Here is a 143,176-nt window from a genome sequence, read left to right as displayed (position 1 = left end):
CACTTTGAGAAATAAAAATATTCATATTTTTTGCTTTTAGATTTCAGATTAAACATTTGCTTTTAAATCCTTCAAGAAAATAGAGGTTTGGATGAAAAATGAGCTTACTTCTATTGTTTTCCGATATGTATTTCTTTTATTTTTATTTTTTTATTTTAGAGAGAGGGAGAGAGAGCAGGAGGATGAGCAGAGGGAGAGGGACAAGCAGACTCTGCTGGTGTGTAGCCAGACGTGGGACTCGATCTCACAACCCTAAGATCATGACCTGAGCCGAAACCAAGAGTCGGAAGCTTAGCTGACTGAGCCACCTAGCCGTCCCCAGTTTCAGGCTTCTGATGCAGAATTGATTGATTTCTCAAGGAGAGAACTCTGTGATATTTTTTAGGAGAATATGATTGTATGCTTTATAATTTAGATTTTCTGAAGTTTTTTTTAAGGAATAGGAAATAGTTTTCTTTAGAAAAGTAGCAGCACACACCATGTACGTTCTATGTCATAGTTACATCTAAGTCAGTGTTGGTTTAAGGACATCAGAATTGGTTTGTTTTTAATGTTTTCATGTTTTGGCATATTCTATTTAAAAATGTGATCATAGTGACTGACATTTATTGAGCTAAGATTCACCAGTAGGTAACTTAAGTCTGGGGGAAACAATTGAATAGTTTACTCTTAATTACCCTTTGTTCAAGCCTGTAGGATTTTTTTGTTTGTTTTTTTGTTGTTGTTGTTGTTGTTTGGTTTTTTGCTATCTTTTTAAATTGAGATACAGTTCACATATAACATTGTATTAGTTTTAGGTGTACAGTGTAGAGATTTGATGCATGTACATACTGGGAAATAACTACTATAATAAATTTAGTTAAATCCATCATCACACATAGTTGGAAAATTTTTTTCTTGTGATGAGAACTTTTAAGCTCCACTCTTATAGTAATTTCCAAATATACAATCAGAGTCACCATGTAAATATACAATTATATCCCCATGACTTACTTAGTTTATAACTAGAAGTTTGTGCCTTTTGACCCTCTGTTCACCCATACTTGTCTGTTCTTTAAGCAGTGAGAGGTTTTATTCCCTTTATTTTCTGCCTCATCGGTAACCAAATTGAATGACGTTTCTCCACATAAACACAAAATGTGCCTTAGTATTTTCCCCCTTTGTTATCCAGAATGTAGCCCAATATATTCACAAACCTGCACTTTGTGTTTTCTCTTAACACTGTGTCCTAGAGATATTTCCATACCATTATGTGGTGGGTATCCACGGTGTTCTTAAAGGGTGCAGGCAGGCCCTTGAAACGGCTGAAAAAGGAGTCTGCATGGTGAGGAGAAAATACCCTCTATTTTCCTGCAGCTGTAAGGAAAGCAGATATAGTTGAGAATTCAGACTGCAGAAGCCAATGCTTGGAGAGGAGTTATGTAAACTATGAACCAGCAAAACAACCCCTAACCATTGGGAGGGCTGTTCTGATTGAGATTCCTACTTGCTATGCAGTGCTATGGTAATGATGTTTAATTAAGTGTTTTTCTTTTCTCAGAGGTATAAAGCCCTAATGAAATTTCTTTGTTAGCCAGAAGAGCAGCTTGTAGTTTTTCATACGAAGCGGTTCTGTGAACGAAGGCACAGTTGCATTGAAGACTGTCGGGTATATGTTTGGCCTCAAGTTGCATTGCAGTATGATACAATGCACTTTACCGAAGAATTTCCCTAAAGGGCTGGCTCTCAGAGTTGTCCTGTGAGCAGACTCACTGGTAACGTGTTACAAATGCAGATGCCCAGGTCCAACCCCGGACCTACTGAAAATCAGAAACGGCAGGTGGGCCCACCAACCTGTTTTTTTAACAAGACTTCCAGATGATACTGTGGCACACTAAAATTTGAGGTCCACTCTCTAGAGGTGAAGTCTAGTTCACATACCATAAAACTTACTCTTTTAAAGTCTACAATTCAGCCGTTCTTGTAACTATCATTTTTAAAAGGTACATAATCTTAATTTATCCTTAGGGCTCACATACTGTATTCTTTTACCTTGGAAAGCGAAAATCTTTCACCAAATTCTGGCAGCTCTTTGTTCTGAAAAGAATACGCCCCAAATCACATGCTTTCTTATCTAAAGGAATTCGTAATGTATACCAAATCACATATGATTTTTTTGGCAGATACGAAAAGAAGGGAGAGGTAAATACAGTCCAGATCAGCTGTGTGTTCTCGACAATGTGAAGATGAATTTGAGAAGGTTTGTCGCTTATCAAGAAACTGTTGAGAAAAGACTGACTACTTGAACCATTGAAAGAGAGACCAGTTCTTGCCCCAAGTGTTCAGTGCTAAAGAGTACTAAAGTATTTCCTTGGAGTGTATGTGTTTCTAAAAATCATTTTTCAATGCCCATATCCTGTCCATTAGTTTGAAGCTTATAAAAACTTCAAAACTGGTCAGAAGCTCTTTTAAGCCTTGGGATCTCTGTGGCATTTCTAGTGTTCTCTAAATTATGTTTCCAGCATGTTTTAATCACTGGAAACACAAGGAGTGGAAGAGTAGAGACAGGAATCTCAGGTGGTTCTTCATTAGCCGCAATGAACCTTCCAAACAATCATGTTTTCCTGGAATTTTGCAGGAAAGGAAAATCCAGAGCATTGCTTGGATGCAAGCATCATTTTATATGTGCTGCCAAAGTGAGCAAGCATCATTCTGTATTAGCTAAATCTCTATAAACTGAACTATGAAGACAAGTTTCATAAAAGTTTTTTGATTATGAAGTATACCAATTGTGTTTCCCTTTTGTGCAGAAGTGAATGAGCTGAATTTGTATTCCACTTTTCAGTAGAATATACTAAGGAATTAATGAGGTCATTGTCAGCCTCTATACAAACGGAGCTGATCACTTACTGCTTTGTAACATCACTCCGTGTTTAATTTGATACGGAACCGGAATTAGGAGGAAATATTTTTTAATAAATAACTTTTTAATTGAAAGCTTTGTGTCTTACACGGTCTTTTTAAAAATACCAGATAGCCCTGGTCCTGGGTTTTTTCGCTTGGTAATGGGTATTGCTTAGACTATATGTGAAATATTTAAAACAAGACTTACAGCAGGAATCTCCAGCATTACTCTCAATGTCCTTGTGTTAATAGGGTGACAGCTAGAGCGAGGGGTCGGGGAGTTTCAGCGGACCTCATCCTCTGAGAGGCAGGGGGAGTTGGGGGGCCCTGGACCAGCTCCATTGTCCGTGCATTTGCCTGATAAGAAGAGGTGTCGATGAAGGTTTGAAAATCCTCCCTCAGCTGATCTCAGTTGTCCTGTTAAAAGGCCTAGTACCCTGGGGACTTTCCTTTCTCATCTAGTTCAATCCATCACCTCACACAGTTCAGTGTTTTTTTTCTTGTGATGAGAACTTTCAAGATTCACTCTCTTAGTATCTTTCAGACTTACAATATGATATTACTGACATCACCATGTGTTTATTACATCCCTTACTTCTTGTAACTGAAAGTTTGTGTCTTTTGTCTCCCTTTCCCCATATTGTCATCTTCCTCCACCTGCCCCACACAAACCTCAGGCAACCACCAGTGTGTTCTTTGGATCTAGGAGCTTGGTTTCTTCTGTTGATTCCCCATATATGTGAGATCATACACAATTTGATTTTCTCTAATTTATTTCACTTAGCATAATGTCCTCAAGGTCCATACATAGTGTCGCAAATTATTTGCAGGATTTCCTTCTCTTTGTGGCTGAATAGTACTTCATTGTGTGTGTGCGCGCACGTGTGTGTGTGTGTGTGTGTATACAGACACTATGTATTCATCCACTGATGGGCACTTGGGTTGTTTCTGTGTCTTGGTTGTCATAAATGCTGTGACGAACGTGAGGGGTACAGATATATTTTTGAGGTAGAGTTTTAGTTTCCTTTGGATAGATAAGCAAAAATAGAATTGCTGGGTCATGTGGCAGTTCTATTTTTAATTTTCGAGGAATGTCTGTACTGTTTTCATCAGTGGCTGCACCAACTTACATTCCCACTAACAGTGCTCAAGAGTTTTCTTTTCTCCACATCCTTGCCAATGCATGTTATCTCTTGTCTTTTGGATAGTAGTGATTTTTACTAGGTATGAAGTGGTATCTCATTGTGGTTTTGAGAGAAGGAGTCTTCCAATGAAGAAAAGTTTCAGAGTTCTCCCTACTTCAGATTTTTAGAGAATATAATTGTTTTCAAGGAGAATAAAATTTCCAGTTTAGCACAGGGCTAGTAGGCTCTTTTTTTTTTTTTTTTTAAGATTTTATTTATTCATATGAGAGACAAAGCCAGAGAAGGAACACAAGCAGGAGGAGTGGGAGAGGGAGAAGCAGGCTTCCTGCTGAGCAGGGAGCCCAGTGCGGGGCTCGATCCCAGGACCCTGGAATCATGACCTGAGCCTAAGGCAGACACTTAACAACGGAGCCATCCAGGCGCCCGGGCTAGTAAGCTCTTGATAAATATTTGTTGAATGAATTAATGTTAGTGAGTTTCTGTTTTGTTAAGCAACCTCTAAAGCAGTTGTTGAATTCAGAATCATCCTATTGAATAGTGAAGATGAATTCTTACATTGAAAGTGTGCCATCTGGGGCACTGGGTGGCTCAGTGGGTTAAAACCTCTGCTTCCGGCTCAGGTCATGATCCCAGGGTCCTGGGATCCAGCCCCACATTGGGCTCTCTGCTCAGCAGGGAGCCTGCCTCCCTCTCTCTCTCTGCCTGCCTCTGCCTACTTGTGATCTCTGTCAAATAAATAAAATCTTAAAATTATTAAAAAAAAAAAAAGAAAAAAAAAAAAAGGAAAGAAAAAAGAGAGTGTGCCATCCAGGGGTGCCTGGATGGCTTATTTGGTTAAGTGTCCCGTTCTTGATTTCAGCTCAGTTTGTGATCTCAAGAGTTGTGAGGTCAGGCCTTGCGTCGGGATCTGTGCTGGGCGTGGAGCCTCCCACAGATTCTCTTTCTCCCTCTCCTTTTGCCCCTCCCCCTGCCTCCCTTAAAAAAAGAAGAAAATATGCCATCCAGAAATCCAGAAATTTTAGACTCTGAGCCATTGATAGTTTGGCTTATATTGCTACATTTAATTTTACTGTTCAAACAACAGGGAAAGATAGGAAAAGGTTAAATATACTTTATGGCTTTGTTTACATAATAGCTTAGTAGATCATGTGAATATTATTCATGGCATGGTAAAATAGAAACTTTTTTTCCTGTATGACTGTAGGAAAAAATGTACTTTATTTATTTATTTATTTTTAAGATTTTTATTTATTTATTTGACAGACAGAGATCACAAGTAGGCAGAGAGGCAGGCAGAGAGAGGAGGGGAAGCAGGCTTCCTGCTGAGCAGAGAGCCCGATGTGGGGCTCGATCCCAGGACCCTGGGATCATGACCCGAGCTGAAGGCAGAGGCTTTAACCCACTGGGCCACCCAGGCGCCCCGGAAAAAATGTACTTTAAAATGTATTTATTTATAAATCATCAGAATACTCCAGTAGGAATATGCACTATTTTAAGTGTTGAAGTATGAACTCATGTGAGATCCTTTGTTTTAGGAGGTATTTTTTTTTTTTTTTTTTTTTTTTTTTAAGATTGTATTTATTTATTTGACAGACAGAGATCAGAGGCAGGCAGAGAGAGAGAGAGAGAGAGAGAGGGAAGCAGGCTCCCTACTGAGCAGAGAGCCCGATGCGGGGCTCGATCCCAGGACCCTGGGATCATGACCTGAGCGGAAGGCAGAGGCTTTAACCCACTGAGCCACCCAGGCGCCCCTAGGAGGTATTTTTAAGTATTCAACCAACCATGGCATATTTGCCCAAAAAAGTAAAAATCACTGCTTTACTTCTCATTTTTTAAAGTTTTTTTTTTTTTTTCGGGGTGGGGGGGGCGCTCTTTAAGATGGAAACTCATTTTATTTTAAAATAGAGTTGATTTTGAAGTATCAGTCATTTGATTATATTTCTTTGTTTGCAATTTTATCTTTTGCTTTTATTTAGCCTTTCAAAGAAATACCTTTTGAGTTGTCAAGATAGGGAAGAGCCCTTATCTCTTCAGCAGTCCTGTTTACCTACTTCTGTTGTAGGCTGGCTTCCTGCCTTTTTGAAATTGCATGGACCAATCAATATCTGATTGTTTAAGAATATATAGGACATGAACCGTTTCAGAACTCATTTCACAATATCCAGAAATTCTTTCTTTTCAGCAACAATAGTAAAATTCCTCTATAGTATTTTAAACATCCACTTTGGGCAGAAGATTCCCTTTCTCTGCCATTTTATTTTTATAAATTATGGATTTCTTATACCCATCTAATCCATACATTCTGTCCCCTTCAGAAGAACGTCTGTCATTGTCTCTTATTTTTGCTCTGATTTAAGTTTTCTAAGTAGACCATGATACCAACAGATTGTCTGTTACCAAAGAAATTCTTGGTCTCTTGGATGCTTCTGCCAGAGGACTTAGAACATTGTGGAACCAACACATGTCAAGGGTTAGTTGACATATTCGTGGTGGCATTGAGAGGCCTGTGGCCAAAGGGTGTTTTCTTTTCTGGGCCAGCTTTGCAGAGCTTTCCTATGGCTGCCCTGGGTCCCTGGTGCCCTCTGTCTGCATTTCCTGTCCACTTGCAGAACCTGATTGTCCTCCCCTCACCATTTTGTGACCTTCTCTAGAATTTTATAATAAACGTCATTTTTTGGTAGCTATGATGAATTTTTGCTGTTTATCACTAAAAAAATCCCTGATTAATGCTATGTCTTTCTAGAAGTTTTTCTGGACATCTCCATCTATACATATATGAATACAGTTTCTATAATGAACATCATATTCTGTAACTTGGATTTTTTTCTTTAACAGTGATTTCCGGTTGTATTGTCATGTCAGAATTATAGTTAGGTCTAATGGTAGATATTTCTTCTCAGAAAATGAAAGCATGCTTAATTTGTTTTTATTTATTTTTATTTTTTTAGCATGCTTAATTTTTACTAGATACTCTATAAGATCTTAGTTTGATAGGTTGGGGTAAAGTTTGCTTTTCTCAACTGGTTCCTTTTTTTTTTTTTTGAGATTTATTATTTTAGGGCAAGAGAGCGTGCTCGAGTTGGGGGAGGGGCAAAGGGAAAGTCGGAAGGGGAGAATCTCCAGTAGACTTCCTGCTGAGTGTGGAGCCTGATGTGAGGCTCGATCTCACAACACTGAGTTGACCTGAGCCTGAAACCAAGAGTCGGACGCTTAACTGGCTAAGCCACCCAGGCGTCCCATGACAGCATTTTTATATATTGTTTTATTTTTTTAAAAGATTTTATTTATTTATTTGTCAGAGAGAGAGATCACAAGTAGGCAGAGAGGCAGACAGAGGTGCGGGGAAGCAGGCTCCCCGCTGAGCAGAGAGCCCGAAGCGGGGCTCTATACCAGGACCCTGAGATCATGACAGGAGCCAAAGGCAGAGGCTTAACCCACTGAGCCACCCAGGCACCCCAGGACAGCATTTTTAAACATTCTTTTGAGTCTTCCAATGGTTTGGAGAATAGAGTCTTCTCATTTGTTGAACCTAATCCCAAACTTGTATAAAAAATAGACCCATGGAAACTATAAGATGAAAACCAAAGATTTTTAAAAATCCAATACTGATTTTACAGTAGTAATTTTTACCCTTTTTCAGGTCATTAATTTTACTGAGAATCATAGACTCTTCCACTAAATGCACCGCGTTCGTTATCTTTTGTGTAACAAATTACCCTAAAATTGGTCGTTTAAAATAACAGAATTTATTTTCTCTCCGTTTCTTTGGGTGAGGAGTTGAAGAGCAGCCTAGCTGGGTGGTTCTTCCTTAGGATCTCACAAGGTCACAGTAAAGATACTGGTCACAGTTGCAGTCAACTGAAGTCTTGACCGGGGCTGGAAGGTTTCTTCCAAGGTGGCTCGCTCACATGGCTGTTGGCAGGAGGCCTCAGTTCCTCAGTGTGTGTGTCATCATGACATAGCACCTGGCTGCCCCCAGAGTCAGCATCCGAGAGAGAGGAGAAAGCTAGTTTCAGAGGTGACGCACCATCACTTCTGCTGACTTTTATTTGTTGTAAGTCACTGAGTCCAGTTCATACTCAGACAGGGAAATTAAGTTCCACTTCTTGAAGGGAGGAGTATCAAATAATTGGTACACATATACATAAATATGTATATAATTTTTTTAAAGATTTTCTTTTTTTTTTTTCCAAGATTTTATTTATTTGCGAGAGAGTAAGCATAGGGAGAGGCAAAGGGAGAAGCAGACGCCCCGCTGAGGAGGGAGCCCAATGCGGGGCTCGATCCCAGGACCCTGAGATCATGACCTGAGCCGAAGGCAGACACTTACTTAACTGACTGGGCCACCCAGGTGCCCCAAGATTTTATATTTAAGTAATCTCTACACCTGATGTGGGGCTCGAACTTAGAACTCCAAGATCACAAGTCGCATACTCAAGGCAGCTGGGTGGCTCAGTCGGTTAAGCGTCTGCCTTTAGCTTAGGTCATGATCCCGGGGTTCTGGGATTGAGCCCTGTGTTGGGCTCCCCGTGCAGTGGGGAGCCTGCTCCTCCCTCTGCCCCTCACCCTGCCAGTGCTCTCTCTCTCTCTCAAATAAATAAAATACTTAAAGAAAAAAGAGTTGCATGCTCTACGGGCCGAGCCAACCAGGCACCCTGGTAGATGTTTTGAAACCACTACATGTGTACCTGCATCGGAGTTCAGAATGTTTACGGATTTTTTTTGATTCATGCATGGACATCAGGTTGAGAATTGCAATTTTGTATTGTGCTGGTTACTCTTCAAGCTTTAAGTCAGAAAGTATTCTGAGGAACTCTAGATGCAGCTGTTCCTTAACAAATGTCTTTATGTACGCAACATTTATTTATTATACAAATATTGCCCACATGTTATTTTCTCTTCACAATAGAGTGAAAAGTAGCCTTTTTGAAACACGAACTTACTCAAGTTTCTTCCTTGCTTTTATGCTCAGTCACTTCAGTGGTTCCCATTACCCACAAGATAGAAAGTTTAAAATCCTCGCCATATCCTACAAGGAGCATGACCCCTGGGCCAGGTTTGCCTGATAGAGTCCTGATAGAGCATAATTATCGACAGTACTCTGACTGCCAAGACGAACCTGGATGAGTATCAAAATGAGTTGATGGGACAGTGTGAGATCCAGGACTGGATGTGGGACCAGGATAGAAACAGCTGTAATGGACAAAACAGACAACTGACCAAGTCGAATCTGCAAAGTGCACTAGATAACTGATTCATCAATTTTCCATCCCCAATTCGATCACTATTTATGGAAGAGGCTGTAGGGACAAGATGTCTCTGACTTTCTCTCCAATGATTCAGAAAAAAACAAAACAAAACCCATTTATGTATAAATGTAGAGAGAAAGAAGAATGAAGCAAATAGAGCAAAAGGTAAACAAATAGTAAATTGAGGAAGGACACATGGCACTTCTCTGAACTACTCTCGCAACACCTCATTGTTTGAAATGATATGAAAATGAAAACTGAGGAAACTAATGTGTAAAAGGCTGAAAAAGCCAGTGCTCCAGTTTCGAGATGGAATGATACAGTTATCCAACCCATGACTCCTTTGTGTCCTCTGGCTCTTCTTGGCCCTCTGGTCTCCCACTCTGCTGTCTGCCTCACTCAGTAAGCGTTGGCTGTTCTGCCCTTTATTCATGGTTTGAGCATGCCATGCTCTTTGCATCACATGCATGTGCATACCCATTGCTGGGCTTCTTTTCCCACTTCATCTAGTGAACTCCTATTCATCCTTCAAAACTCAGTTCAGGGGTACATGGCTGGCTCAGTAGAGCATGTGACTCTTGATCTTGGAGTTAAAAGTTCAAACCCCATCTAGGGTATAGAGATTACTTAAAAATAAAATCCCCCCCCAAAAATGCGGGGGGCGCCTGGATGGCTCAGTCGTTAAGCATCTGCCTTTGGCTCAGGTCATGATCCTGGGCTCCTGGTATCAGGTGCCACATGGGGCTCCCTCCTCAGTGGGAAGCCTGCTTCTCCCTCTCTCCCTCCCCCTGCTTGTGTTCCCTCTCTCACCGAGTCTGTCTCTGTCAAATAAAATCTTAACAACAACAACAACAACAAAAGCGAACCCCACAATTCAATCAGTAATTCCCATAGGGAAGCTTCCTGTAACCATTTAGACAAGATCAGGGGTCAGTGTTCTAGACACTCAAGCATCTTTACACTTTATATAGCACTGCATTCTTTTTTTTTTTTTTAAGATTTTATTTATTTATTTGACAGAGATCACAAGTAGGCAGAGAGACAGGCAGAGAGAGAGAGGAGGAAGCAGGCTCCCTGCTGAGCAGAGAGCCTGGTGCGGGGCTCGATCTCAGGACCTTGGGATCATGACCTGAGCGGAAGGCAGAGGCTTAACCCACTCAACCACCCAGGTGCCCCAGCACTTCATTATTGATCAGATTTATTGAAGCTCCTGTGTGCTGAGCATTCTGTTAGCTATTGAGGACACCAAGGTAAGCGAATATAGTCCTTGTCTTACAGAGCTTAGGAGCTAGTAGGAGACAGATAGAAGCTATGTAAAATTACAAGTGATAAATGCTACAAAGAGAGTAGCTGAAGCTATGAGGCCACACTGGAGACCAGGAAAGACTTCTTGGAGAAGTGATAGAAGCAGTTAACTAGGAGAAGAAGCAGGACAGATCATTTCCAGGGGGAAAGAACATCATATACAAAGATCCTGGGGCCAGAGAGAGTGAGACAAGGATGAAGGACCAGTAGAAGCTCCTGTGTGGTGGGTGTTCATTGCAAGGTGTGACCAGTGAGGCAGGTGGGGGCCAGACCACCAGGGTTTTTTAAGATGTTACGTCTTTATCCTGCAAGCAATGGGAAAATGAAGTCCCTTTAGTGTTTTTTAACAGGGAGGGATAGAGAGGAGGAATGATATGATCAGACGAAAATTTTGGAAACCTCTGCTATTGGAGGTGAGCCAGAGGAGAAGCAGGTGGACCAGCCAGGAGGTTACAGGGGTGGTTTGGGAGATAGATGGTGTTGGTTCTGATCAGTGTGGTGTTGATAAAGTAAAAAGATATAAAAGCCGGTGGTGATGGGTTTGACACAGGGGGAAAACAGCAAGATGGAGGGAAGCGTCAGGGTTGAGTCAGGTTTCTGGCTTACATAAGTTGTTGGATGGTGTTACCATTTACCAAAATAGGAAACACCAGAAGAGGAGCAGGCGTTGGGGGGGGGGGGGTAGGACTGATGAGTTTTTGATTTGTTAAGTATCAGATAAGTTGTTTTTGAGTGCAAACAACAGAAAATGTGGATCCACCGTCTTAAAATTGTAATGAACTTACTACCTCACATAAAATCTGGTGAGAGGGCTGGTTGATTCAGCAGCCCAGTGGTATCAAATATCCCATCTTGGGGCGCCTGGGTGGCTCAGTGGATTAAAGCCTCTTGCCTTCTGCTCAGGTAGTGATCTCAGGGTCCTGGGATCTAGCCCGGCATCGGCATCGGGCTCTCTGCTCAGCAGGGAGCCTGCTCCCCACCCCGCCCTGCCTGCCTCTCTGCCTACTTGTGATCTCTGTCTGTCAAATAAATAAATAAAATCTTTTAAAAAATCCCATCTCTACCCACATTTTTGCTCTGCCTTCTTCAGAACATGGGCTAGCTTCTTTTTCTGGTTGGAAGATGTCTAGAGACATTACGGTCCAGAACCAGAAAGAGGACTTTCTCCTCCTCCTCCTCTCTCTCTCTCTCTTTTTAAATATTTATTATTTCTTTGTGAGAGAGAGAGAGAGAGCATGAGTGGGGGCAGTGGGAGAAGGAGAAGCAGGCACCCTGCTGGGCAGGGAGCCCCACATGGGGCTCGATCCCAGGACCCTGGGGATCACAACCTGAGCCAAAGGCAGACACTTAACCGACTGAGCAACCCAGGCACTCTCCTCTTCTGTCTCTTTAGGAGCTGAATACCTGTCCCAGAAGCCCTCACAGCATATCTCTCTGTATCAGTCATAGTGTTTAATGTTATATGCTATAACAATCTCAATGACCAAGTGACTTAACACAATAAAAATTTATTTCCCACTCCCATCACAGTTCCATACAAGTTAGGTGGCTCTCTCAAGGATCTAGGATCCTTCTTTTACATGATTCCATGATATTGGAGTCCAGTCCTTTTAGCCTCGTGGGTGAGTAGAAGAGAGAGACCCAAGGATCTCACTTGAAATTTTAGGGCGAAGCTCCAAAGTGGCAACTCTTATTTCTGCCCACATTCCATTGGCCAAAACTGGTTCCCACACTACCCTCACAGCGTAAGAGGCTGGGGAATGTAATCTTAGTCTGTGCCCCAAAAGAGGAGCTGGGGTCGGTCGCCATGCAGCCAGTCTGCTGTATCCTCACGTTATCAGCAGCCAGAATTAGGTCAAATACCTTCCTTCTGCCACTGATAAGGGGAATGGAATTACCGGGATTGGCTTCTATTAGTCATATCTGTGTGAGTCTTGTGAGTCTAGATTTTCCTTCTCTACTTCAATCATAACAACATATTGCAACAGATTGAAGGCAAAAACAGCACTACTGGAGCCATCTTGCAGCCACAGAAGGGAGCTAACCACCCCCTTCATTGGATTTTTTTATGACATAAAGTCATTACGGTTTAAACCACTTGATTCACATTTTCTGTTATTTGTACAGAATGGACGTGGAAACTGTATGACCCTCTTAATAGATGCAGAAAAAGCATTTGACAAAAATCCAACATTCTTAGCAAACTAGGAATAGAAAGAGATTTTTTCAAACTTTTAAAGAACATCTACAAAAAAACCTATAGCTAACATTGTACTTAATGGTGAAAGACTGAATTGTTTTTGCTTAAGATCAGAAGCATAGCAAGGATTTCCAGTCTGACTACTTTTACCCAGTATCATATTGGAATTCCTAGCCAGTGTAATAAAGTAAAAAAAAAAAAAAAAAAAAAAAAGTCAAAGACATAACGTATGTACCGGAAAGGAAGAAGTGAGACTGCCTTTATTTGCAGCTGTTACGTATGTAGAAAGTCCTTAAAAGCATAGAAAAAGGCTACTAGAATTAGTAAATTTAGCGCGATCACAGGATTCCAGATTATTATACCAAAGTCAGTTATATTTCTATATATCAACCATGAGGAATCCAAAAAGAAATTCAGATAACCATCATATTTATGTTAGCATCCAAAAATGTACGTAGGAATAAATTTAGAGAAGATACACAGTATATGGGTGCCTGGGTGGCTTAGTTGGTTAAGTGGCTGGCTCTTGATTTCTTAATTTGGGCTCAGGTCGTGATCTCAGAGTCCTGGGATCAGCATCCCAACCACCCCCGACTCCCACACCACAGCCTAGTCTTGAGCTCCATGCTCAGTGGGGAGTCTGCTTTTCGATTCTCTCTCCCTCTGCTCCTCTCCCCCACTCTCTAAAATAAATAGGTCTTAAAAAAATAATACAGTACATTACATTGAAAACTACAAAACATTGTTGAGAGAAATTAAAACCTACATGAGTGGAGAAATACACCATGTGCATGGATTGGAAGATGACATTTCTCCCTAAATTGGTCTATAGATTCAAGGCAATCCCAATTAAAATCTCAGCAAGTGTTTCTGTAGAAATTGATAAGCTGAGTCTAAAATTTATATGGAGGGGCACCTGGGTGGCTCAGTGGGTTAAAGCCTCTGCCTTCAGCTCAGGTCATGATCCCAGGGTACTGGGATCGAGCCCCGAATCGGGTTCTCTGCTCAGTGGGGAGCCTGCTCTCCCCCCACCCCCACCTGCCTCTCTGCCTACTTGTGATCTCTGTCTGTCAATAAATAAATAAAATCTTTAAAAAAAATAAATAAAATTTATGTGGAAATGCAAAGGATTTAGAATATCCAAAACAGCCTTTTATTTTATTTTATTTTATTTTATTTTATTTTATTTTATTTTTAAGATTGTATTTATTTGTCAGAGAGAGGGGGAGAGATAGCACAAGCAGTGGGAGCAGCAGAGGGAGAGGGAGAATCAGGCTTGCTGCTTAGCAAGGAGCCCAGTGCAGGTCAGTCCTGGGACTGTGACCTGAACCGAAGGCAGATGCTTAACTGACTGAGCCACCCAGGCTTCCTCAAAACAGCATTCTGAAAGGTGAACCACAAATATGGAGAATTTATACAACCTGATTTTAAGACTTACTGTAAAACTATAGTTATTGAGGCGAGACATAGAGATCAGAAGAACAAAATTGAAAGTCCAGAAATAGACCCATAATTATATGGCCAATTGCTCTTCCACTGAGTTGCCAAATTAATTCAATAAAGAAATACAGTCTTCTTATTAAATGTACTAGTATAACAGATATCTATATAGAAAGAGATGTTCAAGAGTCAAGGTTTAATAAAACTTAATATTTTTACTAATTCATCAAGTGCATTTTTAAGAAATTTCAGTATACTTAACATACAACATCAAGCCCATTTTTGGGTTGTTGTTTTTTTTTTAGATTTATTTATTAGGGGCACTTGGGAGCTCAGTTGTTAAGCATCTGCCTTCAGCTCAGGTCACGATCCCGGGGTCCTGGGATGGAGCTCCACATCGGGCTCCCTGCTCAGTGGGGAGCCTGCTTCTCTCTCTCCCACTCCCCCTGCTTGTGTTCCCTCTCTCGCTGTATCTGTCTCTGCCAAATACATAAAATATTTTTTAAAAAGATGAATTTATTTTTTAAAATATTTATTCTCAATTTTATTTATTTATTTATTTTTAAAGACTTTATTTATCTGACAGAGAGACAGTGAGTGCATAATCAGGGAGAGGGACCGAGCGGGAGGGAGAAGCAGGCTCTCTGCTGAGCAGCGAGCCGGACATGGGGCTCCATCCTAGGACTCTGGAATCACTACCCAAGCTGAAGGCAGCTGCTTAACCAGCTGAGCCACCCAGGTATCCCAAGGTTTACTTATTTGAGAGAGAGAGAGAGAGAGAGAATGGGGTCAGGCAGACAGAGAAGCAGACCCTGCTGAGCAGATTCAGGGATCTGATGCGGGGCTCGATTCCAGGACCCTGGGATCATGACCTGAGCCAAAGGCAGATACTGAACCAACTGAGCCACCCAGGCGTCCCCATCAAGTACGTTCTTAAGTGCAGCTCTTTTTTTCTGTAAGTGGGTGATAGGGACGAATACGATAACTATTGGTACAGTTTGGTGTCAGTGCCTTAATTCATAGGAACCATTGGCAGTTTGATGAGCCGTTGCTTTTGTGCCCACAATGTGTCAACACAGCGAAAAAAGCAAGTCGCATTTTAGTATTATTACAAAAATAGTTTTGACCTTGTGGGACCCCTAAAAGGATGTGTGGAACACACTTTGGGAACTACTTGTCTAGAAAGAAGTAAAAAGAGAATGGAGGGAGGAGTGAGACCAAGCCTTGGAGAAATCTAGTATTTGGTGGCCTGGTTGGAGGATGAACCTGAAGGGAAACACAGAAGGAATGACCCTGGGAGGTCGGAGAAAATCCAGAAAAATGAAAGGTCAGGGAATGCTTTCAGAAGGTGGACGGGGCCAATCGTGTGGAATAATACGGGTTAAGATCCACTAAGAAGAGACATGAAGAAGGTCCACTGGTTTAGGGACATGGATAGGAGTGTGGGAGGTGGGGAAGGGAAGCTGCTAGGGAGAGAGACTTTGGGGGGATTTGTCAAGGGCAAAAAGAGACAAGAGCAGCTGAGGGATGGAGTTAGGGTTGGGGTTAGGGTTGCTCATTTACTCTCAGCGAACAGATGAGTGGTTGGGTGATGCCTCCAATGAGAAGAAAGCAAAAGAAAATCCCAGGAGCGCACCTGGTTTAGAGCTTCCAGAACTAATCAAATAATGGTCTGTTTCTTGAGATGGGAAAGTCAGGACCAAGGTAGGTGGAACATACCTGTAGTTTGAGTTGAGGAAGCATTTCCCTAAGAAATTCTAATTTCCTTTTTAAAGATATTGGTATTTTTTTTTCCTCCTATACCTTGAAGCCCATTTACTATTTCTGTTGGTAAGAAGCATTGAGAATTTCCAGGTCTTGGGTCTTGGGCTTTTTATCTTGTCCCCTTTTCCAGTTAAAAGTTCACCTTCGTTTAAAAAAAAAAAAAAATCACCTTACAGGGCACCTGGGTGGCTTGGTCAGTTAACCATCTGCCTTCAGCTCAGGTCATGATCCCAGGGTTCTCAGGAGCCTGCTTCTCTCTCTGCCCTTACCCCTGGTCATACTCTCTCCCACTCTGTCTCAAACAAATAAGTAAAATCTTTTTTTATTTTTTTAAGATTTTTCATTTTATTTATTTGAGAGAGAGAGAGAACACAAGTAGGGGGGAGCAGCTGGAGAGAGAGAAGCAGACTCCCCACTGAGCAGGGAGCCCGTTGTGGGCCTCAATCCCAGGACCCTGGGATCATGACCTGAGCCGAAGGCAGATGCTTAACTGACCGAGCCACCCAAGCATCCCGAAAGAGCCTGCTTCTCCCTCCGCCTCTGCCTGCCTCTCTGCCTGCTTGTGCACTCTGACAAATAAATAAAATCTTTTAAAAAAATAAAAAAAATTTAAAAATCTTCATTTCTTCCTGTTTTACTTGAATGACTTTGTCTTTTATGTTAAATAAACTCAAGAAATTGGTCCCTACAAATGAGAGTAGCAAAGTGTTTTTCCTGATTTCATACAAAATGGAAGTAATTAAAGAAGCTCCTTTATTCAAAAAGAATTTGTTCTTTTTATGGACAGGCATACATCACTGAAAATGTTAAAATTTTAGGGCAGCTGTGTTCTCAAAATTAGGATTTCTATATAAGATTAGGGAGGATAAAAATATACTTAAGCAAATACTGGAAACCACTTGCTTATAATTTCTCACTCTACATAGAAAAAGGATAACTCAAGTTAATTCTGTTCATTAAAGTATGAAAATGCTCAATTAAGTGGGCCAGAATAGTTTCAATTAAAGATATAAGTTTTTCCAATAGGGCAAAATTTGAGAATCTTCTACTACATAAAGACATTACATTTTTTTGGTTAGAGAGTAAAACTAAGGTGAACTTGTTTTTTTATTTATTTACTTTTTTAAAGATTTTATTTAGGGGCACCCAGGCTCAGTGAGTTAAAGCCTCTGCCTTCAGCTCAGGTCATGATCCTAGGGTCCTGGGATCGAGCCCCGCATTGGGCTCTCTGCTCCACGGGGAGCCTGCTTCCTTCTCTCTCTCTGCCTGCCTCTCTGCCTGCTTGTGATCTCTGCCTGTCAAATAAATAATGAAAAATAAAATCTTAAAAAAAAAAGTTCTCATTAAGAGAGAAAAAATTAAAAAAAAATAAATAAAATCTGATGGCCCTAAAAATGACCCACTGTTCCTATTAACAACATTTATTGTGAAAAAGCTTCATTTCGGGATGCTTGGGTGGCTCACTCAGTTAAGCATCTGCCTTCCGCTCAGGTCATGATCCCAGGGTCCTGGGATCGAGCCCCACATCAAGCTCTCTGCTCAGCAGGGAGCCTGCCCCCACCCCCCGCCATTACCTGCTGATCTGACTATTTGTGATCTCTCTCTCTATCAAATAAATAAATAAAATCTTTTAAAAAAAAGAAAAGAAAAGAAAAAAAATAGCCTGATAAGCTATCTCCTTCCCCCCAGTTTAAAGCCAGGTAAAGGATAAAGAACTTAATCACTTTTGGTCTTTCACCTTGAATTATAAGGTAAAGTAAGTTCTGCAAAATTCAAAACATGACATTTTCCATTGCTCTTTTTTTTTAACAAATTTTTAAGGCTTTTATTTATTTATTTGACACACAGAGAGAGATAGTGAGAGACAGAGCACAAGCAGGGGAAGTGGCAGGCAGGCAGAGGGGGAGGGAGAAGCAGGCTCCCTGCTGAGCAAGGAGCCCAGTGTGGGGCTGGATCCCAGGACCCCGGGACCATGACTGGAGCTGAAGGCAGGCACTTAACTGACTGAGGCACACAGGCACCCCTTCCATTGCTCTATTAAAAGAAGTTTTGGGGCACCTGGGTGGCTCAGTCAGTCAGGTCACGATCTCAGGGTCGGTCAGGTCGTCCCTGCTCAGCGGGGAGCCTGCTTCTCCCTCCCTCCTGCCCCTGCTCATGCACCCTCTCTCTCTTAAATAAATAAATAAAATCTTAAAAGAAGTTATAGTTCCTTCCAACTTTTTGAAGTTACATTTAACCTATATATTATGAAACAGGTATTACACATGTATGATAAATAGTTAAAACAATGCCAGAAAAAGTCCATGAAAAGTTTTTGTGTCTTCCCTTTCCTCCCCGAAAAGTACCCCTACTGGTTTTGCATGTGTCCTGGCAATGCTCTTTGCATAACAAAGCACATATATGTGTTCTTCTCCCATCTGGGATGCAAATGATCGTTTACTCTCTGTACTGTTTGATACCTCGATGTTGGTAGTTAATATCTTAGGAGTCTTTCCATACCCACATGCACAGAACTACCCCCATTCTCTTCACTAACTCCATAGAATTCCATTGAAGGGCTGGAACCATAATTCGATTAGTTTTCCCCTAGAGAGGGAGGCGATCTGTCCAGCTCTAGAGATTAGACGCTGGAGCCAGATAGTGCGGGTTCAAATCCTGAAGCTCCCCCTTCCTCACTGCGTGAACTTGGACAAAAGACTGAATTTCTATGCCTCGGTTTTCGTATCTGAAGAAGGGAATCATGAATAATGACCATGCCACCGGGCAGGTACGTTGTTGAGTCTTAACGTGAGTTAATGTTTATGAGACACATGGATGTTTCTTACGTAAACGGTTGTCTAGATTGTTGCTAGTCTTTTTCTGCTACTGGCAATGCTGAATATTTGAGGACTTGTGTGACTGTGCACAAGACCCTAGCTAGAGTCTGAATCACTAAAGGGTAAAAAGGAAGAAAAAAAATATATATATACATAAATGTGTGTGTGTATATATATATATATATATATATATATATATCCCCTTTCTCTGCTGTATTTTTCTTCTTTGGTACTTAACACCATTTGACATATACATTTAGAACATTGTATTTTTAATTCCATAAATTGGCCCAGATTTCTTCTCTTAACATTTGGAAAGAAAGATGACAACCAGAAACCTGAGAAACCTCCTGCATTCTAGATTTTTGAAGAGGGTTTTCGAAAGAACCGTGCATCTGTAGTGCTCACCATGCTTTTTCCTGCGGGAGATGACAGGTGAGGGACTCATTGTGGGAGGTGTGTATGTTTGTGGCGGGGAGAGTGGGGCTTGCAGAGTCCCTGCCGACAATGGAAGACCTGTGAGTGTCTGTGATATGTGTAGTGACATGCACAGCCGAATAAATTCTGGGGGGAAAAGAAGAGATGCCATTCATTTTATTGTAAGTTTCAGGACGAAAGATGTGGCGATCTACCCTCATTCTCACCACTTCGGTGCATGTGAGCCGGACTTCCAGCTGCCGATCCCCGAATTTCCTTGCCTGAGGACTCTCTTTGACCCCTAGGTCCCCATGGGCCCTAGCATGACAGCTCAGAAGTATAAGGAATGGATGAAATGACCCTCCAACCCCACCCCGCCAAAATCCCTCCCTCAACGACTGGCAGGAAGAAGAAATAGGAGGAAAGAAATACCCAGCTCTCTTTCCCCATCCATGGGGAGCCTCTGAGGTCCCAGAGTTCTCCAGCAGGATTAAGTCTTAGTTACTCACGCTGGGACCCTGCTTGAAAACAAACCTTTGTTGCTGCCCTCCCCTCTGTATCTGATTTCCCCTCCCCCCACTGGCCTCTCCTAGGATCACTGACATAAACTGCTTGCCCTTGACACCTTGGCTCAGTGTCTGCTTCCCGGAGAACCCAAAGCAACACAAGACGTATTAGAGTTGCGTTTTGGGAAGGAGGGGGGAATTGTGCATGTGCGTAAGATTTGTAAATTCATAAATTTATATTCTGGGTGTATAATAGCTTTGTGCATTAGCCATACTGGTGGAATACTGTTAGTTAATGGGCAAGGCGATTATCTTCTATTTCTCGCCTTAGGATAGAAGAGAATTCTCATTTCCATTTATCAAACCAATTTCCTTCTGCAGATATCAAAAATTGCTTAAGTCAGTTTACATGTCTATTTAGGAGAAATTAATTTGATGCTAGATTAAATGATATTTCGGTCTACTCAGGACCGGAACAATGTAGTTGTTTGAATTGGGAAAGCGATGTGTTAAAAAATTTCTAGTGGGAAAATACGAGGGCGCTCCCCCCTTTTGCCATGTCACTGCCGGTTACACGGGAAGTGAATTCAAGAGGAAGGTCTTTCGCCCTAAAACTCAAAACCAGCAGATGCCTGGGCATCTTCAAGGCTAAGTTTCAAGATCTAATCTGTGGGTGTGTGGATGGAAATTCTTGCTGAAGCACATGTGAAAGTGCAGCTGATAAGGGAATTGCTAAGTTCTTACTGAAGAGGAATGAGATGAAATGAGATACTGAAAAATCAGAGCAATACACCTTGCTTTGAAAAACAATGTATTCATTTAGGAGTGACAACAGGCATTTAAAAAAATATATATAAGAACTCTCTTATCCAAACTGTGCCCCCATTTCTATCTGCGGAATGTTTGGATAGGTCTCGGGGGTTAATTTAAAAAGTAGAAATAGAGTTGTTTTCAGAAGACCTGCTTTTTTTTTTAAATTTACTTCTCTTTATTAAATTTTTAAATTTATTTTAAATTTATTTATTTTTAAAAATTTTTTAAATTAACATATAATGTATTATTAGCCCCAGGGGTACAGTCTGTGAATCGCCAGGTTTACACACTCACAGCACTCACCATAGCACATACCCTCCCCAATGTCCATAACCCCACCACCCTCTGCCTACCCCCCTCCCCCCGGCCTCCCTCAGTTTGTTTTGTGACATTAAGAGTCTCTTACGGTTTGTCTCCCTCCCGATCCCATCTTGTTTCATTTATTCTTTTCCTACCCCCCAAACCCCCCATGTTGCCTCTCAACTTCCTCGTATCAGGGAGATCATATGATAATTAAGAAGACCTGCTTTTAAGAGGTAGAATGATGTGAGCTTTTCTGAAGATCTTGCTCAGAGCAGTGTTTATACCAGCAAAAGATTGCAAAGCACGTAAATGTCCCTCTCACCACGGTGTGGCTAATTCACTGCGGTGTGGTTCCGTGTGCAATTCTCTGCAGAGTTGAAATGGGAGGCAAGTAGTCTCATGGACTAACACTGAGAGATGTCTAAGATGGTGGAGTGAAAAGAAAGTTACAGAAAAAAATGCACATCTATATTTCAGAAAGAAACTGATTTTATAAAGATACATATGTATGTGAATCTAAGTGTGTGTGTGTGTACGTATTGATTTTTTAAAACAGATTTTATTTATTTGAGAGAGAGCACAAGCGGTGAGGAGGAGCAGAGGGAGAGGGAGAAGCAGACTCCATACTGAGCGCAGAGCCCCATGTGGGGCTCAATCTCACGACCTCGAGATCATGACCTGAGCTGAAATCAGGAGTCCATCGCTCAAGTGACTGAGTCACCTGGGAGCCGCCGTGTATTGAATTTTTATTTGTCATTGTCTCCCCTACTAGATAGTAAGCTCTATAAAGAGACTATGTTTTCTATGTTTCATTGCTATACAGCGGCTTAGTAGTTAATTTTTTTCAATAGTTATTTTTATTTACTTTTGTGTGTATGTTCCTTTCTCTATGGTGCAATATACATAACACAGATTTGCCATTTTAACCTTTTTAAAGTGTATGGTCCAATGGCATCAAGGAAATTCACGGTGTTGTGCGTCCCCATCATCCATCGAAACTCTGTCCCCATTAAACATTACCTGCCTCCTCCCCGCCCTGCCCTTGGCAACTACCATTCTACTCTCCATCTCTATGAATTTAACTACTCCACGTACCTCGTATAAGTGGAATCATATAGTTCTATAATATTGTTGTTTTTGTGACTGGCTTATTTCATTTAACATCATGTCTTCAACGTTCATTCATGTCTTAGCATGGATCAGAGTTTCCTTCCCCCCCCCTTTTTTTTAAGTTTTATTTATTTATTTTAGAGAGGGGGAAAAAGAGAGAGCACAGTGGGAGGGGCAGAGGGAATGGAAGAGAATCCAAAGCAGACTCCCCAGTGAGTGTGCAGCCGGTCACGGGCCTTGATCTCATGATCCTGAGATCATGATCTGAGCCAAAATCGAGTCAGATGCTTAACCAGCTGAGCCACCTAGGCGCCCCAGAGTTTCCTTCCTTTTTAAGGCAGAATATTATTCCACTGTGTGTGTGTGTGTGTGTGTGTGTGTGTGAATGTATATTTTCCCATATAACTAACTATCTCAATCTCTATCTATCTATAGAGAGATACATACCACATTTTGTTTATTGATTCACCTGTTGATGGACACTTGGGTTGCTTCTACCTCTTGGCTGTGAATTATGGTGCTATGAACACATATATGTATCATCAAATCTCTGATTGCAATTCTTTTGGGTAGATATCCAGAAATGGGATTGCAGGATCTATGGTAGTTCTATTTTTAATTTCTTGAGGAACTACCGTACTGTTTTCCACAGCAGCTCAGCATCCTGTTCCCACCAGCAGTGCATAAAAGTTGCAATTTCTTCACATCCTTGACATTTTGTTATCTTCGGTGTTCTTTATAATAGTGATCCTAATGGGTGAGAACTGGTCAACAGTCATTTTTTTAATAAACCAACAATATCGCTAAAATTAGAATAATTACTATTATTGCATTGTATTTTGTCTAAGGATACTAGTGTTATCAAAGAATGCTTATATGCTTTTGAGATACATTGTTTCCAATAGCAAGAACACTCGAGTGTCCATTTTCTACAAGACATCTAACAGCCCTAAAGCAAAATATATTGTTAAATCCAAGTTACTATTTTAATTTAGATAATATAATGTCCATTGTCAATGTCCATTAATTCTAGAGATGTACTAAAAGATCTTTCAAGATCCTTTCCCATACCATTTCATTTATGGCATGAAATTAAATATTTACACAGGAAAAACCAACACTCATCCTCAAAAAATTACACATAGAATTACCCAACAAGCCAGCAATTCCACTCCCAGGTATATACCCAGAAGAACCAAAACAGGTATTTGAAAACTTGTACATGAGAACGCCTGGGTGGCTCAGTTGGTTAGGTGTCTGCCTTTGGCTCAGGTCATGATCCCAGGGTCCTGGGATTGAGTCCCACATCAGGCTCCCTGTTTGACGGGGAGTCTGCTTCTCCCTCTCCCTCTGCCTGACACTCCCCTGGCTTGTGCTCTCTCTCTGTCTCTCTAACAAATAAATAAAACATTTAAAATTAAATAAATAAATAAATAAAAACTTGTACACAAATGTTCCAAGCAGCGTTATTCACAATAGCCCCAAGGAAACAACCCAAATGTTCATTAACGGATGAATGAAAAAACTAAATGTGATCTATTCATACAGCCATAAAAAGGGTTACATGCTACAACACAGATGAACGTCAAATCTGGCTGACTCAGTTCGTAGAGTGAGACTCTTGATCTCAGGGTCCTGTGTTTAATCCCCAAGTTGGGCATGGAGACTACTTTAAAAAAAAAAGAGGTTGGGGGGGCCTGGGTGGCTCAGTTGAGCATCTGACTCAGGTTTTGGCTCAGGTCGTGACCTCAGGGTCGTGATCTCAGGGTTGTGATCTTGGGGTCATGGGATCAGCCCCAGTTTCTGTGCTCAGCAGGGAGTCTGCTTGAGATTCTCACTCTCCCTCTCTCTCTGCCCCTCATTCACTCATGCGCTCTCTCTCAAATCTTTTTTTAAAAAGATATTTATTTATTTATTTATTTATTTGACAGAAAGAGAGAGCACAAGTTGGCAGAGAGTCAGGCAGAGAGAGAGGGGGAAGCAGGCTCCCTGGTGAGCAGAGAGCCCCATGTGGGGCTCAATCCCAGGACCCTGAGATCATGCCCTGAGCCAAAGGCAAAGGCTTAACCCACTGAGCCACCCAGGTGCCCCAAATAAATAAATCTTAAAAAAAAAAAAAAAAAAAAGGAAAAGAAAACATTACCCTAAGCAGAAGAAGCTAGAAACAAAGCCCACATATTATATGATTCTATTTCTATAAAACATCCCAATAGGTAAATCTGTAGAGACAGAAAACAGATTAGTGGTTGTCAAGGGCTGTGGGAGAGGAGAATGAGGACTGAGCTGCCCACCTGGGGTGATGAAAATGTTTGCAATTCTATAGAGATGATCGTTGGGTAACACTGTGAAAGTGCTAAGTACTGCTAATCATACACTTTCCAATGGTTACAATGGTGAAGTTTTTGCTCTGTGAAATTTACCTCAACTTTTAAACAAAAGTAACATATCTCCACACAGCAGGGAGGGCAGGCTAAGTACAGAAAGTGCGGAAGGCTGGAGGAAACAAATGCTTCCTCCGTTCTCCCAGTCCACTCCTCTGAGCTAATGATTGTCAATGTTTTCTTACAAACCGTTAGAGAAAATACTGGTACTTAAGCGTTTTTTTTTTTTTAATAGAAATTGGATCATATTCCACACACTGCTGTTCAACCTTGCTTTTCCACTTAATGATAACATTTTAGTGATTTCTCTATGTCAACACATTTAGTGCTGGTTCATTCATCTTACACTTGATCTTAGCCAAAAGGCCGAGAAGCGATGGTTCATTCATTTTAACAGGTGCATAGTAGTATTTTATTGACTGAATGTACCTTAATTTGTGTAACTGTCTCCTTCTGGGTGGGTGCTTATATTGGCTATCATAGACAAAGCAACTTTAAATACTTTTTTTAGAAAAGATGTTATTTATTTATTTGACAGAGAGAGACAGAGAGAAAGGGAACACAGGCAGAGGGAGTGGGAAGGGAAGCAGGCTCCCCGCTGTGCAGAGAGCCTGATATGGAGCTCAGTCCCAGGACTCTGAGATCATGACCTGAGCCGAAGGCAGAGGCTTAACAGTCTAAGCCACCCGGGTGCCCCTATGACTGCTGTTCTTATAAGAAGGGGAAGAGACACCTGATTTCTCTTTCTGCATGTGCACATGTAAGCACACAGGAAAAAGATGCCACCTTCAAGCCAGGAAGAGAGGTTTCACTGGAAACCAAACTTGATTGCACCTTGATCTTGGACTTCTAGCCTCCAGAACAACGAGACTACGTTTCTGTTGTGGAAGCCACGGAGTCTGTGGCTTTCTGTTAAGACAGCTGGAGGTGACTAATACACTGGGTCAAAGGATATACACATAAATTTGATAGATAGGACCAAAATAGTCCTCCAAAGCTTTTTCTCTGCTTTATCCTTCCATAAACCATGAACAAGACTAGTTTCTCCCATTCCCTCACCAGCACTGGGTATCATTATACTGTTTCACATTTATCAGTCTGAGAAACACAGATTTTAGTGTATTATAATTCAAATGGACGCTTGATGTTGAGATTTTTTTCCAAATGTGTGATGTGTGACTTTTAATGAGTGGATTTTTTATCTTCCTTCTCCATCCCTGAAAGCCCATTATTTAGTATTACATAAAAGCTGGTCCAAGGGGCACCAGGGTGGCTCAGTGGGTTAAAGCCTCTGCCTCAGGTCATGATCCCATGGTCCTGGGATTGAGTCCCGCGATGGGCTCTCTGCTCAGCAGGAGACTGCTTCCCCCCCTCTCTCTCTGCCTGCCCCTCTGCCCACTTGTGATCTCTGTCAAATAAATACATAAATAAATAAAATCTTAAAAAAAAAAAAAAGCTGGTCCAACTCCACGGGGACCTTTCAAGAAACTTTCTTTTTCTTTCCTTTTTCTTTTTAGGGGTGGGGGACAGAGGCAGAGGGAGAGAGAGAATCTTAAGCTGGTTCCACACCCAGCATGGAGCCCAATGTGGGACTCAGTCTCACAACCCTGAGCCAAAATCAAGAGTCAGCCGCTTAACTGACTGAGCCACCCAGGCGCCCCTCAAGAAATTTTCTTGTGCACTTTCCATATTTTGTGCTTCTTGCATATTTTATGAGTTGGAAGGGCTACAAAAGAAATGAAAATAAGAGAACATTACTTTGGGGTCTCTCATACTTGATAGTAAGGTATTTCATTCAAAGTGATTTGAGCCATGGGTGATACAGTATTCTAGATGAACACAGTCTTCAACTACAGTCAAATTTTCTCAACTGCTTGGTCACAATAAAATGGATTTGAACAATTTTAGTATAGGGGTGCTTAGCATGTGTGTCCACAGCACCATTATAAGTAAGGAAAGGAGGGGATTGCACACTTTGTTCCTTGTAATCTGTTGAGCTAGACTCCCAGATCATTCTTCTTTCCTCCCTCTTACCAGTTGGAAGTCCAAAGATGTGCCACCAGGACACTCTGCTCTAGGGGGTCCCAGGTGCCCCATTTGAGTTATATATACTTCAGCCTGTCCTCCAGGTGCTCACATTTCAGCCAGAGGGAAAAAGATTTGGCCACGATGACATATATTAACTAGAAGCACAAGCACACAGCCACGGACCACTGGATTGTGACCAGGTCCCCTTCTTAATCCCCTTTGTGCTCCAGTATTAAATGATGGCGGAATGAATGAACGAATGTATGAATGAATGGCAAAGACTCCAACTGGTTAAGTATCCAAATGTTTCCTGGGAAGGATGTTATTCTGGCCAAGAGGATGAGTTCCACTTTTGATCTTCATAGGAGTCAAAGTCATGACCTGGGAGCCATGGTGAATGTGTGGCTTGAACAGATTCATCAAGCTGATGCAACCTTAATGTCACCTGTGAGATTGTAACGTTTTACACACACACACACACACACCCCTAATTATGATTTAAAAAACTAAATAGAAATGCTGTCTTCTAAATCACTGTTTTTTGGCCATCCATTTACAGATGCTGATTAATCATTGAACATTCATTGTAGTTGTATGTTTTCAGGTCCAGTTTTAGAACTTTGAACAAGGTCAATAATCTTGTGTTGCTGTGGTCATAGTCCCCCGCGATTACTGACAGTGAATAACTGAGTCTCTATTCTCTCCAGCCCTAGGAGGAATGACTTTCGCTGTATCTGAAATTTGTTATACAGACTAGTTTCGAAGCAGTTCGGGGGCTACAAACTGGAAACTGTTCCACTAGCACGATGCCACAGTGTTTTTTCCCAAATGGTAACCTTGGCAACTTCTCTTTGTGGCACACGCTGTGTGGCCTCCCCGAGTCTGTACTCTCTGACTCGCCTTTCCTTGCTGTGTAATGGGTGCGGTCCATTTGTCCTCAGCCTGCAGAATTTTTGTCGGCTCTTTTGCACATCCGCCAAACGGATACAGAAATTGCCACTCGCCATTTTGGCTGCACTTAAATTATTCAAATTTTCCTTGAATGAAATGCCTTTTGGGCTCAGATACACAATAAGGGAAACACTTGGCACCTTTTGGTGTGCATTTTACCTTAGAAAAAGGGCCTGTGGATTGGCTTACAAATGTCCAGAAATAAAATTTGCCTTTCTACTTCCTTTTGAGGCGGTCCAAACATGATGTACCTGTTCCAAGCATATTTACTTCTGTTGGATAGCAATTCTCTCGTTGAAGAGGCTTGCCACAAAACATCCGGGAGGGGAGTGGGGTGGAAATGAATGACTTACCAAGTGTTGCCTGGCCATGTTGGGCAGAGTACCAACTAAGCACTTGAGCGTTGAAGGAACAATCTGACTTTGGAAATCATTAAAAACATGAAGTCACGGGGCGATTCGGTTCTGTTGTGTGTGGGTTGAATGGGTGGATGTGGATTTTAAGTATTTAAAACTTTGAAACCAAGGAGAAAGCCCTGATTGGCCTCCGAATTGCCTTTGGGATCATTCTTCCCTTGTTTTGAAGAATAATGTGTGAGCTCAGCTAAATGGTTCTATGGGCTGATCCTGTAAAACCCACGAGGTCGGACAGCCTTCCTTCTTTCGTTCCTTCCCATATCCTCCTCCTAGCAGTTATCCTTCTGGGGGTGGCTGATTAATCTGTGGCTCCCACCCACACTCATTACCTAATAACTCAAATGGTTGCATGGCCATATCCTTATTGTTCTCATTTTTTGCAATATGCATAGACCGAAAAATTTCCAAATCATTAAGTTCTACTTCCTTTTTGCTTAACAATTCTGTCTGTAACTCGTTTCTTTCTTCTTGAATTTTACTATAAGCAGCCAGGTAGAGCCAAGCTGCACCTTCAACCCTTTTTTCTTAGAAATCGCTTCAGTTAAATATACAATTTCAGGGGCGCCTGGGTGCCTCAGTGGGTTAAAGCCTCTGCCCTCGCCTCAGGTCATGATCCCAGGGTCCTGGGATCGAGCCCCACATCGGGCTCTCTGCTCAGCAGGGGGCCTGCTTCTCCCTCTCTCTCTGCCTGCCTCTCTGCCTACTTGTGATCTCTGTCTTTCAAATAAATAAATAAAATCTTTAAAAAATATATACAATTTCATTGTCTACAATTTCTACCTTCCACAAAACACTAGAACTCCAGGACTCCAGATTCACGGCCTGAGCCAAAGGCAGTCACTTAACCAACTGAGCCACCCAGATGCCCATACTTTTAAAGGTCTATTTATGGGGCACCTGGCTGGGTCAGTCGGGAGAACATGTAACTCTTGATCTTACAGTTGTGAGTTGGAGCCCGTGTTGGGAGTAGAGATTACGTAAAAATAAAATCTTGGGGCACCTGGGAGCCTCAGTCAGTTAAATGGCTGACTCTTGATTTTGGCTGAGGTCATGATCTCAGGGTCCTGGGATCGAGCCCCCACGTCTGGCTCTCTGCTCAGCAGGGAGCCTGCTTCCCTTCCTCTCTCTCTGCCTGCCTATCTGCCTACTTGTGGTATCTGTCTAATAAATAAATAAAATCTTTTAAAAATATATTTTAAAAAAGGTGAATTTTATAATATACAAATTATACTAAAAATTTCCTAAACTTAGACACGTGTGTCCACACACACACACACACACACACACACGCACATATTCACTCCAAGGATTCCAGAATGGCACAAAACTTAAGCAATTTTGTTTCTAAAACAGGAATGGAAGAAATTTTGACAGTCCAGAACAAGATACAGGCCTCCACATTGCCTATTATTTTGAAATGTCATTGAAAAAGATTCTCCTACTTGGAATCCTATTTGTATTTATGAGGAAGAAAAGAACCATGGTACAATGATGTATATTGTGTGCAAAAGGGGAAAGTTTGTAAAGGGGGCCCAAGTCCAAGATTATTAATACCAGGAGCAAAGGCTTCAGAACCCAAACACTGAGGATGTTAATCACTTTAACTATATGACTTATCGTTTGTGATTCTTGTTAACTCTGGAGTGAAATAATATGATCACATCCTGCCCAAGATTTAAATATAATGACAATTAGGGGCGCCTGGGTGGCTCAGTGGGTTAAAGCCTCTGCCTTCGGCTCAGGTCATGATCCCAGGGTCCTGGGATCGAGCCCCGCATCGGGCTCTCTGCTCAGCCGGGAGCCTGCTTCCTCCCCCCTCTATCTCTGCCTGCCTCTCTGCCTACTTGTGATCTATGTCTGTCAAATAAAGAAATAAAAAAAAAAAAATAAAAAAAAAAAAATAAATATAATGACAATTATTAATAATGCCATGTAGTACAATGTGTGTGCCATTTCCCTTCAGTTTTATTCACGTTAATAAATCAATGAAATCATATTTAAATTTGTTTGGTTCTCGGGTAATTTGCTTTCTTCTCATTTTTACACTTGATTTTTACTCTGCAGAATCTTGATGTTTCAGTAAATCTTCCAAGTTGAAACCATTGACTCAACATTTCCCCCCCTAAGAACAAGAATACTGAGAATGAATAGGACATTAGATTATGGAGCAAAGTGTCTGGGTTTGTGATAGCTGTGTTTTTTGGCTCATCAATTTAATGCAGATGGTTTTGAAGACTGTAATAAGTGTCTGTTCTTTTGTTCTAAATAGCAAAATGAAGAGGTTGAGTAATCAAAATTTATTATTGAAATTAGTGTAGTCTATCTCTCTGAATGCAGTAGTAGATTATTTTGAGACAAAACACTGCAGATTTGTTGGGGAAAATGAATACATTTTTATGTATATAGAATTCCCTGCTGTTTTACTTTAAACTGGATGATTTTTGAGGAAACTTCCACAAGAATTACTTTATAATTCTATGCCATGGTAGACATTCAACACTCATTACAATTTTGTACCATGGCATACATTTCAACACTCAATTACATTTCCTTGCCATTTTGCATGCAAAGTATATTCCTGCCTCAGGGCCTTTGCACTTGCTATTCTCTCTGCTTGATAGATCATTCCCTAGATGGTCATGGCCCACTGCTGCATTAATTTCCTGCTCAAATATCACTTCCTCAGAACAGCCTTCCCTGATTAGCCCATCTAAAAATAGCACACCGTCACTATTCCTTTAGCCTGCTTTTTCTTCGCAGCACTCGACACTGTCTGACCTTACATGCTTGCCTTATTCACTAGAATGTAAGGTCCATGAAGGCAGGGACCTCATCAGTATTGTTCATTGCTGTATTGCTGTAGCCCCAACAATGGTCCATATTTGCTCAAGACATACTTTTGAAATTAATTGAATAAATTATAATTTGACTTTAAATGTTTAACTCTTTTTCCTTCCCTAACCAGTCAGTAAATTCATGGATGGCAGCCAAAGACCCTGGCTGTTTATTTATCCTCTCTAAAGCAAATAGCTCGTTTTGCATGGGTGATAGACATTTAAGATTTACTGAAAGAATGTTATGAAACATGGATGTGTTATGGGGCTAAGTAGTCAGCATTCCCTGCAGGTGAACTAACAGTAATGTCTTGCCTCACAGCCTGCATCTCATAGAGTTCTTTTATTTATATTAACCCATTTGATAATTTTGCCAATACTTTAGTAGTTTTTAGGTTTGCTTAAATAAATGGGCTATCAAATATAACAAATGTTAATTTCTGGTTAGAACTATTACTAACTTTGACTACTTTATTTTTGGCTTAGATATCAGTGGCATTTAATATGTTCTTGGACATCTGAAAAAACACATTTTAAAGACTGGATAGCATTTAAAATAAGTAAGTAAAAATAAAAAAGCCTGTCTTGACACATAACATGCAGGGACAGGTTTTTGGAAATGTTTTAACAAAGTCTTCAAGGGGATTATTTCTAGATGGTGGGGCCTTGATAATGTCTACTTTTTTCAGCTTTCCAGTTTACTTTGGCTTTTCTTTTTTTCTTGACCAACTGAGCCACCAGGCGCCCCTCTTGTTTTTTTTTTTTTTTTTTAAGATGTATTTATTTATTTTACAGAGAGAGAATGAAAGAGAGAAAGCTCACACAAGCCGGGGGAGTGGGAGAGGGAAGAGCAGGATCCCTGCTGAGCAGGGAGCCCTAGCAAGGCTCCATCCCAGGACCCTGGGACCACGACCTGTGCCAAAGTCAGACGCTTAACTGAATGAACCACCCAGGCACCCCTGCTCTTGTTTGATTTTTGAAACAAATTTGAAGTCATCAAACAAACCTGTTTCTTTCTTTCTTTCTTTCTTTCTTTCTTTCTTTCTTTCTTTCTTTCTTTTATATATTTTTTTATTTTTAGGTAATCTCTACACTCAACCTGGAACTAGGAATCCAAACCCAGAGATCAAGAGCCGGGCACCCCAAAAGAAACCTGTTTCTATACAATACTTTATGTTTGTATAATTTGTCAGTGTGAATAGCCTTAAAAATACCACTCATTTTCCTGGCTTTCTAATTCTCAGTATAGAGCAAATTTCATTCTGAGGATACTTTTAATATTAATTCATAGTAAATCAGCAACAAATAGGATAAACGAAATTTCTATTTAGGGTTTTTGGGGTGTGCTTTCCTGTTTATGGCCATGTTATTCCTTCAGCAAGAAAAACGGTAGAGCAATGCTTCCGAATTTGACCAGTATTTTTTCATTTTCGCCCCAAATCCCAAACTTTCCAGGATATTGAGCTCCCAAAATAGAATGCCAAAATCGGGCATCAGAGACTCATTCTATACTTTGGACCAACCTCAGAGGGCACAGAGGAAACGTGCTCACTCATTTTTTTTTTTCTCTTTATGATTTAAAATACTTAAAATTCCCTTTTCCTTGTCGTTTATTGGGAATTGGGAAGACATGCAAATAACCACTTTGTGGTTAACTACTTATGCCAACGACATGGTCCTCATTTTAGGCTTAAAAGGTTTTGGGTTTTCTTAAACTTAATTCTGTACCGACGAGAGTTTTCCATGGCTGCTGATGCACCCCGGGGCAAGTGAGGATTCTTTCCACACCAAGCAGCATGTGTGCCTGCTTCCTTGTCTGTGCATCCATGCGCGTTCCTGTGTGCGTGTGTGTGTAAAGCGGGTTTTGGGTGTGTGCAGGTGGTTCTGAGCCCATGGCTTGCACGCTCAACGAAGCAGCACGTCCAGCCACGCGGGCGGGCGCAGGCTTCCCCAGTCTGGGCTGGGGTAGGAGAAGATCCGCCACCGCCTGCTGCTCCAAACCCCCACGAGGACGCAGCGTCGCGGGCCCGGGGGGCAGCGAGGGTGCCCGCGCAGCCCACGTCCATGCAGGGTCCAGGGCACATGCTCGAGGATGGGTTACGTTTTCTTCCCCCCACCGCTCCCCCGCCCGCCCCAGGCGGGCTTGGAGCGGAGATCTCGGGAGGGGTCGCGAGAGCGGAGGGTGTCACCGAGGCCGCTGGATGGGGGAGGGGACGATGTGGGGGCGGCACCTCCCACAATCCATTCGCTGCGGAGCGGGCCGGCGTCCGGCCGGCCTCCCCCGGTTTCAGAGACCGGGAACCCAGACCGGGGACGGCGCGCGCATCAGGGGAGCCTGGACGCTCAGGTACATGCGGCTCCTTCTTCAGATGGCGCGGGGACGGTTGGGCCAGGCGGTTGTGGCCCCCGCCGCGCCGCACCGCGGCCTCTGTGACGCACGGCGCGGCCGCCGGGGCTGACCGGGCAGCGCGGCGCGGCGGGGGCGGGGCGAGCGCGGGAGGGCGGGGGCGGGGCGGGGCGGAGCGGGCGGGGCGGGGCTGGCGGAGGCCCCGCCCCGGGGCCGGAGGAGCGAGGACGCTACCGAGCAGGCGCGTCCCGCCGCCGCCGCCGCCGCCGCCGCCGCCGCCGCCGCCGCCGCCGCCGCCGCCGCCGCCGCCGCCGCCGCCGCCGCCGCCGCGCCGCCGCCGCCGCCGCCGCCGCCGCCCCCGCCGCCGCCGCCGCCGCCGCCGCCGCCGCCCCCGCCCCCGCCCCCGCCGCTGCCGCCGCTGCCGCCGCTGCCGCTGCCGCTGCCGCTGCTCGCCCTATTCCGCAGCCGCCGCCGCCATTTGCACGGGGACCCCAGTGACAGGGGCTCGGCGGAGGGGCGGAGGGAGGGGGGGAGGGCCCGCGGAGCCCCCGAGGGCGGGAGCGACGCCGCCGGCGCCGGCCGGGTTCCCTGCGCGACCGCGCCGCCCGCGGCGGGCCCCGAGCAGCAGTAGCAGCAGCGGCAGCAGCGGCAGCAGCGGCAGCAGCAGCAGCAGCAGCAGCCGCCGAGGCCGGGCGTGCGCCTGAGGCGCGGCGGCGGCGGCGGCCCTGCGGGCGGCCGGGAGGGGCGGGGGCAGCGGCCGCCGCCGTTTGATGGATCCGAGGATCGCCTGGTTCCAGCCAGAGCAGCTCGGACCGTCCAACAGTCTGTGGATGCAGATCTGGGAGACGACCCAGGGGCTGAGGAACCTCTACTTCAACCACCACTGTCACAGCAGCGGCGGCGCGAGCGGCGGCGGCGGCGGCAGCAGCACGGCCACCGGCGGGAGCGGCAGCAGCACCGGCAGCCCCGGCGGTGCGACCCCGGCCCCGGCCCCGGCCGGCATGTACCGCTCCGGGGAGCGCCTGCTGGGCGGCCACGCGCAGTCCGCGGAGCAGCGGGACTTCCTGCCCCTGGAGACGACCAACAACAACAACAACCACCACCAGCCCGCGGCCTGGGCCCGCCGCGCTGCCGCGGGCCCCTCGGCGTCTCCGTCCCCCTCCGCGTCCTCGTCCCCACACTCCTCCGCCGCCGTCCCCACCGCGGATCCCGCGGACCCGGCCTCAGGCAGCAGCAACAAGAGGAAGCGCGATAATAAGGCCAGCACCTACGGACTCAACTACAGCCTGCTGCAGCCCAGCGGAGGGCAGGCCGCGGGGGGCGGCCGGGCCGACGGCAGCGGGGGCGTGTACAGCGGGACACCGTGGAAGCGGAGGAACTACAACCAGGGAGTCGTGGGGTGAGTGGTGGCCCTGCGGCCTGGTGGCCTGGCCCTTGCACACGCGCAGCCGGGCACACGCCCACAGAAGGTGGATTGGGGGGAGCCTGGGCGAGGCCACCCCCTTCGGCCTGCCTTCGTTGCCGCTTCCCTGGGGGATGATGGCCTTCCCTACATCCCTCCACCATCCACACCTTACCCCACTCCTTAGCGGTCCACACCTTTTCCTTCTTCCCCTCAGCCTTCCAGGCCTTTTCTGGACATCCCCTTAGCCATCCACATCCTCCCCTCACCTCCCTTAGTCATCCACACTCTCCCCACCTTTCCTGGCCCCCTTATCCATCTGTTCTTTCCTCCCATCCCCCCAATCAAACACGCCTTCCCCTCTCCCCCCTCCAGGCCTCCCCATCTTGCTCCCCATCAACACACCCCAAAATGAAGTCTATTAGCACAGGCAAATCATTGATTCCCTGAGAACATTCCTGTGTTAGTGCCTTTGGTGGTATAGGACCTGGAGGTGCTTTCCTTGCCAAGAATAGAAACATCCAGAAAGCTCCTCCCCCTCCCCCAATCCCAAACAGGAATCATGTCAGCCCTGTAAGGTTTTGCCTGCTGTTGACCCTTTTGCCCATCTTTTAATTTTTTATTTAAAATAAATTTCTGGTATTAGCAATGCCTTTTTCTGTGGGGATTGAGAAATAGGGTGACAGCTAAGTTTAGGCTGGAGGAGATAGTGAGCTCTTCTGAGGCCAGTGGAACTTTCTAGGAGTTCAGGAGCCTTGGCTCCAGCTTCTCACGGTTCGGTGTCATCCTGGCAGATACAGCCAATGCTTTTCATTCTGGGGGGGGGGGGGTAGGCTTATGCTAATGAGTGAATGTTGCACCATTAATGACTTTCTGTATAAAGTTCAGCTGTTACAAAATGGAATCTTACCTGGCCCCTGGTGAACTGTGGACATAAGCAGGGAATGTTTCTGGCTAAATAGCCCTTCTAGAAGAGCCCCTGTGACTGAATAGGTTACTGAGCCTTTTTTTATTTTGTAAAATAAAAATTTGGGCTGTGTGTGTGTGTTTAGCTTGATATGCAGAATGAGCTTTCAAATTATTTTTCATTTTTCAGATCCTGTTTTACACTGGGGGCCACAGTAGGCAAAGGCAATACCATAAGTAATCCTTTGTGAAACATTTTCGTATATTCACCCATTCAGATCTGCCCTGCTTTGGCAAGCACAGACAGTTCTGTGTACCTTTTTGGAGGTCTGGGTAAAATGAGTTGGTGGGTTCCATCTGCTTCTAGTGGGCTGGTGTCTGCTCTATGCTACTATTCCAACTCCCACCTTTTATGGAAAACGCAGTCAAGCGTTTTAGGACTGGCGCTGGGTTACATGTCAAACCCATCCTCACTTTCCAAGGGGAACCTTTTAGAGTTGAGTCCTCTGTTGCTAAGCTTCAAGGGCGCTCTCCATGGTCATCATGTTTTAATAAAAGGCTCATGGGTTCTATCCTGTTAGCGTTTCCAAGACCGAAGCATAGACCTGTGGTTTAGCAACAAGCCAGTTGATATCTAAAGGTTCTGGTAGTTTCATTTCACAGAAATAAGCTCCAGTTAAGTAATCACTGTCAACTAAAACCTTGAAGTTCCCTAGTTTCGTTTTACTGAAGCTTCTGCATATGTGTCTGGCAAAGATAGGTGATAAATCCAAAACAGGCTGCTTTTCTTCTTGACAGATTGGAAATGGTCTTCTCCTCTACTTGCTGTTTAATGTTAGGGATACTGTAAAAGGTTCCTATTTGAACTTATGTAGAGACAGGATGTTGTTATTCCTGATTCAAATATATTGCCCTCAAAGGGATTAAGGAATTTCCTTTTCCCAGAGGTATTACTGTTTAAAAACTGATTGTAAACCTGTTTTTAAAACTTTATCACTTCCTAAGACTTTCCATTCTTCTGCCTTTTCTTTTAGAGGATGTCAGTAGTAAAATTTTCTATGTTCTTAAGTAGTTTTTGGAAGAGTGTCTGAGTTTAAAAATTCTTGTTTTGATTTGTAGATCCTTGTCTTGACTTTTATAATAGTTTTGCTATTTTTAGTACAGGTATTTAAAAATCTGAATTCACAGTGCACCTCAATGTTACGCTGTTCTTAGATTAAATTTAGTAAAACTGTTACTAACATTCTGAGTTCTGGGGACTGACGTTTAGCTAATTGGTCAACAAATTGTAGTGGTTCCTGGCCTCTGCACTGACTCAAGTCCAGATAGGGAGAGGAGTAGAAGGCATATGAACCATGGACTGTAACTGTGGGACGGCTGTAAACATGCTCTCTCTCCCATATTCTTTGGTCTCTGTGTTCTCTGCCCCAGCCAAACTGGTTGACATACTACCTGAACACTCCAAGATACAGTTCAAAATCCTGACTTCTTTGTCATCCAAGTCCTTCATTTTTGTGGTTCCTCTTTTCAACTCTTGAATTACTTGCTTCCCGCTCTTGCTATAGCCTGCCTCTGTTTATTTTTCCTTTCATATATATGTTTTCTCTACATACTAGGTCACAAGTTAGGATGGAATTTCTTTTTTTTTCCTAAGATTTTATTCATTTAGGGAGAGTGCGCAGGAGTGGTAGGGAGGGGCAGAGGGGGAGACTGCATGCTGAGTGTGGAGCCCCACGCAAGGCTCAATCCCAGGACCCTGAGATCACGACCTGAGGAGAAATCCAGAGTTGGTTACCTAACCAGCTGAGCAACCCAGGGGCTGCCAAGATAGAAATTTCTTTTTTTCTTTCGTTTTTAAAGATTTTATTTGTATTTGAGACAGAGAGAGACCACAATCAGAGGGAGTGGTAGATGGAGAAGCAGGCTCCTTGCTGAGCAGGGAGCCCGATGTGGGGCTCGATCCCAGGACACTGGGATCATGACCTGAGCCAAAGGCTGACGCTTAACTCACTGAGCCACCCAGGTGTCCCATCCATCCATCTATCTGTAAATCTATCTATCTTTCTTTCTTTCTTTTTAAAGATTTACTTTATTTATTTACTTGAGAGAGAGTGTGTGCATGAGTAGTGGGGAGGGGCAGAGAGAGAGAGAGAGAGAAACTCAAGCAGACTCTGTGCTGAGCACAGAGCCCAATGCAAGCCTTTGTCTCTTGACCCTGAGATCATGACCTGAGCTGAAGTCAAGAGTTGGATGCTTAACTGACTGAGCTTACTTAAATGTAGAATAAGATATTTGGATTTCATCCTGTAGCCTTCATATTCTCTTTCAAAATTGAATCCAACTGGGGGTGCCTGGCTGGTTGAGTCCATGGAGCATGTGACGCTTGATCTTGGGGTTGTGTATTCGAGCCCCATTTTGGGCAGACAGATTACTTAAAAGTAAAATAAAAAAAAAAAATTAAAAATCCGCTCACCACCTCAGCCTTCTCCGTGTGTGCACAGACTCAGGGAGTTTGCTCATGTTCCTTTTTTTTTTTTTCTTTTTAAAGTTGCTTTCACCATCTATTTCTTGGAATTCTTTCCCCTCCAAGGCTGGCTGTGGTGTAGGAAGCAGTCCACCTGCTCCTTCTGGTTGTCCGTGAAAATGAGCCATAAGCCCTTTTCAAAGATTTAATTGTTGATTGCCATAGAAAAAGAAACGATGTCAAAAAAGTAGTGAACGCAGTTACCTTCTGGAGATTCAGAGTCCTTGGTCTTGAGCCCCCTTGTGTCTAGAAAGTTCTTGTGAAAGGTGCTGGGAGCTTGTCCAAGCTCATCAGGATGGGTTTGTGTTGGCTGCATTGCCAGATCTGTAGGTATTTTTTTTTTCAAGGCTTGGATGACTTGTTCAAAATAATGTTTTAGAGCATGAATTTGGCTGTGGAACTTCAAGAAGGCCTTGCTGGGAAACTTGGGTTTAAGGAATAATTTCTTGACGGGGGCTCATGGAGATGGGAACGGTAAAGAACGAGTGAGTGTGAGTGATGCTACAGGGGAGGGCGGAGAGGATCCTGACTGCCTTCCTGGTTTGAATGATCACTTTGTAGCTTTGAACCAGCATGAGGAAACACTGCAGTTATCATTGCAAGTCAGGGGTGGGATGGTGGATTTGGAGTAAAAATACAAGGTGACGTTTAGCTGACTGTCTAGCAGTGAGTTGAAATTTGGGGACCAAGGCATAGTCCTCTTTGCTGCAGCGGGACAATGTCCTTCCTGACGTCCACGTACTCTAGATCGCGGTAAGTCCAGGATGCTGACGCTGTTCTTCAGCAGTGGCATTACTGCCTCTTCCTGCTAATTTCTCCAGCTCTGATCAATAGGATCGCTGTTAATGCTGGGCTCCAAAGTAGGTGATCAGGCAGATTAACATGGTGTTGAGTATAAAAGAATTTAGAGACCTTATTCCAAGTGCTTGCCCTAAGTGTTAATTTCTGTGCATTTGCAAATGTAGCCCACAGTAATTCTTTGGGGGACTAGAACCCTCAGATCCTTGAACTTTACTGCATTTGATATCAAGAAGACATTAGGTTTCCTATGGATAGATTCTGCACAGTGTAATTCATGTTTGTGGATTTCCTCAAGTTTAGTAGTATAATGTGCTCAACTAAGATACTTCCATGTCACGACTCATCTTCACCTCAAAATCTGTGACCTGAACACTGTCGCTGTCAGAATCCTTGATGATGTGTCAGGGTGTGGAGTCTTTTTTTCAAACCCCATTAAGTTTCTGGCTCTTGAGGAACCAGTGAGTGAATAGAGCTTTTTGTAGTCTACCCTGGGTTCACACAGAAGATTTAAGATATTGCAGTAAAGGAAGGATGGGAAAAGGCTACTAGAAGGATCCAAGGTGGGGAAGGGGAGCATGTGTTATAACAGGGCGGGTCCTGGTGTGATAGATGGCCTCCTAGCACAGCTCCTTCCATGAAACGCCTGCCAGTACATCGTAGTGTTAGGAGTCCAGAAGAGTCCATGGGAAGAAAAGCCAGGGACTCCCCTGCTGATATGGCCACTGGTCAAATGGTTGTATTTAGATACTCTTATACCTGCTGAAGCTGAGAAACATTTCAGCCACTTTTTCTATGGAAGCTAGAGAAGCAAGCTGTTGTATAATTTCACTCAGCTTTCTATTCCCCCTTCTGTTGAATCCGTTGGAGTAATATTCGGCAGAGGAAGCTATTTCAGGATCACACCCACGGCACTGGAGACTGTCTGTATTAATCACGTACACACACACAGGTGTGGAGTAATGCCGAAGGGGGCGCTAGGCCAAAGAGGATGCTTATTTGAAGAAGCAGGGTCCAGTTCCCAGCAGCTGGTCTGAGACTCCTGTCTTTGCTCCTTCCTGCAGAGCTGACTGGACAGCTCAGAGCCTGCTTGAGGAATTCAGAAGACTGCCAGTAGAATGTTCTTTCTATCCTTCAGAATATTTGCTAGGGACTCAGCTGCTGCAGAATACCATAAAGGCTTTCAGTTCATTTTCCCATTTTTAACATGATGGGGAATTATTTTTTTTCCTAAGGGAATATTGGAAATAGAGGATGGCCTTGAGCTAGACTTTACATTAATTTGGATCCAGACAGCAGGCAGTACATTTATTTTCATCTTACAAGTTTTATTCGATGATACAAGAGACTTGTATACTAAGGGCTTTGGACCCTAAGGAGATTGAAGTTGAAGATTTTTATTTTATTTTATTTTATTTATTTATTTGACAGAGATCACAAGTAGGCAGAGAAGCAGGCAGAGAGAGGAGGAAGCAGGCTCCCTGCCAAGCAGAGAGCCTAATGCGGGGCTCCATCCCAGGACCCTGGAATCATGACCTGAGCCGAAGGCAGAGGCTTTAACCAACTGAGCCACCCAGGAGCCCCCTGAAGTCAAAGATTTTAGAAAGAAACATTTTGGAGACATTATGTTGTGCACTGGTTTCTTACTCACTTAAATAGTTTCAAGTCTGGAAAAAATCTTGCCGTGTCCATAGGAGATTTCATGTAGTATCTGGTAACTAAACTCAAGACTTCTACCTCCAGTCACGCTCTCGGCTGAAATAGTTTGAATAATCTGCAGAAACCTGTGTTTTCAAATTAGTTGATTGACTGTAAGGGCTCAGAAAAGTCAAAGTGCTCATGGTAACCTTTTTACCAAGTTCCAAATGCTATGTTAAATTTTTTCTATTTGGTATATTAGCCTTCTCACGCATAGCCTCATGTAATTTTTTTTCTTTTTCTTTTGAAATACAGATTCACAGAAAATTGCAAAAAAAACCCTAAAAAACAAAAAACAAAACAAAACAAAAAACCCAGTACAGAGGGATCCCATGTTCCCTTCACCTAGTTTCATGCAGTGGTAACATGTTATATAATTGTAGTTTAATATCAAACCCGGGAAACTGACATTGTTACAGTTCATAGCCTGATGTAGATTTCATGCGTTTTACATGTGTTCATTAGTGTGTGTGTGGTTCTGTGCAGTTTTGTCATGTGTAGATTTGTGTGACACCACCATAATCAAGATACAGGACAATACCAGCACCTCAAGGATCCCTTATGCTAACCCTTTATTTTCACGCTTGTCGCTAACCCTGAGCAACCACTAAGCTGTTCTCCATCTCTGTAATTTTGTTATTTTGAGAGTGTTAGATAAATGGAATCACACAGTATGTTACTTTGGCTTTTTTCCTGTTACCATAATTCCTTTGAGATCTATCCAAATTGTTTCATGTATTAATAGTTCATTCCTTTTTAATGTTGAGTAGTATTCCAAAGGGTGGATGTACCATAGTTTGTTTAATGATTCACCCATTGAAGGACATACCAGAAGAGTTTCCTGTTTCTGGCTACTACAAGTAAAGTGGCTAAAAACTTTTGCATACATATTTTTGAGTGAACATAAAGTTTCCTTTTTGGGGGGGGTAGATGCCTTAAAGTGCTTGATCGTATGGTAAGTACATATTTATTTTTATTTTATTTATTTATTTGAGAGAGAGAGTGTGTGTGCATGTCTGGGCGAGGGACAGGGGGAGGAGAGAGAGAGAGAATCCCAAGTGGACTTTGTGCCAAGTGTGGAGCCTGGTCCAGGGCTTGGTCCCACAACTCCGAGATCATGACCTGAGCTGAAACCAAAAGCCAGAAGGTCAACCTATTGAGCCACCCAGGCACCCCAGTTTCATATTTAGTTTTTGTTTCTGGTTTTTTTTTGTTTTTGTTTTTGTTTTTTTTTAACAGAGTGAGAGAGCACAAGCAGGCAGAGCATCAGGGGGAGAGGGAGAAGCAGGCTCCCCACTGAGCAGGGACCCTGGGATCATAACCTGAGCCGAAGGCAGTCGCTTAACCAACTGAGGCACCCAGGTGCCCCGTATTTAGTTTTAAAAGAAACTGCTAAACTCTGGTTTAGAGTGGTTGTCGTAGTACATTCCTATCAGTGATGTGTGAGATCCCATTTCTCTGCATGCTCATCAGCATTTAGTGTTACCACTGTTTTTTACTTTGGTTTTAATATAGGTAGTGATGGTTCATTGTGCTTTTGTCATATTAACCTCAAAAATAGCCTCACCTGATTTTAACTTTTGGTTTTAATATAGGTAGTGATGGTTCATTGTGCTTTTGTCATATTAACCTCATAAATAGCCTCACCTGATTTTAACTTCACTTTTTATTTTATTCTTTTTTAAGATTTTATTTATTTGTTTATTTGGAAAGAATGAGAGTGGGAGTGGAGAAAGGGCAGAGGAAGAGGGAGAAAGAATCTCAAGCAGATTCAGTGTTGAACTTGCAGAGCCTGAAGTGGGGTTTAATCTCACGACCCTGAGATCACAGTCTGAGCCGAAACCAGGAGTTGGAGGCTTAACCAACTGAGCCACCCAGGCACCCCAACTCTATTTTTATTTTACAAACTTCTTGGCAGTATTGAGAATGTCCTTAATTAAACATTTCTAAGTAAAACTCATTTTAACTCTTTTTCTTTTTCTCTGAAGTACTTTGCAGTGTTTCCTTTACGTGTTGCTTTTTCTTTGAAACTAGTCTGAAGTAGAGCTCTATTTTCACTTTTTTAAAAACATGTAAAAATACAACTGCAGAGTTGATTTCAAAATTTTCAGTTCTGTCCTTTTGTATGTGACGAGTAGCTTTATTTTCTGTCAGCTTGTCTGTCTTTTGGGGAGTAAACACTTGTTAGTGGTAGTTTTTGTTGTTGGTGAAGTTACAGTATTTTTTTTTAAAAGATTTTATTGATGTAAGAGACAGAGCAAGCACGTGAATGTGTGCATGGGGTGGGGGAGGGCAGAAGGAGAGAGAGAACCTCAAGCGGACTCCCCGTGAAGCATGGAGCCTGAGACAGGTCTCTATCTCACAACCCTGAGATTAACGACCTGAGCCAAAATGAGGAATCAGGGTGCCTAACCGACTATGTCACCCAGGTGCCCTCCATTTTTTTTTTTTTTTTTTACTGTATTTTTGTATCTGAACAATGCCTCCGCACTGTGCAGAGTAAATGCTTCATCTGCACACTCAGTCCTCCAGTATACCATGTTTCATCAGAACCAGTTCCTGGACTGAGAACGGGGATCTGGTCCTTCATGTTTCCCTTAGTGTTTTGATTTTTGTCAAAATAATGTAACTTTTAGTTACCATCAAGCGTTATAAATTTCTGCCACAGCAGAAGTAAGACTCCATTAGGAGCGTGGTTGTAGAGGTTTAAAAGTTAACTTCCAGTAATTTGGATTTAACGAAGTGTTAGGTGTCTGATGAGGTCTGGAATTTTGATGTCTTTATTCCTTGAAGTTAGTTATTCAGCCTTTCTTTCTTGGTATGAGGTGTTAATACCACTGTCCTCTAGAATACTTGTTTTTAAAATCAACAGATTGTTTAAACACTACTACTAATTAATACTAATTGTTAAGAAACTAGAAAATAAAGCCAAACCAAAGAAATAAAAAAATAGCCCCCATTATACTACTTCCAGGATATAAGGACTGTTAACATTTTGGTGTGAATATTTTTAAACTTCTACCATATGTATACATGTATTTCCTTTTTATCAATATGGATTCCTACTGTGAGTATACTTCAAAATTTTTTTCCCAGTTTTTTTTTTAAAGGAATAAGCTTTTCCTTTTTTCTTTTTCTTTCTTTTTCTTTTTAGGATTCCATTCATTCATTCGACAGAGAGAGAGAGAGAGGGTTCACAAGCAGGCAGAGAGGCAGGCAGAGAGAGAGGGGGAAGCAGGCTCCCCTCTGAGCAGAGAGCCCAATGCGGGGCCCAATCCCAGGACCCCGAGACCGTGACCTGAGCTGATGGCAGAGGCTTAACCCAGTGAGCCACCCAGGCGCCCCTTTTTTTCCAATGTTAAAGAATTTAAAAAAATTTTTTTAAACAACAAAAATTTATTCTCTCACAATCTGGAGGCCAGAAGTTAGAACTGATTTTATCCTGAAATTGTTTTCTTGTTTGGGGGAAGGGCATTAGAATATTGTAGGTATACTTTTTTTTTTTAAGATTTTATTTATGTATTCATTTGAGAGCATCTTGAGAGCATGCGAGCAGGGTGAGGGAGGGGCAGAGGAGAGAGAGACTCTCAGGTGAACTCTGCATTGAGCTGAGCTGAGCGTGGAGCTGGACACGGGGCTGGGTCCCACAGCCCAGAGATCATGACCTGGCTAGAAATCAAGAGTCTGCCGTTTAACTGACTGAGTTGCCCAGGCGCCCCATGGGCATTTTTTTTTTTTGACTGATGAAAAATTATTAATAGAATGAATATCTTTCATATAAAATTCATTTCTAAGGCATTATTTATATATTTTTGATAGAGAGTGCACAGGCAAGCATGTGAGCAAGGGGTAAGGTTAGAGGGAGGGGGAGAGAGGGAACCTTAAGCAGCTTCCATGCCCAGCGTGGTGCTAGATCTCACAACCCTGGGGCTGAAATCAAGATTTGGACGCTCAACTGACAACCTTGTTGCCCTTCTAAGGTAATTTTTATTTTTATTTTTAAAAGATTTTATTTATTTATTTGACAGAGAGAGATACAGTGAGAGAGGAGACAGAAGCAGGGGGAGGGGGAGGGGGAGAAGGTTTTCCGTGGAGCAGGGAGCCCAATGTGGGACTTGATCCCAAGACCCTGGGATCATGACCTGAGCAGAAGGCAGCCACTTAATCAACTGAACCACCTTGGGCCCTCTAATCCCAGAACTTTTTCATCATCCTAGAACTTTTTCATCATCCTAGAACAAAACCACCCATTATCACTCCCCTCTCTACCCTTCACCTCCAGCCCCTGGCAAACTCATCCAGACCTTCTGTCTCTATGGAGTTACTATTCTGAACATTTCGTAAGAATGGAGTCATACAATACATGGCTTTTTGCTTATCCATTTACCAGCTGATGGACAGTTGGGTTGTTTCCACTTTTGGGCCATTAGGAATAATACTGCTATGAACATTCACGTACAAGTTTGTATGTGGACATATGTTTCTATTTCTCGTGGATAAATATCTAGGAGTGAAATTGCTAGATCATAAAAAGCAGCTGTAACATTTTCCATTCCCACCAGCAATGTAGGAGGTTTCCAGTTTCTCCATGTTTTTGTCAACTTTTTTCATTATCTTTTTGAATATAGCCATCCTATTGGGTGTGTATCTATCTCCTTGTAGTTTTGATTTGCATTTCCCAAAAACTAGTGGTGAACATCTTTGCATGTGCTTATAGGCCATTTTTTAATGGGCTTGTGTTTTTGTTGAGTTGAAAATTTCTTTATTTTTTCTAGATACTAGACTCTTTTTAGATGATTTGCAGGTATGTTTTCTTTTCTGTGGATTGTCTTTTTATTTTCTGTATAGTGTTCTTTGGAGTACAAAGGGGTGTTTTTTTCCTATTTTATAAATTCCAGTATGCGCATTATTTTTTTTCTGTTGCTTGTGCTTTAGGTGTCATATCCAAGAAACCACTGCCTAATTCAAGGTCACAAAAATTAACCCATATTCCTTCTAAGAGTTACAGTTTTAGCTTTTACAGTTAGGTATTTTATTTTATTTTTATTTTTTATTTTTTTAAGTAATCTTTGTGCCTAACATGGGGCTCAAACTCATGACCCCGAGATGAAGAGTCACCTACTTACTGAGCCAGACAGGTTCTCCTATGTTTAGGTTTTAGCTTCTTCTTTTTTTTTTTTTTTAAATGCAGGACTTGAATCCATGTCTCTGAGATCAAGACCTGAGCCAAGATCAAGAATTGGACGCTTTTTTTTTTCCTAAGATTTTATTTATTTATCTGACAGAGAGAGACAGCAAGAGCAGGAACACAAGCAGGGGGAGTGGGAGAGGGAGAAGAAGACTTCCCGCTGAGCAGGGAGCCCGATATGGGGCTCGATCCCAGGATGCTGGGATCGTGACCTGAGCCGAAGACAGATGCTTAACTGACTGAGCCACCCAGGCGCCCCAGGTCTTAGATCCATTTTGAGTTAATTTTTGTATACGGTGTGGGGTAGAGGTCCAACTTCATTCTTGTGCTTGTGGGTATCCTGTTGTCTCAACACCGTTTGTTAAAGACTATTCTTTCTCCAAGAACTGTCTTGGCACATAAAGTTAGACTGGAGGGTATTTGTGTCTTGTAAGGCGTTTGCCACTCTTACCTGTGGAAAGATTGAGCCAGTTTATGTTTACATCATCAGTGTGCAAGAATCCCAGTTTCCCCTAAACCCTCACCAATGCTAAATGTTATATTTAAAATCGATACAAAAGAATTTTTTGTTGCCAGTTTTACTGGTGAAAAATAGTATATTACTGACATAATTTGTACATACTTTCACATTAATTGGCTATATTTTTAATTGCTTATTTCCCTTGCCTAGCTTTCTATTTTTTTTTCCTTTTCTTGCCTTTTTAAAAAAAAAATTTATTTTTTTGGGTCCATTGAGACATTTTATTTGCATGTTATGTATTCCATCCCTAGAGAAAGAATCCCAGGATTTTCCATACTGTGTGTTTTCGTCATGCTTCTTTGTGGTCCATGAAGCCAGCTGAGGTCATCAGGACAAAGAAACCAAACTGTGGGGACGGGAACAGGTTATTCTGCCATTTTCCTAGATCTTGTACATCAGATCTGGGGCTGCTGCTCCACACTTCTTTAACCTGCCCATGAGGTTCACCACAATTTTTCCAGCGCTGTGATCATTCGTGATTTAAGATTTGCCAATGTAACCGAGCTTCATCATCTCAGAAACCTGGTGATGACTTTGGAGCACAACCTAGTAAGAACCTGGTGTTTGCCTCTCTTCTCAGCATTGTTCATGCTCTTGAGAGCATCTGCCAGGACATTCGTGTACACCATTATGGTGGCATGGAAAGATGGTGGGAAGAGCGTTGCCTAGCTTTCTTTTTTTTTTTTTTTAAAGATTTTATTTATTATTTGACAGACAGAGATCACCAGTAGACAGAGAGAGAGGGGGAAGCAGGCTCCCTGCTGAGCAGAGAGCCAGTGCGAGGCTCGATCCCAGGATGCTGAGTTCATGACCTGAGCCGAAGGCAGAGGCTTTAACCCACTGAGCCATTCAGGCGCCCCTTTTGCTGCCTGTCTTACTAATTTGTAAGAGCTCTTGTTCTGTCCTATTAAAAATATTTATAATTTTGGAGCACCTGGGTGGCTCTTTTGGTTAAGTGTCTGCCTTTGGCTCAGGTCAGAATCCTAGGGTCCTGGAATGGAGCCCCACTTCGGGCTCCCTGCTCATTGGGGAGCCTGTTTCTCCCTCTCCCTCTGCCCTTTCTCCTGCTGCTGCTCATGCTCTCTCAAATAAGTAAAAATTTAAAAAAACCCACAGGGATGCCTAGGTGGCTCAGTGGGTTAAGCATCTGTCTTTGGCTCAGGTCATGATCCCAGAATGCAGGGATCAAGTCCCACATTGGGCTCCTTGCTCGATAGAGAGTCTGCTTCTGCCTCTGCCTGCTGCTCCCCCTGCTTGTGTGTTCTCCTTTTTCTCTCTGTCCCCCTCTCTCTGACAAATAAAATCTTTAAAACCCCCCAGAAATATCTATAATTTTTAATTCTAATTTTATGATATTTAAAATGGTTTTATTAGGGCATAATGTGTAATTATAGTATTCACCCATTTAATTGTACAGTTTGGTGACTGGGCAAATATATACAGTTGTATAACTATAACAATCAAGACATAGAGATACAGAACATTTCTGTCACTCAGAAAGTACCCTTGTGCCCTCATAGTCCATCCTCTTACCTCATCTCTTGTTTTAAGCAACCACTTGCCTTTTCTAGGGTTTCATGTAAATGAAATGATACATACTCTGTAGTATTTCATACCTGACTTCTTTCTCTTACCATGATGTTTTGGAGATTTGTCCATTCTGTTGTGTGTAATATTGGTGTTACTTTTTCACGTCAGTAGTATTTATTCCATTGTATGGATCTATCACAGCGTGTTCATCCATTCTTCATGACCTATAGGATTTGTAAATGTGTCTACTGCTTTTGATCTTGTATTACTCTTTGGTTTTGCCACTCAACCCTGCACAGGCCAGACCTGACCCACACATCTTTTGGTTGGGTAATCAACCGTTATGTGCAAAACTATTGTGCTAGGCTGTGGGAAGTGATGACAGTAAAACATGTTCCTTGCCTCCTGGAAAATTAGGGTCCGCTTGGATAGACAGTGCATAAGGTAAAGAGGTTGCTTTTGACTAATGAAGGAGGCCAAGCTTTGGGTGGAGATTTCTGCTGATACTTGAAAAGATCGGTTAGGTTGTGGAGGGTTGGAAAAGAAGAACTGTATCAGTTTCAAATGAGAAAGCTCTAAAGGGACAAGTTAGATATCTAGTATTTAGCAAATTTGAGGTAGATAGTGAGCAGAATCTACTGTGATGGAGACCTTAACCAAAGGAGGTCTGGAATTATTCCAGGTAATTTTGTAAAACCTATTTTGTAATTTTGTAAAACCTATTTATTGTGGAAAATCACAATCTATGGAAGTAGAGAGGGTAGGATAGCGAACCTCCATGTACTCATCATGCAACAGTGATCAACCCTGGGCAAACTTACCTCACCTGCCCATCTTATGTTCATTCCTACCCCCCTTTATTTTGAAGCAAATTACAGATGTCACATCATTTTGTGTAAATGTATCAGGCTTTGTCTCTAGATGTGGACTGAAAAAGGAACCATAATCACAATACCATAATGACACCTACACTAATTTACATTATTTTCTTAGTTGCGTCAAGCATCCAATGTTCGTATTTCCCCAGTTGGGCCATAATTATTTTTTAGTGTTTGTTAAAATCAGAGTCCATATGAGGTTTTGCAGTGCCATCAGTTGAAATGCCTTTTAAATCTTTTAATCTCCAGCTTTGTCTGCCATCTGTTTTCCCCTCATAAATTTATATTTGTTGAAGAAATTGAGTTTTTCCTGTAGACTTTTCTGCTGAGTTTTGCTGATTGCGTTCCTTTGGTGTCAGTTTAATATGTTCCTTTGTCCCCCTGTATTTTCTATAAATTTGTAATTAGATCTAGAGGCTTGTTTATGTTTTTTTGTTTTTGTTTTTGTTTTCAAGAATACTTCCTAGAGGGGGGCACCTGGGTGGCTCAGTCAGTTAAGCATCTGCCTTTGGCTCAGGTCATGATCCTGGGATTGAGCCCCGCACCGGGCTCCCTCCTTTGAGAGAAGCCTGCTTCTCCCTCTCCCACTCCCCCTGCTTGTGTTCCCTCTCTCGCTGGGTCTCTCTCTGTCAAAAAAATAAAATCTAAAAAAAAAAAAAAAAATTAGACACTTAACCAACTGAGTCACCCAAGTGCCCCAAATAAGTAAAATCTTTTTTTTCCCCAAATAAGTAAAATCTTAAAAAAAAAAAAAAGAATACTTCATAGATGGTGATGTTTACTTTTCCAGAAGACACACAATGTCTGAGTGTCTTTGTTTTTGTGATATTAGTAGCCATTAGTGATCATTGCCTGTATTTATTTGTTCATTATTAGGGTTGTAAACTTAAAATATTCGAATTCTCTTGAGCCTCCATCAGTTGTCAGCTGCAACACTTGTGAAAGGAGAAACATTTCCTCCTCAGCTCTTTGGTTATCCTAAGGGCGCAGTTTTTACAAGGGACAAGGGATAAGGGTGAGAAGCGGGATATAACTTCCCACTGGCTCTGTGCATGAGCAGAAGGAAGCAAGGTGGGCAACGTCAAAAAGCTGAGGTGGGCTTTGGGCTGCCTAGCGCAGGATGTGTGGAAAAGGCAGTTGCCTCTCCCCGTAGTGAGCCACGTGTGTCCTTCCACGGGTGGCTGGGACTGCCCAGGGAGCCCCTCGCCATCCCTGACCTTTGCTTTCTGCTTGTGTTAGCTGAAGAAAACCATGGTGGATCTTGTGGCCCGAGAGCCTCCGCTTAGGAGACTGAGTCCTCACAGACTTAACGCAACAACCAGGAATAACACATTTGTCCTTGAAATTAAACTTGGGTTATATTTCTTCCTCTTGTCCTAACAGTCTTTAACCTTAGTGTGAATCGTTCCTGCCTTCAGGCCAATATAACCTATATGGTATTTTAGAAAGGATTCCCACCGGTAGTAAATCTAGTGATTTTTTTTCCCCCACCATCAAATATTTATTTTAAAAGCTACTATTTACATATAAAAACCACACAGCAAGCCCTGGTGGCAGCTGTGTAAAGAAAGGGCTGTTTGGTCTTGGTGAAAGAGGGCTCCAAGGTGATGACTGGAACCCGGCCTCAAGGTCATAGCTTGCCTTCAGCTTCCTTAGGAGTTTGTGGTAGCCCCTTCCGGAAGAGTAGTAGGTAAGGTCATCTCTGAGGCCAGGCAACGTAGAGATAGTCAAGGACTCTTCTGTTCTGAGATAGCTGTTCCTCTGTTTTTCCTCCACCACAAGGTGTGCGTGTGTGCGTGTGTGTGTGTGTGTGTTAGTAGAAATTTTTTTGAGTGGTGTTGTATTTACAGGATAATTGAGCAGAAAGTACAGAGTCCTCATATACTCCCTCACTCCCCTGCTCCCATCCCATTTCTCCTGCAATTAACATCTTGCACTTGTTAGGACTGATGAGCCAGATACCAAAGCATTACAGTTAAAGTCCCTGGTTTACATTAGGGTTCAGTCTTTGTTTTGTGCACCTCGTAGGTTTCGGCAAATGCATAGTGACGTGTATTCATCATCATAGCATCGTCCAGAATAGTTTCACTGCCCTGAAAGTCATCTGTGCTTCCCCTTCCCATCTTTCCCTCTGCCTGAGCCCCTGGCAATCGCTGATCTTTTCACTGTCTTCTTAGTTTTCCGTTTTCCCAGAATGTCATGTAATTGGAATCATGCATATCTGTCTACTTTCACTGGTAACGAATTTAGGCTTTTGCCTTATCTTTTCTGGGATCCATAGCTCTTTTTTTTTCCTTTGTATTTTTTTAATTGCTGAATACTACTTCATTGTATGGATGTAATGCTGTTTATCCAATTACATACTGAAAGACAGCTTGGTTGTTCCAAGTTTTGGCAGTTAGGAGTAAAACATCTGTAGGCAGGTTTTTGTGTGTATATAAGTTTTCAGCTCATTTGGGTAAATACCAAGAAGGAAGATTGCTCGATCGTATAGGAAGAGTATGTTCGGTTTTATAAGAAACCGCCAAACTGTATTACAAAGTGACTGTGCTATTTTACGTGCCCGCCAGCAATGAATGCGTTTCTGCCATTCCCTGCATTTGCCAGCATTTGGTATTGTCAGTGTTCCGGATTTTGGCTAGTCTGAGAGCTGTGTAGTAGTATCTCATTTTAATTTGCAGTTCCCTACTGACGTATGATGTTGAGCATCTTTTCATATGCTGATTTGCCTCTGTATATTCTTTGGTGAGGTGTTCAGGCGTTTTGCTTGTTTTTTAATCGGGTTTTATTTCCTTACTCTTGATTTTTTTTTTTTTTAAAGATTTTATTTATTTATTTGACAGAGAGAGAGATCACAAGTAGGCAGAGAGGCAGGCAGAGAGAGAGTGGGAAGCAGGCTCCCTGCTGAGCAGAGAGCCCAATGCAGGCTCAATCCCAGGACCCTAAGATCATGACCTGAGCTGAAGGCAGCGGCTTAATCCACTGAGCCACCCAGGCGCCCCACTTACTCTTGAATTTTAAGAGTTCTTTGTATATTTTGGATACTGGTCCTTTAATTGGATATGTGTTTTGTAAAAATTGTCTCCCAGTCTGTGGCTTGCTTTTTCATTCTTTTGACAGTGTCTTTTGCAAAGCAGAAATTTTTCTTTTAGTGAAATTCAATTTAGCAATACTTTTCTTTCCTGGATTGTGCTTTTGGTATCATGTCTGAGAGAAGTCATTGCTAAACATATGGTCACCTAGATTTTCTCTTAAGTTATCTTTTAGGAATTTTATAGTTTTGTGTTTTGCATTTAGGTCAGTCATCCATTTTGAGCTCATTTTTATGAAAGGGGGAATATCTGTGTCTAATTCATTTTTTCGCATGTGAATGTCCAGTTCTTTTGGCAGTATGCTAAAAAGCCTGTCTTTTCCCCACAGAACTGCCTTTGCTCCTTTATTAAAGATCAGTAGATGAAGCACCTGGGTGGGTCAGTCCTTAAGCGTCTGCCTCAGTCTTCCTTTGGCTCAGGTCATGATCTCAGGGTCCTGGGATCGAACCCGGCATCATTGGGCTCCCTGCCTGGCGGGAGGCCTGCTTCTCCCTCTCCCACTCCCTCTGCTTGTGTTCCCTCCCTCACCGTGTCTCTCTCTGTCAAATAAATAAAATCCTAAAAAAAAAAAAAAAGTCAGTAGACTCTTTTGTGTAGGTCTCATTCTGGGCTCTCTGTCCTGTTCTGTGATCTGTTTATGTGTTCTTTTGCCAGCACCACACTGCCTTGATTACTTTAGTGTTTTTTTGTTTGTTTTTGTTTTTTATTACTTTAGCTTTTAGTAAGTCCTGAAGTCAGGTAGTGTCAGTCCTCCAACTTTGTTCTCCTTCTGTGTTGTACTGGTTATTCTGGGTCTTTTTTACAACTTCCCATATAAGTTTTAGAATCAGTGTGTTGATAATGCGTAAAATAATCGTGCTGGAATTTTGATTGGGATTTCATTGAATCTGTAGATGCAGTTGGGAAGGAATGACAGTGACATCTTGACAGTTTTGAGTCTTCTTATCCGTGTGCCTGGGATTGCCTTCCATTTCTTTAGATCTTCTTTGATTTCTTCCATTAGAGTTTTGTGGTTTCCTTCACAGCGGTCTTATACATATGTTGTTAGATTTATAAGTAAGTATTTCTTCTTTTTTTTTTTTTTAAAGATTTATGTATTTATTTATTTGACAGAGAGAGACACAGTGAGAGAGGGAACACAAACAGGGGGAGTGGGAGAGCAGGGAGCCCGGCATGGGGCTCAATCCCAGGACCCTGGGATCATGACCTGAGCCGAAGGCAGACGCTTAACCACTGAGCCCCCCAGGAGCCCCTTCTTCTTGTTCTTTTTTTTTTGAATGTTAATGTAAATCGTATTGCATTTTAAATTTCAGTTTCCTGTTGTTTATTGACAGTATATAGCAAAGCAATTGACATTTGTTAACTTTGTATCCTGCAACCTTAATGACTTATTAATTTTTTTGTTGTTTCTTCAGGATTCTCTACATAGATAATCATGTCATCAGCAAACAAAAGCAGTTTTATTTCTTCCTTCCCAGTCTGTACACTTTTTTTTTCTTGTGTTACTGCATCTGCTAAGGCTTCTTTCTAATATGCTGAATAAGAGGGATGGGAGTGGACATCTTGCCTTGTTCCTAATTGTAGTGGGAAAGTGACTAATTTCTCCTCGTTAAGTTTGATGTTAGCTGTTGGATTTTTGTATATGTTCTTTATCAAGTTGAGAAACTTCCCCACTGTTTCCAGTTTGCTGAGAATTTTTGTTTGGGTGTTGGATTTTTTCAAATGCTTTTTCTGTATCTCTTGATAAGATCATAGGACTTTTTTTTTCTTTAACCCATTGATGTAATGGATTACATATGTTTATTTTTGAATCTTGAACCAGTCTTGCATACCTGAGATAAATCCTGTTTGGTCATGGTGTATCATTTTTTGGTACATTGTTGGATTTAGTTCACCAATATTTTGTTCATGAGAGATACTGGCTGTAGTCTTTCTTTCTTCTAATGTCTTTGTCTGGTTTGAGGATTAGGGTAATGCTGGCCTCATAGAATGAGTTAGACAGTATTACCTCTAATTCTGTTTTCTGGAAGAGATTGCAAAGAATTGAGATAATTTCGTCCTTAAACTTTTGGTAGATTTCACCAATGAACTCACCTGTTTTCAGTTTTAAAATGTTATTAGTTATTGATTCAGTTTCCTTAGTAGATATAGACCTTTTCATATGTTTCTTTTTACCTTGCGTAAGTTTTTTTTTTTAATTAAAATTTTAAAAAATTTATTTATTTGAGAGAGAGAGAACTTGCAGGGGTGGGCAGCAGAGTGGGGCAGAGAGAGAAGGAGACAAGCAGACTCCCACTGAGCAGGGAGCCTCATGTGGGGCTTGATCCTTATCCTAAGATCATGACCTGAGCCAAAACCAAGAGTCGGACACTCAGCCAGCTGAGCCACCCAGGCGCCTCTCACCTTGTGTAAATTCTGATAGATTGTCTTTTTCAAGGAATTGGTCTGTTTCATCTAGATTATCAAAAAAGAGTTGTTCATAATAATCCTTTACTGTCCTCTTAGTGTCCTTAGGGTTAGTAGTGATGGCCCTTATTTCATTTCTGATATTAGTAATTTGTGTCTTCTCTTTTTTTTCCTCAGTTAATCTGGCTAGAGATTTATCAGTTTTACTTACCTTTGGTTTCATTGAGTTTTCTCTATTGATCTTATTTTTATTTATTTTCTTGTTTTTACTTTGAATTTAATTTGTTCATCTTTTTCTAGTTCTGTAAGGTAGAAACTTAGATAACTGATTTTTAGATCTGTCTTTTCTAATATTTGCATTCAGTGCTATAAACTTTTTTGTAAGTGCTGCTTTCTCTAAATTTCACAAGTTTTGATAAGTTGTATTTTCATTTAGAAATAGCTCTTGATGGGGCGCCTGGGTGGCTCAGTGGGTTAAAGCCTCTGCCTTTGGCTCAGGTCATGATCTTAGGGTCCTGGGATCGAGCCCCGCATCGGGCTCTCTGCTCAGCAGGGAGCCTGCTTCCCTTCCTCTCTCTCTGCCTGCCTTTCTGCCTACTTGTGGTCTCTGTCTGTCAAATAAATAAATAAAATCTTTAAAAAAATAAATAAATAAAAAAGAAATAGCTCTTGAGACTTCTTTGACCTATGTTTTATTTAATCTCCAAGTATTGTGTGTTTAATCTCCAAATATTGTATTTTAGGATTCGTCAGCTATCTTTTTTTACTGATTTCTAGTTTAATGCCAGAGCATACTTTATATGATTGCTATTCTTTAAAATTTGTTAAGGTGTGTTTTATGTTCTAGAATGTGGTCTGTGTGCTTGGGTATGTATTTATTTATCCATAAGAGATGAGGTGATGTAAGGTTCACTCATCTTTATTGTATGTGACTTCAAAATACCATATGATTAGAAAATCAGAATGAAGCAGCTCCAGTGTTGGTGGATGAATGGATAAACAAAATGTGGCATATGTATACAGTGGAATATTATTTAGCCTTAAACAGGAAGGGAATTCTGACCTGTGCTACAACATGGGTGAACCTTGATGACATGCCAAGTGAGAAAAACCCAGTCACGAAGGACAGATACTGAATGATTCAGTTTCTCTGAGGTGCCTAGAGAGTAGTCATTCATAGAGACAGAAAGCTGATTTGTGGTTGCCGTGGGCTGTGGGAAGAAGAGAATGGGGAATTTTAGTGTTAATGGGTACAAACTTTCATTTGGGGAAGATGACAAAGTTCTGGAGTAAACTTACTGTTGTGTAGTATGAAAAAGTTCTGGAGATCTGTATAGCATAGTGCCTGTAACTTCTTTTTTTTTTTAAATGAAGATTGTTTATGTATTTGTCAGAGAGAGAGCATGCGCACACAAATGGGCTGGGGGGGGCCAGCAGGCAGAGCAGGCAGAGGGAGAAGCAGACTCCCCACTAAGCAAGGAGCCCATTGTGGGGCCTGATCCCAGGACCCTGGGATCATGACTGGAGCCGAAGGCAGCTGCTTAACTGACTGAGCCACCCTGGCATCCCTGCCTCTAACTTCTTTTTTTTTTTTCCTGCCTATAACTTCTAAGACTGTACCTGTATACCTAAAATTGTCCAAGAGAGTACCTCTTAAATAGAAAATAAATAAAGGGGGCAGGAGGAAATTTGGGAAGGTGGTGGATATGTTGCTGGCCTTGATAGTGGTGACAGTTTCGTGAGTATATACCTATCCCCAGACTTACTGAGTTCTGTTTTATGTCAATCATAATTCAATAAAGTGGTTTTAAAAAAGGTTCCGTAGGTGGATAGTGGTGGTGGTTACATGACATTGTGAATGTACTTAATTCCATAGAACTGTACACTTAAAAATGGTTTGAACGGTAAATCTTATGTGTATTTTACTACGATTTTTAAAAATGGAAAAAAATTTCTAAAAATTAGAATGTTGCCAAGGAAAAAGTGCAAGTTATTTGAAATTTTTCTCTTATGCCACATGTTTTTATTTATCTTGGGACTTATTTGTCTAGTTTAATTTTCATTTTTGATTGATCTGGTAGAAGGTCATTGTGTTCAGTCAGGATTTCTTACGGTGTGATGAGGAATGGGGTTTTTATGTAGACAAGCACAGAAATATATATCTGATCAATCTGAAACTTGTAGAAGATATTCATGCATTTAACTCTGCTTATAGCCCTGACTGACTTGTAGCCATGGCGTACAATCATCATGGGGTTTGAGATCAAATGATCTTCTGAGGTCATTTGTTCCAGTCCCTTTAAAAAAATTGATCATTTGAATCTCAGAGAGGTTAAAAGACTTCACCAAGTTTCATATTACCGTTATCTGCAGTCAGACCTGCTTAATCCTACCTTGTAGTAGGCCTCAGTGCATTAAGAGTCTGCGCTCTATGAGCCCAAACTGTGTGATTGCAAATAAAGCCCTGTGTCAGGGTCCTGGCTCCTCCCCTAGCATGCTGCTCGTTCCTGCAGCCCAGGCACAGAATGGCGTTCTGCTTAATGAGCTAAGAGGAGCTCCTAAACCAGTTACTTCAAAGCAGCATTCTCAATCTAAGGAAATTAAAAAAAAATTCTGATGACTGGAACCCGCTCTTCAGAGATTTTGATTCAACAGGCCTGCCTGGGGGAGGGGTGGCTTTCACATTCTGCTGTAAGAAATAGTCATGTGTGCAGCACAGGTTGAGAAGGACTGCTTAGAGCATCTTTTAAAGCATGGATTCCCAGACCTGGCTAATTCCCAAAATCCCCTAGGGAGCTCAGAACCCTCAGACCTCCCTGCCTTGGAGGGACTCCTTGCCTGGGAGGGAGACGAGGTCCTGGAAATCGTCTGAGGCTGCACTTGTCCTGCCTCCCCCTTACTTCGTCTGGGTTGATTAAAACCAGACCAGGTGAATGAAACAATTTCAAAAATATTTACGTGAGCAACAGACATTTTAATGAAGTGAAGTTTGGCTCAGGTCTTGTAACGCTGTCATTTTTTGGATTAAAAGTAAAAATGCTTATTAAAGAATTTGTGATGATATGTAAGATGTTTAAGAAATTTGGTGTTGAACTAAAAGTGCTTTTTTCCCCGTATTTTTTTGTTGGGGGGGGTCCACATTTGTTTTTAAGCAAGGAAGAGCATGTTGGAGAGGCACAGAGGGGAATGTTTATGTGTTTAAATGTGGAGACAGTATGCCTTCACTTAGATTCAAACCACCTGCATTCATAGAGATAGGAATCCCCTTAATGGAGTACTAGATAAAGCATATGCAATGTATCACTCAGAGATTTGTCTTAAATTGTAATTACATAAGTCAGGCAGGCATGCATTTATTCTCGTAAAAACTTGAAGACATTACAGAAAAGTCCAGAGTCTCACGTGACTGTCTTTCTTAATGCCAGCCTCTTCCTCAGCAGGCGTGGTTGTTTCCACTGTCCTGTGAATCCTAGAACTTTTCCTTATCAGGTTGACTGACCAAAGAAAATACATACCATTCTGTAACTTTTACTTGGAAACGTGTTTATGTAAGCGCTATGGAGGATTCAGCTATAAAACTGTACCGTAATTGTTTAAGTCCTTTTCCTGTTGATGAACACAGAGGCTGTTTCCAGGGCTGTGGTAAGCATCCTTGTGCAAGGCTCCATGTGCACGTGTGCTGTGTGATTGCTGGTGTGGGGTGGGGGGGTTAGGGGATTGTATGGTTCAGCGCTAAATGGTCCTCAGGCCAGGCTGAGCTGTAGAAGCTGACGGAATTGACTTTGCTGGGTGTCACCGAACTTGCAGGGATTTGAATGAAGACGTGAAATGGCAGAGCAAATGTCAGCTTTTTGTTCGTAATTGTCATAAACATGAGGAGTCTTTTGGGTTTTATGCTGAGCACTCCCCTCCCCCGCCCGGCCAAATAATGTCTGCTAATAACTAACTGTGTGCCCCGTGCCAGTGTGCTGGGTGCTGACTTGGAAACATTCTGTAAAAAATGCTGAATTAGGTTAGTGATGTGAAGATGATTAACAGATAATGGTAGCTAGAAGAATTGTGTCAAAACAGCAAGAAATACCAAGAGAATCTGACATGTTCTGCATTTTCTTTGGTGCTTGTCTATTGTAATAGTGTTAGAAACTTTACATTGTGTATATAATAATTTTTCTTGGCTATTTGGCCAGTTTGCCTGTAAAATAACAAACATGGCCATTTCAAAGAAGCTCTTCATTCTAAGGTATCACCTGTTTCTGAGTCTCCCTAAACTCTTCTCTGTGTCATTGTAAAAGATCTGTTTAAAAAAATGGTTTTCATCAGGGTGCCTGGGTGGCTCAGTCAGTTGATTTGGGCTCAGGTCATGATCTCAGGGTTGTGGGATCGAGCCCCACGTCAGGCCCTGTGCTTGGCATCGAGCCTGATTAAGATTCTCTCTCTTCCTCTGCTCCTCCTCTGCTCCTCCTCCGCTTAAAAAATAAAAGCAATTTTCACCAGCATGCATGGTCTTAGTGCTTCCCCCAGTCTACATTTTGCATGGTCTGTACCAGGGTTTACTTAAGCTCTCCCCTATTGTTGGACATCCAAGGCACTTTCTATTTTCTTTCGTGAATAAAGCGCTGGAAGCGTACTTTGACACAGAGTGTTGTTTGCTTTTTAGCTCTTGTCTCCATCTGTGTTCCTCAGAGTAAGCTCGTCGGCTTTCTTCTTCTTTTTTTCCTTTCCTTTTCTTTTTTTTTTAATAGGCTCTGTGCCCAGTGTGGGGTTTGAACTCACAGCCCTGAGATCAAGAGTCGCATGCTCTACTGACTGAGCCAGACAGGCGCCCCACGCTGGGTTTCTTCTCATATGTTGCCAGGAAGATGGTGAGGGGAAGAGCGAAGGAAGGGAACTTTACCACTTTTCTGAAGGCTGCTCAGGCTTCTCTCCCCCCTCTACCCACCCCCCCTCCAAGTAGATGAGGCTTTATTGTTTTATTTATTTATTTATTTATTTATTTTTATTTTTATTTTTTTAAAGATTTTATTTATTTATTTGACACAGAGAGGTCACAAGTAGGCAGAGAGGCAGGCAGAGAGAGGGGGAAGCAGGCTCCCCGCTGAGCAGAGAGCCCGATGTGGGGCTCGATCCCAGAACTCTAAGACCATGACCTGAGCTGAAGGCAGAGGCTTAACCCACTGAGCCACCCAGGCGCCCCTGTTTTATTTATTTTTGTCTTGGTGCTATGGTTGTGAGATTTTTTGCCCCATGGGTTTGTGGTGTGGGTGTCGGTATTTTGACATCTGTGGAGGTGTGTTGTTCTGATGTTCTGCTCTGAGGTTGCACTAGTGTGTTAATGTTTTCATTTTCTCATGCTTATCACTCTCTTATCTGAAAGTGAGGCAGTGAGGGACTTGGCACTGTTGACTTCAGACAGTGGCTGTTTGTCCTTGGCCCGAAGATCATCTGACCAGGAGTGAGATGAGGTGAGGGATTCAGCAATTCCAGAAAGGGGTGCTTGCATCGTGCAGTGGAGAAGAATGCCAAAGAATTGTCCAGGTCTGTGCACCTGTCTGTGGAATGTGACAAGGCTCCCTAAGTAATTGTAAATTTAGGGACGTGTAATATGCGCTCATTGGTAAGGAAGTGCATGGTAAAAAGAGGTTTTTGGGGGTTTTGTTGTAGGTGTTGTTGTTACCTTCTGTGGATGCTTGAAGATTGTCCTGTGAAACCAGCAGTACCCAGGAGGGAGCTTGGATGGACAGGTGCAGGTTCATGGGCTCTCCAGTGACACGTGGAGAAGCTACTGGGACTTGAGCATTAGATTGTTTTTACATTAAAACCTGTAAGTGGCCTTGGATGGTGACCCTGGGATTCCTAGACATTGGGGGTCCTAATATAATGTGCTCTGCAGGTGTTTTCCATATTTCAAAAATGGTAACACTTTTGTCTGTTCCCTTGGTCCACGTGCTAACTGAAATGTTAGTTGGTTTTGATTTCATTTGGTTTGAGTAAGTCATTCATTACCTGGATGTATAAATCTTCTTTTTATCGACTTACAGACTCTTCTAGTCCTCTTTTTTTTTAAAGGTTTTATTTATTCATTTGAGAGAGAGACAGAGCACAAGCTGGGGGAGAGGCAGAGGGAGAGGGAGAAGTCAACTTCTCTCTAAGCTGGGAGCCTGATGTGGTGCTCGATCCCAGGACCTGGAGAACATGACCTGAGCCAAAGGCAGTGACTTAACCATCTGGGCCACACAGCTGCCCCTCTTCTCTTCCTCTTTTTTTTTTTTTTTTTTTAAGATTTTTATTTATTTATTTGACAGAGAGATCACAAGTAGGCAGAGAGGCAGGCAGAGAGGGAAAGAGAGGGAAGCAGGCTCCCTGCTGAGCAGAGAGCTGGATGCGGGGCTCGATCCCAAGACCCTGAGATCATGACCTGAGCCGAAGGCAGAGGCTTAACCCACTTAGCCACCCAGGTGCCCCTCTTCTCTTCCTCTTACGTTGGTTTATGGTAGCATAAAAATAAATGCGAATCTTTATAGGGCTGTGATGGCAGCTTCTCCTGTCCCCCCCCCTTTTTTTTAATAGCAGCATCATTGAGCTAAAAATCACAATCCTATAGTTCACCCATTTAAGATGTCCAGTTCAGATAGCTTTTAATGCCTTCACAGAGTTGTGCAGCCATCACCAGTATAAGTTTTAGAACATTTTCATCACCTCCCAAAAGAAATCTCCCATCCATTAGCAGTTATTCTCTATCTTTCCCGAAAACTTGCTAGGTAATCAGCAGTCTACTTTGTGATTCCATGGATTTCCTATAAATGGAATCCTACAGTATGTGTGGTGTCTGCCTTGTTTTTCAAGGTTCCTCCGTGTTGTGGCATATGTCAGAGCTTCGTTCCTTTATGTGGCTGAATAACGTTCCATTTTATAGGTATACTGCATTGTGTTTATCCATTCATCAGTCAACGGACACGGGTTGTTTCCACTTTGTTGCTGTTGTGAATAATGCTATGAGTTTTTGTGGGGGCTGCTTTTTCAGTTCTCTTGGGTAGACACCTAAGAGTTTCCCCTTTTGGTTCTTAGTGTCATTTTGACCTGGTATGCTTTCATATCTCCCATACTTGCAGAGTATGAAATAGTGTTAGTAGTGAAATAGAAATGGCGTTCAGCAAAAAGAAGAAAAAAATACCTCCTCATATGTGTCTGTGTGGGGGAAGACTCGGGTTATTTCCACCCTGATCATTATGGGGCACCTAGGGGCTCAGCAGGTTAAGCCTCTGCCTTCAGCTTGGGTCATGGTCTCAGGGTCCTGGGATCGAGCCCCACATTGGGCTCTCTGCTCAGCAGGAAGCCTGCTTCCCCCTTTCTCTCTGCCTGCCTCTCTGCCTACTTGTGATCTCTCCCTCTTTGTCAACTAAATAAATAAAAATTTTAAAAAAGGAATATGTATCATTCATATCTGTATTTTTAAATATTACAGAAATAGCTTAATTGTTAATTCTAACCCTGTAGCAGTAGCTCTCAAATTACAATCTTCACAATATATTTTTGGCAAATATTCAGCGTTACTAAGTTTTTCTTATTGTGATAAAATATGCATTACATAAAATTTACCATTTTAACCATTTTCAGGCATACAGTTCACTAGCACTAAACTAAGTACATTCACTTGAGCAATCACCATTTCCAGAACTTCCTTGTCATCCCAAGTGGAAGCTCTGTACCTATGAAACTGTTACTCCCCATTCTTCCCTCCCCTGCCCCTGGTAACTAACCTCCATCCTACTTTTTTTTTTTTTTTTTTTTGGTAAGGTTCTTTATTTTAGAGAGAGAAAAAGCAGGAGAGAGCACAAGTGCGCAAGTAGGGGGAGGGACAGAGAGAAAGGGAGTGGCAGGCTCCTGGCTGAGCAGGGACCCGGACTCAGGACTCTATTCCAGGACCCTGGGATCATGACCTGACCCAAAGGCAGATACTTAACCACTGAGCCACCCAGGTGCCCCTTGTATTCTGCTTTTCCTATGAATTTGCCTATTCATGGTACCTCATGTAAAGAGAATCATACAGTATTTGTCCTTTGTAGCTGGCTTATTCTACTTAGCTTAATGTTTTTACGGTTTCTCCATGTTGTAGCATGTATTAGAATTTCCTTTTTATGGCTGGCTAATATTCTCGGTAGAGTCACACCACATTTTGTTTATCCATTCGTCTGTTTGTGGACATTTGTGTTGTGTTCATCTTTTGGCTCTTGTGTACAATGCTCTGAATATTGGTGTATGAGTATCTTGGGTTTCTACTTTCAGTTCTTTTGGGCTTAGCTCTCTTTTCTTTTTTTTTTTTTTAATTTAAATTCCGTTAATTAACATATAATGTCTTACTGGTTTCAGAGGTGGAGGTCAGTGTTTCATCAGTTGCACATAACATGCAGTGCTCGTTCCATCACATGCCCTCTTTAATGTCCATCACCCAGTGACCCCATCCCCCCACCCCCTCAGTTCTTTTGGATTTATACCTAGGAGTGAAATCGCTGGATCATATGATAATTCTATGTTTAACTCTTTGGGGAGCTGCCAGACTGTTTTCCACCACAGCTAAATCATTTTGTATCCCCACCAGCAGTGCAAGGACGTTCTGATTCTTCCACATCCTCACCAGCACTTGTTATTTTCTATTTCTTTTTTTTTTTTTTTCTTTTGGATAACAGCCATCCTAACAGGTTGAAAGAGTATTTTGTGGTTTTGACTTGCTTTTCTCCAGTAGCTAATGATGCTGAGTATATTTTCATATGCTTATTGGTCATCTGTGTATCTTCTTTGAAGCAATGTCCATTCAGATCTTTCCCCAGCACTGTTTTTTAAAAAGTTTCCTTCCCCCATAGGCTGCCCTTGGTACACGAACTTGTTACTTTATTGTAAGAGTGCACACAAAGATACATTTCTTTTTTTTTTTTTAGATTTTAAAAATTTTTTAATGATTTCTTTCTTCTTCTTCTTCTTTTTTTTTTTTTTAAAGATTCTATTTGTTTATTTGAGAGAGAGAGAGTGAGAGAGCATGAGAGGGGAGAAGGTCAGAAGGAGAAGCAGACTCCCTGTGGAGCTGGCTGCCCGATGCGGGACTCAATCCTGGGACCCCGAGATCATGACCTGAGCTGAAGGCAGTTGCTAAACCAACTGAACCACCCAGGCGCCCCAAAGATACATTTCTTTTGCTTAAAAGATTATAAAACAAGACAGATGAACAGATTACGGATAAAATGACAAAATCAGTAAAATTAAAATTAATTTTATGGGACAGATGATGTTTTACTCAATTTGTACACTCAACATGAATACAGTACCGTGTGCTGGGAGCTCTCTGGGAACGCCTGTGTCACCGGGCCACGTGACTGCTCTGTTCTCTCACCACCTTTCTCTATTCCGAAAACAGTAAAACTACTTTGGGGTGACGTCAGACCATTAACTGGCATGTGTGCATCATACACTTACCAGGTCGCAACTCCATCCCCGACTGTTAGTTCCCGCCCATTAAAATCCTGTTATTCGGCCCAAGCCTGATGGTGAACACAACAGCACACACGTGGGCCGGGAAATCCCTGGGCAGCTCTCTGTTTCCAGGGAAGCATCTGGATGGTCCCGAACAGGCTTATGTTCCTGTTTTGAGAGTAATATTGAAATGAAAACACACAATTTAAAAATTCTCATAGAGAATGTATGGACTGGGGGAAGTGTCCACAGACCCAGTTTGAGATACACTTCTGAGTGTTTGACAAACACTGCTTTATTTCCTCTGCTGCTTGTAAATTTAATTTTCCCCCCTCAAGTTCAAACAAGGTAGGGATGCTTACATTCAAGTTTGGCAGGAGGAGCTTGTTTTGCCTTTTTGTTTTCTTTTTCTGTAGGAACCATTGAGAGGGTATCTCACTGCGGTCTGCTTTCTGTAATAGGTCTGCTGTCCTAGCTGATGGTGGTTAGGGTTCCTTCCCTTTAGCTAGGGGGTCTGCATTTTGTCTTGATCACATTAACTTTAGTTATTCCTTTTTTTTTTTTTTTTTTTTTAAGGATTTTATTTATTTGAGAGAGAGCTCAATGCACGAGCATGGGAGCAGCGGAGGGAGAGGGAGAAGCAGCCTTCCTGCTGAGCAGGGAGCCTGATGCAGGGCTTGATCCCAGAACTCCGGGATCATGACTTGAGCCAAAGGCAGACCCTTAACCACCTGAGCCACCCAGCTGCTCCCAGCTTCATTAATTCTTGTTGTAACTTCAGTTTCTCTTATTTTAGTGTTTTTATCTTAGTGCTTTTTCCCTTGAATGCAACCAAAATCAAAGCTTATATTCTTCATCTCAGATCTTAGATACATGTGTTTACAAATAACTTTACTGCCAAGAATCTGTTAAGTTGGCTTTCACTACATTAGTTTTGTTTGATGTGAACATGACCCATGCCTTCTGCTGTGAAATTCTCTGCTGAGTTGTCCCTATTTACAGTGTGACACTGCCAGTGTGATTTTAAAGTACTGGAAGTGAGTTATGGTAACAGAAAGCTGCGAAGAAACAACCTTCATGTTCTTTTGATTTTAAGTGCCTTTGGCATTTGTTTCTACTTGGAGATCACTTTTTCTTAATGCTTTTTTTTAAAATAATTTTTTGTGGTTTTTTTTTGAAGATTTTTTTTTATTTATTTACTTGACAGATAGAGATCACAAGTAGGCAGAGAGGCAGGCAGAGAGAGAGAGGAGGAAGCAGGCTCCCTGCTGAGCAGAGAGCCTGATGTGGGGCTCGATCCTAGGACCCTGGGATCATGACCTGAGCCGAAGGCAGAGGCTTTAACCCACTGAGCCACCCAGGCGCCCCTTCCTAATGCTTTTTTGAGGAAAGACCCTCTCCCTTCTTCCGGCAGGTCTGTGCGCAAATGACTAAGACACAAACTGAGGCCTGGGCTGCCTCCCTCAGATCACCTTCCTGCTCTCTCTCCAGTGTTCCCGGGTGTAATGTGTTTCTTATTAATGTGAACTCCTATATATAGCACCTAAAATCAAACATGACATGAAGTAGTACCCTAATCTAATTCCGGGACGTGATGAAATATTTCTATTAAAAATGTAATAGTTTTTGGGGCGCCTGGGTGGCTCAGTGGGTTAAAGCCTCTGCCTTCAGCTCAGGTCATGATCCCAGGGTCCTGGGATCGAGCCCCTGCATTGGGCTCTCTGCTCAGCAGGGAACCTGCTTTCCCCAACCCCGCCCCCACCTCTCTCTCTGCCTGCCTCTCTGCCTACTTGTGATCTCTGCCTGTCAAATATAAATAAATAAAATCTTAAAAAAAAAGTAATAGTTTTCTAAATTTGTGTCAAGAAATAACCAGAGAATTATATTTATTAAGAAAATGCCCTTTTTGTTTTTGTTTTTGGCTAGCCTGATAGCATTTATGTGAAGTAACATACTGCTGTGATTGGTAGAAGGATAGGGCCTAGTTCTCAGTGACGTGTCTCTCCTGATTACATGATGTCTAAGTGAGCTGTTGGAGGGTTTTTTTTCTGAACAGTGCAATTTTTGATGTTTTTTAAAAAACATTAAAATACGAAAAGACAAAATTTACCATCATTAATGTTTTTAAGGATATAGTTCAGTGGTATATAATTCACAGTGTTGTAAAACAATTGTCAAATGTTCCAGACAAATCTCATACCTGTTATGAAGTCACTCCCCTTCCCCTCCTTGCCCCCCAGCCTCTGGCAGCCAATAATCTGCTTTCTGTCCCGGACATTTCATATAAATGGAATCACACATTGGGGCACCTGGGTGGCTCAGTCGGTAAAACCTCTGCCTTTAGCTCAGGTCATGATCCCAGGGTCCTGGAATGGAGCCCCATGTCAGGCTCCCTGCTCAGTGGGGAGTCTGCTTCTCCCTCTCCCTCTGCCTGCCCCCCCATACCCCCTTGTGTACTCTCTCTCTTATTCTTCTCTACCTCTCAAATAAATAAAATCTTTTTAAAAAAATAAATGGAATCATACGATAATTGGTCTTTTGTGACTGACTTCTTTCACCTAGTTTTCAGAGTTCATCCATGTTGTAGCACAAATCACTACATCATTCCTTTTTATATCTATTGTATTGGATATATCATATTTTATTAATGACAAGTCTTTGGGTTGGTTAGCTGAATTTTTAAAAATTTTATTAAAATATACATAATTTAAAATTTGCCGTTTTAACTTTTTTTTTTAAGATTTTATTTATTTGACACGGAGAGGGAGAGTACAGCAAAGGGAATGGCAGGCAGAGGGAAAGGGAGAAACAGAAGCGGAGGGAGAGCAGGGAGCTTGATGTGGGGCCTTGATCCCAAGACCCTAAGATCATGACCTGAGCCAAAGGCAGACACTTAATGACTGAGCCACCCAGGCACCCCAGATCTCACTTTTTGAGGAACTCCCTTACTGTTTTCCGTAGCAACTGCACTGTTTTACATTCCCATCAGCAAAGCATAAGTAATATGAGTTCCATTTTCCCCACATCCTTGCCAATGCTGTCATTTTCTGGGGTTTTTATCTGTTTATTTGTTTGTTTTGATAGGTGCCATCCTAATGGGATTTTAATTTAATTTAATTTTAAATTTTATCTAAATTTCAATGTATACACAAGCACATAGCTGTTAACATTAATTTTTTTTTTAATAAATAACAAGTATGACCTTAGTTGACCCTTTGATATGAACTGGGATGGGAGCATGGAAGATGTTGAGGGCACAGTTGTTACTATAGTACTTCTAGTTGTTACTATAGTACTTCTAAAAATTGTAAGTCTAACTGCATAGATTTATTTACCCCCCAAGTCCTAGGTGAGGTAATGCACAGCAGTATGTGGTGTAAGTTGGTAGACTCAATCTCTCAGGTTAGGCTTGGATAGATTATGAAATTTACATATAGAGGAGGGGGTCAGCAAAGTTTTTCTGTAAAGATGATAAGTATTTTAAGCTTTGCTGGTTCTAAGGTCTTTGTTTTGACTACTCAGCTCTGCTGTTGTAAGCCATGAAAGCAGCCATTGACAGAATATAAATGAACAAGCATGACTGTGTGCTAAGAAAACTTCTTGTATGTATACAGTAATTCGAATTGCATGTAACTTCCACCTGTTCCAAAATGTTACTCATCTTTTGACTTGAAACCATTCCAAAAATATAAAAACATTCTTACCGTGTGGGCTATATAGAAGTAGGAAATGGGTGGACTGTGTTTGGGCTGTGGGTGTGGTTTGTGGATCTGTGGTACGGAGGGGTCAGTGGATATTAGAGGTGGTGTGGAACCCGGGTGATACTTGGGTTGTTTGTTGTGAAATACTTTGGAGTTAGCTTTTGGTCCTGGCAAGAGGCCAAGGGCTGAGGGAATCTTCTGGAAAGGAGGAGTAGTAAGCTCAGAGTAGCAGATCTTCGAATCCCAGATGACGTGTGTGTCTTATGTAACAAAGATTGATCTGACTAACTTCGGGCATATCTTCGCCTTCCATAATAAGTATTTGTGGGAATGTAGGATGAGGAAGGTTAAGGGAAGTCTGAAGGATGGGGGCTGCCCTATTAAGTGGCCGTGCAGTTCGGGTGGACCTGTTTTAGAGAAGTCACTGGTCATACCCTCTCATTGCCTGTGTGTGTGTGTGTGTGTGTGTGTGTGTGTGTGTATGTTCACGAAGTCCCGAGGCAGCTGAAGCCTGGGGTCCATACGACTCTGAAGTGTACCAGGTGCCAGGCGGCGGGCTGGGGGCCTCACGGAGCTGCTGGGAGGGTAGTACCATCCCTGTTTTACAGACACAGGCACTGAGACCGAGGGAAGTTGGTAACTCTCAAAAGGTCACTCAGCTGGAAAACTCGTCGCTGGAATTTGAAAGTAATTTTACCTCTGCGATCCTAATGGTTGGCACATTCCCGTGAGGAGATCTGTTTTTCAGATTTGGTTCTGCTGTTGATTTTCTGTGTGAGCTTAGGGAGATTATTCTCCGTTAAGGAAAAAAAAATTGTTCTAGTTCAAGAGTAACTTCTACCACGCCTGCCTCGCAGAATTATTGTAGATGATTGAATTAGGGAATAGATAAGAGCTTGTTGAAAAATATGAAGTACCATCCAGAAGCAAGATGCTTTGTTGAGGCGAGGCCCCCCTCCAAAGGGCACTCTTGTCCTCTCATTGTCGTGTGGCTCTCAGAGCCTTGCTCCAGACCTGGGAACTGGATTCTTTGGAGAAACCATTAAGCTCTTGGTGAATTTCCTTTTTATTTTAAAATGCCTGTATTAAGTGTAGTAGGAGCCGGACGAGAAGGGGCTGAAGTCAGGAGTGGTAAGAAAGAACTGAGAGCAAAGCCGCAGAGCCCACCTTCGGGCTTCGTGCTGCTCCAAAGGTTGCTGGACAGCTGCGGGTGTGCGTGTGGTGGCCCAGTTCTGAAAACGGAAGGAGAGCTTTTACATTATGTCCGCAATGGTAATAGAGCATGTTTCTGTCATTATCAGAGTATTAGCATGTAGAGAGGAAAGTCTGGCAATGCTTAGATCTTTCATCTTCTGTTAACGAAGACTAAGTGAAGCATATTTCGTTACTATATTCAGGCCCTCTTTAAAGTTACCAGGATGCTCATAGTTGTCCTCGTGTGTACTTTTCATGTATGAAAAGTATATAGAACACATACATTTTAATTTCATAGGCTAATCTCTTATTTTGTCTGTAGGTCTTAAAAACTCTAAATTGTTTTCAGGGGTTAGTGATACATTTAGGGAGAGTCTTTACAAGGTTGGTGAGTAAGCATTATTATGATGAAGTTCCGTGTGGCCCAGTATAGACATATTAGAAATACTCTTAAAATAGTAATCATCTCAGGCCTCACTTTGGAGTGGAAGAAATAGCGTGGAAGAATTTCACAGTACATTGCGGAGATGTGACTGCTAATGACTTAAGCAGATTTCTAAGAGACGTTAGGTGGTAAATGAGACATAATGTATTTAAAATAAATTTGGTCTGAGAGATTTACCCTGATGAAACAGTATAGGGTCCAGATCATTTTTGTAATCAATGTTTTAAATATTATGTACATCCAAAAAATAGGTCTTCCTGTAATATGCTGATTGGCTACTCAGTGAAAGTATCAGATGTATTGTTTCTATTTTGTTTTGTTTGCTATTCTGTTGAGTTAAGAAAATTACCTTGTTGGGAATGGTGGGGAGGGGGAGGGGCTAACCAACTTTTTATTTTTTTAAATTTTTTTTAAGATGAGGATTGTGGGTTTCTGTTTGGTTTTAAACATTTTTTATTTGTTACTATATTTTACTGGCATGCTCACAAAATTTGTTAAGGGGGAGGCCACATATTTAGAGTTGTAGCTTTTACTTTAGTCATCATCATCGTCATCATCATCATCATTGTCATCATGAAGAAAAGAAGCTACTGTGTTGCTTTATTCTGGCAAAATGTGGAACACATACTTACTGAAAGTAACCTTATTTGAGGGAAGCCTTAAATGAAATTTGTTAATTATTTGTATTATTTGACCTTACCTTGGTAATTCTAGCCCATGAAGTAGGGCTAGAAAATTGTCTGATTGGCTTTGAAATAAACATGCAAAAGTCAGTAGCTTTTCTATATAACAAAATAGAATTTAAGAAAGGAAAAAGATTTTACTCATCAGCGCATCAGAGCTCCCCAACTAATTGAAAACAAAGCCAGGAATGTGAAGAAAACAAAAAACGTTATAGTGGGTTTCATTTTTTGACTTAAAGAGGTTAAATCAACTCATTAATTTTTTAATTAATGTAATTCAAATAAAAATCCCAGTGATTTTTTTTTCCCAAGGCGGGAGAGTGATTTGTTACAATGATTTTTAAGAGCATCAGGAGTTATAAACAGGCAAGAATAGCTAGGAACGCTTTGAAAACTAAAGGTGAGTTTGGGGAGGATTGGTTTTGTACTGTCAACTATTTATAGATTTATGCAAGAATTTTAAAGAGTAATCTGAGCTCTAGAATAGATAGAAATAGCAGTAGATCTGAAAAGAAAGCTGAATACCTGACCCAGCTGTGTTTTAGAGTTTAATATATAGGTAAAGGCTTTGTGTATAAATCAGGATTTTTTCAAGTGCAAGAGAAAGAAAATCAATCATCTTGGTTAAACAAAAAACAAAGACATTTATTTTGTCAAGTGCCTGGAGTACCCTTGGGGTGAGACTCGCTTCAGTGACTCCAGAGGAAGCTCAAATGCACTGTCTGTCCTGACTTTGCTGCTTCCCAGGGGCTGGCTCCTCTTTCTCCTATTGCTGATGGGCTCCTTTCTGCAGCTAGAGGAAAGGGAGGTGTGGTTGTTGATACTTCCAGGCTTCTATTTTTACAGGCTAAGGTCAAAGAAGAGATGACCTTCCTTGGGTCAGTATGTAAAGTCTTAAGGAAGGATACCACGTGGGCTGCTGGGGTCCTGAGCCCTTCCGTGGGCCGTGACCGGGAGATGCTGCGCTAACAGGGTCCCTCACGGCCGCTCCTGGCCAGGGCTCCAGCTAGCTCTGCTATGCAGCCCCACCAGAATCACAGGGAACAGTCAGAGAGGAATTGTTCCTGAGGAGGTGGGGGGACGTGGGAAGGTGGGGGCAGGCGGGAAGGTGGGGTCAGACCACTGGGTCGATGGGAGTGGCAAGCGTACAGTGTTCAGTAAAGGGTGGTGGATACTGGTTAACTATTGAAAAATAAAAAGTTACATCCTTGCCTTTCACCGTGTTTGCTTAAATTCCAAATGAATAAATAAATGATCGTTAAACAGGAAAAAGGAAAAAATTAACTAGAAGAAATAACAGATTTTTTTTAATAGACTTGATTTTTTTAGAAGTTTCAGGTTCACAGCAAAATTGGAAAGTACAGAGATTTCCTCCCGTATCCCACCAGCATGCAGTACATTTGTTACTGTTAAGGAATCTACGTGGGCACATCACTGTCACCTAAAGTCCGAGGTTTACATTAGCATTCAGTCTTGGTCTTGTACATTTTATGGGTTTGGATAAATGTATAATGATGTGTATCCACCATTATAATATCGTACAGAATAGTTTCACTGTCCGAAAGACCTTTAGTGCTCTGCCTGTTCATCCCCTCCTTTCCCCAGCCTCTGGCAACCACTGATCCTCTTACTGTCTCCACAGTTTTGCCTTTTCCAGAATGTCCTGTAGTTGGAATCACACAGCATGTAGCCTTTTCAGGTTGCCTTCTTTCACTTGGTGATAATGCATGGAAGGTCTCTCCATGTCTTCTCATGGCTTTGGTAGCTCATCTCTTCTTAGTGCTGAATAACGGTCACTGTCTGCATGTACCACAGTTTGTTTATCTGGTTATCTACTGAAGGACATCGTGGTTGCTTCCAAGTTTTGACGATTGTGAATAAAGCTGCTGCAAACACCTGTACGTAGGTTTTTCTGTGGACTGAAGTTTTCAGCTCCTTTGGGTAGAGATGGAGAAGCGTGGTTCCTGGATCTTAATGGTAAAAAGTGTGTTTAGTTTTGTTAGAAACTGCTAAACTGCCTTCCAGAGTAGCTGTACCATTTTGCATTCCCAGTGGCAATGAATGAGCGTTCCTGTTGCTCCACATGCCCACCAGCATTCGATGTTGTCAGGGTTCTGGATTTTGGCCATTCTCATAGGTATGTAGTGGTATCTTCTTGTTGTTTTAATTTGCGTTTCCATGATGATACAATTTGTGTATCTTTTCATATGCTCATTTGGCATCTGTTTATTGTTTTCGGTGAGGAGTATGTTCAGGTCTTTCGCCGATTTTTAAATCGGGTTGTTTTCTTATTGTTGAGTTTTAAGAGTTCTTTGTCTGGTATATTTGGATGCCAGTCCTTTATCACATTATGTGTTTTGCAAATATTTTCTCCCAATCTGTGGCTTGTCTTCTCATTCTCCAGATAGTCAGATATTTTTCTAATCTTAAGGTAAAAAAGTCTTTTGAGACCTAGAAAAGCAGAGACTGCAGGCTGACGGCCTCTTGGCTGGAACAGACCTGTGCACGTGCTCTATTTTACCTACACTGTTGTGTCTTAATTTATCTTTTGAAAAGTGTGCTAGAATTTAAAATAGAAAAGTTACCTACAAGCCTAAACTTCTGTTTTTTCTTGAAAAAATGGGAAGTGTTGGGGTGCCTGGGTGGCTCAGTGGGTTAAAGCCTCTGCCTTTGGCTCAGGTCATGATCCCAGGGTCCTGGGATCGAGCCCCACAACGGGGTCTCTGCTCAGCAGGGAGCCTACTTCTCCCTCTCTCTCTGCCTGTCTCTCTGCCTACTTGTGATCTCTCTCTGTCAAATAAATAAATAAAATCTTAAAAAAAAAAAAAAAGAAAAAATGGGAAGTGTTGGCAACACCGGCATCAGATTCCTACATGGCAACAACTGGCCAGCATTAAGGGGCAGTCCCTTCCTTTGGATGGGGTGTGGGGCTGTCAGGTACCAGCCCCTCGGTCACGCCCATGTGCATCCCAGCAGTGGAGTGAGTGTGAGCTGCCCTTTCTTGGTACAGTCACATTCACTTACCTTAGCTGTCCTATAGTGTATATTATATAATTATATATTATTAGGTATTTTATATATTATGTGTATTTATATTCTGTATTACTATATACATTAGGCATTTTGGGAATTTTTTTCCCCAAAGTATTACCTGTCCGTAACTTTTCACTAAAGGATTCCTCTAGTAAGAATTTATTCTAAGAGAAAACTTAGAGTTGATTACAGATTTTTTTGCAAAGATAGCATTATCACACTAATCATAGTACTGAAACATTGGAAGCAGCCTGAATGCCCAACAGTAAAGGAATGGTAGAATAAATTAGGATATATTCATGTACTGGGATAATATGTAATCATTGAAAATGCATTTTTATGGTATCAGATGGCCACTGCATAGCCACTGTGTGTATCCTCCGACTCTAAAACGCTGTGTGGAGGAGACTTGCAGCAAGTGTTGGGCAGCGTGTGTGTGTCTGGCGCACACACACCCCTGGCCATGTCTGCTGCTGTGAAAGGGGGTGCAGCTGTGAGAGATTTTTCTGTTTGTTTTTTTTTTTCCCTGTGCACTTTTCCAAACAGCTGTAAATTTCCCTATTTCTTGAGTTTATGATGATGTTGTTAACTGTGAAAGAATATAGGGCCTCATAAAGTCACTCAAGGTTGACAAACATGTATTTTGTGAATGTGTAGAATTCTTTTTTAATTGATTTATTTTCTTCTCTTTCATTTCAGCTTTTAAAGTTCTGTAAACGGGCGCCTGGATCGCTCATTTGGTTAATGGTCTGCCTTTGGCTCAGGTCTTGATTCTAGGGTCCTGGGATGGAGCCCCACATCGGGCTCTCTGCTCAGCGGAGAGTCTGCTTTTCCCTCTCTCTGCCCCTCCCCCCAATTCATTCCCTGTCTCTCTCTCTCATGCTTGCTTTCTCTCAAATAAATAAATAAAATAGAAGTTCTGTAAACAATTTCGCTTATCCAAAAGATCTCAATAGCACAGGAAAAAAGCAGTAGATTATGGAAGCCTTTCTCCAAGGTAGTCTAGTTCTCAGTTCCATTACCCAAGGTAATTGTTATCAATAGTTAAAATATTTTAAATATGCTTCGGGAGTTTACACTATTTAGTATAAAGTATTTATTTATTTATTTGTTTAAAAAGATTTTATTTATTTATTTGACAGACAGAGATCACAAGTAGGCAGAGAGGCAGGCAGAGAGAGAAGGGGAAGCAGGCTCCCCGCCGAGCAGAGAGCCCGATGCGGGGCTCGATCCCAGGACCCTGGGATCATGACCTGAGCTGAAGGCAGAGGCTTTAACCCACCGATCCACCCAGGCACCCCAAGTATAAATTATTTATTAAGGAAATAGTCCCCTTTAATATGTTTTGGATATCTGGATTTTCATGAGTAGTGGCGCTTGAAAGGTACCCCTGCTGGGGTACCTTCTGTGCCTCTTTTATCAGAACCCCAACATGGGAAGAAGATGTTCCAAGTGCTTATATATTTATAGAGCAATGTCTGTTCTTAAAAACCAGCCCCTTCTCCAAAGATAGATAAGTAAATGAATAAATAAAAAATAAAATTTTGGTGGTAAAGTTGTGTGGGTTAAACACATCCTCATTTCATTGTCCTACTTAAGAATATAACAGACTTCTATAGAGTGAACTATTTTTATTGGCATTTGGACCTTGTCGATAAGGAAAGATTCAGCCTCATTTATTTGTTTTTTTTTCCACTCAGCAAATATTTGAGGACCTCCCCTTTGGGGAGTAAACTTAATAACAACCTTTATTTCAAGATACTGGATCTCAGTTGGGGAATGTTTTCAACAGTTCTTTGAGTTTCCCAGCATTATGCAGATTTTCTTAGATGTACTCAGTCATGGAGGAGTTCAGAATTTTTAATTTTTAATTAATGGCTAGAATTAGAGAAGTTTCTTTCCTCTTTTCTCTCTTCTGCTTTTCCTTATAATTGCTTGAAAGTAGTGTCTGGGTTGGGTGTCAAAAGTAAGAGTCTTGGGGAAAGAAGTCAGATGGTTTTCATTCTCTCTCTTCAGAGCAGTAAAGGACGAAGGGACAGAGGAAATAAAATGAAAAAGCCATCCTTCTGAAACACTGGCCTAATAAAGTGATGGTCCAAAAACAGAACAACAGACAATGGCATTGAAAATGAATGTTCTCATTTCTAGGAAAGCAGGTGTGAGCACCTCTGAAAAGAAGAAAATGAAAACGTTATGATCTCGTACACAGAAACAGTATCCATTCTCTGTACTTTTACCCCGGGGTCCTGAGCAAGGAGGGGCTGACGTAGCGAACAGAACATTCCTTAACTATGAATAACAGTTTTAAATGCCTCCAAAGTTTGCAGAAGATTGTAGACTGTTTTTCCTTTTAATTTTTATGTCATCGTATTTTCTCTCTACTTTTAAATCTTAGGATACAGTAAGAATTATTTGGGGTGTGAATATGTTTCTTGTCTACAAATAGAAGAGGTGGAAGGCTTTTTCCTTTAGTTTTGATGCTGGTGATTTTCCTAATTTAGTTAGGCATGGCTTTTTTTCAGGTGACCTTGTTGTATCTTTATCAGTGCTGTAGAAAATTACACACATGGTGCAGACCTTAAAATATAAAGATAATAAGGTATTCTATTTTTTTAAAAAGATTTATTTATTTATTTACTTGTCAGAGAGATCACAAGTAGGCAGAGAGGCAGGCAGAGAGAGGGGGGTGGGGAAGCAGGCTCCCCACTGAGCAGAGAGCCTGACGCGGGGCTCGATCCCAGGACTCTGAGATCATGACCTGAGCTGAAGGTAGACAACTGACTGAGCCACTCAGGCTTCCCAGGAAGTTTTTTTTTTTTTTTTTTTAATATTTTATTTATTTATTTGACAGAGACAGAGATCACAAGTAGGCAGAGAGGCAGGCAGAGAGAGAGAGGGAGAAGCAGGCTCCCCACTGAGCAGAGAGCCCGATGCGGGGCTCGATCCCAGGACCCTGAGATCATGACCTGAGCCGAAGGCAGAGGCTTTAACCCACTGAGCCACCCAGGCGCCCCAAGTTTTTTGTTTTTTATTTTGGTTTGTAGAGGGGCACGATATGGAGACCTATTTGCTCCAGAAGATAAGAAAGAAGGATGAACCAGAGAAGACTGAAATTCCCATTTGGAGAAGCAGTAATTCAGGGAGGAAAACACAAGGAGAAGGAATAGGTTTTGGAGAAATATAAGGAATTTAGTTTTGGATTTATTGATTTTGAAGTGACAGCTAGGTAGGAGTATCTGCTGGCAGCTGAAAATATAAGAGCGTGTGTGTGTGTGTGTGTATTTCTTTGTTAACTTTGAATTCTAGAGCCTCCTGAAGATGCCATTCAGACCGCACCAGTCTTGCCCTGGGGCTTGCTGTTACTCACTCCTCTTGGTGCCCACATGCATTTGAGAAAAATCAAACAGTACAGAAGGGTAGAAGTCCCTTAGCACCTCAGACCTCAGTCCCAGTCCCCAGAGGAAACTACTGCCAGCAGTGTTCATGTATTCTTCCGGAACTTTGTCTTGTATATACATACACTTCTCAGTCTGTAAATCCCTGGAAAGGGTGAGTCAGGCATGCGGTATGTTGTGTCCTGTGTCTGTTGCTCTGTGCATGGGTTTGGGGTCCCTCTGTGTCCCCACGGGTCAGTGCTGTTTATAGGCTGACCCCTGAGTTCCTTCTGCAGATGCTCGGATTCCCCAGTGGCCAGGCATGTAACTTTTCGGTGTGTGGGGCTAGATACTTGAGTCTTTTTCTCCTTTAAATGTTTGTTTTCTTCTGTGAGTATTCACTGTCGTCATAAAAATATACAAAGGTGGGCGCCTGGGTGGCTCAGTCAGGAGAGCATGATCTCAGAGTTGCGAGATCAAGCCCCACACTGGACACAGAGCTTACTTAAAAAAATGGTGAATTAACAATGGTAATTAACATGTATGAGTTTTTAAAAAAGATTTATTTGAGAGAGAGACCACAAGTGAGAGGGACAGAGGGAGAAGGAGAAAGACTATCAAGCAGACTTCCCGCTGAGTGCAGAGCCTGAAATGGGGCTTGATCTCACGACCCTGAGATCACGAACTGAGCCGAAGCCAAGAGTCAGATGCTCAACTGACTGTACCACTCAGGCCCCCCTAACATGGATGCATTTTTAAAAGGTAGACTATTTAAATGTATACATATTTTAGAAGATTTATTTATTAGGGGCCCCTGGGTGCCTCAGTTGGTTAAGCTTCTGCCTTCGGGTCAAGTCATGATCTCAGGGTCCTAGGATCGAGCCCCGCATCGGGCTCCTGCTTCTCCCTTTCCCCCTTGCTTGTGCTCTCTCTTGCTCTCTCTCTCTCTCTCAACCTTTAAAAAAATAAAAAATAAAAGATTTATTTATTTATTTGAGAGAGAGGGTGGGTGGGAGGGGCAGAGTGAGAGAGAGAGAGAATCTCAAGCAGACTTCCTCACTGAGCGTGGAGCCTGATCTAGCGCTCGATCTCATGACTCTGAGATCACGACCTCAGTTGAAATCAAGAGTTAGATGCTCAACCAACGAAGTCACCCAGTGGCCCCTAAATGTATACAGTTTTTTTAAAGATTTTATTTATTTATTTGACAGAGACATAGCGAGAGAGGAAACACAAGCAGGGGCAGAGGGAGAGGGAGAAGCAGGCTTCATGCTGAGCAGGGAGCCTGATGTGGGGCTCAATCCTAGAACCCTGGGATCATGACCTGAGCTGAAGGCAGGTGCCTAACGACTGAGCCACCCAGGTGCCCCTAAATGTATACAGTTTTAAAAAGTGAATCCGTCCCCACCCCTGATTCACTTACCAGATTTAGTCACTGTGAACAGTGTGGTACATAGACTCTGTTCTGTGGGTTGGGGGTTGGGAAAAGTACACACACACACACACACTTCTACGTGGGAAAATATAAAGAAAACGACAAATGGCCTGTAATCATTTTAAATAGATAATGACCCCTTTGGAAAAGCAGACAAACAAACGCACACTGATGTTTGAAGAGGAATCATAGTTTTACTGTACTGCTCTATACTAGGACAGCATGATGTGAAATAAAATGTTGGTCTCCCTAACCCTCCCCGTGGTGCCCTGTCCTTAAGGTAATCACTGTTAACTGTTCTCCTTCCAGAAAATTTGTAGTGCCAGTAGAAACTCTGTGTGTGTGTGTGTGTGTGTGTGTGTGTGTGTGTGTGTGTCTTTTTAATGCATCTGAAATCTTGTTAAGCACATTGTGCTTTTTCGTTTAAGCTTAACACATCGTGGATCGTTCTCATCAGCTCAGATAGCTCTGCTTCCTTCTTTTGGATAGATGATTGGCTGTCATTTAAGGGGGCGCCAGTGAGTGCTGCTCTGATTATTTAATTGGATTCCATTGATGGACATTGAGGCTGTTCCTTAATTTTTTAGTATTCCAGATAATGCTATAGTGAATGTCATTATTCCCTCAGTACTTCTGAAGGATGAAAAGAAAGGGACTTTAAATAAAAACAGCTTTACTGGAGTATAATTGATATGCAAAAACTGTACGTAGTTAATGCAAACAGTCAACCTTATGAGTTTGGGCATAATGCATATACCCCTGAAAACATCGCCACAATTGGGGTACTAGACAGGGGCACCTGGGTGGCTCAGTCAAGTGTTTGCCTTCGGCTCAGGTCATGACCCCACATTGGGTCCATGCTTAGTGGGGAGTCGCCTTCTGCCTGCCCCCGCCCCTAGCTTGTGCTCTTTCTCTCTCAAATAAATAAATAAAGTCCTTTTTTTTTTAAAAAAAAAGTTAATAGACCTATCCAATACCTCCAAACGTTTTCTTGTATCCCCCTCCCCTTTTCTGTGATAAGAATATAATACACCCTCTTAAGAGGACATTTTTAAGTGACTAATACAGTGTGGTTGCCTGTAGGCGCTGTGTTGTACAGCAGATCTCTAGAGCTTATCTTGCTTAACCCAGACTTTATGTCCATTGGCCCTCTCCCCAGCACCCCTCCGCCAGCCCCTGGCAGCTGCCATTCTGTCGTCTGCTTCGTCAGGTTTGACTGTTATAGATACCATGTTATGAATGGACTGGTTTATTTCATTTAGCATAATGTCCTTCAGGTTCATCCATGTTGCAAGTTTCAAAGATTTCCTTTTATAAGGCCGAATAATGTAGGTCTGTTCCACATTTTCTTTATCTGTTCATCTGTTGGTGGACATTTGGGTTGTTTCCATATCTTGGCTCTTGTGAATGATGCCGCAGAAAACACGGGAGTGCAGAAATCTCTCCAGGAAAGTGATTTTAATGAAAGAAGGGGAACTTTAGGGGCGCCTGGGTGGCTCCATCAGTTAAGCGTCCAACTCTTGGTTTTGGCTTTTTTTTTTTTGGTTTTTCGTGAGATCCAGCCCCGCATTGGGCTCCACAATCAGTGTGGAGTCTGCTTGAGATTCTCTCTCTCCTTCTCCCTCTGCTCTTTCCTCTGCTTGCATGTGCGTGCGCGCTCTCTCTCTCTAAATAAAATCTTCAAGAGAAAAAAGGGGAATTTTAAAAAACTATTCATATGAATGTTATCATTTATTAAGACAACAACCATTGGAGGGGTTGTAGTAATTTATACTTTCACACATAGCATATGAGTGAGTGCCTTTTCCGTATATCTTTGTCAAAGTTGGTTATTATTAACTGTAACATTTTTGTGGGGGGAAGCATCTTGTTATGGACAGTAATTGAGTAGAACTTTGTCAGTGCCTTCATGGGAATCTGAAGTTAGTGATTAAAGAGGACTTGTTATGAAAACTAGGAAGCTTGACCTTGGTGTGGAGGTGGCCCAGGCAAGTTGCAGGCCTGGCAGGTGTCCCTCAGGAAGTGGGGTTGGCCTCTGAACAGGTGTTGGGTGAGCCTGCAGTGGGGGGCCGGGGAGCAGCAGCGAGGCTGCCTCTGGCTTCAGGGATGCTGAGCTCCGGAGCTACTCATACCCACCTGCTGAACAGCCCAGTAGAAAAGGTGTGAAACAGGGTCCTCCCTTTTACACAGCCAGAGAAAGTGAGCCCTTAACACCCTCCCCTTATGATGAGCATCATGAAAGTCATTTAATTTTGAAAGGCTAGCACTTCTTGGTAGAACTCATCTCAGAGCTAAAGGCATTTTTTTTCACTTCTCTGTTTTGACTTAAATGATCTTATTTATTTTAGGATTTTATTTATTTGACAGAGAGAGACCAGTGAGAGAGGGAACACAAGCAGGGGCAGTGGGAGAAGGAGAGAAGCAGGCTTCCTGAGAGCAGGGGGCCCAGTGCAGGGCTTGATCCCCGGACCCTGGGATCATAACCTGAGCCAAAAGCAGATGCTTAATGACTGAGCCACCCAGGCGCCCCTGCTTTGTACTTTTTAAAATATAGTAACTTTTTTGTTTATGTCTCTTCATTATCACACTAAATCATTATCATTAATTTTTTTCCATTATCATTAATTTTGAGGTTAATGTAAATTTTACCCCAGGAAATTAATTTTGATTATGTTCTTTTTTGGGGGGCGTCCTTTCCAGTTACTTAGTGACACTTATTTTATCATATTGCTTTTCTAGAATATACTCTTCCTTTGTAAACAGGGAGTGTGGAGTGCTTTCTTGCTCACTTTTCCTTAAAACAAAACAAAACAACAGAATACACCAACGCCCTGACAGAAGGCACTGTGTTTTGGTCACGTATGAGTTTTGATCGAGAGTTATATCTTCAAATTAAAATGAGAAACTAAGACTGGGTAGGAGACATTGGCCGTATTTACCAGTTTAACCATCCTGAGTTTTGATCCAGATGTGGGAGAAGCTGAAATTTCCCTGTGTGGCTGGAGGATTTCAGAGGCGTAAAGTTCCACTAATTCGTGAAAGCCAGTCTACAGAGTGTGTCCAGTCTCCAGCCTTCAGTGGGTCACCGTGCCGTGTGAGCAAAAGGTGCCAGGCGCATAGTGGCCAGTCCAGAAACGGGACACTGTTCCCTCAGGGTTCTTTAAGCACCTTGATGTACATGGCACCCTGCCAGGAAAATTACACAGTCCGCAGAGATAGAGCGACCTCGAGATTATTTAAAAATCTGTACTGGAGGTTTTTTCCTCAGTATACTAAGATCTCTCACTCAGTTCTTGGAAGTTTACACGTAGCTAGTTATGTGTAGGCGAAAGAGGCCGTGATGTTTGTGTCCCCCGTGTGGGCAGGAGGTGGGTTCTCCTGTTCTTGCTGTTCAGGTGTGTTTGAGCTTCGCTGGCCATCCTTGGCCCCCCGCCCCCCGCCCTTCCTCCATCCCACTTCCGTTGTCATGCGGGCAGATCAATGAGAGAGTTAGGATAACCTGTGGAACCAGTTCTTCCTAAATAGGGAGATGGTTCCATGGAATATTAATGCTTAGGATGGTCTTATTTTACAAGTTTATCCGGCTTAAGGTGCTCATTAGAAACCTAGAATCCCAGTGATAAATGAGATTTTAGAATCCTTTCCATTTTCCACCAAATTCGGAAGTGTCTTTGGGGTATCTGGCTGGCTTAGTTGGTGAAGCATATGACTCTTGACCTTGGCATTGGCATTGTAGGTTTGAGCCCCACGTTGTGTATAGAGGTTGCTTATAAATTTTTTCTTAAGATTTTATTTATTTTAGAGAGAGAGAGAATGCAAGTGTGGGGAGGAGCTGGGCTGAGCATAGAGCCCGACACGGGGCTTGATTCCCACAGCCCTGAGATCCTGACCTGAAATCAAGAGTCAGACCCTTAACCAACTGAGCTACTCAGGCGCCCCTAAAACCTTAAGGAAGGAAGGAAGGAAGAAAGGAAGAAAGAAATGTCTTACTAGATCTTTGTTTGCCTCATGGTCATTTAGTTTATTTACCCTTGTAGTGACGACCTCACTACCCTTGAAGGCAACCCATTCCATTCCTTGCAGCTGTGGTCCTTGGAAAGCTCTCCTTCTGGTCATCCGAAGCCTGCCTATGGTGGAACAGTGTGGAACTTATACATTATCTGTCACAAAACTACTTTAAATGAGTATTTCTTTTCATTAGATGGAAATCACCCAGGACGAGGATCATGTTTGACTGACTAACCTTCTTTCCTTCTAGTGCGTTGAACTGGGCACTCCATAACGTTTAGAGAATAAATTCTCACTCAGTTTCTTGTGATTTGAAGATTAACTGAAAGTGGGGCTAAATATTTTTTGTCTGTGTTTGAATTAGAAACGGTGTAAATGGGCCTTTGTGGAGTAGATACTGTTGCGTTTAGGGGTTTTTCCCATTAGTTAAAATGGAAGTATCCCCCAGTGTTGGGACCACAAATACACTTCGATCATTCATAGCAAACGATCCAGTTAGGTAAGAAGAAATCTGTTTTCCTTTTAATTTGTGGTCCTCATCCTTCTGAAAGAGCAGCACAAGCTGTGAACTTTCTAGACTGATCATTTTGGCTGTTGTCTTCAAGAAGCTGAGGGGGTTACCCTTGGAAAAATAAGTATGGGAAGTTTTAAGAAAAAATCAGAAGGTGAGCTCCTAAGGTACCCAGCAGTGTACCTGGGAAGACTTCACCCCACTGGGAGTGTGCGGTTCGTGTGCAGAACTCCGTAGAATTTTAAAGTCCAGGGTTTTTGTTTTTTGGGTTTTTTTTTTTTTGGTTGTTGTTTTGTTTTGTTTTTGCAGTATTGGACAGTACACAAGCCAAACAACACTACAAATCATTCCATACCAGATGGCCCAGGTTTTGACATGAAGGGCCTGAAAAGGATCCTGGTTGCTAACCCCTAGTTTGTGCCTGAGGACACTGAGGCTAGAAAGCACCAGTCCCTTTCTGAAGGAACACAGCTGCCTTCAGGCAGAGCCTGAGTCTAGAACTCAAGTTTTCTGACTCTTAGTCTAAAAATAAAACATTAGGAGAGGCAGAGACTGTTGATTGCTTCCTTGGCCATGTTTTAAATGTTCTACCAAGTGGGGGTTGGGAATTAGGCATTTTGTTTTCCTTCCTCAAAATCATTTTTGGTTTCCTGGCGCTTCCAGCTTCCTGCGACTCCTGTAGCCTCTCTAAACCAGGATCCTTCAGGACTGTGTTCCTGTGAGGCTGCCCACATGCCTGCCCCCCAAGCCCACAGGGGGCCTCTGTCCCTCCCCAGCACTTGGCAGACACTTGGCAGCGCTAATAGGAACGGCAGCCGTTCCTATTAGCGCTGCCCTCCTGGCCTCCTGCAGCGCCACCACTGTCCGAGGAGACCCTGCGAGATCCGACCTCATGTGGCCACCGCAGCTGCGTGCAGCCGGCCACTGGGGTCGCCAGCAGTCAACACCAGTTTAGCTGATTTCCTCCCATTTCCCCTTCTTTCCTTCCTAACCAAAGCTTCTCCCAGCTGCACCTGCTGCCTTCGGTGTCTTCTGTCCTCCGCTAGTGCTCGTCATCCACTCTGCCTGCTGCTTGGTAGCCAGCCTGGGGGCTTTTCCTTTCCCCCTGTTCACTGATTGCCCAGCCTCTCAGGCTTCCGCCCTTGCCGCCCTTGCCGGCCTCCTCCCTCCCTCCTTTCCAGTGCGCTGGAGCCCATCCCTTCCCTGCCCCGCCCCCCGGCCGCCCAGCCCTTCCGCAGCTGCTGGGTGTACGGACTGCTCCCCGCATCCAGTCTCGTCTCTCTGCCAGTCCGTTGTTGGCTCGGTTGCCAGATGACTCTTCTTCAGACGCAGCGTTTTTGACGTCCGTCTTTCTCTGGTCCCTCTCAGCAACACTGAAGTAGCTCCTCATTCCCCTCGGGAAGTCCAAACTTCTTCGCTCCTCATTCAGAGCCCGCTGCGGCCAGGGGCCTGCGGTCCCTGGTTGCTTCTCCCCTTCTTCCAGCGGCTGCAGCCTGTGTAGTTTGCAGAGTGCTTCCTGGGGAAGCCTCGTTCCTCCTGGGCTCTGCAGGTCTTCAGCTCCTTCATGGAGCCTTGTTTGCCGGCCATTCTCTTCAGGTCTTTGCAGACGGTCCCTGGCTCACTTGTTCAGCCGATGCTTGATTCACTAAGCAAACATTACAAAGGACATGCTGCCTTGCTCCTGTGAGGAAAGGATTATGGGGGAGGTAAGAAGGTCAAGTCTCTGTGGCCAGGAAGCTCGCCTGTGGCATCTGGATTCTCCATCTTTCTGTTTGTGTCTACTGGATTGCAAGTGTAAAGGCAGAGGCCAGGCCTTGCATATTAACATTTAAAAATTTTTAAAAAGTCACCAGCACCTGTCCACCGAGCAAGTGTTCTGCACGGACATGTAATAAACGCTGGGAAAGCTGCTACTCCGTCTCCATTAAGACTTGTCTTCTTGGAATTTCTTATTTTATGTAACTCTTCTGGCATTTTTAAAAAAAATTAAATTCTGTATATTTAGCCTAGCATCAGTTGTAACATTAAAATTAAGGTAGAAACCTATGGGGGCACCTGGGTGGCTCAGTCCTTAAGTGTCTGCCTTCCGCTCAGGTCATCATCTTAGGGTCCTAGGATCGAGCCCCACATCAGGCTCTCTGCTCAGCGGGAAGCCTGCTTCTCCCTCTCCCACTCCCCCTGCTTGCATTCCTTCTCTCACTGTGTCTCTCTCTGTCAAATAAATAAATAAATAAATAAATCTTAAAAAAATTTTTTTAAGGTAGAAACCTGTGAACATAAAGTCATTAGCAAAGTTACAAGACTTAATTAGATAAGGTTATTTAAGATAGTGATTTCTCATTAGACTGGGCTTGCCCGTATTAACTTTTCTGTTTTTCTTTTTTTTTTTTTCTTTTCCTTCCCTGCAGTCTGCATGAAGAAATCAGTGATTTTTATGAATACATGTCTCCAAGACCAGAGGAGGAGAAGATGAGGATGGAGGTGGTGAACAGGATCGAGAGTGTGATTAAGGAGCTCTGGCCCAGCGCGGACGTGAGTACCGCCTGTCCGGGTAGCTGAGTGCCGAGGGCCATGTCCCTGTCCGCAGGATGGACAGGGTCTGAGGAGTCCTCACACACAGGTCTGTGTGCATTGGAACACTTACGGTCCAATTAAATTTTAAAGGCAAACGGTTTCATCTAGCCGTTGGAATTTGGGGCATCCTGATTTTTTGCAGTGAATTGGATGACTTAGTTAAAACTATTTCTCTGCAGTGCTGAATAGCAATACTAAAGGTAAGCTCTATTCAGGAATCATTAGTATACAGAGAAGAAAGACAAATCAGGCCTTCTTGTAGTAGTGTGTTACTGGATCTGATGTATGAAAATCCCACTACTGTTTTGTTCCAACCTGCCGGTATAAATGTTATGTGATTATTTATAGCTGAACGAAAATGTCAAGTAGGAGTTTCTCATGTCATTAGAAGTGCATTTTCTTGGGCGAATGCAGGCATAAGTCTATTTTCCTCTATTGATACTGCTATTTCCTTCTTTCTGGCCCTTCCTTGTCTCTCTGTGCAGACCCACCCAGTGCACAGAACTTTGGCCCAAGATTTCCTCTTTGCTTATTTGTGGTTCTTGTTGTTGAAACTAAGTGAATACCTTTTCAGGGCTTCTTTTTTTTTTTTTTTTTTTTGAGGGTCTGTTACATAGTTTTGTGCATTCAAAGAAGTTAGAATGCATTACTTTGTGTTAAATGGCTTTTCTTTAGACTTCATCATGGGATGGTGATGGGGGAGCCAGGGAAGTTTCCTTTGTCCAGTTGGCAAAACAGAAGAGCTTCGAATAAAATACTGTAGGTGAAGGGAATGGGGTGGGGGGAGGGCACTGATATTTTATTGAGCAGCTACTGTGTGGTCACATGGATTCTTCTGTGTGATCCCAGTCCATGGTTCTCAGTGGCGGCTGAGTTTGCCACCCAGGGGTCCCTTGGCAATGTCGGAGACATTTTTCATTATCATTGACTGGTAAGGTACTCTCGGCATATGGTGGGTAGAGGCCAGGGGTGTTCCTAAATGCTACGACGCACAGGACAGCCCCTCCCAGATGGCTGTCTGCCCTGAACGTCAGCCATGCTGAGGCTGAGAAACTGGGATTTAGATTAATCCTCCTTCTTTGGAGATCGGGGGTTTTATCCATCTTTTTGTTCCCAGAGGAGAGACCCGTAGCTGTGATTCCATTCCCGGGTCCAGCTCACCTCTGGGGTCAAGCGTTCACCCTTTCGTGCAGTTCCTCGCCCACCCTGAGCCTTGCACCGTGCTCCCCGGCTGGGGTAGGATGTGTCAGCACCATGTTAGGATGACACTGCCTGCTGTTCCCCGGGGAGCTGGTCTCCCGCTAGAGTAGTACGACCCTAAATAACTCAGGGGCCTTGAGAAGATTCTCCATTAGGGAACCCAAATTCCACCTTTGTTGAACAGGCCTCTGGCTTATAAGGGAACACAAATGACTTGAATATTACTTTTGAAAGTTTTCTCTTTCACTCTGCATTTGATATTTTAACCTTACAAGTTTAAAGTATATTCCTAATGTCTGCGTAGGAGGTAGCATCCCTGCTTCTGGAAAGCATGGTGTTACTAAAAAAAAAAAAAAAAATGCTCTTGTAGTACTAAAAAATACCAACAGAGGGTAGCAGAACCTTGACATTTCTCCATCGCATGGCGGCTTTCATCGGGTCCATACCTTAATGCAATAATTTTTTCTATTTCAGGTCCAGATATTTGGAAGTTTTAAAACTGGCCTGTATTTACCTACTAGGTTAGTACATTTGTAAAGCTTTCAGGGGATTGTGCATTTTTTTAGATTTTGGCTGTTGACGGTGGAAGAGTAGAAGCAGAAAGAGATTTATGAAATGAAAATTCACTTTATCAGTATTTTATTCGAGTTACCTTGAGGGTAGAGTATCACTTGAGATGACCCTTTCAGACTGATACCTGTGTCGTCTGGGATGGAGGTGGAAGGGCGCAGGTAGCAGTGGGCTCAGCTAACCGTTCCAGCAGGTGACCGCCTGCCTGCAGAGAACTGTTCGCCTCCATAACTCAACCCACTCACTCAGACATCACTGTCGTATTATGGCAAATCACGTGATCATACAGTACAGCCATGTACCCCCCACCCCAAGGCCAGCTCTGTCATCTGTTCTTAAGAGCTCAGACTATTAGCTGCTGTTCTAGCCTCTGGACCCAGAGCTTCAGGCTCCAGACTCTTCTCTGAGGAAGGCCCTTTGTTAACGTCAGTCTTCTTACATGAGGCCAGTAGCGGCCTGCCCCAGCACCCCCCTCCCAAGCCTGGGGCAGGGCGGGGCCTTTTTGGGGATGATAAGGCTTCCCTGGGGGGCAAAACGTGTTTTCTGTCAACTGAAATTTCACCATGTGTTTGTTTTTGCTTTTGTTGTGGTAAGAACACTTCATGTGACATTTACTCCCCGAACACAGTTTTGGGCGCACAGTACAGTACAATTTTAACTCTAGGCATCCATCATGTTTTTGATTTTTGAGCTGGATTTCATCTACTTTTCCCAAACTTAAAATGTGTTGATGTGGAGAGATCCTAGCAATTTCTGTTCTGCCCATTGCTCTCATCGGCCTACAAAAGCTGTAAAATATCCAACTTGGAGTTCATGAATAGTTTTCCTTATTTAGATTCTGAGTGTCAGCAAAACCCTGAGTCACTCTGAAAATTTTAATTGAATTTTCTGAATACGTAGTACATTCCCATAGTTCGGATTGAAAAGGCATAGCAATAATTACCGTGAAAAGCGCAGATCCCACCTGTGTCCCCTGCTCCTTGGAGGAGCCCCTGGTACCAGTTTCTCACACATCCTTCCTTGAACGTTCTATACATATAAAAGGAAATGCGTGTGTGTCTTCTTCCTTTTTCATCCAAATGATGGCATCCCACATACACTGTTTGCAACTTAACTTTTCACACTTAATTGCCTCAATAAGAGTCAGTTCATCTCATCCACATGGGCACGTCTCAGGTTTTCTAGTCCCAGAAGCCTTTATGAACAGGAAATGGTCACTGGTGTTTTTCGAGGTTTTACTTCTTTCAAAACCCCCCGTTTCCTGAGGCCTGACTTCTGTGAAATGACCAGCAGGAGATGGTTGTTAAGGTCACCAGCCTCTCCAAAGCAGCCACCGCCAACACATTTGGTCTTCATTGGGCAGTGCGAGAATAGGTTTTCACGGCACTAATTTGAAGTCTGGAAGCCTGAGCGTGAGGAAAACGAGTACAGTTTCTTCTTCAAACAACTTTTGTGTGTATGTTCTGTGCTCAGTGACATTGATCTCGTGGTGTTTGGGAAGTGGGAGAACCTTCCCCTCTGGACCCTGGAAGAAGCTCTACGGAAACATAAAGTTGCTGATGAGGATTCGGTGAAAGTTCTAGACAAAGCAACTGTAAGTTCTTCCGACATTTCATCTAAAAATTTCCGGTTACTAATGCATGAAACTTGCAAAATTAAAATTTAATTTTGGTGAGCAGAGTTGGCTTCTCAGTAAATGATTCTCTTCTTTCATTAATGATCACAGTCCTTGTATATAAATTTTGTTTGTGAAATACATGAACTTGTTGTGGTTATATAGTTCTTTAAAAATAATACTCAATTTTATCACACATAATATCACTGTACAGTTTTTACATATAAAAAGTATAATTAAAAATATGGCTCTCAGGTGGTTGGGTTATGGACACTGGGGAGGGTATGTGCTTTGGTGAGTGCTGTGAAGTGTGTAAACCTGGTGATTCACACACCTGTACAGCTGGGGCTAATAATACATTTTATGTTAATAAAAAATAAATAAATAGAATACTAGAAAACTAGAGACAAAAAAAATGGCTCTCTATTAAACAGTTTATAGTTACACAGAAGGTCTTGCTCTACTCTCTTACTTTGTGTCCTTGAAAATTGTATATGCAGTTGACCTTGACCAACGTGGGGGTTCCCTACACGGTTGAAAATCCACATGTGACCTTGGATGCCCTAAAAACTCCTAAGAGCTCTTTGTTGACTAAGAGGATTACTGATAACATAAACAGTTGGTTAGCACATATTTTGTGTTATATGTATCATAGACTATGTTCTTAGAATAAAGCAAGCTAGAGGGAGGAAAATGTTAGGAAAATCATAGAGACAGTACATTTACAGTATTGCATAAAATTGTGTAAAAGTGCAGCCACACAGTTGAAACTTGTGTTGTTCAGGGGTCAACTGTGAAGGAAATTTTATAGATGAGGAACTTGATATTTTAACTATATCTAGATTGGCCATTAAAGAACTTTCATGGGTGCTCATCATAGAAATAAATGTATCTATTTTAGAAGTTTGGAGTTTTGTATGTTAGCTTTTCTTAGAACAAAAACAACTCATACTATTTCTTACCAAAAAGCTATCAATTTGGAAACCCAGTTCTGCACACAGATTTTGGTGGCCTGAGTTTTCTAATACATGGTGCAAATAGAGCCTTAAAAAAAAAAAAAACTTATATAAATAATCTCTGTACCCAGCATGGGGCTCAAACTCAAGACTCTGAGATCAAGAGTCACATACTCTTGGGGCGCCTGGGTGGCTCAGTGGGTTAAAGCCTCTGCCTCCGGCTCAGGTCATGATCTCAGGGTCCTGGGATTGAGCCCTGCATCGGGCTCTCTGCTCAGCGGCGAGCCTGCTTCCCCCCCATCTCTCTCTGCCTGCCTCTCTGCCTACTTGTCATCTCTGTCTGTCAAATAAATAAATAAAATCTTAAAAAAAAAAAAGAGTCATGTACTCTTTTGACTGAGCCAGCCAGGCACCCCAGAGCTTTTTTTTTTTTTAATTTTTTATTTAAGTTCAATTTAGTTAACATATAGTGTATTATTATTTTTGGAGGTAGAGTTCAGTGGTTGATCAGTTGCATATAATACCCAGGGCTCGTTACATCACATGCTCTCCTTAATGCCCACCACCCAGTTACCAACCCCCCTCACCTCTCTTCCAGCAACCCTCAGTTTATTTCCTATGGTTAAGAGTCTCTTATGGTTTGCCTTTTAAAAATTTTTTAAAGAATTTCTAATATCTCATATAAATCATTCAGTCATTTTTTAAATTTGAGACTAATTCTGTGTCTTAACTTCTCTTGGTAGGTTGTTTTATAGGCTAGTTGCAAAACTGACCAATAAAATACCAGTGGATTATTGTGCTTAACCTTAATCTAGCAGCTTACTCATTAGGAACAGTTTGCTGATGGGCCTGACATTCATAAGTCTTGGTGTTATACCGAATTGGAAACTGTTATCCAAAGCACAGAATATTGAGGAAGGTTTTTGTTACCTGATTTCAAAATCCTCAGCCAGTAAAAATGATAGAGGACACTGTGTGGGGCTAAATGCTGCTGTAAAGTACCCACAGGCCAAGTGAACCGTGGCATGCAGTGTTTGGGACCCTCAAGGGTTTTTGTGTCCTCATGAGGAGGCTGAGACCTCAAGTCTAGTAACCTTTCCATCCCCCGACTGTGTTGTTTAATTTGGTTCATGTATTTTAATTTTGCCTTTCTTCTCTTTCTAGGTACCTATTATTAAATTAACAGATTCTTTTACTGAAGTGAAAGTTGATATCAGCTTTAATGTACAGAATGGCGTGAGAGCAGCTGACCTCATCAAAGATTTTACCAAGGTCAGAGAACTCTGAGAAATGGAGTTTGGTTTGGAGGTTCTGTTGTGGTAATGTTCTGATACGCCTTGCTAAGCCATTTTTATGTGCGTATTGCTGACCAGTGCTGCTTTTCTGTGCACTGGCCTTACTTTCCTTGAATCTGCTTGTAATAATCAGTAATTTTTAATGTGACTTCAAGTCCAGGGAACCTTCTGAGGAACTTCTCTGCTCTCGATTCTTCCTTGTAGGGGAGATAAGGGCTGAAATGCTGAATAATCACTCTTGTCTGCTTTTAATCTCTCAAGAGTTTAGATGAGGAACATCCTGAGCCCCCAGGTCTCCTATCAGGGAGTTCCTGCAAGTTTCCCTTCTTTGTCTTGAGGTGATTTCATGTCTATTTTCATTTGTCCCACATTCTTCCAAGACATGAAGAATTTGTCAGCATCTTCAGAACATTCTCATGCGTAGACATGTCAGCCTGTTTCTCAAGAAACGTTAACTGCTTCACATAGAATATCTTTTCTGTACACTCAAAATACTTCTATCGACTGTACAGATTCACCTTTTTTGTTTCTTTGTAAGAAAGAAATGTAACTACCTTATCGTGTTGTAAACATTATATTCTTGTATAAGTGTGTAGAGTATAGGAAAGCAGAGAAAGGAAAAGATTATCCATAATCCCACTCTTTTGGAGGTGTTGGGTGTTTGGAAATTTTCTTTTTCCCAGAAAAGAAACCTTTTTTTTCAATTGAGAATAATATGCGTGATAGAAAATTTACCAGTATCTAAGGAAAATGGAAAATGAGTCACTTTATACCTTAGGTCTAGATCAGTTTCATGGGATTTGCCATCATCAGCCTTTCTTTTTGGCTTGTTTATCCTGTTGAAATTTTTGTTTTTCCAAGAAATTTTTCAAGTTTCTGTGGACTCTGTTATCTTTTTCTATCCATCCCTCTCCCCTCCGGCAACCCGCACTTTGTTTCTGATGATTATCCTCTTGAAATTTTTAACAAAATGGCATGCTATATACACATCCTCTTACACTTTTTAAAGGTTTTCATGCCAGCACAGACTGGTTTCCTTCACAATAGTCCGTTGTCAGGGTATGTCCTGCTTTGTGTCACTGCCCCTGCCCCAGGGCTGTGCACAATCATCCAGAAACCTTGGTCTGCTTGCGAGAGTGCCACCTGAGGAAAGTGCTTCCTTCCAGTCCCACTAGTGTTTCACACGTTCAGAATTTTCCCTGTACTGTTTCTGTTACCTGTTTACAAGTCAATAGCGTATGGTAATAGACAATAATATAGTGAGAAATAAATAAATATGCAGTGTAGTAATAAATATGGTAATAAATGAGTGTCCTCAAATATATGCTCGTGTTTCTGTCCCATAGTGAGTGCTTAGATGCTGTTATTTACGTCTGCCTGTTTTAGATCTTTAGATGTGAGGAGAAAATCCTTAATTGCTCACAGCTTTTTTTTTTCTAGCTTGCTTTTAAAATAGAAAATTAAGTGGATTGGATATCTCCACTAAAGTTTGTAATGTAAGGACCAGTTCACGCTCCTGATAATGCTTTAGCACAATTACTGAAATAGGAATTCACTGAAAATATAATTTTCTTTTTCAGAAATACCCTGTATTACCATACTTGGTTTTAGTATTGAAACAATTCTTATTACAAAGGGACCTTAATGAAGTATTTACAGGTGGAATTGGTTCATATAGTCTCTTTTTAATGGCAGTCAGTTTCCTTCAGGTAAGTTGTTTGATTATACCATGCCTAGTGTACACCAAAATAAAATAGATCAATTTGGAATCATTTTGGGGGAAAATGTAAATCAAGTTCTAATTGGAATGCTTCCTTTAATTACTTATGACTTTTTCCTCTAAACTGGGTACCTTTTTATAATTTAACAAATAAGTATTTTTAAATCCCAGGAACGAATTTTTTTGTTTTTAATCTCGTACGTTCAAGTAGTTTTGAGAATCCTCACTCAGATTTTAACATGCGTAGGTATGGCGTGGTTTCCATAAGTGTAAGTAGTAGTATAAATGCAAAAAACAAGAATCACTTCTAAGCCTCTAATCTTAGAAGTTCAGCTGGAATTGAGATCGGTTATCTGGGTGGAGTAAGTTTTGAAGTCTTAACATCGTTTGTGACTGTGTGTATGGGGCACCGTGTTTCCAACTGCCCGACTCTGTTCGTGAGTCAGAATGGCTTCCCTGATGGGCTGGGCCCCGTCAGCCCTGTCAGCACCCTTGGGCAGCTGTAAAATTCAGCCTTGAATCTTATAAACAGATTGTCGCCCCCCAGTTGTGTACCCGTGGGCTTTCGTGTTGTCTGTACCAGCAGTTTACGGCCGCCGTGCCTCCGTTTACCTGTCAGCTGCTATCCTCGCCAAAATTAGGATAGTGCTGTTTTGTGAAGTTACCATGTCACTTATTCTCCCCAGCTTGATAATTTAGAGAAAAGCCAATGTAATTTCTTTTTTTTTTTTTTTCCTGGTTTTAGTTACATCCCAGGGAAGATGCTTGCATCCCCAATACAAACTATGGTGTTCTCTTAATAGAATTTTTTGAATTATATGGACGACACTTCAATTATTTAAAGACTGGCATCCGGATAAAGGATGGTGGTTCATATGTGGCCAAAGATGAAGTACAGAAAAATATGCTCGATGGCTACAGGCCGTCGATGCTTTATATTGAAGATCCTTTACAACCAGGTATTGAAATTAGGTAAATTTGTGGGCAAAGAAAGGGCGTTGTCAGTATTGAACTTCAAGCTCTCTTTAGAGGCGGGGCCCCTGGCCGGCTCAGTCATTGGAGCATGCGACTCTTGATCTTGGGGTTGTGAGTTCGAGCCCCAGGTTGGCTATAGAGATTACTTAAATAAATAAATCTTTCAAAGAAAAAACTCTCTTTAGATGAAAAATGAAAGATTAACTTCTGATTGTACTCATTCTTTTTCATCAAAATATTTTGTACGAAAACACACATGCACACGTGCACACACCAGAAAAACACGCCTCATACTCCCAGTGTGTTGGGAGTAGAATCCATCTGATCCCGAGAGGCCAGGGAGTATAGTAGGTATAGGTATTAGCCGCTGGGGGAGGGGGGGTTTGTGCGCATCTCCAGACTGAAGGCCGTTTTTTTGCTTTGTTGTGTCCTCATTGCCCCTGTTTCCAGCCAGTTGTCACTCAAGGCTTTCAGTGAGGTTTCTGAAGTCCTCAGAGGCAGTGAGCCTGGTAAATACGTCAGAAATGATGAGCAAAAGGGCTCAAGGAGACCATTTGTTTGCCTTTTGGGCCCCTTCTTTCATCTTCTAATTTTACATGGTCTCCCTGTGCCTTTCCCAGCTTCCCATTGGCTTGAAAGGGACCAGGAGATCCCTTCCCTGCTTACTGGGGCTACGTTTGTTTGCTTGTATCCTAGTTTTTCTGGGCAATATTTTCTCTAAAAATATTTAGATTCTAAGTTATCAGACTTCAGTGGAGATGCCTGTAGTCGTTTGCTTAATGTGCTAACTTTGAAAATGGATAAGGAAAGGGAGTTGAAAGAGAGGGTAGTTGCCCAGGGTATCTTTTCGGCTGATTGTGTCGTATTATAAGCATTAATAGTTCTGCGTGTTTATTCATTGAGGAGATGTTTGTCAGGGGGCTACTTGAGCCAAAGGGCACAAAGATTTTCAGCAAGATGGTCCTTTCTCAAAATTTCTTGCCAGAGATATTTGGATAGCTAATAGAAACAAAAGATAGGGATGTCCCATCTTATAGTTTGGTTTCACTCTTAGGAGAGCGCAGGGGGTTAACTCCTTTTGTTTGCATGACTATGTGGGGTAGTCCCTGTTGGGCCGGAGTGCATTTAGGCATTTTCTATGCCATAACATACTTATTGCATGATACACACGTCAGAGCCTGGGGAGTTGTGGGGACAGCTGCCCACCCAGCTTCTTTGTGCAGCTGTAGCAGGAAAGCAATTGCCTGTGCTCTTCTGGAACGGGGCCCATGAGCATTTAGTTCTTCCTAAGCAATGGTCACGCTTACTGTCTTCTATATGCATTTCTTTTAAAGGTAATGATGTTGGAAGGAGTTCATATGGGGCCATGCAGGTGAAACAGGCCTTTGATTATGCCTATGTTGTTTTGAGTCACGCTGTCTCACCAATAGCCAAGTACTACCCCAACAACGAAACGGAGAGGTAAAGGCTTAACTAAAGTCAGCCCGTTGGGTCAGAATTGATTGTGGCTTCTTATCTCCAAATTAATGACCCCCCCTTCTCTTTTTTCTTTGAACACGTGCAGCATATTAGGTAGAATAATTAGAGTGACCGACGAAGTTGCCACGTACAGAGATTGGATCTCAAAGCAGTGGGGCTTGCAGAACAGGCCCGAGCCTTCGTGCAATGGTAAGAGCTTTTCGTTGATTCACTGACCGAGCATTAGTGGCTTTTCTGTGTTGTGTGTGTTTAATGGGAAGAAACGTTTTCCAATCTTTTGCCACTCTTTCAGGAAATGGTGTTACCTTGATAGTAGATACTCAGCAGTTAGATAAATGTAATAATAATCTATCTGAAGAAAATGAAGCCCTTGGAAAATGTAGAAGTAAAACTTCGGAATCTCTTAGTAAACACTCTTCAAACTCTTCATCAGGTCCAGTGTCTTCCTCTTCTGCCACACAGTCCAGCTCTAGTGATGTCGTAAGTATGAGGACATGGCTTTTCTGAACCTAGACACTTAGGAGTTCTCTTGGGGGGTGACTCTGTCTAGAGGGCTAAGCCCATCTCTTTCTCTTATTTGCTACTGGGAAATTTTAATAACTTCACTGATTGTACACGTCCCCCACCCTGGATGGGAATTTTTATCTGAGAGAGAGCACGCAAGCACTGAGGAGGGCAGAGGGAGAGGGTGAGAGAATCCCAAGCAGATTTCCCACTGAGTGTAGAGCCCAATGGCAGGCTCGATCCCACGACCCTGAGATCATGACCTGAGCCGAAGTCAGGAGTCAGATACTTACCTGACTGAGCCACCCGGGTGCCCCCTGGATGGGAATTTTTAAGCATACGGCAAGAGTGAAAGAATTTTAGCGAGTGTCCGTGTATATCCCCATTAGATTCTTTCATTAACATGTGCCTTGCTTATCCCGAAGCTAGCCACTCATTCGTCCCTCTGTCCACTAATTCATCTTATTCTTCGATACAGTTCAAAGTAAATTACAGAGACTTCCCCCAAAGTACTACGGCATGCTCCTCATGACCAAAGTTCAGTATTTGTATAGTTTTTTCTTTTTATATAAAATCGACGCACAAGGAAATCTTAATTATACTTAACTACGCTATACACACATGTAACCCCAACTATAACAAGATGCAGACTGTTACTGTCCTCCCAGAGAAGTCCTTCATAATGCTTTCCAGTCAGTCACCCCAGAGGTAACCACTGCTAGGATTTTCTGATATTCCGGGTTGGTTTCACCTGTTCCAGAATTTCACATGAGTGGAATGATTACAGCGTATACTCTTGTGTAAGGCTTCTTCCGCTCAGTAATGTTTTTGAGCTTCTTGATTGAAGTTTCAAAAATTGAGATATAATTCACATAAAGTTCGCTGTTTTAAAATGTGTAGTTCGGTGGTTTTCAGTGTATTTCAGTGTATTCACCACCGTCTAAGTCCGGGACATGGCCATCATCCAGAGAGAAACCTGGTAGCAGCCCCTGACTATTCCTCCTCCCCTGCGGCCCCCGGCAGCCGCGCCTCTACTGTCTGACTCCAGCCCTGACTGAATTTTTAGGATCAGTTATACCTACAGTTTTCCTCATCAGGGTTAATTTTGAGTTTACTTAATTGAAATATAAAATGGGTTTACCCATTACTTGAATTTTGACTTTATTAAGTGTATGATGTAAAAAGTAACCTAAATATGGAAGGGACGTGATTTTATGCTGTTGTTGATGACACATGTCCTGGTGGAGTCAGGAATCCTCACATGGCAGTCTCCAGTCTCTGGTTCCCAGAGCAGAGCTGTGCAGGACGCCACTGAGCAGGAGGTCCCAGACGCAGCGGGGTGGGGACAGACGGCCCAGGAGTGTGTGCTGCTGGGTAGAGCGTGGAGGGGAAGTGTCGATCTGAGGGGAGAAGTAGTGCAGTCCAGGCCCAGGCAGTCCAGAAACAGGTGGGGCGCAGCCCATGGTCTCCGGGAAGGCCTTCACGAGGGAGGGGTGGGGTTGGTTGGAGGCCTTACTGATGGGTTATCTCAGACTCCCTGAAATCGAGACTTCAGAACCAATCATTTTGGTTTTGGTTGAGTCAGGGACCTAGGGCCTTATCTTGGCCACGTTCTTTCCACGGTACCATGGTTCATTTCCTGTAAATAGTTGTGCAAATAAACTTGGACCTCTGTGAACCCCTTCAAGGTCGGTTAGCAAGGTCGGGCGTGGGCAATAGATTTAGCAATGAACAGGGACCCTCTGATAAAGTAACCCACTTTGAATGTTTGGAGGGAAATTTGTGGAAGAAGGAAACCTTAAGCAGCTAATTTTATAAATTCCTCAGGGGGCTTCCTTTAACTCCCAGATGTTTAAATTTAGTCCCGAGAGTACCTAGCCGATGTTGTTTATCCTCCTGAATATTGAATTTCTAAATTATTAATATGTCCCATTATAACTCGTATGACTCGTATGACTTGTGTTAGGATTCCGACGCGACGCCCTGCAAAACTCCGAAACAGCTGCTCTGCCGTCCGTCCACTGGGAACCGAGTAGGGTCGCAGGATGTGTCCTTGGAGTCCTCTCAGGCAGTTGGGAAAATGCAGAGCACCCAAACCACTACCACCTCCAACAGCACCAACAAATCTCAGGTGTGTGGAATGTGCGGTTTTGATCTTTAGTATTCAGTACAAAATATTTAGAACTTCTTACACGTGAATTTCTATATGTTACATGGAAGGTAGACATATATATACACATCATGGGTTTGAAGAAAACTCTATGTTTAAAGGAAAAACCTGGTTTTTCTAAGAAGTTCCACAGCACAGTGCTTCTAGTAATAGGATGTCCTGAAGATCGTCTCGAGACACCATTGTAATGAATTCCCATCATTCAGTGACTTGTCCTTATAAGGTGTCTCCGCCAACCCACCTTATTGCAGATTCAGCATTTAAAAAAATTGCATTGAGTCATAAAAAGATTGACTTGTACTTGAAGTGAGCTCCCGTGAAGCTTGTGCATGACCTCTCGGCAATGTCGTGCATATCTGGGAGTAACAGATCCTTTTTTATATTTTAACACTCAGTACCTAGTTGCTTGTGTTGAAATGATCAGGCAGTAGTCAACCATGGTCATTCAGTGCCTGTCAGCTTTGACTTAAAAAGGCCACAGAAAATACTCTATTTTCAGTTTGGTAGTTGCCTAAAATTTTGTTGATCATGAAGAATGAATCAACAGGAGGAAAGGAGCCATCTCAGACTGGGCTCTGACCCTCAGTGCCCCGGGGACCCTGCGGAAGGCCTCTAGGCAGTAGAGACGGGTTCTTAACGTTCGTCACCTCCTGTGTGACCCGACTCAGAATCCAGTGTACCTCTACAGCCCTCATCATGTGCACCAAACCCAGATCCATTTAGAAATGGCAGTTAAAGTGACAGCAGGGAAGGGGCTGCTAGGCGTGACGACCACTGACGGGGCAGGGCACCTGTGTGTCTAAGGGCTTCTTCCAGTAATGCCATTTATTATGTCCTGCGTTGGTGGGTAGTTTCCTTGAGAAAAGTGTTAACATTCCATGCCCTCTCTTAGGAAGTCAAGGCAGTATTCCAGTATTTCCAGTAAGTGTTAGCGCTCAAGAGCGTGAACCCCTGTAGCATCGTTTTCTGCTAGATAAGCCAGCATATTCCAGCGCCCCAAGTCAGGTCTTAGCGACGGTCTGTTGAATCCACAAGACTGATGTCTCTTTGACCACTTTGTTTCTCTGCAGCATGGATCAGCAAGGCTCTTTCGTTCTTCCAGCAAAGGCTTCCAAGGTACAACTCAAACAAGCCATGGTTCCTTGATGACAAACAAACAGCATCAAGGCAAATCAAATAATCAGTATTACCATGGCAAAAAGAGGAAACACAAGAGGGATGCCCCCCTCTCAGACCTTTGTAGATAGTCGCCGTTGTACGATGGACTGTCTTCTGTGTGCAATGATCTCATGCTCAGGACAGTTGGATAGGGACTCCTGGCATTCGGGAGCCTTACACTGTTCAGACTCTGCTTTAGCAACTGCGTTTTTTCCCAGCTCGCCACGGAATGGATCATGAAGACTGACAACTGCAAAAACAAAAAGCAAGCAAAAAAGGGGGAAAAAAAAAGGCTGCTCATTTGATAAGTCATATGCTACAACAGGGTCATTTTAAGATTTAAAGCTTGAATGTAAAATAAATCTATTTCTCATTGGCTTTATGCAGAGTTATAGGGAATAGTATTCAGTGTGGGTAGGGTGATAGAAACAAAAACCGATTTCAGAGGATGGGTGGGGAAAGAAAACAAAAGTATCTCATAGAAGTCCAGATTCCAAAGGGGAAAGTGATCTGTGCATGTTTTCTTTTTTTTTTTTAATATTTTTGCATATATTTACCATTTTATTGTGTGTATATATAGATGACCATATAGGAAATTGATATTTGTAATAGTGGATTTGTTAATACTTTTTACATAACATTACTGTTTAAATTGTAAACAGATTTTTCTCAGGATTAGTTTGAAAAATAATCTGACTTGTCATCTTAACATCCATATATAGGGAAGTGATTAGTTCTATTACTCAATTTGTTTTCCTCAGCATTGAAATGACTTACTAGAACCCTTGTGACCTGCTGCAAAAATTTTTCCTCTCTAAAGAAAAGGTTTATGGTGGCAAATGACGTTTTATTTTGTAAAAAAAAAAAAAAAAAAAAAAAATGTACTATGTACTTTTGTGTAAACACTGAAAAATCTCTAGTCATCTCTAAGAATTACCTTGCAACTGTTTTTCTATAGTGCTGTCGTCTTGGGCAATGGGCAATTACATGACTTTGTGTTTGTTTCCTTTGCAGTCTTTTTTGTTTTCTTTTGTTTTTCTTCCTAATAGGAAAAAAAAAAAAAAAAAAAGCCACCCACGTCCGGTCCCGCTGCTGTGGCAGTGACTCCCCGAGTTCCACAGACTTTGCATGCTAGCTCCTCTAACCCTGTGTACCGCGCGCGCTTGTTTTTCTCATCTCTTCTTCTTTTTTAAATCCATGCTTAACTACTGTGGGAGAGAATAACTGTAAACAGCTTTAATTAAATCATACTTATAAAAAACTATTTTCTTATACTCCACTTTATGCTTTTGGTATTGTTGATCTTTAAAAATTAAATGGTCTTTGATAATGGATCTATTTTGTATTGCCTTATTAAGACCAAATACTTCTTGTCATCCCATTCTTTATCCTCTCCTTCCATGGAATTGTTATCTTTAATTAAAACTTTTTAAAACATTGGCTTGTTTCAATCCTACTGTAAATTTTGATTGTGGTCCGCTTTGAGCGCCAATGAGATGTGTAATTCTGTTATCCATCACATGCTGAGTTTGAAACTCGGGAATATTGAATATAATAGGATGTAAGTGACATGTCTGAACATGCTTTCTTTCAATGTGAAAGCTCTTATGTTTAGCATCAGTGTGTGTGGCTCTGTTAATTATAGCCGTTTCTGAAATGAGATTCTTTGATAGATACGTATATATATACATATATGTGTGTGTATATACATGTACACACACACACACACACATATAAAATACTATTGGCTTTTAGGAATTTCTTTTATATACATTTATGAAATACTAAAGACCAATCAAACCATTAATGGACACTTAGTGTGACTTTTTATAAAGAGAATAATGCTAAACTAAGATCCAAACTGATGTCCTCACTGCAATTAACACTTTTCGATCTGTTCGTATTTTAATTCACAACGGAAAAATGTGTTCCGCAACTGGAAACTCCTAATGCTTGTGTAAACCTGTGGAAAATTTTAAATGTGATGTTATCTTGACAATGTTTTAAATTTTCGAGTCCCATTTTATTCTGGTCAGAATTTTTATCACGATGTTGAGCTTTCGTTCTTTGGAATTAGTTTGTCATGACATATTGTGCATAATCACAGTATTTATTTCTAGGACTCTTGCGAACGTGTAGACTGATGTTTACCGTGAAGGGAACAATTATTTATAAAATAATATTAAACCCAGTATTAGTTGCCTATCTCAGACACTTAATACTTGCAGAGATCCATTGGTACATTTACCACACTGAAGTTTTTTTCTTTTGTTTTGTTTTAAGAATCACCCTCATTGTTGAAAGTAAATGTACTCTTAGGATGCAGATATTAGCGTTCCAATAAGCATGTGATTATATTAAGGTGGTGGTAGCGGGAAGATAATCTTGATTCCATTGGGAATCTTAGGTTTTCGTAAATCTATTGGGAAAATAGTTTTTCCTGTACTGCTGAAGTTTCTTTTTGGTAAACAGTATCTTTCTAAAAGAAAAAGCATGAAGGAGAAATTGAGGTGTGTCCTTATCCTCAAATGACCAGCATTGTATTCGTGAATACTGTGTATCTTGCAATGAACAGTGCGAAGCTGTTCATTTTTCAATCTGAAGTAAAAATACTTTCAAGAACTTTTAGTTTGCCTGCTCATTTGTTTTTGTGCATTTCATCTCTGTATTTGACTCCTGTCTTTTTTCTTTTTTGAGTTCTAATACTTCCTATAAAGATTTTGTGACGATAGCAGAAATGTGTCATTTAAATCCTACGGTCCATCCATATTCATGAGTCATAACCTTCCTCTGCCCATCCTCGTAGAGAGGGATCTGACAAATCCTGCCGCACTGTGGGACATTGCTCTGGCGGTCGGGTGTGTGTGTACCTGGTCGGTGTCAAAACTCCTTGAAAAGTCCTAACAAACAGCTGGTTCTAGAAGTGCTGATAGGTCGCAGACATGTCTGCACGAAACCTGAGTGCTTTTGTCTTGATGACAAAGGTAACTGCATTTTCCCCCCCTCCAGTTTTAAGGTGTCCATTGAAGGTGCCTGGTTGTTGGTGTCTTTGTCTTGTTGGGAGATGTTGCGCGTGGTTTTCAAACCTCACTTCAATCTCGCGATCTGCTGGCCTGACGTGTGGTTGCCCTCCGGGCTTCAACAGTTGATCGTAGCATATTTTTGTCCTCATTTCAGTGTGTTTTACCTTTACGTGCATTTTGAGCCTGTCATTACAACTTGGGTGATTTGCTTTGGCTCCAGGTACTCCTGGGTGAAGTCTTCCCAGGGTAAAAGCCTGCGTGTGCGTGACGAATAGTCTTCTTTTTCCCCTCTGAAGTCTCGTACCTCCCAAGTGTTTTGTCATTCCCTCCCCCATGTCATGGTAAGTGTGAGCTGTCCTTGTCTTACCCTGTGGACTAGCGTTTGGGGTTTCCAGAGCTGTAGGCGGGCCAGAAGAGAGAATGGCCATGGTCAGCTGCGGGACCCTCTTGCCGCCGCGTGCTCACTGCAAAGACCTCTCCCCCTTGGCTAGGATGTAGTCAGTTATTAAGGCTGCTGTGTAGGAACCCCTAGAAATCCCCATTATCGGGTATGACTGTGAAGTTGCATTGGCCTTCTTACTGTTCGTGGTTGCGTGCCAATTTTATGTTAACGCTGACCAGTACAGGTGGCAGCGGGTCCGTTCCTTCAGTGGTAACATGCTGTTGATTTCTTAGCTGTTTCAGTAGGAATGTTCGTGGGAGGTTGGTTGCTTCTCAAATAACTTTTCAGGAATTAAGTGGTAACATATAAAAAAAAGTCCCAATTTTGCTGTGATAAATACCGAGGTGCTCAGCTAACGGTGGGAAGAGCACGTTCTCTCCCATCAGTTCTTGCTCTGCGAGCTCATTCAGCAGCTTCCGTGAGCGGAGAGCAGCGTTCTCATCGACTGTTTGGTGAGGAAAGCATTCTATAATTGGTCCTATTGAGCTTCATGGAGTAGAAAGTTATATTTAATAGTCACTTTATTGTAATTTTCATCAGTGGTGGAATTCATCTAGTGAAATATTTAGAGAACCAAGCAGCATCACCGTGGGAACAAAGATGTCTAAGAGCAGCTCCTCGAAAGAGCTGTGTCTTGCCTCAGCTTCTGAGTTTCAGGAGTATCTTGTCAAAACATTGGAGGGCGGAATCGACATTAAAAGAACAAATTGCAGTGCGCTGCTTTGGTATCGAACATAAGAACATAACTAAGAAACCAGTCAGATTTTACCATGGGAGTTATTCGCATGGCTCGTAACCCAGCAGCCCGTTTCTCTCCCATCTATCTTAACGCCTCGAGCAACCTTTTTTTTTTTTTTTCGCCATCAAAGATGATGACCTAACCAGCTGTAGAAATCAAATGTTGACAGCATTATTAACCAGGAGAATTGCTTATAAACTCTGCTGATCTACTTGCTATCCAGAATTAAATATTTACTTAAGAGCTGTTTTTAGTTAATACACTGCTAATGTTTGTCTTGCTCTTATGCAGGTTTTGTGATTTTTCAGTATTTGGCCTTTACTTTTCTACTTAAGTATACGCCCTATTAAATGTAACCTAGTCCACAGTCTACTAGCCAGGAGGAGGCCCCACTATACAAGAGATTGAAGGGGGGAGAGAGAGAGAGACAGAATGAATGAATCTCCTTTGGTAGTTGTGACCTTGAGGTATCTCCCAGATTTACCGAGGGAAACGTTCGCCGTATCACTAAGAGCAGATGAGAACAGGAAATCTCTTGATTTGTGTATCTCAGCGCAAGTGTTTATTAGTATTTGCACATCATTATCTTTGCATTTGAAAGGAGGTCCCTGTGGTTCTAGACAGTCTTGTCCTCTTGTCCTTCCCGCAGCTTCTATGTGACTACAAGGCGGGGGCTCCCCTAAGCAGTCTGGGTGAATTTGCTAGGAGTGTTGTTTTAACTTAAAGATGTTGGAGTAACCACAGATGAAGTCTCACAAGCTGGTCCTTACCAGCACCGTGGGGTGGGCAGGTCAGGGAGGGAGAAGCACTGTCTAAAGCCAGTAACTTGGTGCCGCTAACTCAGCGCTCATCTCTTCTAGATTAGTCAGCCATACCTTCTAAAGAGACTGAGATTACTTATTGGCTATCAGCCAGATTTTTTTTTTTTTTTTTTTTGAGTTTACACTTATCTCACCTTTCAGCTTGGGTTCTGTGCAGTCCATGGCTGTGCCCTAAATCGTTTTCCTGATTACCTTTTATAGTATGGTTGCGGTTTTTTAATAGCTTGCTTGTCTCTTTGTCCCTAAACTGAAATCTCCAGAATTTAAGATCTCTCTCTGATTTTTTTTTATATATTTAAATTTGAAAGATTCACTTAAAAAAGTCTTTTGAAAGTCCTATGATCCTCAAATAATCCAAACATTTAGGAAAAGTATCCCAGCCTTCACTGTTCCCGTCACCAAAGAGCACTGTCTTATTGCACAGTGTGAACGGTGAGCGTGTAGTTTCTGGATAGAAAACGTGAACGGATGATTGAGAGAAACATCTTTTAGCAGAATATACATAGACGTATATATATTTAGAAGTTTGGCAAGCCAGTGTTTGTTTTTAATAACCTTTTCATTTATTTCCTTCTTTGATTAGCATTGCCTTCTGTGTTAAGAAATGCGGACTCCTGTGAGGTGCTGGAGGTTTGAATCATCTTGAAAGCTTTCCAATCTTGTCTAGTTACTGCTGCAGAGACACTAAGGAATTTACCAGAAAAAGAGATTTGATACAAATGATTTATGAAATCTCGACATTTCCTGAGGTCATATCCTGGGCACCAGTTACCGATACTATGAACGAATTGCACACCTGGAAGCTTTTTTTTTTTTAAGCTAACGACGATTTCTTCAAAGATGTCAATTGTTTGCCTCGAAAATTTTATAAATTGCATTTCTACACACATCTGCCCCCAGTGCTTACTACTGGGCTTATTATTCATAATCTGTAATTCAATAAAGACCTTGTGCTTTCATTTATCTTCAAAACCTCTGGTATGAGCCTTTATGTAAAACTTGAATGGCTATTAAAGAAAATTACCTTGTAATTCTAAAGGCGGCCCTGTTTAGACTGATGAGAAGAGGTTTTTTGTACAGAGATGGCATTACTGTCTGTTTTTAGCCTTTTTAATGCCAGTCTCGGGATAGGAGACCCTTTAAGATGCTATTTTTTTTCTCCTGCCCGGGTCCTAGCCAAAGATAGCGATGGGTCGCTGCGGACTGAAACCCGCCCCCTGTCGTCCGTGATTCACAAATACCAGCCCAGTTCTAACCTTTGCTTTAATGCGGGGGGTTGTGCTTGCTGTTGGGCTGTGCCCAGTTGGAATACCCGACCGTAGTTTTCGTGGAGAGACCCCGTACAAAGACTATTACAGTAGAATAATGAAAATGTCTGGTTCCCCAAAGAACAGAGAGAAGCAGGGTTAGTAACCAAGTGCAAGCCACGTATGTTTCCCTGAGGGAGGAATGGCAGCCCCAGGACTTGGACGGATGGTGCTTGCCTTGGAGCCCAGCTGAGTGGTGGTGAAGAAAATCCTGGATAGTTTGCTTCAGGATCATCACAAAGCTGATGCAGAGTGAAGAGTAGCTCAGCAGGTTGTAGACAACCGGCTGGGAAAGCCAGCCTGCCCTGCAGTCTGGTCTTTTCCACTCACTTCTTGCACGTTGATTAGAAATGTGTTTCTCCTCCTCCTCCTTCCTCGTCCTTCCTCCTCCCCCTCCTCCTTCCTCCTCCTCCTCTTCCTTTTTTCTTTTTAAACAGTATAATCAAAATATCCTGGTAGCATCCCAGAAATTTCTCAGATGGTAAATTAGAGAATGAACTGAATATACGGGACACTTTTGTCCATCTACCCAGATCCAGTGAATTTACTTAATTTCTCAACAATACGTGAATGTTCCATTGTGAAGAAATATAAATAATATGTAAAAACCTAAATGAAGGGATCTGGTTGCCCTTTACCCTCTTTTTTTTTTTTTTTTAAGATTTTCTTTATCTATTAGTGCACAAGCAGGGGGAGGGGCATAGGCAGAGGGAGAAGTTGGCTCAGTGCCGAGCAGGGACCCCAATGCAGGACTATCCCAGGACTCTGGGATCATGACCCGGGCTCAAGGCAGCAGGTGCCCAGAGGACTGAGCCCCCAGGCGCTCCATGCCCTTTACCCTCTGATCCCGCCCAGCACCCCAGAGCTAACCACTTTCATATTTGGAGATGTAGCTGCCTGCCTAGATTTTTTTAAAAAATGCATTTACATACATAAACCTATCTGCCCATACATAATGCCAGGTGGTCTGTTGCCCTTTTACCTAAGTGCTATCGCACTGTGGTATTCTGCAAGTCCCGTACCCTCCAGGGAGCTCATGCCCCGTCAATACAGATGCCGGTCTGTTTCATTCCTTTTCATGATGCTGACTTTGGTTTGCAAGTAACTTTAGTAAATTACCATGTCAGACACCCCAAGGTCCTTATAAGTGGATAGATCCCGTGAAATATCCAGTACTTCAGCTTACCTCAGACGGGTTTTTTTTAAAATATTGGTATTTCATGGCACTTCTGAACTGAGTTTTCTAGGGGGAAAAAAGAAATTTCCCCAAGTTTTATCTTCCTTTTTAGGTGAGTTTTCATGAGTTGCTTTAAGAAGTTTCATCTTTGATACTTTCGCTAGGACTGAACTGTAAACGCAACGTGGTCATCTGAAGCTTCTTAGAAAATGTGGCCCTTGACAGAAGGGATTTTAAAAAGCCAGTTACTGATCATTCCCCACCACCTGCCCCCTAAAACTTGGTGGTTTTATTTTTTTATTTTTAAAAAATTTTTAAAAGACTATGTATTTGTCAGAGAGAGAGAGAGAGAGAGCACACGAAGGGGGAGCAGCAGGCAGAGCAGGTGTCCCAAGCTTGGTATTTTTAGTCTTACGATCCTCCCATAACAGCACATAACAACAACTAAAACTCTAAAAATGTTCTCTGTCTTGGGGCGCCTGGCTGTTTCAGTGGGTTAAACCCTCTGCCTTCGGCTCAGGTCATGATCCCAGGGTCCTGGGATCGAGCCCCACATTGGGATCTCTGCTTGGCAGGGAGCCTGCGTCCCCCTCTCTCTGCCTGCCTCTCTGCCTACTTGTGATATCTCTTTCTCTCTCTCTCTCTGTCAAATAAATAAATAAAATCTTAAAAAAAAAGTTCTCTGTCTTAAAGGAGGATGACTCGGATGGTAAGCCTCAGAGAGAGGGAACTCTGGCGAGAAGGAGCCAATTATTTGGGTCAGAGAGAGCAGAGAGCTGCCTTGAATTTTTGTGGGGGAAATCTGGAAAATTCTGTTCAAGAAAGAGGATGAAAAGGTGGCCGTGGGAAGTCCTAGACAGTGATCTCCCTACTCCTTAGGAACATGGTGATGGTTTTGTTTTGTTTTGTTTAGGAGATATTTTCCTTGAAATCACTTTCTTAGGCTCTCATTATGTGCTTGTAGAATTTCTGCTGTAATTTCTATTCATTAGTGTCCAGAAAAGTCTGTTATGAGATGTTTTATATTTACCAGGTCAGGTTTGACTTTTAAATTGGGAACATTTTTCACCTTTTAAGTAAAACATTTGATATTTTTTGTCTGTCTAAGAGACCATTTAAAAGACCCAGACAAACTCATCCATGAAATAATCCATTTGGGAAATAGCATAAATTTGTGTCTGTGTGTGTGTGTGTTTCTAAAGCAAGTAACTGACTCCTATTTGAAAACATGGGATTAAAATGTTGAAGAGAAACCCGTTAGAGATAAAAATGTCAGGGTTTAATGCCAACATTAACATGAAACAGGGGAGGGTTAAAACTCTTAGGTGGCCTGTTTAAATGGTGTATCCATTTTCAAAGAGATACTGCTCACCTCTGCACAAATGCAAACCATTTTTGTACTTAAATCACCCAGCAGGTGTCTTCAGGAATGTGGCTTTACACAAAGACTCAAAATAGTTGTAAGGTGCATTACATCATGCATCTTTGTATTTTAAAATCCAATTCAAGAGAACGGTGCTTTTGCATAAGTAGGCAAGACCTCTGCACAGGAGCACGGAAGGTAAGGGGGAAGGGCACACAGAAGCTGTGTGTGGAGACAGGCATGTGCAAGGCTGCCCGGCAGGGCCGGGCTGGAGCAGTACTGGGCAGCTGGGCTGGGCCCTGCCAGGGAAGTGACGAGCAGGTGGTTGGGACGGAACAGTGGTTTTGTCGTAAAGTCAAGTTGTTCTCAATGTCTTTCTTCCATCCCTTCCTTCTGCTTTCTCCCTGTCCTGAGTCAGCCACTTCCAACTTTTGGTGGTTTTGGGCAGGTGGAGTGTTTACCTTGATGTTTCTGAATAATATACTTGTAATGCCATTCCTTTTCTTACAGACTTTTAAAAAAAGATTTTATTTATTTGAGAGAGAGAGAGACAGAGTGAGAGAGCATGAGAGGGGAGGTCAGAGGGAGAAGCAGACTCCCCATGGAGCTGGGAGCCTGATGTGGGACTCGATCCCAGGACTCCGGGATCATGACCTGAGCTAAAGGCAGTCGCTTAACCAAGCGAGCCACCCAGGCACCCCTTAAAGATTTTTTTTAAAAAGATATTTTATTTTGTTCTTATGTCTACGCCCAACCTGGGACTCGAACTCACAACCCTGAGGTCAAGTGTGGCAGGCTCCACCAATGGAGCCAGCCAGGCACCTCTCTAATGCCACTTCTTGATTTTCAGTTCTTGAAATTCTGTTTGGGGGCACCTGCCTGGCTCTGTTGGGGGAGACTGCCACTCTTGACCTCGGGGTTGTGAGTTCGAGCCCCAGGCTGGGCGTAGGGATAACAAGATAAAATACAAAAAAACAATCGGGGTGCCTGGGTGGCTCAGTCGGTTTGGAGTCAGACTCTTGATCTTGGCTCAGGTCTTGATCTCAGGGTCGTGAGTTCAGGCCCTGCTTCAGGCTCTACTCTGAGTAGAGTGGACACTCTGAGTGTGGAGCCTACTTGAAAAAAAATACGTTTTGACTTAATACCACCCCTGAACTTCTGGGCCCCAGCCTCCCAATAGAATTATATTGAATTTTGTTTAGCATGATATTCAGCATTTACATCATCGTGACTGTGTAGATGCTACTCTTCTCAGTTGAACTGTATGGTAAAGGTTCCTTTTTTTGCACTTTTTAAAAAAGATTTTTATTTACTTATTTGTCAGAGAGAGAGAGAGTGTGTGTGTGTGTGTGTGTGTGCACAAGCAGGGGGAGTGGCAGGCAGAGGCAGAGGGAGAAGCAGACTCCCTGCGGAGCAGGGAGGCTGATGGGAAGCTGGACTCCATCCCAGGACTCTGGGATCATGACCAGAGCAGAAGGCAGATGCTTAACTGGCTGAGCCACCCAGGTGTCCCTGCACAGTGTTTTGTTCATTTGCTTTTTCTCTGAAGGGTTTTTGTTGTTGTCGTTAGTTTTCTATGTACTTCATTTTTTTAAAAAAGATTTTATTTATCTATTTTACAGACAGAGATCACAAGTAGGCAGAGAGGCAGGGAGAGAGAGAGGAGGAAGCAGGCTCCTTGCTGAACAGAGAGCCCAGTGTGGGGCTCGATCCCAGGACCCTGGGATCATGACCCAAGCCGAAGGCAGAGGCTTTAACCCACTGAGCCACCCAGGCGCCCCCATGTACTTCACTTTTTAAATAATTTTATTTAAATTCAGTTAATACACATGTAGTGTATTATTAGTTTCCAAGGTGGAGGTCAGTGATTTGTCAGTTGCACATAACACCCAGTGCTCATTCCATCACGTGCCCTCCTTAATGCCCATCCCCTGGTGACCCCCTCCCCATGTATTTTAGTGACTCACCCTCATTGCTGCCATCTTCTAAGATTCTGCAAATGCTCAGGGGCTCAGGTATCCCATCACCTCCGTCTTGTCAGGGGTGAATCTCCTGCAGTTTCTGCCCAGCTGTACCCGGTGCACCCACGGCACCCTGCTTTCTCTGCACGGCTGCCTGGCCCCCGGCACATACCCTGGGGCAGCTCCTGTTCTCCACAACCCCACACTTCCCTCTTGTTAATAAGCTCTCTCATCAGGGCACAGTCCCAGGAGCTCCCCAGGAGAGGAGGTGCAGAGGTAAACCTCTGACACTGTTCCTCATTTATGCTCATGTGATAGTTTTGCTGGACACAGAATTCTGGGTTGGAGAACATTTTTCCTTCCGAATTTGAAAGCATTGCTTCATCACTCCTCATGTTGTGAGAAAAGTTTGTTGTAATGTATTTCTTTTCTTTTCTTTTTTTCTCTTGACATTTTTCAGATCTTCTTTTTGGTTCCCAACATTCTGAACTGCCACTGTTATGGAAACGAGGTGGGTCTGTTTTCGCCTATTGTACAGGGCACTGGGTGGTATGGACCCTTGGCATCTGGCACCACGTGTCCCATATTCCTGGAAAATCTGGAATCCTTGTTTTTGTTTTCCTCTCTTCTGGGTTCTCTGGACCCCACAGTGACTCAGATACTGAGTCTCCTGGCCTGATCCTCTAGTTTTCTGATCTCTTCTACCCCATACGCCATCTCCGACGTTTTATTCACCTTGATCTTCCAGCCCTTCTGCCGGTTTTTCATTTCTGCTATCGCATTCTTCATGTTGAGTTCTTTTCTGTCCTCAGATCATCCTTGATAGAAAACAGTATCCTATTTGGTTTCGTGGCCACCAATATATTTTTCGAATCTCTGAAGATATTAATGATATAGTTAAGTTTCTGTGGGCCCACCTAGTCTCTGTGACCTTCATTTTTCTGTTGTCTTGGACTCTTGTTTTGGGTTTAGGGACCTTCCTCAGATTCTTGTTTTCTGGTTCCAGCATAGGTGTAAGAGGGGGGCCTACAGCGCTTGCAAGGTCCTCTGCCACTCAACGTGGCAGTCAGCCGCGTGGCTCCCTCAGTGTGGTCAGGCTTGATGGTGGTGGGGAGAGGATCTCTGGGACTTGGCTCATGGAGTTTCCCCAGCCTAGAGAATTCCTCTAGCCTGGGGATAAGGACCTGGCTGCCTATATACAGGGCATGTCTCTGTTTCCCCGATATATCTGCCTTTTCAAATTCTCTCTTTTTTCCTGCAGCTGGGCTTGGTGTGGTCCAATCCAGACTCTGTATTTTAGCTTTTCTAGAGAAAAACCCTGCATGCAGACTCTGCTTGGGTGGGGAGGGGTAGCATCTAGCTGGGCGGTGGTGGTCAGGTGTGCAGAGAGACGGCACTCTTAACTCCTTAGATGTTCAGCCTCCCTCCTTTAACGACAGCTGTCCCCTGCAGGTGGAGATGCTGGCCCTTCCACCCTTTGAGCCTTTGCGGCTGACCCATGTAAATTGGATGGATTCTTAGCTTTCCCAGCGGCCAGCTCACGTGTGCATTTCTAGTGTCTCCCAAGTCAGTACCACTGATTCATTTGTTTTCCATCCTTCCACCTTCATGTTGCTGTTTCAGCCTCTCATTCTCTCCATTTTGGGGGGCCCTAAAATCCTTTCCTCGCTGGTCTAGTGGACTCATGGAGGCAGCAAATGTGCACGATGGGTTCAATCCACCATTTTTCTGGCCAATTTTTTCCAGTTTTAATGAGATATAATTGACACACAGCACAGTGTAAGTTCAAGGTGGACAGCATGATTTGATCTGGTTAGTTTAAAAAAAAAAAAGATTATTTGAGAGAGAGAGAGAGCTTGAGAGGGAGGAGGGGCAGAAGGAGAGAGAGAGGATCTCAAGCAGATTCCAAGCTGAGCACAGAGCCCAACATGGGGCTCGACCTTATGGCCCCGAGATCATGACCTGAGCCAAAACCAAGAGCCAGATGCCCAACTGACTGAAACACCCAGGCACCCAATCTGGCTAGTTTTGTTTTGTTTTGTTTTGTTTTTTTTCCTTTTTTTCTTTTCTTCCCCTTTTTTTTCTTTCTTCCTTCCTTTCTCTCTTTCTTTCTTTAAAGATTTTGTTTATTTATTTGACAGAGAGAGTGAGAGAGCGCAAGTAGGGAGAGCTGCAGAGGCAGAGGGAGAAGCAGGCTCCCCACTGAGCAGGGAGCCCGATGCAGGTCTCAATTCCAGGACCCTGGGGTCATGAATCAAGCTGAAGGTAGACAGTTAACAACTGAGCCACCCAGGTGGCTCTGGCTAGTTTTCTAATGTAAAATTGGATTGCCAGGGAGAAGGGTATAGAAGGAGTACATCTCCAGTCTCGAGACTCAGTTATCTCAGGGAGTGGAATGAAGGAGAGGATTCCCAATTCTTATCTTTGGATTAATTGTCTACTATGAAGTTCATAATCCCCTTCTAAAAAACCATTAGCAGGCGCCTGCGTGGCTCAGTCATTAAGTGTCTGCCTTTGACTCAGGTCATAATCCCAGCCCTGCATCAGGCTGCCTGCTTGGCGGGAAGCCTGTTTCTCCCTCTCCCCCTCCCCTGCTTGTATTCCCTCTCGCTGTTTTTCTCTCTGTCAAAGAAATAAAATCTTAAAAAAAAAAAAAACCCAAAACAAAAAAAACATTAGCTGCATAGGTCCACAGGTCCTCACTGAGCATCTGTCTGTGATAAGCACTACTGATGGGAACTCCCTTCTTTGGGGTCAGCAACAGGGACCATCTGGCTGGGAAAGCCCATATAGCTCCACATGGTGATGAGTGAGAAGTTGAACCAGGGCTGAAAGGATAAGCACAAATCTTGGGAAATTTGCTCACTGTCCTGCTTGGCTGTTGCCTGGTAAAGAGAAGGGCTGGATTTGCCGAAATAGGTGAGTCACAACTTCTGTTCTAGTGATTTATTTTAGTTTTTAAAATCTTCTCTCTGCACAAGTGCAACAAGACCCCTGAACTGTGGCCTCCCACCGAAAATCATTTGGGCAACAAATGTTGATGGTTCTCTAGGGGCTGGAGCTGGCCAGCCCATGGTGGACACTGCCCCCGGGGCAGTTAATGAGGGACTCTTTAGGCAAATGTGCTCTGGAGTTTTCCAACACAGTGGAAAATTAAAATCACAAACACACTAGATGTGGGCATTTGGAGACACCCCCCTCACCTGGATAGAGACATTAAACTTTTTTTTAAAAAATATTTTATTTATTTATTTGACACACAGAGAGAGATCACAAGTAGGCAGAGAGGCAGGCAGAGAGGGGGAAAGCAGGCTCCTGGTTCAGGGCTCGATCCCAGGACCCTGAGATCATGACCATGATCATGAAGACCGAGGCTTAACCCACTGAGCCATCCAGGTGCTCCAGAGACATTAAACTTTTAACTACATCCCTGCAGTGTGGATTTGATTTCCTAGGCAGACTTCTCTGCTCCAAAATCCCTAAAAAACGTTTTTTTTGCAAGTTTCATTTTCTAATGCAAAGATCTTTAATCTTAATAGCTTTTTTTCCTCTTACTGTTGTTCTAGTGTGGTGTGAGGGGGCGCTGGACCATTTTTCCTCAAATGGTACCCAATTCGTCCAACACTTAGAACCTGAAGAAATCATTCCGTCTCCTTTCTGATCTGAAGTGCCATCTTTGTCGCTAAATAAACACACCTGACTTTTTAAACAATGCATATTTGCAGACCCCCCTCCCCAGGATCAGAATCTCTGGGAGTGGGACTCTAACCATGTTTGGAAATCAGTGCCTTAGAGCCTTGCACAGGCCAGCTGCACTGGCACCCCTGGAGAGCGTGATGAAGTTAAAATGCTCGGTAGTCACTACAGACCTGCTGAATCAGACTCCAAGTGGGGTCCAGCAGGGTGTGTTCCCACTGGGCCTCTGGGCGATTCCGACTTCAGCTGCAGTCTGCGAGTCACTCACTGCGTGCAAGGGGGCCGTTGTGAGCTAGCTGGCCACCGCACAGATGTGGAACTGTCTTGGCAATTAGTGGTAAGTTAATGGTTCACACTGATGCAAGCATTGCGTTGCACTCACTTTCCCCAGCTCCGTTTTCCTGTCTGCTGTCAGGAGAGCTGGTCAAAGAATTACAAAAAGATGACACACACACCGCAGGGTGGGAAGTCACAGCACGCAGCCCTACCCCCCAACACACTGCAAAGGGGCTGAGGGCTCCCAGCACTGTGCGTGGAGGCAGAAGGGAGGCGCCTGAGCGTGAGCCGCAGCAGGGCCAGCCCATGCCCAGGGCTCACCCCTCACTCTCTTCAGGCTTGACCTTGGCGGCCAGGACACCCAAGCCTGGAGCTGAGATGCTCACTGGTCTTGAGGTCTGCCGGCAGACTCACTTCCTGGGTTCTGCTCAGGGGCGGAGCCGCAGGGTGGGCGGGGCGAGGTGCAGAATCCGGCTGATGAGGATTAGGTGTGCCCACTACCCTGCCTCCTGCTGGGGTTCCCCTTTCCTGCGCAGGGAAGTCCCAGGCACTCCAGTCTTCCCCGTGAGCCCTCGGGATGCAAAGCGGTGACCTCGCCAGGGTAGTGGCCCAGCTCTGGCCCACAGGGCCGGGTGCCACCATCTGGATGCCCCGAGGCGGTGGGAACTGGATTTAGGGAATCAGGGCCGGCTTGCTGCACAAAAGGGTTAGGAGTCTCAGCTGGGACCTCCCTCCCGCCTGCCATCTGGGATGGAAATCAGATTTTCAGTTTCCATCTTGCATTCTGCCATGTGATTCCTCAGCATACGTCCAAAGTGGGTGTTCCCTGGGCTGGGTTCTAGGCCTACTGCAGGGTCAAGGCGAAAGACCCAGACCCTGGGTGTCTCTTGTTTGAAGGTAAACGAATTTACCTGGCTCTGGGATTCCATCAGCAGGCCTCCAGGGAGACCAGAGTTCCCCCAAGCTGCTTGTCATTGGATCACCGGCGCGCGTTCTCAGGAATCTTGCCTGCAGAACTCACTCTAGGGACTCGGAGGTTGGGGCCCGAGAAATGGGCCCAACAGCTGCCCACGTGACCCCTCTGAGCAAAGCCATTATTCCATCAGGGGCGTAAGTGCAACTGGGACAAGTGGACTCATGAAGGTCTTAGTTAAACGCTCGGCTGGTCTTGATTACCCCTTCCGTCGCCTCCTTTGTCCCTCCCAGCTGTGACTCAGGAGCGTGCTTTCTTGCTCACCCAGCCTGGGTGCCTCGGAAACACGGCAGATGTTTTTGCTGCCAACACTGGGGCCCCACCCAGGGCTGTAGGCAGCCGTGAGTGGGGTCACGATAGGGTTAGACACCCACTTTCTGAGAATACCTACTTTCTTAGGCCGGCTCTGTCTTCCTGGTGACCGCGCTCGAGGGCCGCTCCCATCTCTGGACGCCCCGGGGGCGGGGGTGGCGTTCAAGGCTCGGAGAGACGGAAAGTTTCCACCTAGGCCTCCTTCGTCTCGCCAGGAGCGCGTTAGCCCGACGTCTATAGTTCCTTCTAGAAAGGGGCGTTCCTGGAAGGCGGGTGGTGGGGAGCTGGAGCAGACACAGCTGAAAGAGTTTGCTAGAAAGTGTTTTCCTCTGGGGCTGGAGCAGCACCTGGTGCGTCCACACACGTGCGTGACTCTGAGAACAAATACTTTGGTATTTTGGGGAAAGGTTTGGTTTCCCGCTCCCGGCTCTCAGGGGGCCCCGGGAGCGGGCGGTGGTCGTACTCGGCGCTGCGGGTGAAAACGGAGCGGGGCGGCGGCCGGGGCGTCGGGCCCCCACCGCGGCCAGGCTCGGGGCTCCGGGCTCCGGGCGCGGGCGGCCAGCGGGGGGCGCCTGCGGCCGCTCCGCCACCCCCGCCCGCACGGCTGGATCCCGCCCGCGGCCGGCGCAGCCACTCGGGCGGCGGAGGCGGAGGCGGCGGCGGCGGCTGCCGGAGCGCGGGCAGGAGCGGCGGCGGCAGGTGAGCGCCGCGCCGGCGGCGGCGGCGGCCCCGGGCCCCTGAGCGGGGAGGCGCGGCGACCCCGAGTGGCAGCGCGCCGCCATCCGAGACCCCGGGCCCCCAGCGTCGTGGGAGGCGTCGCGCGGGGTGTCTGCGCGTCCTTGCCGCGCGCCGGCCGGGCCCCACCCAGGCGGAGACCCGGTGGGTTGTGGGGCCCGGGCGGCGTCGGCCGGGCCGGGCCTCTGGGGACGGGCGCCGAGGCGGTACGCGGGGCCGAGCGGCCCCCGGGGTCCGCGGAGCCGCCGCCCCCTGCGCTCTCCTCCTCCTGTGGGGTTTGGGGGGGGTCTTCTCAGATGCTCGCTCCCTGGGTCCTCTGCTCCCCTCCCGGGGCCGCGGGAGAGCCTGGCAGACAGAGCCCCGTCTGGCAGGAGCTGGGGCGCGGCCCCACTTTCCGGATGGCAAGACTGAGACCTGCGGGAGGGACACGGCTCTGTGCCTTTCCCCGGCTGCACCCCGGGCGGGTCGCCTTCGGACCGATGCCGGCAAGCTCGCTGGCCTGTGATGGTCCCGAGGGCCTGGCTGGTTAGGTTTCCCAGACTTGACAAGGCCCGGCCCCCGAGCGCCGGTGGAATGTACTGAAAGTAACAATAATACTTCAAGGGGGGAAGGCTCAGTGAGGGCCAGACCAGGGGTCGGGTTTGGAGGCAGTCCTACCATAGCCTGGGTTGCGCAGGACCCCTTTCGAATTAAGGGAGGGGGTTTGGGCGAGAGAGCAGGGCACTAGCCCCTGACTTAGATGCCTACTGGGGAAAACCAGAAACCTAAACCTTACACCTGAAGGGATGGGTAAAGGTAGGCTGACCCTGGTTGGGGGAGAGATGCTGGAGTCTTCCTCGGTGGGGTCTGAAGTGTTCTATCTTGGGTCCCCTCCCTCAGGCCAGGAACTACTGTTCTTTCTGAGTCCCAGAGTCAAAGCTGGAAACGAGAGTCTAGGATTGGAGCCTTTCACAGGAGGAGCCCAGTTGGCCTGGGTCTGGGGGTTGTGCCCAGAACAGCCAATGTGGCCCAGCCTCCTGCTGGGCCAGAGTGAGGCTCTGCAGGGCTGTGAACCGGCGACCCTCAGGCCTGCGCGGTCTTGGGGCCCCTGGCTGAGGGGTTCCGGACGTGGGATGTCGGGGGAGTCTGGGGCTCTGTTATTCTGTCACGGCTTTGACAGGTGGGCAGCCGCCCTCATAGTAGCAGGGAGCTTGTGTGGTGGGGACTTGGGGGTGTGGGGGGGTGGACCCCAGGCACAGTGAGGAGACCCCCCCCCAGGAGTGGAGCTTCTCCAGGGGGATCAGAGGGGGACAGCTGCCTCCCCCAGGGCTCAGTGTTCAGGATCTTCACACGTGAGGTCCTCTTCCCTCAGCTCTTGGTGCTCTTGGGCCTATTGTGGTGGGGGTGGGGGGGGAGGGGGCAGGGATAGGTGGGAGCCCTCCGATTTCTGAGGCCAGATGGCTCACAGAGCCCCAGCACCTTCCTTTTATCATTTGATCTGTGAGTTAGGGCTGGAATGACCTGCCCCATCTACAGGTGGGACAGCTGAGGTCTTCAAAGGTCTCTTAACAAGTTAGGCCTGGAGCTGGGACTAGGGCCTGGCCTCTTGGTCTTCCCATCCTATTCTGATATGGTTCTGGTGAAGTCTGTTTGAGTACATATCAGGAGCCTGACCCCACCCCAACAGGCAGAAGGGCTCTCAAGTGGACCCCTTAAATCCCTCCCCTCCACCAAGGGCACAACACATTGCCCACTCACCTCTCCCTTCCTCCTGCTCCTCCCTTTTCCCCAAGGATGCTCTGGGGCTTTGCTGCTGACCTCCACCGCTTGGATCCTTTTCCTGTGTACCTGGGCACACAGGCACGCTGATGGGGGATAGTGGCTTCTGTTGACTCCGTGGCTGACTCCAGCAGGGGGAGTCTTGAGTGGCCTGCCTGGGCTGGAGGAGAAGAGATGGTGTGGCTTCCTGCCCTCCCGAGCCCACTAGCCCACTGGGGAAACAGAGTTCACCCAAACACCTCCGTAGGGAGAACCTCACACAGCAGGCAGGCCAGTCCACGCTCTGGATGCTGGAGAAGGACGGACAGGGAGAGGTCTTCATTGGGACATCTTTGGGGAAGTCTGGTGATGGATCATTTTCTTCTTTATTCATGCTTGCTGTATTTTCCAAGTTGTCTAAAAGCGAGAAAAGCAAAACTTTATTCCTTTCTCATTTGCTCCGGAAAACTTGTCAAGAGCAGTTCTGCTGCCCCTGAAGCCCGGACCCGGGTTTGCAGGTCTGGTCTGGGGACAGATGTAAACTTCCGAATTTAATAAATGTCCAAGGGGAAAGTCTCAGGATTCTGAAATAGTTCAGCACAGATTAGTCTTGAAACCAACAGAACAGCCTGGAACTCATGCAGAAGTCAACATCCTAATTGGTCTGTTTGCGGACCTTCCTGTTGGCGGTGATGCCTCTCCAGCTGTGAGTCCGAGGGGAGCCATGGCTCACGACCAGCTGCTGGAGAGCCATCTGATGGGGGCCGGCTGGCAGGTGGCCGGGGGCTAGGGTGACGGCCGCCTCCAGCCCTGAGCCACACCCATTTGGAACCAAAGAGAGTGGTTTCCTAAGCTGATGCTTGGCCTGGGTTAGAACTGGGGAGAGGGGCTCCTGGCCCAGAAAGCAGCTGATGATTCCACATCCCGGAGGGTCCGTACTGAAGAAGCCGAGTGCGTGGGATCAGCCCACGGACTCCTTCTCCTTTCTGAGTAGCACAGGCTGCCTGACCCATCACATCCTGCGTCTTTCCTGCTCGCTGCACGGAGACCTCCACTCCTTCCTCCCGGCCCTTGCACCTGCTGTTCCTTCTTCCTGTAAACCCTTCCCTCCCGTGCAACGCCATCACGTCTCTTAGGAAATGCTCCGCACCCCCTTCTTGGACAGCTGACCTCGGGGGTCACACTCAGTGCTGGTGGACTGTGGGTCAGGAACCTGGCCTAGGGGCCCTTTTGACCTCAGGCTTTGGTTCTGGCCTTCCTCTGCCTTGGACATGGACACTTGAGCCTGAATTGTCACTTTGAGAGGGGGAAAAAAGGAAGGCAGGAACCATGGCTCCCTCCTACCCTCAGCCGTCCACGGCCCTCCCTGTCTCCCAGCTTATTATAAGGGGGGCTAAATGGAGCCCCACAGGCTGGGGTGGTGGGCATTGGGCCAGGGCCATTGCCAGGTGTACGGAGCTGGCAGCAGGAGGCCACTCCTTCGGTTAATAACCACCTGCTGAGTGAGGCGGCTGGGAGCAGTCCTGCTGTTGGCAGAGGGAGCCACTGTTTCCAGCTATTAACAACAAAGGCTATTATTTGCAAGTTCTTAGCCTGGCAGACAAGAACACGGCCTCTGGAGGGGACCCCGTGGGCTTGAGTCTCAGCTCCCCATTTCCTAGCCGTGTGACTTAAGGCAAGTGCTTCAACCTCTCTGGGCTTGTTTCTCATCTATGAAGTGGAGACAGAATACTTATCTCAAAGGCCAAGGCACAGTTCCAGATTAAAGCTCACCAAGGGGACAGGACAACCAAACTCAGTATGTGAACCCAGGCTGGAAAAAAAAAAAACATCGCGTAAGGGACTTTATTGGGACAGTTGACGAAATTGAACATGAACTGTAAAGCATTGTATCCATGTTAAATGATCTGATAACTATAGGGTCCTTGTTCTTGGGAAACATGCACTGACGTTTTTAGGGGTAGAGGGGCACAGGGTAAGCAGTCTGCTTTCAAATACTGGAGAGACACGTGTATAGACAGATCTTAAAATGAGGCAAAACAGCATAAGTAGATCTGCATAAAAAGTGTAGGGGAGTTCTTTGTGCTTTTCTTGTAATCTTTCTGGAAGTTTGAAGTTATTTCAAAATACAAAGTTAAAAATGCCTCATGGTTGGGATGAAATGACATTAATTCACATTACTTAGAATGGTGCCTGGCATTCACTGTTCACCGTTGCTTTTTATCACCATTAGTCTGGGCAGAGTGTAGCTTACTGTCACAGTAACCTGTGTTGTTTTTTCCACTTCTAGAGGACACACTTGAAGTCGAGAGAGGTTAAGTGGTTTGCTCTGGGTCACACAGCACTAAGTCCAGAGCACTGACAGAACGGCTTACAGTCTATTTCGGATTCATTGCCAGAATCTGAAACCATGAGATTCTACACAAAAACCCAGATTTCCGGCTACATGCCCTGTCCTACCCCAGTCCTCCCTCAGTCCCTCCCCCAGCACTAAGCAGGGCGCCTGGCTCTTGCAAAGGGAAGCAGAATGGCTGACCCGTCCCCTGACTGGAGTGTTGGCGGAGCCCGGGCTGCCGTCTTCATCTGGCTTTGGTGTGTGCCGGTCGGAGTCAGTTATCCCCTCTGAGCCTCTGGGTCTTCCTCTGTCATATGGGGTTATACCACCTTCCTGGAGGGCGATCCCAAGGACCCAGCATGTCACCCTCAAGCAGGGTAGACTTCTGCGTGTGTGGCCGTGAGGACTGTTCATCCCAGTTCCTGGCCTCCTATGCCCCTGGGTTCCCACCAGCCTGGATGCGGGGTCAGGAGGTGCCCGAGAAGGAAAGGAAGGAGTGAAGGCTGGAAATGGGCCTGGCTGTCCGCAGGGGTGGGGGAGGGCAAGGCTGGGCAGGCACTTTTTCCTTGGCTTTGTCGGTGTGCCTGACGGGCCCCATCTCACAGAAGAGGAACAGGCTCCGCAGGGATGGCGGGAGGAGTGCACTTGGTGGGTTTCCCCAACAGATGGGGAAACTGAGGCTCAGAGGAGCGATGTGAACCTCAGAGGCCCCACAGCTGCGCTGCTTCTGCCTCCTTGGCCAAGGCTCTCATTCTGTTCCCAGGAGGACAACGCTCATCGCTTCCTTTTAAATGGCTTGAATTTTTTATGTTAATTACAGAAATAATTCACATTTATTATTGAAAAATCGGAAAACTCCAGCAATAAAGTAAGGACAAAAACCGGAATCTGTACTCTTTGAAGTACCCCATTAACACTTTACTACTGCCTTTTTTTTTTTTAAAGGACAAGAAAACAAACTGCACCCAAGTGGCCTTCTTGTCCTCTAAGGACAATTCCGCCAGCCCCCTGTGTCCCCCACGCTCTGTGAATGCGGGGAGGGGGGGGGTCTCAGCCACATCAGGCTGGCCCGGCGTCTGGTGCTCTGGCAGCCCTGGTGGATTTCTCGGTCCCCTATAGCTGGACACGTAGGTTGTTTCTGATATTTTTGTGGTTGGAGCGTTCCTTTGAGGAGCCGGCAGCGAAGGGTTTGCGCACGCTGGGGATTCTTCGTGTCGGTAAATTAGGAAGGGTGCACCCCTTCCGCCCCACCCCTGCAGACGCAGGTTTGCGGTATAGGCTGCGTCTGGGGGCGTGGAGGGCGCTCGGCTCCCAGGAAACTGCTTTGCGGTCAGCAGATGAGACAGGGAGGGGCTCCCTGGAGGGCTTTGCCGGGAGAGGGTATCATTGTTGCGCCCTGGCTGGTTCTGGAAGCCTTTAAGCTCCTGTGGGGGTGGTGGGTGGAGGTTGAGGCCAAGGAGGAGGAGTGCCTCTGCCCCGTAAGGGGGTGACGGTGGAGCCTGGGACCCTGCGGCACCCCCCGTCCTGGGCTTCGCGCACGGGGCCTGCGGTTTGGTTGGGCGCTCATCCCTTTTGGCTTGGGGGCTTGGCCGGGAGCAGGATCAAGTCCGGTTTTGTGGTTTTTTTGTCTTTAGGTTCTGGCTCTGAGACCCCCGGTGAGTGGCCTTCGCTCCCAGGGCGGCACCTTTCTGATGGGTGGGAAGGGGCTTGCCACAACCCCTCACTGCTGGGACTCGAGCAAGACAAGGCGCTAGAGTTCTTCCCAGGACCCGGTCTCAGCTTCACTAGGGAAGGATTACGCAGGTACAGGGAAAGACAGAGGAGTGGGGACAGCCGCTGCATACCCATCCCTTAGCGGCCACCCCGGGAGGGGGGGTCCTCCCTCCTCCCCCATGCTTTCCCCTCCAGACCTATTGCTTCCTCTGGACAGATTGTAGTATATGTTACTGCAAGGTAAGGACTAGCCGCCCCAGGATTATTACCACACCTGAAGCCTAGCAATGTTCTCTGACGGTAGCTATCCATTCAGAGTTCAAATTTCTAATTGATCTATACACATCAAATATGTATCTATTTTAGTTTTTTAACAATATGGGTCCTTATTAGGTCTATATAATGAGATTGTATGACAGAATTGATAATCATCCCCTCTCTTCCTAGTGTCATGTTTTTTTTGTTTTGTTTTGTTTTAAGATTTTATTTATTTGAAAAAGAGAGAAAGCCCAAGTCGGGGAGTGGCAGAGGGAGAGGGAGAAGCAGGCTCCCCACTGAGCAGGGAGCCCAAAGACGCAGGGCTCAATCCCAGGACCCCGGGATCGTGACCTGAGCTGAAGGCAGACGCCTAACCAACTGGGCCACCCACATGCCCCATTTTGGAGGTTTTTGAAGCCAGATCCCTTTTCCTACAGTCAAGCCTCCTATCATGTGTAACACATTCCTTACCCCTGTGAACCTGGAGGCTTGATCTCATTGAGTGTCGTTTGCAGGAGAGCGTCTCGCTGGAGACGGAGACAGGCTGCTCCTGGGAAGCTGGCATCATCTGCTTGCACCTCTCGTGTGATGCCCGTGGCCACAGATGTTTAGTGGCTTTAACGTCGAAGCATTTTTAATAACAAACCCTTCCATTTTCACCTGGTTACAAGTGGTGCTGAGTTTGGCTCTGGGGGAGAACTTCATGTCAGGACATTGTTCTTTCTGATTCTTGACTTTTTCTTCATGGTAGTTTTACCTGGTGTCTCTTAATAACACAGGTGGTTAATTTTTTTTTTTTTAGAGAAAATTGGAAAATAGTCATAAATAAGAAGATAGGTATGAGGTATGAAAAGACTGTTAGATTCTACCAACTTAGTGGTAACTCCTAAGATTTGAGTACATCCTTCTAGATTCTTTTTTTTTTTTTTTTGATTTATTTATTTATTTATTTATTTGAGGTGGGTTGGTGGGGGGAGAGAGAGCGCGCGAGTGGGGGAGCGGCAGAGGGAAAGGGAGAGGCAGACTCCCTGCTGAGTGCAGAGCCCAACACAGGGCTGGATCCCAGGATCCTGAGATCATGACCTGAGCCGAAGGTAGATGCCTAACTGACTGAGCCACCCAGGCGCCCCTAGATTTTCACACATCTGTGACACGGTTAAATGAAGGAGAGCAGGCTCTCCACACGCAGGTCCGTGGCTGCCATTTTCACAGTGTGGCGTCTCAGTGGTGACCCCCTTCCTAGAACCCGTGGGGCAGAGCGTGGCCTTCCTCACCACCCCTCGGCCATTCCCACCGCAGCTGGGTGTGGGGAAGGACAGACGGCTGCTGGTGCAGCCCAGCTGCCAAGTTTTTCAAAGGAAATGAGGACTTTTGGTTGGCAGGGCGAGAGCTTTCACATCTGTTCTTTTAGGATTCTGTGCTGTTACTCAACACCCTGTGACCCTGGCTGCCCCCTTCCTCCTCCAAAGCCCCGTCTCCCAGGCCTGGCAGAGGCTGGGGCCGTCAGGGCCCTGGGAGCCAGCCCCCTGCCCTCTGGTGGACGGCGCCCCCTACGTGACGCTGGGCTGCCCCTCTCTCCTTGTTCTCTCTCCTTGTTCTGGCGCTGGACCCGTGACAGGCGGCGGATTTCTGCAGGGGAGGGCCAGGGTTGAGAGGAGCCGAGTTTAATAGCTAAGATGCTGTTTACTTAGCCCATGTGTTTATTTGGAGTGGCTTTGAGGCTCGCCCCAAGCCGCCCCTTAGGACCACCACTGATTAGGAGTTAGGCCATCATTCCGTCCTGTCACTTGTGACCTGTCGCGTGACCTCAGCCAGCCCCTTCTCCTCTGGAATCCTGGTTTTCTGACTGGAGGGAAGGAGGGAGCCAGAGGGGGTCCATATGTTCCCAGTCTGGGAACGAAAGGGATCCTGGCCCATCCCCAAGCCCACAGCCAGGATGAGATGAAGGCAGAGGGGCCGGGAGGTGAGCGGATGCTTTGGAATGTGCTCCCCCACCCCCCGGGGCCATGTATGGAAAATCAGTCTGGGAGGAAGGTGAGTGACGGGGCCACCAGGCTGTGCCCGCCACAGGAGGCCCCCCTCCATGGGGAATCTCACTCCAGCCCTCCTGGCCACGAGCCTGGAAGAGCTGGGGCCAGCGGACCAGACGGACCAGACGCCTGTGCTAAGCCGGCTGTTTGTCCTCCCCGGCGGGTGGGCGAGTGGGGGGGGGGGACATGCATGCTGCCGGGCGGGGGGGGGGGGTCGGGGCACGGGGCGGGGGCTGTGTCTCTGCTCTGTGCTCTTGTGGGGAGAATCTGATTGCAGATCCCTCAGGCAGAAATGTCACCGAGGGCCTCTTGAGTGTCTGGGGGGCCTCCTGAAGAGGAGAGATGATTCTGGGTCGCGCCTGAGCAGGCCAGGGTCGCAGTGGTGAGAGGGAGTCCAGCGGCCTGTGACGGGGGCTGCTGGGTCCCAGGGCTGGCAGCGTGGTGCTGGCTGAGGGAGGGCCCTCGGCTCCCTGCCACGGGACTGCCTGAGTGTCCTCACAACATGGTGGCCGGCTTCCCCCAGAACCAGTGCTCTGAGCGGAGGCGACGGGGAAGCCACGCTGTCTTTCATGACCTCAGAAGTCACACATCGTGATTTCTGCCATGTTTTGTGGGTTGCAAAGGTAGGGAGGGGCATGAACACTGAAGGTTGTTGGAGGTCATTTGGAGGCTGACTACCACAGGGGCAAAACGGCGCCTGTCGCTTCTAGCTCACATCCTACCAGGCTGTTGAAATGTGAGCACCTTTTTCCTATATAGTTCCAACAAAATCCCAGAATTGGATCTCCTTGGACCACTTTGAGTCCCGTGACCATTCCTCAGTGGACAGGGGTCACAAGCCCACCCCTGGAGGGCTGGTTGCCCATAGGAACAGGGAGCTATTACCAGAGTGGAGATGGCTGCTGCAGGAGGGTATCTCACTGTAAACCCTCTGTGGAGAGACCTGTGGCGCTCTGCAGCCCAGAGGCAGTAGTGATGGGACCCTGGGGAAGGCTTCCTGGAAGAGGTGGCATTTATACTTGTCTTGGGAGGGTGGGCAGCGTTTTGACCATTCCTGGGGGCGGAAGGGTCTGAATCAAGGCATGGAACGTGGACTCAGGGACGTCCTGGGATCTTTTTCTTTCCTGGGCTGGGAACATATGGATGCACTTAGGCTCAGTTCTTCATTTAATAGTCAGGAAACTGGGTTTCCAGAGGGGAAAGGACTGGTTGAGGTCATGCAACTGGTTAGGAGTTAGAGGATGGAATGAGGGCCTCTGACTCCTAATCAGGGAGGATGGAAACATGACTTGTGGGGGCCAGGACTTGACTGAGGAGGCACAGCAAAGCCACGAAAGGCCTTGGACTGGGGCAAGCACATAGCAGAGCCAGGATCTGGGGTTCGGAACTGAGAACCCCACCCCCTGAGTCTGTCTTCCGTCGTCCTCCTTTAACTGAGCACTTACTCTGTGCCTTACACATGTTTCTCACCTAAGGCTCCCCCGCCTTCCAAGGAGCTGGGTGACTTTACAGAGGGGCTCCGGGGCTGCCAGGATCACACAGCTTGGCTGAGGTTGCTCCTTGGGGCTCTGACTCAAGCGTTCATAAGCGTTTTCCTTCCTCGTCCATGGGACGAGGGGCTGGGCTAGCAAATCACTCGCCTCTCAGGGCTCTTCTGGGGTGTGGTGAGCCTCCTGACTTTAGGGGAAGGAAAAGATAAGGTGACTGAGGTACAGATGGTGTTTCCCTGCTCATACCCGCTCCGGGAAGCCTGCCTGAGGTCCCAGAGGCACCGGGTGCCGTGGGGTTTCTTCCCGAGGGGAAGGGCTTGGCATCTGTTGGCTCAGGGCTTGACGTTATTTGTCCTTTGGTCGCCCGACAGTCTGCCTCTTTTCTGCTGTGCCTTTATTTCTTCCTGCCCACTGTTTCAGGGCCCTGCCACTTTCCCAGGCTGTGGCTCCTGGGTGGGTGAGGTCTCTCTGCCCGGAGCTCCGGTCCATGTGTCTTGTCTCCGTAGATGATTCTCCCAGACTTTTGTGTAGGCCTTGGTGGGCACAGCTTAGCCTGGGAGTTTGGCCAGTTGTGGGGGCGGGGCTGTGTCCAAGTCCCGTTTGTGTCCCCAGCAGCAGAGAGGGGTCCTGGCCATGGGGAGGAAGGTAGGGTATAGTGGGATTTGGAGTAGCCTATCATCAGGCAATCCTTTCTTTGGTCCCACGATGGTCATGGGGTGAGCGGTTGAGAGCACAGGCTGTAGAATCAAACAGACCTGAGTTGGAATGCTGGCTCTGCCTTTTCTTAGCTGTGTGTTCTGGGGCAGTTGAGTGACCTCTCTGAGCCTCAGCTTCCTGTTCTGCAGAAGGGGACCTTCCTCGTGGGGCTGATGGGCAGTTGTGGGAGGCCGTGCTTGAGGCTAACACACAGCCAGTGTCCCAATGTTGGTCATAAGGCTCATCAATCTGGGTGCATGGGCCCTGCCTGGAGGGACCTTGAAGTCTGTGTGAGGGCCGGGGGGTTAGGTGCCCAGGGGCCATGGCTGGGGGTGCAGCAGGTCAGGAGGGAGGAGCCTGGCTAAGGCCTCCTCTGAGGATGGAGCTGAGACGGAGGCCTGGGGAGGGCAGGGGAGTCAGCTGGGACTAATGGTCTCTGTTCTTTACTTTGTTACCAAACAGTAGGTTTTGCTGTTAGGATAAAGGGTAGAACGTGATCGCAGGACCTTAGGTCACTTGTTGAACAGGCTTTGAGCACCAGGGGTGCCTTGCCCCTCTATCTTAAGAGGCCTCTGCTCCCTGCTTCTTGGTCCTTCCTAGCCTGCTGCCTCACCGCTGAGCACCACGTGATCCCAATGGGGAAACTGAGGGTTGGCAAAGCAGGAGGGGCTTGTTTCCTGGCCGCCTGGAGCCCAGGGCTGCTGGGGTTCTCTGGGGGCTCGAGCTGCTTGAAATAGCAACTCCAGGCATCGGCCTTGGCTTGGGGGCAGCTGCGAAATGGGGAGGCAGCCGATGAGGCTGGAGGCCTTTGACCTCTCAGAGATGGGTGAAGCCCCCTCACTATGTGGATGGGGAAACTGAGGCTCAGGGTCTGACTGTCGGTTGGGGAGCCAGAATGAGGCTCAGTGCCAGGCTGCTCGTCAAGGATGCGTTTACTCCCGGCCTCCAGCCGTCTCCTCGGGGCTTCTAACGGAGGTTTTGGTGCCTGTTTTATTTTCACTTTTTGAAAATCGTTCCAGCTTCAAGCTTCCAATTTCCATGAAGTCATTGGAGTCAGGAACCTGGACTCCTGCCTCTCCCCACTTCGGCTGAGGGCCCCGCTGCAGCTGGGAAGGGGGGGCCCCCCCACACCCCCGGAGGCGCCGAGCTCAGGGCTCGGCCTTAGCTTTCGCGCGGCGGCCGTGGAGCAGGAAGTTGTGGGTCCCAGATGTGACTCGCGCTCGGTAGGTAGCTGGCGAAGGAGGCGTCCCATGTGTGCACCCGGACGCCGGCCGAAGAGGGGCAGGCGGGGGCCGGGCCGCCTCCACATGGGCTCAGACCCCGCTGAGGGGGCCTGGATGAGAGCCAGGTAAAGGGCCTTGGGGATGGGGCGCCCTGTGTCCTGGTGGCCTGGGCCTGAGGGGAGTGCGGGCTGGGCCTCCCCCGCCGGCAGGGGGTGGACAGGGTCCGTGCTGGGGGTGGTGGGGCAGCTCCTGGACAGAGGACCTGGACAGCTGGCCCCAGGCTTTGCCCAGCCCGACGACGGGGTGCTGTTAGATCTGTGGTGGGGGGCTCACAGGGCTCACAGGGCGTTCCACCTGGACTTCTGTCAGCCCTGGACTCTCAGGTGTCCACTTTTCTTTTTAAGCTTATAATTTTACATTTATGAGTCCACTTTTCTCACAGTAACAATTAGCGAGGGGAGGGCTGTCGAAGTTCGTTTGTTACGTTAAAAAGAAAAATAAACCAAAAAAACCCCTGAAAGTGACACCTGCCCAAGAGAGAACCAAGGAGCCTCAGGAAAATGGAATGCTCTTCCTTCCTCTCCAGCCCCTTCCAACCTGAGGTCCCCCGGGGACTGATGTGGACCAGTGGGAGTAGGTCCTTCTGGAATATTCTGTGGGCTCATCCAGACCCAGGCACACAGGGCGAAGTAGGTGCCTCGTTTCTGTGTCACCACCCAGGGTTCAGGACAGATGGCCCCGGGCTCTTCCTCTCTGGCCAGCCCTTGGGGGAGGGGAGCGGCAGGGGTGAGGAAAGCAGAGGGCTGGGCAGGGCCCCTGGTCCCCCAGGCCTGACCGGGTGGCCGGTGTTCTGGTGGCCGGAGTCTGAGCTGGCTCTGCTTGGGTAGCTGCGTGGCCGTGGGCTGTCGGCCACAGATGTGCAGGTGGACAGCCTGAGGGTGGCCCACGAGAGAGGGACTAGGCCAGCCTTTCACCGACAGCGGCTCCGGGGTGGTCGTTTTAGCCCATATGTGGGTGAGCGTGTTTAAAATTTGCTAAGTATTTATTTTAAAATATTTGAGAAAAACAAACCTGTAACTAGGACCTTGGGTCCGTGAGTTCATGGCCTTTCTTTGCTTGGGACGGGGCAAGCGAAGATACTGAAACGAGAAGTGAGCAGACCCAAGAGGAAGTGTAGAGCCGGCAGCTTTGCCGGAAGCCCAGGCGTCTGTGGGGCCGGAGTTGGGAGGGTCTGTGCCGGGAGGGTGTTTCTAACCCAGCTGGGGGTCTCCCTCCCTCCAGATGGGGGCCTTCTGGGGGTTTTCCTGTGGCTTCTGATGTGTGGGTGCAGAGGAAGGGAGGCTCTCAGATTGTCCTGGATTCGGGGCCCTCAGAAGGGAAGGTGTGAACTTTGTGGGGGGAAGAGTCTCTTGTGGAGTTTGAGTGCAAAGCAGTGGTGGTTTACTGGCAGTGGGTTCTGGGGGTTGGGGAAGGGGTGGTCTTGAAGGACCCCTTTGCCAGGAGTGGGTCTCAAGAGAGGGAGACTTCCTGTGAGCCCTATAAGAATGGGGGGTCGGTGCAGGGAGGGACGAGGCAGTGAGTGGTGGGACGGGGCAGGAGGAGGGCCTCTAAACAGGCCAAAGGTGGTTTTTCAAGGGGAGATAAAGGTCATTCTTGATGTTATGGGGACATGTATCCCCCTTTACAGTTTATAACTGATGGCTTAACCCATTTCCTGTTCCCCTCACCCCCACCCTGTGTGGTGGGTACCCACCCCCCCTTGGCAGTGGAAAAGACAGAGGCCCAGAAGGAGCCACATGTCCTGGGTCACACAGTGAGTCAGCCCCCAGGGGGGCCGAGGGGCACTTATTACCTGTCATGGAGAGCGGCCCTGTCATGTCCCGGTACCTCTTCTTTGGAGAGGCTGGGTGGGGCAAAGCGGAGCCAGGGCTCTGGGTGGCTTTGAAGGGTGCCTAGGGGGTGAGCCTCACCGTGAGGAGGGAGGAATCAGGTTCCCCTGAGTGGGTCCCTCACCCCGCAGGCCTGGCTTGGCCCTTGTCTGCACGTGCTGTTGGGGGGCCGGGGCAGGGCTGTACCACCGCTGGGCCGTGCCTCCTGGGACACGTGCTGGAGCCCAGCTTCGGCAGGGCCAAGGTTGATCCGACTCCTGCATTTTCCCTGACTGGCCATTCTAGCCTCCCAGTGGTCGTTGAGAGGTGGCGGGTGGCCCATGTGTCTGTGTCCCTCACCTTTCTCCTGTCCTGGAGCAGCAGGGCGTGGGGCACATCCACACTGAGCTCATGGCAGCTTTCCATCTTCCAGGGCCCAGGCAGAGGGCACAGCTTCCTCCAGCCTGGACCCTTCTGGGGCCGCCAAGGGAGCAGGCAGAGTGGGTCGCACGGGACACCCGAATGGGAATGGCTGGTTCTAGCCTTCTGCGGGGTCCGGTCTCAGCAGTGGGAGGAGGCAGGGGTGGTGGGCCTGCCGGGCCTCGAGTGTGTTTGAACAGATCCGCGTAGCCGCAAGCTGGGAGTTAGTCCAGCTCAGTGAATGAGACCGTCACATCTGAACAACCAGGGAGGCAGGGGTCTTCTGGAGGTCACTGAGTCCAGCCCCCTGCCCCCTCCCCTGGCCCCACTCTGCCTGCTTCCAGCAGCATGGGAGGTGAGCTGGGTTATCTGAGCCAGTTCCTGGCATCTGTAAAATGGGTCACTCATGTTTGGAGGCTTAAACAGGGTGACATGTGGCATCTGGTGCCACAGAGCCATGACTCGCAGACAGGTGTTACCGGTGCTTGTCCTGCTTTGGGTGGGAGGGTGGGCATGGCTGGGGGAGGGGACCAGGGAGGTCAGGATGGGCAAGGCGGGGGGAGGGGCCTCCCCTGGAACCTGCAGCCCTTGGGCTGACTGCTAGCTCCCATCTGTGAAGTGGCCATGCCCGGGCAGGGGGCCAGGAGAGCCACGTATGCCTGGAAAGTTCTTCCCAGGTGTCTGAGATCAGTACACCCGGGTCTTGAGTCTCCCTGGTGGTGGCCAGAGCCTTCCAGCCCACTCCTGTCTCGTGGCCCTCCAGCTCTGCCTCTGCCCCATCCTGACGATTGTCCCCCTACCCACTAGGGTTCCTCCCACCCCCAGCCCCCAGGGAGGGTGGCGGGGTGCCCACCTGACGGCCACAGGCATCTGGCTTGATCTGTGGCCGCACCTGGATCTCACAGACAGCCAAGTTGGGCCTGGGGTGTTGCCCAGTCCTGAGTGCTGACCTGGATCAGAGCCCCTTCCTTTTCTGACTTTCCCCTGGAAGCCCTCTAGGTGTTGAGATGGGGTGGGGATGAGCCTTGGGTCAGAAGTGAGCTCAGTTCCTCTTTCCTGACATTTCTCCCACGACACTGGATCATCCCTTCTGACGCCTGCTGATCCCAGCAATGGGTCTATTTCTCGGGCGCTGTCTGAGCACCAGCCCAGTGTAGTGGGGGGAGGGGAAAGCCGAGCCGACCCTGCAGTCCACATGCTGTGGGAGGGCTGACCCAGAGGCTTGGACACGGGGCCGGCACGCTTCCTGGGTTCATCTGACACACATGCTTGACTGGTTCTCCTGTCTGCTGTCACGTTTGAACCCCTTCTTCGGCTCCTGGGGTCCTCTGCCCCGGCCCCCCTCCCAGTGCAGTCCTGCCTCTTGGGGCCTCCCATGCACTTGGCCACCCCCCACCCCGGTCAGTACCCTGCCTGTCTCGCTCTTGCCCTTTGCCCAAGCAGCCCCTCTGCTTACTGCTTCCCTACCTGACACCCCATCCTGGCTCAGGTCACCCATTTGAGGGTACCTCCTTCAGGGGTCCTCAAGCTTGGGAGAAGAGCGGGCTTGAGCTGTCTGTTCCGGAGTCGGTCACTTTGCAGCCCCATCCCCCATCCCCGACTGTGCAGCAAACCCCCTCCCAGGGCTGGGGCCTGGGGATACCAGGGCCACCCTCTTCTCTCCATCCTCCCTGCTGTGCTCCTGTCTGTACCCCTCCCCACACTGACCACTGGAGGGAATTACCTGTGACTGTCCTAAGGGAAAGGAAACAAACAGATCTTTGTTGCGGGTATCCTGGTTTGCAGATGTGTAAGTGGTCCCCCTGAAGCTTACCTCCTCCCTCTTCCTTTGGCGCCTGGCTGGGGGTGATGGGAGTGGGAGTGCTCATGACCTGGGGAGGAGCTCGTGCCCACCTGGGGTTCGAAGCACAGCAGGTTTGGCTTTCGCGGGGAATGCGAGGTTGTGCCAGTAGTAGGTGGGGACCGCTTTGTCTTCCAGGATCTGGGCCCCTGTCATCCCCTCCAGGGACCTTTGGTACCCCTGGGAAGTGCCTCTGGTGCAGTGGACTGGGGTCCATGGTTCCTGCTGTCACTGGCCTGTGGAGCAGGGAGAGGCCTGGGAGCTCGGGGCACAGCCCCTCTCCGCACAGATGGGGAGCGTTTTCCTGCTTAGAGCTGTGTGGGAGGCACAGTTTCCCCTGGTCTCACTAAGTGGTGGGGATGCGGATTGAGGGACCTCGTGCCTCCTCCTCCTAGCCTCAGTCTCCCCACCCCTGCAGTCGCCAGGCTGACTTTGCTCCGGCACACCTCCGCTCCCCTCCCCATGGACTCTGCACGTCCCTGCTCCCAGCCTCCTACACCTGTCTCCCTCTGGCCCCATCTGGCTGGGGGAGGAGGAGCCCTTTGAAGTCAGCTGGAGGTGCCGCTTTAATGGGGGGGACCCAGGCTAAGGGGGTGTGTCCTGTTTTGAAACACCCGGCCTCCTGGAGCTGTTGTCCAGGCCCCAGTGGAGGAGGAGGCTCAGTGTCAGACAGTGCCTGGGGCAGGGACGAGCACTTCTGTACCCCCTGCTTTCTGGGCAGGGGAGCAGGGAAGGGCTGTCTTTAGGGGGCTGTCAGGAAGTCAGGCTGAGACCCCCTGGGACTTAGAGGGCATTGCTACTGAACAATACCAAGGTTGTTGATATCAAGGTTTTTCCCGGTGGCCCACGCCCTGTGTTTGGAGCCAGCTGGGGTGACCCCACGTGGTGGCACTCCCTGTGTCCCAGCCTCTGTGGGAAACCACTGAGCATTAGGTACCATCACCAGCCTCTTCTTTGATTGAGGAAACGGCCCAGAGAGGTTAATGCATGTGCCCTTGGTCACACAGCAACTCTGACGTTCGGTCCCTGCGGCTCTGCTCTTGACTGCGAGGCTTTCCTGCCTTCTTGACTCTCAGCCTGAGGTGGCTCCTTTGACCACCCACGTGTTTCTCTTCCTCAGGAAACTCACTTTTTCCGTGTGTCTCCTCTCCCCTGTCAGTGTGAGCTCTCCAGGGGACCTTGCTTATTGTGGCCTCAGCATGTCACCCAGTACAGGGCGTGGGCAGGAGCCCAGTGAGCACGGGTGGGTTGGAGGAGCTCGGGCCCCGACGGGGAGCCTGTGGTTGAAACAACACAGTAGGGTTGGCCCCCCAAAGTGTGGAAGCTTCTGGATTTACGAGGAGGTTTTTAGCCATGAGGTCATTTCACTGCTGGAATGGGCCAGGGGTCTGGAGACAATTTTGTCCCCATTGCTCAGGTGAGAAACTGAGGCCGAGAGGCAGGTGACCTGCCAGAGCTCATGCAGATGGGAGCAGGGCCCCCAGGACTGGGCCCAGCCCCTGGGTGCGTGTTCGGTATGGGCTGGATTTGTCTCAATCCGTGGAGTTTTAAGTGTCCCCTCTGTGGCAGCCAATGGCTGGATTTGGGAAGCTGGGCAGTGTGTAGCCAGACGTCAGCCTTTGGCTGGGTGGTCATGTAGCCAGGCAGTGACAGGCCACGTGTCCTGTGTTTCGATGGGCATGGCAGGCACTGGGGGTGTAGAGGCAGGCACCAAATCTAGATTCGGAGGGAACTGGGCAGCCTTCCTGGGGGAGGAAACAGCTGAGCCTGGGCTCTGAAGGGTGGGCAGGAGTTTGCTAGGTTCGGGGCGGGGGGGTGGGGGGGGCTCGGGCGGGGGTGCAGGGGGAGGTAGGCAGTGCTTCCAGGCAGCCAGAGCCTGGAGACAAAAGGGCGGGGCTTGTTTGGGGAACCGAAATAAGTCAGTCCTGCACTCACAGAGAAGCCTCTGGAAGCCCTGGAGGAGTTTTCTGGCCACGGGGTGAGTAGGACCAGGCTTGGTGTCCTTGGGTGTGAGAAGCCGTGGCGGGCTACGCCACAGGTATGCCTGTGTTTGGGGGTACATGGGGGCTCCAGCACCTTGGCTTCCTGTGTCCCACTGGAGCCCGGCTCTGGAAGGCAGGAGTTTGTGGAAGGAGGGAGGAAGTGAGCAGGACTGGGGGGCTTAGCCTCCTATAGGGAGGTCCTCCTGAGCCCCTGTGTGGATGCAGCTGCAGAAGCCAGGCTGTGGTTTTGGGGTGGGGGAGGTTGGCTGGAACTGATTCCCCAGCAGAAGGGCTCTTCCGGGCTTCCTGCCCATCCCATGCCTTGAGGGAGTGGGGGTCTCAGCACCTTGCATTAGGGCTGGGCATGCTGGTGGCTGGTCTGTGCACTAGGCAGTGGCTAGTCCCTACTGTGGTGGTTGAACTTAGGGCTGCTCCCCTGGACCGCAAGTAGGGGTACCAGCTTGTCCTCCACTTTGTGTCCATCCAGCCCAACCTAGGGTCAGGTGGAGGTGGGAGAGGGGGACCCCTGGGGCCGAGGGAGCGCCCTAGGTGGTCAGAAAAAAAGGGGGGCATAGTGCCCTCTCTAGGCCACATCTGCCCTGGGAGGAGCTCTGAGCTCCGTAGTCAGCATTTCCCAAAACAAGTTCATGGGAGATGAATGCAAAAAGAGTCCCCTGAGCCAGAGAGACTAGGAAAAGTTTAGCTGTGTTTCACGTAGCCGGTTTCTTTCCTGCAGGACTTCTCAGAGCCTTTAATTGCTAATGTGTACAGGAAATCTTAAAGCAGGAGGAGGAGAACACTAAACTCTGCACTGGCAGTGACCAGAAACCAGTGTGGGTGGGTGTGGCCATGGGTGCGTAGCTTTTCGTGGCTCTGCTGCTGGAAACGCAGACAGAGGGTTAAGAAAGAGCTTGAGCCTTGGAGTGGAGCAGGTCTGCGTTGAAATCCCGCTCTCCTGCTTCCCAGCCAGGGGGCTTTGGACAAATAGGTTAAGATTCCAGAGTCTGCCCCTGGCTGGAAACAGAATGAGAGCAATGCCCCCCCCCCCCCCCCCCGCTAACCCCCACCCCCCGTTGGGCTCAGAGGTTGCAGAACCTGTCCTGAGTGCAGGCGTTATGCTTTCTCTCCACAAAGCAGGCCTACAAGGCTTGGAGTGAGGTCCTGATAGGGCCTGGGAGGCCACATGACAGTTCCCTCTGCGCCCAACATCCCCCCACCTCCCCCTGAGCCCCAGTCGGGCAGATGGCCTCACCCTTGAGGCCCAGCTGGGCACCCCGTGAGGGTGTCAACCCCTGTGGCTGCTCAGGGCCCCTGATAGCAGTTTTGGGTGTGACTACTTTTAGGCCAAGCCACTCCCAGGGCAGAGTGGGGGGGCCCAGGCTCACGACAGAGTCGGGGTGGCAGGAAAGGGGCAAGTTCCCTACCCACCTCCTCCCAGATCTCTCGGCCCTTTCTGTCAACTTAGTACTTGTCATCTCGACTTGGGTGTGCTGTGCCAAGGCTGGCCGCCTACGTCACCCCTGAGAATCCTCTCAAAGCCCCACGTGGTGAGGACGGCATTCTCCCTTTTTTCAGATGAGGGAACTGAGGCACAGAGAGGGTAAGTAACTTTCTCAGGGCTGTGCAGCTGAGACGGGATGGGCCTGAGGGGTGTGTGTGTGTGTGTGTGTTTCTTTTTAAAAATAGATTCTATTTTTTTTATGTGTTCACAGACATACTTATGTATGTTCACACACACACACACACACACACACACACACACCATTAAACATGCCAGGAACACATCTTCCCATGTTAGTATATATGTCACCTGGATTATCGATCACCTTTTATTGCCCTTGAATTTTTCCAGTAGGGTCTTTATATTTTAGTTCCTTTTTTAAAAAGTTGATTTCTTTTAGTAATCTGTACCCCCCCAACATGGGGTTCAAACTCATGACCCCAAGATCAAAAGTCACATGCTCTTCAGACTGAGCCAGCCAGGTGCCCCAAGTTTTTAGTTTATTTATTTTGGAAAAGATTTATTTATTTATTTATTTTAGAAAGAGCGAATGAGAGCACGTGCACATGCAGGGAGAAGGCGCAGAGGAAGAGAGAAGCTCTAAGCTCAGTGCACAGCTCAACACCGGGTTTGATCCCACGACCCTGAGATCTGGACCTGAGCTGAGGGTAGATCCTTAACCGACTGAGCCCCAAGGCGCCCCTAGCTTATTTTCAAAACCACTTCACTGAGTTATACAAAATGCTGTGCATATTTAATTTATACAACTCGATGGGTTGGAGATAAGTATTCACCTATGAAACCATCATCACAGTCTATGCCATAAACCTATCTATCCCTCATCTCCAAAAATTTCCTCCTGCCCTCTTTATTATTATGATCAGTGCGATAGGAACCTTTAACATAAGGTCTGCCCTTATAGGAAGAATTCGAAGTATGTAATACAGTATTATTAACTATAGGCAGTAGATATACGATAGATCTCACATTTTGTACTAAAACTTTTCTTTTTAAAGATTTTATTGGGACATCTGGGTGGCTCAGTTGTTAAGCATCTGTCTGCCTTCGGCTCAGGTCCTGATTCCAGGGTCCTGGAATTGAGCCCCACATTGGGCTCCCTGCTCAGCGGGGAGCCTGCTTCTCCCTCTCCCACTCCCCCCTGCTTGGGTTCCCTCGCTTGCTGTCTCTCTGTCTGCCAAAAAATAAAATCTTTTAAAAAATTATTTATTTATTTGTTTTAGAGCGAAAGCATGCACACGCAGTGGGGAGGAACAGAGGGGGAGGGAGAAGCAGCCCCTGCCCTGAGTGTAGAGCCCGACTCGGGTCTCGATCCCACCACCCTGATCTCATGACCTGAGCCGAAATCAAGAGTCAGGTACTCAACCGACTGAGCCCCAGTTAAGAACGTTTTAATTGCCCCAGCTGCATTATGGCAATAGAAACAAACTGAAGATTCGTTCACTCCGTCAGAACAGTTTTGGCTAGCCCGTGTCTCGGTTCAGGCATTGCCTGTGCCCAGCGTTACTGTTGCCATGTGGATTTTTCACACAATACCCCGGGACAGCAGAGTTCAACCCGCTGCACCCTTTTTGACCGCTGCCTGGTATTCCACTGTACGGGTCTATTGTGATTATTTTCACGAGCCTCTGATGGGTAGCTACATTGTCTTCTTTTGCTATTTTAAGTCATGCTGCAATGAGTAACCTTGTACATGTGTCATTTTACATATGTGAAAACATGGGTAAGATAAATTACTTGAAGATTTGCTACATCAAAGGTTTGTGTATGAGTGATTTTGTTACATCTGACTAACTCGTCCTCCCTCCAGAGGTTACCATACCCCGGCCAAGGCTAAGTGTGAGCTCCTGTTTTGCCGCCACCTGTAAATGCTCTATAAATACTTTGATCTTTGCCAATCAGAGGGGTAAAGATGATTTTCCGTAGTAGTTTTAATTTGTATTTCTCTTATTATGGGTGAAGTCTGCTTCTTTTTAAGAGCCGTTCTTATTGCCTTTCTGTGCACTTTCTGTCCATAAACCTTCTCCCATTTTTCTCTTGGGTTATTGGTCTTTTCCTTTTTGATCTGTGGGAGCTTTTTACATATGGGGAGATTATCCTTACGATAAGAGTTGCAGATCTTTCCCTGATTTCTTATTTTTTTATCTTTTGATTTTGCTCTTAATAACTCTTACTAGGCAGTAGATTTTTTTAAGATGTAGTTCAGTTGACCAGTCTTTTCATTGTGGCTTTTAGGTTTTGTACTTGGCCACTGCAGCATGATAGGAGAATGCTTTCATGGTTTCTTGCTCTCTTATCTTGGTATAAGTGATGAATCCAGCTTGCTCTCTCTCCTCTGGGTTTTGCTGCCTGTTTAAACAGACTGTTAACAGAGTAGTTACATCCTTCTTGCTCCCTCCAGTTCAGTGATTACTCTGGGATATGTCTGCCTGTGGGTGTGTGAAATGGGTCTCTTCGCCTGCCTCCCAACCCCATGCATGCCTTCTCACCTTTGGACCTACTGGCTGGGGCCCTGGGCAAAGCATGAAGTCAGTGAAAAGACCACTGTCCGGCCATCCTGGGCGGGACATCCTGAAGCTAGCTAGACTGCCCCTTTTTGTCCTTCCTTACCAAGGGGAGAGAGATCAGAAATGTGTTGAATGTGGGCATGAAAGTGTTTTCATTTTAAAGGGGGAACGTAGTGAGGGGAGTGCTAAAGGAATGCATCACTAATGGTGGAATTTCAGGCAAGAGCCAGTTAATTAGGTAATAAGCACCGTTCTCTGGACACCTACTGTGTGCAGACACCCAGCAGAGGGGGACGCGGAGGCCTCTGCCTTCTGGGACCTTGCGCCTGGAACATAGTTTCTTCTTGGCATCTGGCCTAGTGCCCAGCACGTAGAAGGTGCTAGAGCACAGTCATTAAAGGAATGAAGTCATGGATCTCTCTCAAGATGAATGAATGAATGAATTTTCCCCAGGCAGTCACTAACCATCATTAGAATTGGCACATGAGACAGAGAAGCGGGTTTACTCTCCCTGCCGGCTGAGCCCTGGAGGTGAGGGGTAAATGAGGTATTTGTATTTTAAAGGAGGGACGGACTGGGCTAAGGCAGAATCCAGAGACATGGAAGGGAGGATGTCAGGTACAGAGAATAATCCCTACCCCACTCTTAGAAGTAGCCCTGGAGGGGGGCAGGTGACAACACCCAGGCTGTCCCCTTCAGTTTGTCGTTCCCATTTTATGATTCACACACCACGCCCAGCCCAGCCCAGCCCAGCCCAGCGCCGGCCTCAGAGGTCTGACAGAGCCGTTCCTTTGCAGGAAGGAAAACCCGAGGCCCACATGGGGCACAGGATCTGCCCAGGGTTATCGAGCAGGTTGGTGGCAGAGCTGGGACTGGAACACAGGTGCTGGACCCCAAGACTGATGGGGAGCCTCTGGTCCCCAGGAGCTGGCAGAGTCAGCCTGGGGTCCTGGGAGAGCATGATGGGGTGCGGGGCTGGCTGGGGAGCGTCATTAGGGGACTTTGACCTTTGCCCCTTGTGGGCTGTCACCAGGAGGTGCAAGATGAAGTAGAGGGTTCTGGGGGGGCCCTGCCTGCTTCATGCTTCTGTCTCTCCCGTTTGGGCCCCATGGTTAGGCTTCCTGAGCTCTGGAAACTGAGCCTCCTCTCTGGGCTCGTCTGCTCTTTCGTCCCAGAGGCGTGGCCATCGTGACCTGCACCTCACTCGTCCTGCGACTTGGGTATCAGCACCTGCTGCTTGCCGGTGAGGAGAACTGAGGCCCGGAGTGTAAGCGCCTGGGACTCACGGCCTTGGGAGCAGAGCTGGGGTTTGAACCCGCACCTCCTCCCACCCGGCGGGCTCCCCGGAAAAGAAGGTGCGCTGCCCGGGGTGATTCCCGTTCTTCTCATGTTGTTGCCTCCTTCTGCCCTAGCGGTCTCTCCTTCCTCCTTCCAGAGCTGCCCCGCTTGCTTTCCCCTGGCTTTTCTGCCTGGTCTAGGACTCCAGCTGGTCGGCACCTCTGTGTGTCCATCTGTCCCACCCATCTGTCTATCCTTCTGTCTGTTCCACACGCAATTGCAGGGACCAGCGGCAGGACACAGACACAGATCCCCCCCGCCCCCAGCAGTTTGCCGCGGCAGGTGCTGGGACGTGGGACATGTGGGACCCTAGATAGGAGTCCGGGCAGGCCTCCCTGGGTGGGGAGAGCCCGGCGTGGGGACGGAGGTCAGACCTTGCATGAGGAGAGCTGTGGAGAGGCCCGAGGGCGCTGGGGGCTGGAGAGGCTGGTGTCGGTGGCAGGGAGGCATGAGGGGCAGTTAGACTAAAATCCCTCAGTCCCCACCAGGTTTCTTGGGTGCTCGTTTGGGCCAGGACCGGGCTGAGCAGAGCAGTCTCAGGCTTTCCTTCACAAAACAAAACTGCGGGTCTCCTGAGGGAGATGCCTTAGCCTGAGACCTCCCCAGCCAGTAACAATTGGCCTGTGACCCACCCCGTGGAGGGAACCAAGCGCTGGGCCAGCCCAGTAGGCTGAGACCATGTGGGTGCTGGGTCCCAGCAGCATGGTCCCCAGGCGGATTCGGGGGCAGGGACTAGGCCCCAGGGGCCGGGGTGGGGCCTCTCCGTGGGACTGCCTGCCCCTCCTACACACCCCAAAGCCCCCACTTCCTCTTTTTGAGGTACCAGGGCCCCAGGCCCTGTGCAGCTCTGGGGCCTGCTGGGCTGGGCCGGAGGAAGCCAGGCTGGGATTCTTGCCGGCACTGCTTAGGTGAGGAAGTGGGTCCCCTGTCTATGTCTGTGAAAGCTAGGGGTGGTCTAGAACCCCCCAAGGGGGGCCGTAGCCCTGGGGTGCCACTGGATCAGCCAGTTCAAGGGAAGGATTTCCTGAGCACCCCCAAGGGCCTGGTCCTACACTCATAATTTGAGGTCCCCCCTCCGTATTTCCAGCAGCTCTTTGGCTGAGGAACCCAGACCCCGCCAGTCAGTGTCTGTCAAGGAGACCACAGTCCTGCCTCAGTTGCAGGGAAGGTGGGAAAGGGTGTGTGTGGGTAGCTCAGAGGGCTTCCTGGAGGAAGTGGTGCTTCTGGATCTTGCTGGTTCAGAGAAGGCTTCCTGACATGGCTGTCTGATCTTCTGTCTGGGAGGCAGAGGGAGGTACCTTGACGGAATCCACTTTGCCTCCCACCCTCTGTCCTAGGCCTTGAGAGGGGAGGATAGGGAGGGGTAGGCATTCTGAGAAGTTATGGGCTCTGCAGATGTCAGCACTGTGAGGGCGTTGAGTAGGACAAGAGGTGGTGACGTGTGTCCACATCCTAGCTCTCTTTTGCTAGCTGTTTGACCTCAGGAAAATGACTGAACCTCTGGGTTCCCACACCCATAAAAGGGAAAAGCAGCTGTCCTTCCCCTGCAGGGCAGATGTGTGGGGTTAGAGCCCACAGCGCTGGGCACATGGCAAGCACTCACTAGATCCTGTTTATGGCATCGTCCGCCCCATGCTGGCATGAGACACGAGCCTTCAGGGTACAGAGCCCCCCAGGAGTGCTTCGGATCCCCTGCCTCCATTTCTACCTGAGCATGCCCCTGGGCTCCCAAATTTCTCCTGTAGCGGGGAGTCTCTGGGGGCCACTGGAGATTTGGGGAGTCCCCTTGCTCCAGCCTCCTGCTGCCCCAGGTCCCGTGCAGGATGGCTGGCCCTGGGCTGTGGTGTTTGGGACAAGGTGACAGAGCGAGGGAAGTTCCCCTCCTTGGCCCAGCCCCCTTCCAGGAGTTCTTAGCCAGGACCAGCCTTGTTGGCAGGGACACACACTCACCTCTGAGCCAAGTGGGACTCTGTCCCCGGCCCCTGGACCCTCAATTCGGGCTTCCCAGATACAGTGAACTGGGGCAACATGGACCTTGGCACTCTTGGTTGCAAGCCACAGGAACTCACACTGACTTCAGCCCAAAGAAGCATAATTGTTCAGTGGGATGAAATCATTTGGAGGTTGCCTGAGCTTCAGGCAGGGCTGGATCCAGGCATTGGGCAGGTGGCGGTTTCAGCATTTAGCGGGTATTTTCAAGTCTCTGTCTCTAATTTCCTTTGCCATGTTGGCTCATGCTTCATGGGCTGTCTCTTATGGTGGCTTCGAGTGTCTGCCTGCAGCTGGAGGTTACCAGCCAAAGACAGTATCTCTTTCCCGTGGGTCAACAGAAGTCCCAAAGAGTGTTCTTACGGAGAGGATTTTGGTCACATGACTGTCCCTAAACCAGTCACTGGGGCTTGAGAGCGACAATGGTGATGAGCCAGCCTGGGTCATGTGGCCCCAGACCCAGGGGACTGACAGTGGGAGAGACAGTCGCAGCAGAAGTAGAAATAACGTCCCCCTCCCACCGGGACCCTTGGGGGTTCCCCTCCACTGTAAAATGGGGCTGCTTGTCCTGCTCCCCCACCAGAGTGATTGCGAAGTGTGAGGGACAGTGAGTGACCCCTGGGCTCCCCTTCCTCCAGGTGAAGGGTCCTCGACTATCCCAAGTGCATCTGTTTGCCAATGGTGTCTTGGGACTTCAGACAGAACCAGTGGGGACGGGGTGAGGGATCCACAGGGAGGTAGGGTTCTGCCTGACCTGAGGCGGGACTTAGAGCCAGAAGGAGTGCCTGCTCATGGAGAAGACTGCCCTGAGAGGTGGTGAGCTCCCCGTCACCGAGGTGGGCAAGCTGAGGCTTCAGGGTCGTGAGTTGGACACGGAGCGAAGGAGTTCCTTCGTCCAGGGCTCTCATCTATGGCCTCCCTGCCCTCTGCTGCCTGCCCTGAATCCCAGCCCTCCCACTGGCCAGCGGTGTCAGTGACCAACTGAAGAACCAGTGACTAGACAGAGGGGCCTCGAAGCCTTCCCTGGCAGGGGGGCCTCTGTGTCTGCTTTTGGGGCGGGAGGCTGCTGCTAAGGAGCCACTGACCTGTGGAGATGCCGCCAGTGGGCTCGCAGACCACATCTCCAGGACTGAAAAACGCGTCTTTTCTCCCAGCCCCCAGCCCTGCCCTGCTCTGCTGTCCCAGGAGCGGGACCATGTCCCTGCATAGGCCAGGGTCCCCGTGCCCAGGGCTGTCTATTGTCCCCACTCTCTCCCACCTGCCGTTGCCCAGGAAGTGGCCTAATTAGATCCCTGAGAGCACTGTTTACCAGGCCTGGGTTCCCACGGGCCCCCGGAACCTTCCAACTGCTCCTTCTCTCTCCACGCCTGCCTCAGCCGGGCCTTGTGCACCTGGAAGGGTAGGTCAATTCTGGGGTGTCCTGGCTGCCCCCGGCTCTGGTCTGTGGGGTTTGCCTGGGGGGAAAGAGCCCTTGGGGGGTGTAGGTGTTGTTCCAGATCCTGGTGTTTGGGGTTTCTTGGTCTGGCAGTTGGGTCCCGGCACACCGGAGTTTGGCAACAGGCCAGAGGGCCAGGCAGTGCTGTGTATCCTTGTGGCAAGTGGTTCTGTCCCTGGGAGATCACTGGGGAAGCCTCTCCCAGTTCAGTGAGACCGCGAGGCGGGGCCAGGAGCCTGGGTTCAGGAGCTGGTGGACCTGGGTATGAAGCCCAGCTCTTCTCCCAAGCAGCCCTGGCTGTGTGATCTTAGGCGAGCCATGAGACCTCTCTGGGCTCAGCTCTGCATCTGTAAAGCGTCTGTTCTGAGGATGAGAGGGGTTGTGTGTGTGTGTGTGTGTGTGTGTTGGGGGTCGCCTGGCATGACAGTGTTTCTGCCCCAGTGTTTCTGCTGGGGGCTTGTCAGGACAGGGACTGTGTCTTGTTTTGTGAACCCTACAACACAGGGCTGGGCGTATGTGCTTCCATGCCTCGTGTGGAATCAAGACGGGTTAGTTCAGAGTCCGAGGTTGCAAACGAGGGGGCTGCACGCCTCACGTTTTTAAATTAGCCGCCGGCATTGATAAGTTGGTGTGTCAAGTGCAAACCAGGTCTGTAGCTTGTCCAGGCTTTGGGTGCTTGGGTGGCCTTGGGCCCCAGCCCCGTGGGGTTGGCCGCCTTCAATAGGTGCCAAGGCTGTGTTCACCCGCCTGGGGCCTGGAGCCAGCAGAAGGCCCCAGGACCTCCGGCAAATGGCATCTCCCTGTCACCCGCAAATGTGGGGTCTTCCCAATTTCTTCCTGGAATTTGTGGAAGGGGAGCTTCCAGAGGGATCTGTGCCCGAGGTGGCTCGTGGATCTGAGGTGGGCACTCACTGGGGGGCCTCACTCGGACTTAGGGACTCTGGGTGCCCTGTTCTTAAGCATCTGGGGGGTCTGTAATGCCTTTCCTTTTTGCAGCTTTTGCTGGTGGCCAATTCATGCCCATTGTGGCGGTCCTGAGCCTTTCCACCTCTTACGGCTTCTCTGCCCTCTGCCACCTGCCCTGTCCCAGTTCCAGGCTCTGAGGCAGCCTGGAGGGTGTTGGGGGCCTGGACTCCTGCCCCCAGACCTCAGTCACTGCATGTGCTTTCCGGTACCTTTCTCTCTGTGGGGACGGGGAGCTCTGTGGGGAGAGAGAGCTAGCCTGGGGCACAGGCACGACGACAGGCCTTTTTGGAATAAATGAATGAGCAGATGAATGAACGGTGCTGGGGAGAGAGGGAGTGTGCCTGTGGCTGGGCACTGCCCGCGCCCAGCTTGTCACCCACGATCTGCTGTGCTTCCCTCTCTGAGGTTCTGGTTCCGTCGCTACGTGGGGGAGCTTGCAAACTTCCTCCATTCTTGTCAGTGGAAATTTTAAAAATGCATGTGAAAAATGCAGTCTTATGAGGAAGCATAACGTAGCACAAATGCAAGAGGGTTGCTCTGGGTGTCGCAGGCGTGGGGGCGGGGTCTGAGGCACGAAACTCACCAGAAAGCCCCAGTCACGAAGCGAGTGTGACCTTTGCATGAAGACCCCTGGAACAGGAGAAGGTCTACAAACAGACCCATGTGCACGGTCCCCTGACTTACCACAGAGGTGGCTTCCCTGAACTTCCTGAGGAAGGAAGGGTGGCTTCACTGGAAGCCGCGGGGCTGGTTAGAGACCCACGTGGAAGAAAGGCACAAAGGCTGATCCCTGCCTCACACCACACACAGTTTTCCTGGAATGGATTGGAGCAGTCCATGTGAAAGCAACACCATCTAACTTCTAGAGCAGTGCTGTCCGGTAGAAGGTTCCAGATGATTGAAATGCTCTCTCTTTGCTGCCCGATATGAGCGCCGTGAGCTGAGTGTGGCTCTTGAGCCCTTGAAATGAATGGGTCCAGTGGGACTGCTGGTCTGAATTTTTAACTTCATTTTCTAATGTAGTTAAATGTAACTTTGCACGGCTACGTGTGGCTAGTGGCCACTGCCGGGGACTGTGCAGTCCCAGGAAACA

The 143,176-nt window shown here is 45.7% G+C and overlaps 2 protein-coding genes across 4 annotated transcripts in view; both read left to right on the top strand.

The window, feature by feature from the left end:
• Nucleotides 1–2,973, top strand: part of HEATR3 (HEAT repeat containing 3) — a 41,051-nt gene extending 38,078 nt beyond the window's left edge. Inside the window, exon 15 of the mRNA XM_080828359.1 lies at nucleotides 2,163–2,973. Coding sequence (XP_080684485.1) covers nucleotides 2,163–2,285 — 123 coding nt within the window. The 3' untranslated portion in view covers nucleotides 2,286–2,973. The remainder of the gene's footprint in view (nucleotides 1–2,162) is intronic.
• Nucleotides 2,974–32,870: 29,897 nt separating this feature from the next.
• TENT4B (terminal nucleotidyltransferase 4B) lies at nucleotides 32,871–99,352 on the top strand (the record flags this gene model as incomplete). 3 transcript variants are annotated; one of them, XM_080828269.1, is made up of 13 exons in its annotated part: nucleotides 32,871–32,908; nucleotides 33,804–34,307; nucleotides 84,105–84,228; nucleotides 85,945–85,991; nucleotides 87,514–87,634; nucleotides 89,776–89,883; nucleotides 91,487–91,615; nucleotides 92,372–92,585; nucleotides 93,936–94,062; nucleotides 94,166–94,269; nucleotides 94,373–94,560; nucleotides 96,551–96,715; nucleotides 97,825–99,352. In XM_080828269.1, 12 exons carry the CDS (start codon nucleotides 33,910–33,912, stop codon nucleotides 97,999–98,001), a joined length of 1,902 nt encoding a protein of 633 aa, XP_080684395.1. In that variant the 3' UTR covers nucleotides 98,002–99,352. The 3 variants fall into 3 exon arrangements, with proteins under 3 accessions (XP_080684395.1, XP_080684393.1, XP_080684394.1); XM_080828267.1 differs by lacking the exon at nucleotides 32,871–32,908 and having other exon boundaries at nucleotides 33,679–34,307; XM_080828268.1 differs by lacking the exon at nucleotides 32,871–32,908 and having other exon boundaries at nucleotides 33,679–34,307; nucleotides 94,514–94,560; nucleotides 97,825–99,167.
• Between the last annotated feature and the right edge of the window lie 43,824 nt (nucleotides 99,353–143,176).

This window comes from Martes martes (assembly GCF_963455335.1).
Source record: "Martes martes genome assembly, chromosome: 17".
Lineage (NCBI taxonomy): Eukaryota > Metazoa > Chordata > Mammalia > Carnivora > Mustelidae > Martes > Martes martes.
This window is presented reverse-complemented; position numbering and strand designations above follow the sequence as displayed.